Genomic DNA, 123381 nt, shown 5'->3' on the forward strand with positions numbered 1-123381 from the left:
AGGGTCGGTAGGCCTCTCCCACCGTTGGCTGCTTTCTGTATTTTTAAGCAATCTTATGTATATGTTATGCTCATGTGCTGTTGGATATCTATGCTGTTGGATATCTATTTTTTAATTAAGTTCCGTAATTAAATATTATCGTTTATTTTGATCCCCTACAAGATAGGAGATAAGTATATAATCACAGGAGGTCCAACCACTGGGACACCCTTTAATAACGCTACAGAATCTACTATCTAAATGGAGAGGCAGTGCACATACTTGACCATCACTGGAATTGCTGAAGATGGCCAAATACTGTCTTAGACTCCCACAAGATCATACACATATCCCCTATCCAGTTGATAGGGGGTAATTGTTCCTAATTTTAAAGCCACTTTTAAACCTGATTGTTCATACTTGGCCATAGGCTGAATCTATATGTTTCCATGCAGTCCTCCGGCTGCATTCATCATACAAATGCCAATCATTCGCGTTTAGGCAAACCTGAACTTTCGGCAGATGCACTTATCTCTAATGGCCAATAATGATGGAATTATACGGCTGCATGAATAATCCAGGAATCACACAGCCCGGCCTCCATGCTAATTGAGCCATGTCAACAATCACAGATCAACGTGACCTACTGCTTGGCCCGAAGAGAGACTAACTTCCAGAAAACATTTTAAGGCCATGTTCCCACTTGATCATTATTAGCAGCTATCTATTTCTTTGGGCCTTCTTTGCCCGATAAGTTACCGAAGACTAGATCTGCTTCTAAACACATCTCCAGTCTTCAGTCCCCAGTAGCCATTATCAGTCATCAGCACACGACTCATAGTTTTCAATGGCGTGAATCTGACTGAAACTGGGGCTACAAAGAAACTACATCAAAATCAAAAATTAGATCATTGTACACACCCATCACATAAACCCATCCTCAGTAATAGGAAAAAATCTATATACTTAGACTAAATTATAATAAAGAGAAAAGTAACAAACTACAATATATGAGCACATTTTGTACAACTTGGTTACAGCCACGATTCTTTTTAACGTTAAGGAGTAGTATCATGTCCTCATTTCTCATCTAACAATGCCGAGCATTACGTTTGCTATACAGGCAGATCAAGCTTTTATTTCTATTATATTGATAGCTGCTGGTTTTGTATATTCTTTTATGTTCTTAATCCCACAGACAAGGACTGTTGGGCAGTTCTAATAGAAGAAAGTTCCCATTTGTAGCTGCAGGGTTAAACTGGCCTGGACTCATCTTTCTTCCTAAGGGATTTATGATAGGAGAATAACTGGGGCGTGTTCACTAGTCAAACCAGATACTGCAGGGCACATTGTAAATACTGTTTGCTTTTATGGTGCTTTTTGTGTCACTCATCCGCATTGTTGGCAGCATTATAACAAGGCTGTTGGGGCACAGGAAATACAATATATATATATATATATATATATATATATATATATATATATATATATATAATGCTTGGACCAGTTCTTGCTTTGTAGAATTGCCTTGTATTTCTTGTTCTCCTGACCAAACCAACCTTGCTGTTCACATGCCCTGTAATCTGCAAACACAGGCAGGCTACTAATTACACCACATGGATATCTGCTTTTCAAATCCCCCCTAAATCCTTATATTTAATACTAAGCAGGTAATATTTATCCCATAGCAATTCTTCTAAATACAGTTCTAAGCAGAGATCACTGGAAATATATTCTAAGCTATTACAAGATTCCTGGTCTGTAACCAAGGATTTGACAATTATGGATTTCTCTGATGTCGCTGTAAACTAATAGAAAGTATTCTTTTGCTGTAGTCAAACTTATATAATCTGCAGGAAGTAAGGGGGGGGGGGGGGTCCTTTGACACCATTCATTTGGATAGTAGATTCCCACAGCATTTGCAAATGCAAACTTCACTTGCAACGTTTGGTAAAAAAATGCAATGTTTCGACCCGTGTGGTTCTTTATCAAGCATGGGTCTTTATCATGCTTGATAAAGACCCATGCAGGTGGAAACATTGCATTTCTTTATCAGGTGTTTTAAATAAAGCTTGAATTTTGAATGCACTGCAAATGCAGTGGGAATCTCGTATACTTCAAGTCATTCCTGTTGCTATTGGACCTTCTTACATTTGGCCATTTATATGGATGTCCAAACAGTCTACATGACACTGCTGTGTAGTTAGTCTGTTTACCGCTGCCGGTTTAAGTCTGGTAAGCCAGTCCATGACGGCCATGTGAGTGGTGCTTCTACTGCGTGAAATATACAGCAGGTTATGTGTGTACTCTCTCTGTTCCAATATATCAATTTGCTTTTTACTGGAATAAATAGAGAAGGTGTCTTCCTTTTTACACATAAGCTGCTATAAATGTCAGTAAGTCTGTTAGCTGATCATGTGGCCCTGGGTAGGACCGCAACATAATCCATACCCAGCTTACAAAGGCCCGGTAAATAACTTAAATAGACTCTAATACTCTGTAAAGGGGGCTAACATTTGAATTCTAAAGTTATTGGTGTCCCTCTCTCCATATAACTGTTATTTGAAAGTCATAATGTTTGGTCAATGCCTACATGACCATAGGGTCAAACACTGGCCACAACACTATTGCTTCATCTAAAGTAAAGCCATCATTTATTTCTATACAATGACAACATATGGTGGAAACCCCAATATGAGGGGCATTGGAGAGGTTCCATATCTAAATGTTAGAACAAACCTCCTGCCTGGGATCTGCCTCTATAGAGATATAATTTCAATTTTTTAATTTAATTTTTTATAATAATTTTGAGGAGACCACACGATTATTTGTTTTTTTCCAACTTGAGTAGTCAGTATTGAAGACAGTCTGAAATGAGGTTCTAAAAAGACAATTCCCACTTACAGCTTTATCTTAAGTAAAAAAAAAAAAAAAAATAATATATATATATATATATATATATATATATATATTTTTTTTTTTTTTTTTTGTTCATTTTTTCATATCCCAAAAACAAAATAAATAAATGCCTATTAAAACACAATCTAATGTAATATAAAAGGATAACTAGATACAACTACGAATGACCCATACAGAAGTAGCGGAGCACTAAAGTCTTAAAGTTAAAATGTAATGTCAACTGGGCACTCCAAACCCTCCTCCCCCTTTGGTAGAGGTTTGAGTAAAGCACCCTAGGCAAGCTACCATCAGTAATTAGATAAGATATAATGGTCCTGGTCAGTCAGATGTCAGTTTGTTGACAGTAGTCTAGAGAGCTAAGGTAGATGCAAATCACCAGTGTTTGCCCTACCCCACTCCACTCGCGGAGACACCTGTCTATTCCACCTGTTTGTCTGCATTCCCATGTATTACACAGTGCATTTAAAGTACAAACTTTTAGGTTGGAAACGGTTGGAAATCTCATTGAGCCTGATTTGGCAGTTTTTTTTTTGTCACCTACACTTTGCTTTCTTCTTGACGTAGCCAGTGGAAAGGTGTGGGGGCTGGAATGCCAGTAACGGAGGGAGGGGGTTGGGGGCGAAGGGGCGGGAGGTAATTCTCACGAAATATCTTCTTTAATACGCAAGTCAGCTCTACGTTGGCCTATCCCATTTGAGAAAGACACACCTGTTGAGACTTTGAACACAGAGATTGGTTTGTTGGAAAGAATGCACCTGTATAGGGAGGGGTGAGGACCTACATGTAAGCCAAGCCCTTAGCCTGCTCATTCTCTTCTTGTGTCTCAGCTTAAACAAGCAGCATCGCTCCAGGGCTCTCAAGAAGAAGAACATCATTCACCACTTGATGACTGCCTCATTTTCCAAATATGTCCTTGTTTGTCCTTTGTTTTATTTGCCGATTTTAGTTGAACGTTATCGGTTCTTCTTTTGCCTTTTTTTCTATTTTTTTATTTTTTTACATTTTTGTCTGCCATGTGTCACCTGGTAGAAAGAAAAGGTAGACCGTACCTGTCAAGACATCTGATGGATGCATTGGACAAAGACTACCGAGACCACCATTTTGTTGTGTTTGTTCTCTTTTTTTCGCCTTCACCTGATGGTATCCGGTCCTGAAGAATTAATTCCGTCTCCTTGGTGAAGTAACGTTACTGCAATTTGTTTTCTGGTGTCAAGATGTTATCATTGTGTGCCATAGTGAGGAATGTGCCTGGTGCCACGTCCTAAAAGGGAAACAGTAGGACTTCATTCCCTCTTTTTTTTTTTTTGGTTTAAAGGTTTCTTTTCAGGTGGTTTAGAGGAATTGGTGCTTTTTTCGATATCAAGTTTCATTCTGCTCTGTAATGCGTAGAGTTGAGAGTAAAGAGTATGTATTCAAACTCTTTAGCCCTCAACCAGCCCAACCAGTTAGGGCAGGTACTCACACGCAGCCGCAAGGCATTCAGCATTGGGTACAAAGGCAGAGCAGAAGTTATATGAGATTTATAGTTGGGGGAAGTGAGAGGATTCTGGCTCTAGAAATGCACACGTAGAAATGTGGGAGCCCGAATAAAAAAAAATCTTGTTTCTAGATCTTCCTCTGATTAAAGGTTGGGTTAAAACAGTAGTTTTCCTGTCTGTATTCAACAGGGAAGCATTCATTGAAATATTGCATGTTACCTAATGCGGATAAAGCATGTTCTAATATGGCCGCTTTGCTTGTGAAGAGATAACTATTGTTTCAGACTGGTGGTGCATTAGATCTTGAGTTTCATTGGAAGTCACTGACACCATGTCTCTCTAGCTATAATCAGTTGTCTAATCTCTTCCTTTAACTCTTTTAATAACGTCTTGCTAGCTGTCTCAAGCTGAGACTGGAGTTTGACCCCTGTTGTCAGCGTGGACCTGCCCATACCTGTAATGTCACAATATTCAGTGGAGACTAAACAAATCAAGTCATTAAAGATGTGCCAGGTCCTGGTTTTCTATTAAGTATAGACTAATAGGTATTTTTTATTATAGTGGTACTTTATATAGTTGATGGCTTTATTAGATAGTCATACAGCTTTATTATCATTTGATGGCTTTGAATGGTGTCAGGAGCAGTTGTTTGGTATTGTATAAAATCTCTTAATTGATGGACTAGGTTGTACAAAGTCTACTGTCCATAGAGTATGCTAAGTTTATGTTTTTTTTTACTCTATTATGTGTTTAAAATGACATTTAATGATTATATATATATTGGAACCTCTTTTAAAACCACCGTAAAATTATAAAACTGCTGAAAAATATAGTCCATCTAGAGGGCCGGTCCTCGTAGTAAAGAGAGCTGCCAAAATACACACAATCAAAGGGAATAATCTGATCTAGAATGGGATGGTCTTCTCAAAGAGGTGGTCTTTTGCTGGTTTCACCATATATATGTATATAATTGTATTGCTGCATTACTATTACAATGTTTAAAGTCTTCATATGTTATTGATAAAGCTCATTCATTTAGAAATGATTGTTAATTCTTCAAAATGGCTTCTCATCCTCTCCGTTCAATGCGCCGTCTCTTGTGGACAGCCCTTGTGTTTAATATGATGTGCTTTCCCTTTGATGTTAGCCGCTAAACTTTTTTAGCACAGACGATAGACATAAGATGGACAAGACTCTGGTTATTCAATACGATGCGTTGTATGTTTTACTTTATGCAATAGCCAGCTTTACCTGTTCCCGCCATAATGTAGTAACAAATAGTTAACCCTTTGGATGCAAGGTGACTCTATCCGTACTCATGTGCTGAAGATTCTAAAGTCGGCCCTTGGCTTGGATTGTCTCATTGTAATATTTGTGGGTAGATATTATATTTTGCTATATTCCAGATGAGCAGAGAAGTCTATAATGTGAGTGACAGCTTTCAGAATGAATAAGATCTTGGCGGTTGTGGCCAGACTCGGCATGTCTTATCTGTTCGAGCAGTAGATAAAGGTTTAGGTTTACAGGGCTTTGTTGAGCACACAGTCTCTTTGCTATTGATTAAGACTTGACACTGGGGGTTAACCAGCAGGTTAGTTTTTCACACTGGAGTCGCATTCCTCTCTGGGGCAGGAGCTACCTTAGCAAGGTATGGAAGCTTTAGAGGCCTTTATTTGATACTTGATACTATGCAAAGGGCCAAGACATAGCAGCTTGGGAATAACATGGGTAAGAATAGCAGAAGAGGGGGAAGCTGGGCGGGAGATGAGTGGCGGGCGGGGAGAGAATAGGTAAAGCAGGTAAAAGAAGATAATTACTGGTTTTAGAGGTGGAGCTGGCTTAGTTAAGTTTCTTGTTTTGCTCTACGCTTTATGCATTCTCTGTTGCTTTGCCCAAGGCCTGGTCACTGCTAATAACGGTGATGATTAACTAAGTGAGAACTGTAACCCAGGAGACCATGAGGTGGGTTTTAGATTTCAAGAGGACCCGTAGCTTGAATGAAGCAGACTTCTGAGCACCTGTGGAACCGTGAGATTTCAACTACACTTTCTACTATGTCTTCCTGTGCTTTCATCGCTCTCTATTTGTCTACGATCTTGAATTCCAAGGCAGATTTTTTTTTTTTTTAGTCCTTGCGTTCCTTCCTCTTTACCTGCCTCCTTCTTGTTGTCTGTTCCGGTGGGTGTAGAGAAGCCATTAACCTGATTCTTCCTCCTTTGTATTCCGGGGCCGGCTGGCTATGAGATACGTATACGTGTATTGCAATGATTTGCTTTCTTTCCCACAGCCAGGTGTATTCTAGAAGGTATTACTGGTTTGTGCTGTTAAAACTTTATAGCTGTGTTGTATATCGAGAATTAACTGGTTAAAGGTGGTCACAGTATTCGAGCAGGTTGGCTGTGTGGCTTCTCTGTGGGCCCCTTTGTGCAGTGGTGCAGAATTGAAACGCAGGAACGAGCAACATATTAACAATAACCGGTCTGCCATATTTGTCGCCTGAAAATAAGGCCTCATTGTTTAGTTGTGAGAATCCTATGTCGGATCTGTGCGGGAAGCTAAATCCTCTCTGTTACCAGGTTACAAGTATAGGTGATCCATCTGTAGAGGTTTCTAATGAAGTGCCCTGTTTGCTCTACGGACAGTCAGATGTAATACATTACATTATTGCTTTTGTAGATTTATAGGATTTAAGGTCTGCAGAATTCTGACTTTGTATAGGAGGCACTAGAATTCCTTATGTTTTGTGCATTAGTTTCAGCACTGGACGTCACGCTCAATGGTCAGGACTCTGCATTCATGTTATACCTATAGAATGATAGTTCATGTCATTTAACTAAAAGCCTGAATATGGCCGTGAAAATCTGACAATGGAATATTATTATTTTAGTAATACAATAAATGTTAGTAGGCTATAATAATATTCTGAAATAGTGTTAGAGAATAGAGCCCAATTCTATATAAAATACCCAATATCATTTCCCCCCTTAATGGTTGAATGGCACACCCTGGGATAAAACCGCCATATAGTTGTGACAGGTGCAGTATGGATTATCAATGTTTATCAAGCTTTTATTTCTCTCTTATTGTATTCAAGCATGCTGGGAGTTGTAGTAATTGTTTCAGAACAGCCAGAGTGTTTTAGGTTGCAGTGCTCTGTAATAACCATTATACATCCCTTTCATTATAATATAGTATTGGTTTTTGGCAAATAAAGTTTGCATCATGGGGTCAATATCTATCTTTCTATCACTTATCTATATTTATATTGAAAAATAAGTGTGTTTCCATATATTTCTCTCCCATGATGCAAAGCAGAAAGATAATTTACAAAAATCGATAGCAAATTTTGACAGCCATTTAGACTGTAGCATGACATCCTATTGGTTGCTATGGGTAACACCAAAGGCCTTCGCTCCTTAAATTTAGATTGTGAATGAAAACTTTTATGGCAACGTATCTTTGAAACCACCTAGTAAAAAATTTATAATGGTGACTTGTTTTATATACCACAAAGGCCTTATATTTTTATCCCCTAAAATAGTTTTGAATTACGTCCCCCGTTTTTAAAAGGGAGACAGGAGGTACATTTTGTATTTAGGGTATTTAGATACAGGGCTAGGGCTCAAGACTAAACATTTCACCTGGGTCAAGGAAAAGCTTATCTATGACTCTGGTCTAGCTTTTATCTAGAGAACCTTCAGACTAGGTTCATACTACCTTAATATAGATGAATTGTTATGTCCATATAATGGCTGCTACTCTGGGCTCGACCTCGGGACCTATCTCCTGACCTGTCACTTGTCAGTCTGGGTAATCAGACCAGTGGTCAGGCCATAATACGGACATAAAAACACATCTTTATAAGGCTAATGTGAACTCAGCCTCATACATGTAAATGGCCTACAAATTTTCATGTGACCCAACTGCATAGGCCCCACCTTTTATTCAAAGGGAAGTTGTGTCTGACATCATCAACTGTCCCATCCCATTGCATGGCATATGTCTCCTTGACCCCATCCAGAAACCTGACTACTATATATATCTTACATAGATCTGATGCATATAAACAATACATTGCCCATTGTGACCAATGGAAGGTTACATCTTTTAGAGGTTTTTTTTTATGTGTATACAGTTACTCTTCAGCCATGTTTTACTACAAATGGTCATCAATTCCTGTCATGCCTCGACACATGTCCGTGGTTACATAACATTTGCAGCTGAAAAACGTAGCTGACTCGATACAAGACAAGCACCTAGAGTCATCCACATTGAACAAACACATTGTCATCCAACTTTTCTAATTAAATCAGTGGTGTCCTTGTCTGGCCTTCACCTTCCCCATGACACCTCAGTAGGCCCTTGATAGTTGCTTAGCTTCCCCGTCCATTAGGCCTGGTACCACTCCTGTTGCGTTAGATGTGATAGGGAGATGATTGGGATAATGTTAAATACATTCAGTGCCTCTTTTGTGGCTTTTTTCCCTTCCTCTCTCAGTACGAGCTGCTCGGATTTTTACAGTAACAGGAGTCCTAGCTCCCTGGCTTCCAGCACATTGTTTGTTCACCTCTGTTTGTCTTAGTCTTTGGGTATAAGCTGACTTGTTACAACTCACCTTCCCCGTAAATGTGCCATGCAGCAGGCTGACTCACAATATCCTGCTCGTGTTCAGTGTGGGTGTTTTTAAGCAGCTGCAAATCCACATTCTCCTGATTCGAACCTGGAGGCCATTTTGCAGTTTCTTCTTTCTTTTCCCTCCACAAGACAAAATGGTGACATTCATAGTGAAAACAATGCCCGTCTGCATCCATTTACACCAATCATCTATCTCTGCATTTGATGGGAAGATTATCATACCCCCCAACCCCCCTTATGAAAATGACCGATTTGGGCTCATTATACATCAATTGCGGAGAAGAATGCGCTCCCTCTCTTTTAGATATTATTTAATTCCATTAGGACGTCTGCATTTTTCTGGTTTAGTGCCAAGAGTTTTAAAGGTGATTTTGAAAATTCCATTTGGAAGGAATGGCAGTGTAAATTACAGGCGAGTTAACATGACTAAACAAGCAGCTGCCAAATACCTGAGGGTAAACGAGAAACCCCTTTAAATGCATTTAAAATTCTTCAAGGGTTGTATAATTGAAGGTATATTTCTATGCATGTTCATACGCTTGGTATCATTGTTATTACTATGTTGATGTCTTCTTCTTCTCCTGTCACGCCATTATCTCTACATGGAATTATTGGAATACAGAATTACTGTTTTCGTATGGTAAGTGAGAGCTACAATGACCTGGCTTCCTATTTTCTCTTCCTCTGTCCCCCCCTCCACTGAGTACTGCCTCTTACCTCAATTCTTTTAGCCCACTGCTTTCAGATACCCCTTGGATATTGTGACGCTATTGCCATCTTACTGGGCAGCATTGGATGTTGTCTCTTTTTCTAATACTGCCTGGTAATGATGATTATGGTGTCCCACATACAACGTGATTTAAGGTGGTAAGCCATAGACCTGCCGAAGGTAATAAATGCAATTTTTTGTGCCCATTAGTTTTCAGGATCACCTTTGGCCAATTATAGATCATAAAATTTTTGTGGAAAAATGATCTACGTAATCTATAAAAATTCCTTAGAACTTACGTCAATAAGTAATTCTAACTTAGAAAAGGTTTTAGATTACTTAAAGGGAAATTATCAGCAGGTTAGAAGTATCTAACCTGCTGATAGTTCTCTACAGCGCACAGGGCGCTGAGGATGAAGGTAAGCTTCATACCTTTAACTTCTGCATCATATTTGTGCTATTAGAAGTTTATTCCCTATGCTAATAAGTCCTTTTGTGCACTGGGGGTGGGACAATAGTGCACTTATCCGCCTCCAGCCGGCCCACCTCTCCTAATAAATATCAGCAGGGTGGCCAACTGGGGGTGGGCAGAGTGGGCAGGGGCGGATTGGTAGAGTGGGAACGCCCACAGTGCACCAAAGCTACTTGTTAGCTTAGAGATGAAACTTCTAATATCACAGAAATAGCACAGAGGGTGAAGGTAAGAAACTCACTTTCATCCTCATCGCTCTGTACACTATAGGGAGATATCAGCACATTAGATACTTCTTACCTGCTGATAGTTTCCCTTAAACCAGGCCATACACATTAGATAAATGTTGGCGACACTTTGGCAGGACCAAATTACCACAAAATATGATGGTCTCCTCCCCCTTTCAGAATACATGCATGCCCAGCCGAGCCTTGTCTGTCTGCCAATCAATCAGACAGTCAACAGCTATATAATGTGTATTGCCAGCTTTAGAATATTTTGTTGACCAATGTTAGTTTCAATAACCCAAGGTGGAAAATTGAAGAAGGTAAAGAACATAGAGGGGAATTTATCAAAGACTGGCATTTTGCACCTCAATGGTAAAAAGGGCACTGGAGCACAAAGTTTTATTAAGACACGTTGGCACTTCTGCGTGCCACCACTGAGATCGATACCAGCTTAGATAGATTTCCACTATAATTTATGCCAGTTTCTGGTGTACATTATAATAAATGTGTCCAACCAACTTTACAATAAAGTCCAGCCCACTTTATAAAAGAAGTTAGTCCACCACCCAAAAGGTACAAAGTTACACTGTTTTTGCTCACCATCTTGATAAATTCCCCCCTTAGTTTCCATTTTTTTCCCCACAACACAAGTTGACTGATCAAATTTCTATGCTGCTTCCTTCCAACTTTTGTCTTTTTCCTGTGTTACAACTGGAGATAGGCCGCCATAAGAAATAGATTGGCCTATCTCAAATAAACTGTGCTAGTACTGGATTTTTCCGGATGCTAGATGTTTGAAAAACTTTTAATTTAGGTGACAGCAGACCATCCTCAGATATTATCCCAGTGATGAATGACATTATGGTCCTCTATGGGCATCTTACTAGACAGTGCTGGATTTATTTTATTTTTTCTAACACTGTCTGGTAACGATGTTTAAAGAGTGAACCAATATACTCCATGCACCGGAAGACCCATGGATGAGCCTTCGGAGATGTGAAGAAGAGAAGGAGGTATGGCTTACTTTTTGGCATTACTTTTTTGCAAATGTTCCATTTTTGTTGTTGTTGATAAGTCTTTTCAGACCATGGTACCATAATTACATGGTGGGAAAATCATAATGGCAATATTGTGCAGGCATCCACCAGGCACAATGGTCAATGATTCTGTGGCTAAACCCAGCATTACATTACTATATAGTGAAGTTTTCAATGATCAAATAATAATAATAATAATAATAATAATAATAATTCATTACTGGCTTCTCGTGTTTTCATTTCACCTTCCATTTCTAATACAAGGCATAGACCTGATAATTCATTACATAATTCAAGCAAGTACTATAACCAGTCTGTAGGCATGGTTGATCCCTTTAGTTCCAGACCACTTTCATTCTAGATGATCAATACAACAACCATTTTTGATGACTACTTTTGAATTATAAGATTACACCATGAACATTGCTTCTCCATAGAGCATAAATTGGAAAAAGTCTTAGTGTGATCCTGGAACATTAGGCAGGTCCAAGCAACGGTGTCTCTACCGATTTACCTCGAGTTTGCTTCCTCAGCTTAACATTATCTGCTCTGATGCTGTAAAGATCTACACATTGCCATTTGTTGACTCAGCTTGTTGAAGATAAGAGGTCAATGAAATGAACTTTCTTGTCTGTATTCTCTGAAAGGATCAAACAGTGTGAATGTAGGCAAAGGAGCAAGGTTTGTAAGAGGTAAGCATTCAAATAATATCAATAAAATCAATACACTGACAAATCTATACATTTATTATAACACATACTGTATTTTACATAAAATAACAAGGAGACAATGAATTCCCTTTGAGCATTAGAGGTGACATCAAACAATCCATTGGGATCCAGTGTGATGAGAAACTTATGATATGTCCGAGAACACTTCAAAGTTCCTCAAAATGACTGTAATAATTTAAGGTCCGGCCATTTTAAAAATCTGGCAGCCAGCAGGGGGGAAATTGATAAGGAGTACGAATTTACCTCTCCTCTTGCCCATGGTGAGCGGCTGTACTGGCCTCGGGAGCCCCAGTGACAGGTATTTTCCCTTGAGTTTTGATGACGTCACGACTCGGTGGAAATGGCTGTCCCAGCTGATGGATTGGCCGCTCAGCCAGTGACTGGTCCATCAGCTGGGTCGTGACGTTTGTAGCACTAGAGATCCTGGAGCAGGCAGGGGTCCCGAAGCTGGTCCTGCCACTCGCCGTAGGCAAGAGGAGAGGTAAGTTTGTAAACCTTGTCAAATTCCCCTCTGCCGGCTGCCAGATTTTAAAAATGGATGGACTTCTCCCTTAAAACGAATCTGTGACCCCCTGATGTAACAATGCTAGGGGCCAGGGAATTATAGGCTCCACCCCTTTGACATTAATCACATAAAAAATAAAGGTGTTTCTTTTAATTAAAATAAAAACACTGACACAGACAACAAAGGTATGTTCTGAATGCTTTCATTAATTTCAGTAAGCAGTCAGTGGGTCACAGATTTGCTTTAATATTAATCATAGGATATATAGGAACTTTTTAGTTCCCACTTTGTAGTTGCTTAAAGGGGTTGTCCTATTAATGACAACCAATTTTTTAATGACATCAAATGCCTTCAACACCTGTAGTCTAGCTAACAGCCAGAAGAACATGCTTTGGACAGACATTTCAGATGAATGGCTCTTTATGTAATCCATAGACATATTGAGTTACAGACAGGAAACCACCCTGTGTTCATGTACCCCAACATGATAAATGGCCAAGGGTTGTCTTATGAGAGCCAGTTAAGGCATACATGTAAAAACAAAACAAAAAACTTTTGACATGTCCCATACGAGTCAAGGCCTAAGAGTTACGACCCCAACTGATCACTTGAACAAGTTGTCAAAACTTTTGATATGTTTCTATGATATATCAAAAATCTTTCAGTATGTTTTGATATGTTTCTATGATATATCAAAAGTAATGACTTTTACTATCAGAGGCTACGTTCACAACCTCTACCAGTAATTCTGTCTGATGTTCCATGAAGAGAATCACGGCATGCTGTACTATTCTTCCCATCAAAACCTGAGACACCACAACTGAACCTGTTGGACCCCATTAGCAGTCAGTGGGGTGCATTGGGTACAGTTGTTTGACTGCCACCACCCTCCTGACTTCCAGTGTAACAGAAGCCATGATGGTGGTGTAATCGTTCTTTCAACGTGTCACCATTTATACGAGTAGGCTCCCCTCCATCAATAACCCTCATCTCTATGACTAAAATCGAACTGGCTATGAGAGCAAAGTTATCCAACTGTGTATGTGGAAATATCATGTGCTTTGGAGACAGCACTGAATATTAAGACTTTTTAATATTTTATGAGGATGACTGCTTCACAGCTACAAAGTGATAGCCTGGGAATGGTGAACACATCAGGCGAACAGAAGCATCATATCAATATTGCACTAACTACTTAACACCTTCAAAAATTTAGTCCATTTATATATTTTTTAAAATGATCATGAGGACAGCCCATGGGCAGAAGACTTGGATTTTACCTGGTTTGTTCTTCGAAGGTTATGTCCATGTCAGGTGTTTATCTATAGTTTCATCTTCAAAGCTATTAACAGAATGGATATGCTATGCCTTGTCACGCCTTGTGACTTTGTCATGGATTTGGAAACCTTGAAAAACTGAAATTTAAAAAAAAAGTTATAAAAAGTTTTAAAAAAAATTATAATTATTTTTTCATTTGATTCCAACTTTTTGTAAACTTCAGTTTTTAAACAAAGATCTATCAGTCCTCTATCTTTTTGAACATATTTAATTCTGCAAGTGAATCATGTAGACATTTCAGAGTAGTCTTCATTTATTTATTTTTTTAATTTAAAGGTATTTTTTGCCCCAATATCTATTTTTGTATTTTTTCTTCTTACATAATACATTTTCATAGGTTGAATTTTGAATTGCCTAAAATCTCTCAACAAGCTTCCTAATTTTTTTTTTTTTTAAATTGAGGATCAATACAACCTGAAAATCTCAGCACAATGGTTCCGATCTCAGCTTTTATAAAAGGTTCTGCAATGTCTACATTAGGACATCGTTTTCACACGGGAAATTCCAGCAGTGGAAGGAACATCTATCATAAAACTTGCTAAACCTGATTCCGATGAATTGACTGATGGAATTTAGTAATTTAGGATTTTTTTTATGTAAAAGGTCACAAGAAAAAGCCTTTTTTTTTTTAATTTGTAAAAAGGTAACTTTCAGGGATCTGGGCCTGTCTCTTTTCCCACTCCACAAATAGTCATTCCTTCCTTTATTTACTAAGAGGGATGGAGCTGATTAGCCTGATGCAGGAATAAAGCTGGCTTTTGTTAAACATTTATTTATCCAAGCCTAATGTAGATACACCAGTCTGACACACAATGCAGCCCAGGACTGGGCTGGTCCTGGCAAGTGGCAAGCTTGATACACAACTTCAAATCTCTTAGTATTGTTTCTTCATCTCGTTCCACTGGGAAAGGTATTCTCAATGCTTTCCCCTCAAGCTCAGTAGTCCAATTGTTTTTGTCTTGTGCGCTCTCCAATACATCATTCTACAGCATCAAAGCAAGCTAAAGTCAATGAGCCCTGCAACTGAAACAGTGTCCAAAAATCTATCTATCTATCTATCTATCTATCTATCTATCTATCTATCTATCTATCTATCTATCTATCCAGTTTGAAAGTCGATGATTACTATAAAGCCTCCAAGATAATTATCAAGTCTATGCTACAAGTTCTCAATTGTTTGCAACCAGTAAAAAGTTTCCATTGACCAGAAAGATTTATAGCATTGTGCCGCCCGTAAAGATGCCTATACCATATTGGTTTTATGTGTTTTCTGTAGAAAATAAGAACAATTGACATTGTTGGACAAATTCAATTCTGAAGACAACAACAAAAAATGCCCCATGTATGAATGTGAAGATTTGTGTAACCCTATAACAGTTATTGTGTGTTCTAAAGTTTGTGTAATTGTTGTTATTGGTGTTTAATAGAATAAATCTTATCCTTCGCCGTTTCAGACCTGAGGTCTCTATCCACCACAATTGCCTGTTGACCGATGTCTTACCAGACAAGGTTAGATCTACGTATCCTTGTCTAATACTGTCTGGTAATGCCGTTGGTTGCAGTTTGCCAAATCTTCTGAGTAAGTGTTTCCTCCTTTTTACCCAATTCCCTATAAAGCATATTGTATAGCCCACTCAATATGGAAGACATACCAAGGATTGAAGGTAAGTTTAAAATAATCCTATATTGAAAAATTACATCCAAGTATCCAGTACGGAAGGAGATCAAGGTCCGTCTTATCTCAGAAGTCATCAATGTGCAATAAGCTGGAGATATATGGCAGCCATATTGAAGATATATGAATGATATGTGTGTGTTTAATGTATATACATACATATACAAGATATATGATGAAATAGTGGAAATAAATTTATCATTTGATATAAAACTGAAAGCATTACTAAGAATTTTTCATTTCAGATAGTATCAAAGAAATTAATGGTTGACTATTACTCGTGTATTAATGTTAATGAATGTCATTTATAATAGATTATTATATACTGCTTATAGGAATTATTGAAATAAATAAAATTATTGAACTGATTCTAGTCTCATGTTTGCTTTTTATTATTATTATTATTATTATTATTATTATTATTATTGTTAAGACCCAGAATATTTTTGTCCCCACTGACTATAAGGAGAATTGCAGGATAAACCTTGCACCCTCCTGCCATTGGCTCTTTCCCATATGGGATATAGATCTGGTATTGGAGCTCTCATAGTTCTCACCTTGCTGATGTCAATCACCCCAAGAAGTAAAACCTCTATGACATACATAGATAAGAATTCCCCTCATAAGTTTTTTCGTGGCCCATTTGAGTGGTATAATCTGACAATGGTGGAAGTACCAGGTTTAAAGCTAAAAGGTTTCTACATGACACAAGACACACAACACATTGCACAATATTTGCCAAAAGGGAACAGCATAGGTGTTCAGAGTAGCGACTCCACAGTAGAATTCATGCTTACCCATATACAGGATATAAGGTCCCAATGTATGTTGCCTCTTTTCTTTTTTTATATTCACTATATTAAGGAAGGGCAGCATGACCTTTGGTTTGCTTACATTGTCATTTTAATGGAGATGGAGTACCAGTCTTAGATTACAACGAGTATATGGTGGCAACCAGTAAAATTGGGGTGCCCATTCTACATAAAACCTAAGCAACTCTATGACATCTATACCCTTGGAGGAAGAAAAAATGCACAAAATATGGTATAGTATGGTGTATTGGTGTATGTTATCTACATACACAAAGGTGACTGTACACTTTCAATACTGTTGGCTGAACAAGGAAGGGGAGTATGCTAGAGCAGCCCAACAACCCTTCTTCCCCCGTCATCATCTGTCGGGAGAGAGTTTGAAGGCCAACCTACACTTTAGACAATTGTGCGAATCTATTTAAGTCGGCCTGTTCGGCTGACTTTAGTCTACGTTATATGGGCAGCTTAAGACTGGGAACTGACCCCATGGCGCACAGAGCTTTACAGGTCTTGACATTTACAGACATGAATCCTTGACAACATTGAATTGCACACATACACAGCAACAGCAAACAAATATCTCTATGGCCAATTCACTGTGCGAACGTCAGCAACCTATAGAATTAGCCCTAGAAACCACACTCTCCTTGTATAGGTAGAGTGATACCTGCAGATTTTCAATTTTCATAGAGCAGCATGTCCAAACAGAAACAGCAAATATTTGGTCTTGCTAATGTGTAAAATCTGGAAAGACAGGTTGACCGAGGCTAAAATTAATGCATTTCATTGTTGGTGAAAGGAATGAATTTCAATTCTGGTCCGAAGTGCACAACACTTGAAAATAGGAATATTTGTCTTAGAATTTCACTCCTACAAACCAAAGAAAAGATGTGTAGAAAGGATTTACAATCTTATAATAACTGGGGATACAAACAAATACTAAATATTTTGGCTTCTAAACTGAACAAACTGTTAAATCCATTCTTGTGTAACCGAGCAGGTTCTCTGTGTTGTCACTAGACACACTATAGGCCATCACTTGTCTGTCCTTTATTTGTAATAACAACAACCCAAAGGGATGGGAGGAATCTATATAAAGGCAAGTTGTCAAAAGGTGGATAACTCTAGTTACGGATGAGATGGTCCAGGGGCAATCACCTCTTTTGTCCCTGCTTTAGTACAGCCCTAGGCACAAGTATTACAATAAGATCAATGTTCGCAACATACAAGCACTTTCTTCCTGGATATTGAAAATTTGAATAAAGTTTTATTTAGCTTCTGGAACCTAAAGCCCCCCCCCCCCCCCCCCCAAAAAAAAAAAACACACAAAAAAAAAAAAAAAACAACAACACACACACCTTGCTGAAAAGTCTAATAGCTATGAAAACTTTTTCATCTGCGTAGGAGCTTCCCTACTTTACCTGAATAGATAATGTTGGGGGAGAGAAACCTTGGGCATGTCGGAATTCTACTGCCTAACCCCTTTGCTTCCAGGTAGATAAGCCATAGCGAGAGCTATCTGGCCACGACTAAAGGCCCTGTTACATGGAAGGCCGATTTGGCAGATTATCACTCTGTGTAATAAAGACAAAGATCAGCCGAAGAAATAATATTCAACAATCAGCTGATCGTTGTCTTTCAACATGTTAAAAAGCAATCATCAGCCATCGTGGCCGATGGCTGATGACTGTGTAAAAAAATAAAATAAAATAAACATTATACATACCTGACCATGCTCCCAGTTGTTCTCCAGGCTTCTGCCCGCTGCCCCCCACTTCCCCCCAGGAGGGAATATACTCCCAATACACATGAATAAAGAATCATGTAGTTTTGAAGACCAGTATAGCAAACCTCTTTATATTGGGCATGAAAACGATGTGCCGGTAAGTAAACTAGGCCTAGCGATTATATCTGGCATTTGCTGTCATTTACATACAGTATGCTGCGAGTCACCTGCCATGTAAGACTATGGTGGATTTGCTGTGGATGCTTGTGCTCAGGAGGCTGTCAATCACTCAAGGACAGAAAATGTCAGACATTTCTACCTCTAGTATGCACAGGTAAAAGATGATTCTTTTGTAAAACTGAAATATCCTTTTTTAGGCTGCGTTCACACTACGTATATTTCAGTCAGTATATGTATATTTCAGTCAGTATATTTCAGTCAGTATTGCAACCAAAACTAGGAGTGGATTAAAATCACAGAAAGGATCTGTTCACACAATGTTGAAATTGAGTGGATGGCCGCCATTTAATGGCAAATATTTGCTGTTATTTTAGAACAACGGCTGTTATATTGAAATAATGGCAGTTATTTACCGTTATATAGCGGCCATCCACTCAATTTCAACATTGTGTGAACAGATCCTTTCTGTGTTTTTAATCCACTCCTGGTTTTGGTTGCTATACTGACTGAAATATTCTGACTGAAATATACATATTCTGACTGAAATATACGTAGTGTAAACGCAGCCTAAACATGTATCCAAGGGAAATATGTGCTACTTAAAGGGGTTATTCAACTAAATGGAAAGAATAAGGCTCTGGAGAACACACCACTATTCTAAAACTATTTATAGGAAACAGCCACTTTTCACTGTCATTTTAACCCTTTTAAGCCTATTAATTCACCTTTCTGCAGTTCTAGTGTCGTCACTTTCTGTGGGCAGGCCCTAGTGTGACAAGGAAGCTGCTGTATTTCCTACGGTGCGTTGCAGTCTGCCCTTACTAACTCCCTAGTTAACACAGCTCTGTTCTACCGTCTCCTTCCACTGACCTGCATAGAAAGTAATCCCTCACACACAACTCCAGAGACCTCACCTATAAATTATGCTATGGGATCTAATTTCCCACAGTATATCATTTACAGATTCACAGGGGTCAGTAAGGCCAGTAACCAAACTTGTGCGTCCAACACTGAAGGCTGCAGAAGGAAGGTGGACATGAAATTCACGGGAAAATAATGGGGCAATACCACTGACATTAACTGTAAATCACTGTAAATGAAATATTTATTTCTATACATTCTGTTGAAATACACAAAATATTGTGTGATTATAATGTGTAAGCGATTGCTCCTTTTGAAGGTGGGCGCTCGCTTACTCCTCTGAATCGGCCTGTTCCTGTTCTGTTCTTCCTTTTGGGAATTTAGTGTATCAGTGGGGCATGACCTGTCAAGAAAGACCACAGATCCAGGGTAAGAAAAACACAACTCATTTTTTTTTTTTTAACAGCACTTCCCTTGTCCTCAGGTTGTGTGTGGTATTACAATTATGCTCTATTCACTTCAATAGAACTGAGCTGCAAAATTCCCACCCAAACTGAGGACAGGAGAGGTGCTGTTTCCAGAAGGAAGCAGCCATGATTATCTAACAAAAATTATAGCAAACAGCCATGATTATTTAAGCTTGGATCAACCCTTTAAACCCCATATCAGGCATATTAGTTGGTTCATAAGAAAGAGCAAAAACATAACCAGCCTAAAATCATTAAATTATATTTTATTTAATCTACCTATTCAGTCCGCTTGAGCAATTCAATTATTTAAACCGAAGGCCCCATTTCCAGTAGAGTCCCTGTGTACAATAGAGATGTATATAATAACTATGAGTCACCCGTTATCACTTTATATTACAACACGGTAATTGTCATTACTCCACAGGAACTGAAAGAGCTGCTGTGTTTCATCTCCGTTCAGCTCCATTTCCAGAGGAGTGGAGAGCACATTCTTTCAGTCTAGCCTCCAGTCTATTATACTCTACTTTGCTCAAATGGACAGTGAGATGTGACCATGTACACATTGACTCTAAACATTATCTTTTATATCCAAAATAAAAAAAGCTACAGTCAGATACACAACTATGTGTTACCCAACGACTTCTTATTGTGTCATCTGCCCATAAAGGGTTAAACCAATAGGAATTAGACAGGGGTAAATGAGCTTCGCAACTATGCATGGCTTCCTCTAATTGTAAGTGGACTTCCACACAATTGAACAGATGACGTTTCAAGCTTTGTGGAAGGTCATTGTAAGTGCAGGCTGTCTGTCCATGGGAACTATATATAGTACATCCATCAGTATTACATAAAGCAATACAAAGGATGCATTCTATATGCAACACCATCAAGGTTATGTTTATTCCCCTTCAACATTATCTGTTCAATGACAAAACATTTCATGCAACCAATGTCAGACTAAAGGCCCTATTATAGGCCTCATATTAAAGGAGCAAGCAAGTGCTTGTCAGGTCAGCGCTCACTTGTTCCCCGTTCCCCGTCAGTGCTATTACACGCACAGACAGTGAGCCGGGAGCTGCAGGGAGGCTGCCCGGATGATCTTAAGATCGACCTGGTAATCCATAGAGAAGAGCTTTGTTCTGCTGCCCGGATGGAAGGCCAGCGGACTGTCACTATCGGCATCATTTTCTTTCAACGTGGTGAAAAACAAAAATCAGCCAACAGCGTGCACGTCGGCTGATCATTGCCTTTTAACGCTACCCAATACACCAAGGTATTATCGGCCCAAATTGCCCAAATATGGCCGATAATCGCTTGGTGTAATAGGACCTTAAGCCACCATTTATTTTCAAAGGACAAATGTACATCCACTTTTAGATATAGTGCAAACATCTTTATAATAGTACACATAGGACGTAAGGACTAATAGGTTACTTGTAGTGTTGAGCAAGCATGCTTTATCAAGCATCATTTTCAATAGACCATTGGGCTTGGGTTACTGCAAGACACATTAGAACTCTAGCGGAATGCCGTCAAGGGATGTGTTAACCAAATGGTATGCCCCTGTGTGTCTTGCAGTAATCTATTGCATTTTTTTGTCCGAATTTTGTACGTTTCATTTACACATCACTTTAAGGTGAAGGTGCCAAGCAGGGGTTCATCTGGTTAAAAGCTTCAGTCTCCCATTGATTCCAATGGGGTCTGTTACTTGAGCCAACCCGAGTAACAACCATTTAAGCACTTTGGTGCTCACTAGAGATGAGCGAACCTCGAGCATGCTCGAGTCCATCCGAACCCGATCGTTCGGCATTTGATTAGCAGTGGCTGCTGAGTTGGATAAAGCCCTAAGGCTATGTGAAAAACAGGGATATAGTCATCGGCTGTATCCATATTTTCCAGACAACCTTAGAGCTTTATCCAAGTTTAGCAGCCCCCGCTAATCAAATGCCAAAAGTTCGGGTTTGGATGGACTCGAACCCGGTTCGCTCATCTCTAGTGCTCACTTAACACTAGTTATTTGTGATTATATAACAATTAGACCAAAGGACAAGTGTTTGGCTTCTTTATATGGGACTGTTTTCTTCCTGACCTTTGAGGGGGCCATTATATGGAAAGATCATGGGCCCACTGGATGCCAACCAAGGGAAGAAGGATATAGCCTGACACAGTATACACATGTATCAACAAGCCCTAAACTGTCCCTGTAACTTTAAAAAGCTTTTGACATGTTAAAAGTTTTGATTGGTCGGGGTCTGGGTGTTCATGCCCCCCAAAAATCATATCAGGAGCACCCATCTAGGCACATTATTTAGCTGAGCGATCTCAATTTTGATACAGGAGACAGTCTTTATAAACATACAAGACCATCGATTGCAGTGAGACTGAAATGGCGATGAGATGGGGAGACAAATGCACAGCTGCACGCTTCTCCTGATCTAACAATCGGTGGAGATCTCTACTATAGACGAACAAACCTTGACAATGCTTGGCATTTGATTACCAGTGGCTGAAGAAGTTGGATGCAGTCCTAGAGAGTCTTGGAAAACATGGATACAGCCTAGGGCCTATGGCTGTATCCATGTTTTCAAGGCAGTATTAGAGCTGCATCCAACTTCTTCATCCACCAGTATTTAAATGCAGAGAGTTCAGGTTCAGACGAGGTTCACTTATCTCTGGTCTTTACACCAACTTATCAAAACATGTGACATGCCTTTAGGACGTAAGTGACAGAGCCCATTTACCATTGTCACCACCTGTCTCCCGCCTTATATTGGTGTCCTCCAATATCAGCTCTGACCCATCAAAGCCTGACTCTATAAATCCATAAAGATGGTATAAGGTATAAGACAACAAGATATTGTTATGTGCTAAAAGTTGTGAGCAGCAACCTCCATAAATCAGACTTGATTCATCCAAAGTCCACACCTAGAACTTTTGTCATGTTTCTCCAACCTTTCCTCAACAATGTCCGTATTGTGGCCTGCTGAGAGAGACCACTGCTATTAGGGAATGTCCAGTGTGGGACTGGGGTATCTGGGGCCCACCAGAGGAAATCCTGGGGGGCTCATCAATGAAGAACCAATGAGAAACGACATGTCAGTCAGTGTTAGTGCAGGTTCTAAAGCTGGGGGCCCACCTGATCACCCAGTCCTCTGGCAGCCAGAGCCATATTGTCTGCTGCTGCCCTAGGCACTAAACCTGAAGACGTCCCATCTTCACCCCTCATCACATTGATATGTGACCAGTCTTAGGCTGCGATCATTAATTTATTGTACGTCACCACATGCAGCAGATACCAGACACTCATGCGGTAACCAATAGGTGTATGGTCAACAATCCTGGTAACAGCACATGACTAGTGGGGAAGAAATGGGAGCGTGGTTTCCGCCATATGCATACCCCCAACACCCCACCACCACCTTGAAAATACACCAGATTTACTGGCAAGTCTGAAGGGGAGGTGGGAGAGTAAAAAAATAAAACAAAAAATAAGTTTTTTCCTTCACCCTGCTCCCTGAAAGCTGCTGCCCTAGGCACCGGACAACGGGTGCCTAATGGTAAATACGGCCCTGCTGGCGGCCAGTGCGACACTGGGAATGTCATTACCATGAAGAGGAGTACTAGGTCTGTAGCAATGTCTAGGTAGGTGATACAGGTACAGTAAAAGGACTGAAGATTTCCCAGCAGAACATTGACCAGATCATCACATTGCCTCCATTGGTTTGTCTTCTCCCCATAGTGCATTATCTCTTCCACAGGTAAGTGACACACACCATGCTGTCCAAATGATGTATACAAAAACCTGATTCGTCAGATCCCCTTATTCTTTGCTCCATGGTGCAATTCTGATGCTCACATGACCACTATAAGCTCCGGTGGACAAGGGTCAGCATGGCCCATCAGAGAATACTTGGAAACAATTATATTGCTGGTTCACAGGTCATCCTTCCTTGGAGCACCTTTGGTAGGAACTACCCACTGCATACCTGGAACACCCCACAAGACCCGCCTAATGTATCTTATCCTCAGCAGATGCTATTGTAATGACGTAATGATGTTATTGCTTCTTGGCATTAAAGGTTACTCTGATCTGACAAAGTCATCCTCTAGATGATCATGTGGTTTTATCTGGGGTTCTGAAAATCAGGGACTCCAATCTCCCATTAGAACAAAGCGGTCTGTTGTGCATGCACCGATGAAACAGCCAAATTCAACATTCGCCTGTTCAAGCAGCTCCAATAGGGAATGAATCAAATGACCATGTGCATGCATGATCCAATTTTGTGGAAGACCACAGTGGTCAGACCTCTGCAATCATCTGTGTCAGATTGAATTATCCCTTAACGTAATTTTTTATTTGCATATAAAACGTATTACCTAATAAAACACTTCCCTCAAATTCTTTTATTAGCTCCCCCCCGCAGGCTGGCATGTATACTCACCTATGATGAACTTCTCTTTTTTGGAACCGGAATGTGGGCACATTCGTGTGTGCCCGTGTTATGATTAACCATTGCAGATAATGTAAAGTGCGGCCGGAGACGCATTTTACATTGTCTGCACTGTCAAAACTAACATATCTGTTTTGAGTGCGACAACATAGAATCCCAGCTGGAGTGTATGCAGTGTGTATACACTCCGGCTGGGATTCCATAGGAAACAATGTCATTTGACATTTTCAATAAATAGCGACTGGTGTTGCAAACGGCAACAACGGCCATTATGTATTGAAAAAATAGTTTGTGTGAACATGGCCTCAGAATGTTGATTGTTTCCTGAACTATTATACTATGACATGTAGGCGCTCCTATTAGACCATCGTAGATCTGGATAGAAGATGAGTGAAAAATGACTCCCTAACCTTTATTGGACACATTAGGCACAATATAAAAAGCACTACATTAGGAATCCACTGCAATTCTGCCCAAATACAGTCCAGCGATCAGCCATTTGGAAAATCTGGATCAGAAGGCAATGGAGTAGACAAGCTGAGAGATGGCTATGTAGGAGGTGCGGGGGAAGGGGGGGGCGCTCAGGTGATCGCTAGATCGTCCGGGCAGCCCATAGAGGATAGCGGAGCAACGTCTTTAAACATCGTTTATGTCGGTTAATCGTTGCCTTGTACTACATGGGACGATTATGGGCCATAATGGCCGATATAGGCCAAATACGGCCAATAATAGGTGCGTGTAATAGGCCTTTAAGAGCACTGTGTAATGTTTGTCAGCACTAGCTGTATACAGTCCACTGGCGGTGGTGGTATGTCTCTTTTTGAGGAATGGACGCCAAGTTCACATCTTATAAAGTCATGTCCATCTTATCACAAGGAATGTACAATAGTTCTCTGTAAAGTTTTGTTGTGAATCATCTGGAATATCTTTGGTCCATAACAATTAGCATTGTTAGGTGTCATTTACATGATGCTTGGTTAATATTGGTTAATATGTATTTATATCCAGGTAATAGGGTTAGCGATCTACCAATGGACGTGCAAATGCTAGCTCGTCAGGAGATCGGTCATTTTAAACCAGTCAAAAAATAATCTGCTGTTGGCTTCACTATAAGGCCGGGTTCACACTACGTAAAAAACAAGGCCGTAATTCATAACACCGGCCTTGATCGCACAAACAATGGCCGTTATTTCACAAATAATGGCCGTTGTTTGCGCAATCACGGCCGTGTTTTTTACGTAGTGTGAACATAGCCTACCTATGTAACAGCAAAGGGCGGCATGTACACTCTAGCAATTAGGCAGCCCTGGCCACGTGACCATCACTGCGGAGGACCCAGCATTCAGCGGAGGGCATAAAGACACTGCAGGAGGACCCAGGGGCAGCAGGGTTATGGGAGAATAGGATGTATATTACTTTCTATGCAGCTCCAGCACTATTTTAAATAATATAAATAGCCGAGTACCCCTTCAAATTCAAGACAAACTTTATATGTTAAAAAAAAGTGTAGATAAAAGTATAAAAAAGTTTTTAAAAAAAACTTTATATCACCCTCCTTTACCCATTTATAAAAGAAAAATGATTAAAAAAGAAATTGGTATCACTGTATTGTCTGAACCAGGGCCGCTACTTCTATGAGCAGAATGAGGATCCCGCCTCAGGCGGCAGATTATCGGGTCCCAGAGGGGGCAGCTTAATCCAGTGTGACCAGCAGACTAATCCGTGCACAGGGGCTTGCTGAACATTGTGGACCTGCTGGTTCCTCTCTCCCCCACAACACGTTTGGTAGGAGGGCAGTGATACAGACAGGAGCCCCATGACGGGTCCACTTCCCTTTTGCAGTAGTCAGTTACTGGCACTGTCAGGGATTTGCTGGGGAGGGGTAGACAGTGTCAGGGATCCCTGGGGTAGGGTGGGCACTGTCAGGGATCCCTGGGGTGGTGTCGGCACTGTCAGGGATCCCTGGGGTGGGGTGGGCACTGTCAGGGCCAACATGGGGGGGAAGACTAACTTGAGAAATTGTCATGGATCCCGAACCCTAGGGCCCCTCAACAGCCTGCACATTACTCACATTACTGCATTTTGAACCTATTTACGTAAAATTTCTGTGATTTTGCAAAAAATTTGTCAGACTGCTATAATGTAAGTGATGTGCAGAGCTGATGAGGCTGCCCAGAGCCCATAGAGGGTTGTGCAACCAGTTTACCTTGCAAGGACCTGAAATGATGTCATCAGGTCCTTACTGGCAGCATACAGGAGTCATGTGTATACAGCATACAGGAGTATATATGGGGGCCAGTGGAAGCAGTATCTTGGTGAAAGTATATAGGAAGCATGTGGCAGCATATGTGGTGTGGGAAGGCATGGTAGCAGTAAATATGGTGGAGAGGGAGTGGGTATCTGAGGCTGGCATTATTAGCGGGGTCACTCTATGCCACCAAGTAGTAAAATATAATAAAAGCTAAATAAATAGGGTATTGTTGTAATTGTACTGACTTGAGATAACATGACAGTTTTACCACATGGCAAACGTTGCTTGGTCCTTTGGGGGTTAAAAAAAAGTTTTAGGCCTCATTGACATGTTCAGTGATTTTTCTGGGTTGCTAAACCTCCCGCTATTTTTTTCTCCCTGAACCGTGGAAAATCATCTGTATTTGCATCCGTAAATGCATCTGTTTCCTTATCCATTTCTGTAAAATGTGAATAGTACTAGTTTGCATAGATCTGATCATCCGTGATGTCCATAAAAATACAGGTCCCATAGACTATTCTATTGGTAATAGCGTACCGCAATCACAATCTGCACTAGGATATGTCCTTTTTTTTGCAGACTGGATTACGGATCAAAATTAACACGGACTATGTGAGTAGCCCAATATAAATCAATGTGTTCTAAGTTGAACCGTGATTACGGATCCGCAATTATGGACAACTTTACGGGACGTGTGAATAAGGCCTGAAATTTATCAAGGCCGGATTCTCACACACTGGTCCCCCGCCAACTCACATCTTTGCCTTTTAACATGAGCATCATTACCATTAACATCGAACAAATATTGGCCGGTAATCGGCCAAGTATTGCCTAAAATCGTTTGGTGTAATAGGGTGTTTACAATGGACAACCCCTTTAAGAAAAACATGGAGTGAAAACTACTGCAAACAAATCACAAATGTTTACATTCAACCCCAGCTTAATTTATAATCCATTGCCTATTAATATGACAGGGTCCCTTTAAGGGGAATAAATGTCGTAGTCATGAGACTTTCTGGATTTCAGGCACCATTAACAATCGTGAATTAGTTGGTGGAGGGGCTCCGGTAAAAGCTAAACAAACATGGAAGAGATACATAATGGGAGATCTACATTCAGCTGCCTAATTTTATTTACACATCTAACATTGGGCTTGTAGCCCCCCCTCTCTTTGACTGCGCGGCTCATTATCCGCCTCTTGTCATGGTTCTGCATTGGGATTGCCTTTGTCTTCTTTTGTTAATGATAGATAAACACATCACAAACAGCGGGGGATTAAATGACGGCTAAAAAGGTAACCTGAGGGTTCGCAGTCAGGGTGGAGGAGCGGTACTGAAATCTAAAGGGCTTTCAATGAATACACAAATGTCCAGGTGATCAGCTCGGTAGTGTCTGTCAGACATGGCGGAGGTCTTTCAGCGGGTAATTAGAATGTCATTTGCATATAGAGAAAGGAGCTTTCTGTGCAGGATAAACAGAGCGTCTAGTAAACAGCATTAGGCAAATCAGATAGGACAAGTCAGACCTTCACTGTTCAGATACCTGGATGATGCAAATGGGATATTCCTGTAAAAAAAAAAAAGAGTGTGTACTCACCACCACAATGTATGAAGGTCAGACCCAGTATCCTCCGCAGCCTCACCTTATAGTCATAGCGAAGTCCTTGGTACTCATGATTCATTTAAAAAATAAAGATGATTAACCAAACAGTATAATGAGATAATGTTGGGATGGTTTATTTGCTTAAAGGGATGGTTCTAAAATACCTAAGGTAGGAGTTGTGTACAATACATCCCATTGCATTGTACGTGAGATGCAACATGAAGCCCTATTGCGAAATATGGAATGGCCCCTCAGCTACCATGCAATAGTGGTGTCTTAATATTTAGGCAGTAAAATTATATCAATATAATAATACCATAATACAGCAATAGTTTTTAGGTGACAATAAGGCTGATTAAAGTCAATAGGATATTGCACACACTGTTTTGTGTTAATTGATTACAATCGTCCGAATAATAGACAGGCTTCTTATACAGTATATGACCTGCTTCTGGTCATGTGTGTTCACACATCGTTTTATTGTCACAGAAAATTTAAATATTTTAGGCCAGGTTCACACAATGTATGACAGCGGCCGTTCTGCGATGCGTCCGTGTCGCAGAGCGGCCCCTGTCAGTGAAGTTCATCCCGGCCGTTACTGCAGTACAGGCTGGATGAACTTCACTTTTTTTAATTGGAACACGGGCGCGTTCGGGTGTGCCCGCGTTCCAATTACCCATTGCAGACAATGTAAAGTGCGGCCGGAGAGGCACTTTACATTGTCTGCACAGTCTATTTTGTGCGGCCGCTATTCAATGAAAAGCGGCCGCACAAAATTGACACGTGTATACACTCCAGTGTGTATACACATTAGTTGGGATTCCATACAGTTTAATGCGTATACAATGTGTGTACACTCCAGCTGGGATTCCATAGATTTCAATACGATCAGCCACTTCATTAAATAACGACCATTGTTGCAAACCTGCAACAAAGGCCGTTGTTTAATGAAAACTTATATTGTGTGAACCTGGCCTTACTGTGTGTGTGAATCTAGTAAATGTGTCATCAGAAAATGGCCCATTGTTAGGGTAACCTATGCACGTGGCTGCACTGTCTTTTAACCTCAGCGAACATTAAAGAGTGTATGCAGCAAACACTCACTGCTAAGGACCGGCATCAGCAATCACACTGATCACAGTCATTTCACAGTCACAGCGATCACAGTCATCATGTAAACAGTGAAATCATTAAAAAAAAAGCTGATTTTTGGCCTTATCATATATAACAAATTTATTTGAAGAAAAGTGTTAAAAAATTCAAATCTCTAGATTTAAATTTTAATCCTATTTTTAAGAAAACAATTTAAGTTTTTAGAAGTAGTAGAATAAAACAAAAGTTTGGGTTTAATCAGCAGATGGGCATGTTCACTGATGATAATCGGCCCGTTGAAGGGTCAGTTGGTTTTGGGGCTTAGTGGCTTTTATAAGCAACCAATCTGACACAGTGCTCTTTGCTGCCACCTCTGTCCGAGACAGGAATTGTCCAGAGCAGTAGCAAATCCCCATAGAAAACCTCTTGTGCTCTGGACAGATCCTGTTTTGGACAGAGGTGGCAGCAGAGAGCACTGTGTCAGACTGGAAAGTATACACCACTTCCTGCAGGACATACAGCAGCTGATAAGTACTGGAAGATTCAAGATTTTTAAATAGAAGGAAATTACAAATCTTTTTAACTTTCTGAAACCAATTGATTTGAAAGAAAAATATTTCTTGCCGGAGTACCCCTTTAATGCTCTCTGGGATCAGATGAGATAAAAATGTCCTTGGATTTCTGACCAAACTACTTAATATATATCTGTTGTAAAACGAACAATCTACCGTGTTATTCCTTTTATAAATTTTATAAGCTTTTTTCTATTCTTCTCTAGAAGCCACTGACTGGTTTGCAATGTGTCCTGATGCTCACAGATTTATGAGCACAATTTCCGCACCCCCTATAGCTACTCCCCTGGAAATGCAGAATAAATAGATAAAAAGTATAGAATACATCTGACAGATACTCAATATGTAAAAAGAAAAATGGAATCTCAAGGCTGCATTCTAATACACAGTCACCTACTGTCACCCTCCCGGAACCACTGCCAAGTTCTCTGACAAGTGTTATATTGTGTTTCATGCTGTGTTGCTGTTTGTTGTTGATGTCTTTCTTTGCAGGGGTGCTGCAGAATGTTTTACTGTGTCTTTATTCTTTGTGCTAATGTTATTATTGTGTTTGTTATGGTTACTGTGCGGTCTGGCGATACGCAATGGGGCAGCCTGCCCTTGGCACCATAAAGTGGTTAGGCTGGGGATCTAGGGCTAGCATAGAAGCCAGTCTGTGATTGGTGTATGTAATATGTGTGCAACAGGTGGTCATTCTGAGGGTGGGCTCCTAGGCTTGCTTGTGTGACGTGCCACTTCTGTTCCCTGTTGATTGCTATAAACTGCCAGGGCGTAGCAGAGCCATCAATGGCAAGTGAAGCAGTGCCTGCCATGCCGTTTAACAGGTATCCCTACTCTAGAGATTGGGCAAAGTGCTCCTGATTTGCTCTGCCCCATCATAGAAAGAAAGTTGTAACTGCACAGTTTTCTCTTTCCCTTCCCTGCAGGTATCTCTAAGATGCCCCTGTATTTACTCCTAATGCTTCTAGAAGCTAGAGGCCAAAGAGGACAACACTGGTGTTGAACCGGCCACAGACAACATGTATATTTTTACAACATGTCTCTAGGGCTATACTGCCTGACTTATAAGCGTAAGCCTGCAGGCATCTATAAGATGTATATGGTGAACACAGTAAGTTACAGCCAGGATAGTGTTAGACCAGGGAGAGGTGAGTAACCACTAGAACTCATGTATGCCACATTAACCCTTCCACTGCCCTCCACCAGGGATCCTTACAGTAAGAATCTTACCAAAATAAACCTTAAGAGACAGGATTATAAGAAATACTTATCCAACCTAATGCTAGGTGAGAGGTAGGGGCACAGACAAAGGGGTATAGCACAATGAACACCCTCAGATATGGTATGGGTAAACAATAATTGTCAAATCAAGTATGATATATCACCTTATGTGTAAGCCACTTCCAATCATAAATGGATAGCAGAAGGGGAGAGGGGGTGCCTAAGGTAAGGGCATGGTGCATGTGTGGCCCCTAACCTGGTATTCCCTTGGTAGATGTCCTTACACTACTCTAATTCCTAGGTAGAGTCATCACTTCTAGGCTTTTAAGGCAGCCCTGCCCCTGTACTTACTCATAACGATAGGGGCTACAGGCCTGGCCACAAACAACATGTATGTTTTTACAACATATTTCTTAGGCTATGCTGCCTGAAGTGATTCACAAACAATTCAGGGAGTGGTGAGTATTTTTTACTCCACCTCACAGAGGAGCAGGGACTCCTGTCATTTTAACAGTATTCCCTACTAGTCTACAGTAAGCGGCTATGAGCTATGTTAATAAACTATACATAATGTATGCAGGGCCGTATTTGCCACTACGCATCCATGGTCCGGTGCCAAGGGCGGCACCTTCGGGGGGAGAAGAAAAAAAAAATTCCCACCATGGTCGCCGGTCAGTGGGTGGGGCCATGGTCACGGAGGTGGAGCCATGGTCACCACGGGAGAAGGTGTGCACGTGGGAGAGGGTGTTGGCTCTTCCTTCAATGATGGAGCAGGCAGCACAGTTTACAGCTTTCCTGCAAGGATCTGTGAGGACTGCCCTGGAAGAGAGGACAAACTGCCCCCCCCCCCCCGCCTGGGCCTGAAGGAGAGGACAATCATTTGCCATGGCCTAGGTAAGGGAAATGTGGGGGGTGGGGCCAATGTTGTGGAGGCGGAGTCTCACTGGGCGGGGCATCAACTAGGCCTGAACAGTATCTGGGTGGGATGTTTATTATGAATTATACAGTATCCCTAGTAAGCAGTACTGTGAGGGGAGAGGGGATCCTGTACCCCCTCCCATGTACTGTTCAGGGCCTGGTGCCCATATATGCAGTGGAGGGGAGGATGTATGGGCACCAGGCCCTGAACAATACATGGAAGGAAGGGGATCCCCTGCCCCCTCTCTGTATACTCAGGTCACCCTGGTTTCCCAGCATCTTTTCCCAGCATCTAGTAACTGGTATGATAGAGAGGTCACCCAGCTTCCCCAGTATCCTGTAGTCAGTATGATAGAGTGGTCACCCAGCTTTCCGAGCATCTTGCATCTATGCAATGAGTACAATATAGGGACAATTGCGCCCCCCCTCCCCCCCCCCCCCTGTGACAAGCTCCACCACCCCAAACCGCACCCAATAGGCCACACCCCCAATGTGTGTGTGTGTGTGTGGGGGGGGGGGGGCTCAGCACTCAAAGGTGCCTAGGGCAGCATGCACTCCAAATATGCGAGTATATGCGTCCTGTCCTAGTATCTATGGAGACTTCTCTTCACAAATGACTGCCTGGCCCTGTTGACACTGTTTCTTGAAGGGGACAGACATGCTTTTCTAATTCACATAAACCTGGAAAAAACAAGTCAGTTTGGCTGACCAGGCATGATGGGAATTGTAGTTTTGTAACAGCTGGAGAGCCTGAGTTTGACACCTGTGCCTGAACCTGCAGATGGGACCAGATGGTCATTAAACATGTAAGACGTTCAGCTTATGTTTGACATACTGTACATGGGGAACGATAAGGATATGGTGAACTTCAGTCCTTTGTAGGAAATAAGCCGACGCAAGCAGTCACTTACTCCACTCAGTCCATTGATATCACACGCATGCTCAGGCGGCCTGAGTGTGCATGTGCCTGGGGAGTCTGTTAGGAATAGCTGTTAGCCAAACAAGGAGTATCAGAGGCTGTATGTAGGTTTATGCCGCCATTTATGGTTTATAAAGAGTTAACACTTGTGTGACCTTAGTACAAAGATGTCATCACACACAAGGAAGTGAAGTTGCTGAAAGGAGCCGCTCCTGGGTGAGGGACAGTAAGCAGTTAATGATTTGTCACTGACACAGAGACTGGATATATATTGGAATTGATTTTATAAGCTGAGAAAGCGGTAAGACGCGATACTGCGGGGGCGCCATGCAATAAAATATAGTGAAAAGAGACATTTCTAATAGGATTGAAGGAAAGGATCCATATCTACAGTGTATGTTGTAGCTATTCATTAAAACTGCTTATAGGCTTGTACAGACTCTGCAGGGGATGAAATATTGATGATTTGTCCATTCTTGTGGTTCTTCACAGTCTTGGGTTTAAAGGATTAAAAGAAAAAGAATGGCTGCTTTCTTCCAAAAACAATGCCACGACGCCTGTAACAGGTTGTGTGCGGTATCACAGCTCAGTGAGCTGCAATGTATGACACCACCCATAGCCAGATGGGGGCGCTGTTTCTGGAAAACCTTTCGCAGCAGATTTGATGGTGGAGATCCACAGCAGATTTGATCTAAATAACTGAACACAGGATCCAATCTGCACCATCAAATCTGCTGCGGATCCTGTACGTGTGAACGCACTCTTAGGTCATGTTCACACAACGTAAGTAAAGTATTAATCACGGCCATTGTAGCTAATTTGCAACATTAATAATTGCAATTATTAATTAATACTTTACTTACATTGTGCTGCAGCTAGAGGGAATCCTGGCCGGATTGTATACACATAGTATAAGCTCCGTCCCGGATTGTTAGCGGCCCCGCAAAAAACTGACATTTATTAAATAGCGGCCACTGAGAACCTGTCAGTTCACACAATGTATGCAGCAGGGACACACAGTGTCCAGTGTCTATCCAGTGCAGTGTGCGCGCACATCCGAATTCAGCAGAAGTGAGGATCATCTAGGTCTTATACCTTGCACGAGCCTCTAAATTAGAACGCTTGTTGGCCAACAAAGTCTTAAAGGGGCTATTAAGTTTTTGTCAGATTTCTATTAGGTGTAAGTAAAAAGCCCTGATTGGTGAAAACTAGTCAAAATACTGTGTTATAGGAATTATATATAGTGATGAGGGCTATAAACTGTTACTCACCATTTGTAAAGCCAATGAGCTCCTTCATCCCCGTCCATTCAGTAACTTAGATCTAGGCTCAGTTATTATGAACCCTATGTATAGTGAAGCCATCCGGGAAACTCTCCAGGAAACATGGCGTGTGGTCAGAGCTCTGAAGATCCAGCGAAGGAATGTTAATAGGTAACTTTTATAGATGATATCTCATCTGACTCATCTGGCCTGTATGCACAAAACAAAGTGGAAGACAGGAAACAAAACTCTATAGATGCTTACAGGTCTTCTATTGAATAAAACCTCTCTCACAAACAAATATAACAACATGGCTGCTGTCTTACAGCAGGTAAAGTAAGAAGGAAATGTCAGGTAGGAAGGAAATGAGGTCGAGCTGTAATACCACATACAACCTGTAGGTGGGGCACTATTTCTAGGAGACTGCAGATCTGCTTTAATAATCTCCAAACTTCCCTATAATAAACATAAAGAGTTTACATAATCTGTGAAAGTCTGCCTACCTAACACTCCATTTGTCTATATAAAGTACTATACTAAAGGCCCCCATATACATTAGTAAAAAGTCATCAGAACCGATCCATTTTAGAGACAACTGTCTAATATGTATGGGCTTACTATGCCCCAATAGATGATGTTGGAGGAAAGAAGGATCAGACATGTTGAAGTTTAACTGCCTGATCTTTTTGTTCTTGTAGAAATGAGCCACCAAAAGAAAAGTCTGACACCCGCCTTACTCTTCTCTCCATTACCTACAAATGAATGATCAACCAGGCCAAATGTGTGTGTTACATACTAGTCAGCTGCTGTGCCAAGAACATGGTTCACCTTAAATACATACAGTATTGACATGGTCATCTATCTAATATGCACGGATGACTTCTGACCCTGCCTGACAGATGATGTCAAGGGAAATAAGGATCAGGCATATAAACTTAGCAGCCCAATCTTTTTCTTCTCTTTCTCAATTCTTTTCAAATGCTTAATACTTCATCTTTGTAAGAGACACATATACATGTGTACATTCTTCATACAAAAAGTGGAAAAAAATCACCCAGTGACCAAATTGTGGCATAGAGGTTTCCAACCATCCATATTCAGGCATTGGCGGTTCAGACGCTGTTCACATTAGGGGAGATGTTACGTCCAGCATATCCACATCAACGCGACGTTTCAGGAGCAAACACTTTCTTTGTCAAGCATACTGCATGTGTGTCCCATCACCATTAAATACACTGCGATCTTTCGTCAGATCTACATCTAACAAAAAACAATTAAAAACAGTATGAAAACGTTGTGGATACAAAGATATACAAAAATATATACAAAAATCCATACTTTACTGTTCATAAAAAGACATTAAAGTTACAACATCCATTAAAGGTGAGGTCCAGTGATTGCTAAAATCTTGTAGCCTGAAAGGGGAAGGGGGAAATTGATTTCAAGTAGGCACTAATGTCTCCTCGTGCCCGATGTGAGCTGCAGGAGCACCTACGGGACCCCTACCAAAAGTAATTTTCCTCTGAGTTGTGATGCCAAACTGACCACTCAGCCAATCAGTGACTGGAGAGGCATCCCTCCCCAGTCACTGATTGGCTGAGCGGCCAGTCCATCAGCTGGGTCATGACGTGGGCACCCTGGAGATCCCTGAGCCTGGTGGGGGTCCTGCAGCCACTACCGCTGCTCACCGCAGGCACAAGGGAAGGTAAGTGCCTACTTGAAATTAACTTCCCCCTCCCCCTGCAGGCTGCAGGATTTTAGCAATCGGCAGACTTCTCCTTTAACTTAAGGCCCTATTACACGAAACGATTATCGGCCGTTACGGACAATAATCATCTTGTGTAATAGAAGGCAACGATCAGCCGACATGAACGATCGTTGCACAAGAGTCCGGCTGTCCCCAGCTGATGCGCGGCTGCAGGGGGTGTCCCGTCCTATCCCCGGCAGCGCACGCACCAGAGAGCTCCCCATGCGCCTGTGACTTCCGGTGTGCACGGGGAGCTCTTTGATGCGCGCGCTGCTGGGGATAGATAGGACGGGACACCCCCGGCAGACGCACATCAGCCAAGGACAGACCAGGAGGCGAGAGGCTCAATGGGGGAACGGATGGCAGGTGAGTTGTGTTGTGTTTTTTATTTCATGTGTGTTATCTGCTGTGCACGGGGGGGGGGGAACCATCTATGAGGGATAAGAGGGAAGAGGGGGGCCATCTATAAGGGAGGGAGAGGGTGACCATCTATAAGGGGGGGGGAGGGAGAGGGAAGAGGGGGACCAGCTATGAGGGGGCCAGCTATGAGGGGGACCATCTATAAGGGGGGAAGAGGGGGACCATCTATAAGGGGAGAAGAGGGAGACCATCTATAAGGGGAGAAGAGGGGGCCATCTATAAGAGAAGAAGAGGGGGACCATCTATAAGGGGAGAAGAGGGGGACAATCTATAAGAGGGAAGAGGGGGACCATCAATAAGGGGGAAGAGGAGGCCAGCTATAGAGGGGGCCAGCTGATATCCTCTGTGCTGCTGTGACCTCCCTTATAGATTAGCACCCTCCTCTCCTGACATCCTCTGTGCTGCTGGGACCCTGCGACCTCCCCTATAAGATCAGCACCCTCCTCTTCTGACATCCTCTGTGCTGCTGGGACCTCTCCTAAAGGATTAGCACCCTCCTCTCCTGAGATGCTCTGTGCTGCTGTGACCTCCCCTATAAGATCAGCACCCTCCTCTCCTGACATCCTCTGTGCTGCTGTGACCTCCCCTATAGAACAGCACCCTCCTCTCCTGACATCCTCTGTGCTGCTGGGATCTCTTCTATAGGATTAGCACCCTCCTCTCCTGAGATCCTCTGTGCTGCTGTGACCTCCCCTATAAGATCAGCACCCTCCTCTCCTGACATCCTCTGTGCCGCTGGACCTCTTCTATAGGATTAGCACCCTCCTCTCCTGACATCCTCTGTGCAGCTGTGACCTTGGGGGGGGGGGGGCAACAGCAGGAAACCAGGTGGCAATATGTTTATTGGGGGCAACAGCGGGTGAACAAGTGGCAATATGTTTATTGGGGGCAACAGAGGTGGGGTGGACAATGCTTACTGGGGGTAGCAGCAAGGGACCAAACATTATGTTTATTGGGGTCAGCAGGGAGGGGAGGCAGCCAGTGTTTATTGGGGACAGCGTGTGGAGGGGGGGGGACAGTAGTGGATTATAATGTGGGCAGTTTGGGCGGATTGACCGGGGGGGGGGGCAGCCCAGGCCCCAGGGTACATTTAATCCGCCACTGAAACCACCATACCCCCCTCCTCAAAAAGATGTCAGATTTACTGGCAAGTCTGAAGGGGAGGTGGGAGACTAAAAAAAACACCCAAAAACAAATAAAAGTTGTTTCCTTCCCCCTGCAAGGTGCTGCCCTAGGCACCGGACTACAGGTGCCTAGTGGTAAATGCGGCCCTGGTTGTACATATCCAATACTTGCTATTTTTCTTATCCCATGACATAGCATAAGTTGTCCAGCAGCGGACTTCTTTTTTCTTCCCATTGACAACAAATGCTTCTTTTGCTCAGCAGAGTAGGAGTGCATATTGGGACATTGGAAGGAATAGCTGTTGGCTGGACAAGAGTTTTGGTTAATGGCCGTTAAAGGTTTATGGGCATTTCTAAAGTGATACTGTCACTGTCCACCCCTCACTTTTACTCAATTTAATTGGTTAAGAGTGTTGACTAGGCGGAGCTTTACGGCAGTTGTGCCCCATCTCTGGGCTCATCTGTCATATAGCTCCGCCTAGGTGACACTGTCCACTTTTGAAGTGAAGCGATTTCATAGCAGAAAGAAAACATAGACACGTTATATACAGGTATATTTTAAATGTGCAGCATCTAAGCTTGTGGATGGTGTGGAGAACCACACGTAAAGCAAGTGGTATGACAGTATCACTTTAAGGCCACACAGAAGTGCTTATTCATAGGCTGATTGGATCTTTTGTGTGGCCATTTAAAGTGGCACTATCAGCAGATTCTGCCTAATGAACCTGCTGATATGCCCCAGAAGTAGGGATGGTCCGAACCTGGTTCGGTTCGGGTTCGTACGAACCCAAACTCTCGGAAATGATTCCCACTGTCTTCCCGCTCCGTGGTGAGGGTGGATACAGCGGGAGGACCGCCTGGAAAGCTGGGATACAGCCATAGCCATAGGCTGTATCCACCCACATCACGGAGCGGGCAGACAGCGGGAATCTGATGCCGAGCGTTTGGGTTCATACGAACCCGAACCTCAGCAAGTTCGGACCATCCCTACCCAGAAGCTCTTTAATTATTCCTCTCTTCTCCTCCGCATTCTGTATATATATATTTGCTATATGCCCCTATGCTAATCAGGGGCTTAGGAGCATTTGGGGTGTCCGGAGCGACAGCTTGGCCTGCTTCCCAGCCTGCCCCCTCACGTGCCGCTAACTATGCATATATAAATATTCATAGTGGACGGCATGGAAGGGGGCGGGCTGGGCACTCCGAGCTGGTGCTTTGGGCCATGGCACGATGCCCCAAATGCTCCAAAGCCCCTGATTAGCATAGGGGCAATTAGGCAATATATATATACAGAATGCAGAGGAGAAGAGAGAAATCATTAACCGCCGTGCAGTTATAAGGTAAAGAGCTTCTGGGGCATATCAGCAGGTTCATTGGGCAGAACCTGCTGATAGTGCCGCTTTAAATTATCACTACAGGCACTTGTAGCTGAGAGTGATGCATTTAATGGGCCCCATAAATAATTTAGTAAATGATTGATTGAGCCATGTAAAGGCTCAGGAAACCAGCAGCGATAAGCGAGATATCAGCGTTTATCGTCTGCAGCAAGTCGGCCTGTGGAAAAGGATCTTTAGGCCAGAAGGGTTCATTACCTGAAGCAAAAAAATCTATCACAAGTCAGATTCAATCATGAAGATTACATAAACTGAGCTACTAGCCAGTGTGGCTCATATACCATAGCTCCAAGAGGACGCTGGTTATACTCTATTACTCAACAGCGAGGCAGAACACTGTCAATACCCTTCCTGGTCATATCACTACATAACTAGTGCTATTTAGGAGTCTGAGAAGACCGGGTGAATGAGAACCACAATGGAGATTTATCAAGCATGGTGTAAAGTGAAACTGGCTCAGTTGCCCCTAGCAACCAATCAGATTCCACCTTTCATTCCTCACAGACTCTTTGTAAAATGAAAGGTGGAATCTGATTGGTTGCTAGGGGCAACTGAGCTAGTTTCACTTTACACCATTTTTGATAAATCTCACCCCAAGTGTTATAAAATTGGGTAGAATTTTTAATACCCTGAAAGTAAAAAAGTAAAAAGTAACTTTTTTTCATTGGATATTCCCTCTCTCTCTGTTTTCAATACTAGAGATCATTTGATGGAAAATAGTTTACATACTTGTGCACACAACGGTATCCGTGTGGATCACCCACCATGGATTCCGCAGCTCGCCCCTGCTCACGGCCACGTACATTTCCGCCCGTGCCATAGGCTCCATTCTATGGTAAGGCGGATTTCATTGTGCGTCCAAAGAATGGGCAGGGGCGAGATGCGGAATCAGTAGTGTGCACACACCCTTAGGGCGAGATTTATCAGACTGGTGTAAAGTAGAACTGGCTCAGTTGCCCCTAGCAACCAATCAGATCCCACCTTACATTCCTCACAGACTCTTTATTGGTTGCTAGGGGCAACTAAGACAATTCTACTTTACACCATTAAAAAAAAAACTCCCCCTTAGGGCCAGTTCACACTGAGCAAGATCGTTGGAATCCTGCCGTGCTCAGTGTGCTGCTGTAAGTGAATGGAGAGGGCGCGCGCTTGTCCGCTTCCGCCGCTCTCCGCTCAAAGAACTAACATGTTAGTTCTTGGAGCGGAGATGAGAGGGAGCAGACTAGCGCGCCCTCTCCATTCTGTTCAACAGAACTGCCCTTTACTGTCTACATAAATGAGTGTTAGTGCCAAATACAATACCCAATGAGAACTGGTGTGCCAGTAATAATGCCCAGTGAGAAGTGAGAGAAGCCCGAAGTTATAGCCCGTAAAATCTTATGTGCCAGTAATAATGATTATAAGGTAGAGATGTAGATCTTTAGTGAGATCGGATCTTGTACTGAATAATATCCAAGACAGGAATATCAACTTCAACATCTAGAGAAAAATCTGGCTATATCAGGTGTATGTAGTGTGCTGTCCTTGTTCTTCCCATAGACTCTGTATTATTCATCCTTAATCCTTTATCCTTAACAGGTTACGTTGCCCTGAGCTATTCCTTTGTATTAAAATGAGGCAGTATTTCTGGTACCTGATCTGGCCTGTCACCATCTGAATATGTGTAAGGATTGCTTGCCGTGACCCTAAGGTTTGATGGAACTCTTTTTTCTTGTCCTTCTGCTCCTGACCTTTTGGCCTGTCTATGGATTAGGTCTCACTCTAGAGACTTTGTGTCCTGTTTGCAACCTGTTGTCAGCAGCCTCTTTGAAAAAATGCTGATGGAAACTACACCCCGAGGTCTCTGTAATGATAGTAAAATAAACCTTAATGAAGACCTTCCAGACCGTCAGTCAGGTTATTCCTGTAATATGCATAAAGAACAAAACGTGTTAGATGATCTAGCCATATATACTAGCCATATGCACTAGATATTTGCTGGATCCTATTAACCAAATACAGACAGTCTGACCAAAAGGTGTAGCTAAAGGTTCAGTACCCGGTGGCAAAAACACCTCTGATGCCTAAGTAGGCGCCAATGAAGTTACTGCCTGTTTACTGCTGAGGGTTCTGTGGTGGTAATAGTTATACAGTTACCAAATAATACCACTACAAAGAACAAATATTATCACCATACTATCAATAAAACACTATAGAAGAAATAAATAATGCCGCCTCACTATGGCAACAAATTACATGAGGCTGAATTATACACCCTACTGTTACCAAATAATACCACAATACTATAACCACATACACCTTAAAATGACTGGAAAATACACCATATTATCCCCAAATAATACCTTCATCCCATGACAACATATTATTAACACATAGTAGCTGAAAAATGCCATCACTTTGTTATAAAAAAAACAAACAAAACAACAACAACAACAACAATCTATATACACAGACCAATATTCCCCCTATACAGTGCCCATATAGTGGTAAATACCAAATCTATATGAGCTATCTATGCAGACCTTATTTAAGTGATTAGAGTACAGTTACATCCAGTGACTCACAGGTGACATCCTAGGGCCATATAAGAAATCACAGGCCTATCTGTAAATGAGCACTGATCACTGAGTTTACAGAGGCACCATAAGGCTTAATCAGTCATCAGATGGGGCTGCACAAATAATCACTGGATTGTTCATGTGGCCCTGAATGCAATCGGCTCCAGTCGGCTGTGATTTTTAGTTGGTCAAGAAAACCCAACTGCTGGATGCAGGTGTAGATTTAGTGCAGGGTTGGGCACACAGCGTGTGCCTCTTAGTGAATTCAGCTGGGGGAAAGAGAGCACGCTGGTCTTGAAAAAAAAAAAACGATGTATACTTCTGCATGAGAATTGTGTTTACTGGATTCTCCTGTCCATTTTGGATTTATTTATCCACATATTAGACTTTTCCTGACCTTTATTTTCCACACCCCTTTACCTCTCTCCTGAGTCTCCATTTGCCTCTTGGTTGTGCACTGTATATTTAAAGTGACTCTGTACCCACAATCTAACCCCCTAAAACCGCTTGAACCTTCAGATAGCTGCTTTTAATCCAAGATCTGTCCTGGGGTCCGTTCGGCAGGTGATGCAGTTATTGTCCTAAAAAACAACTTTTAAACTTGCAGTCCTGTGTCAAACTGGCGTGACCTAGAGTGTCTGTGCATTAGGCTGGCACAACCTCTCCATACCTCCTCCCCGCCCTCTTTACCATTAGGAATGCTCCAGGCAGATTGTCTCCTATTCATCAGCTGTGAGAACACGGCACATGGGCTGGATTTTTAAGGCATCTGTGCAGTTTTACTGCAGAGGAATAGGAAAAATCCTGCCAGTGGCATTCCTAATGATGAAGAGGGCGGGGAGAAGGGACAGAGAGGTTTTGCCACCCTAATGCACAGTCACTCTAGGCCACACCAGTTTGACACAGGGCTGCAAGTTTAAAACTTGTTTTTCAGGACAATAACTGCATGACCTGCCAAACGGACCCCAGGAGAGATCATGGATTAAAAGCCACTATCTGAAGGTACAAGCAGTTTTTTTTTTTTTGGGGGGGGGGACAGATTGTGGGTACAGAGTTGCTTTAAGGGAGCACTAGTCACTGAAGTGCCTCTTCATAAATTGTTCCTGTGGGTTATAGGACTTTCTTATAGTGATCTGTGCTAGTAGCTGTAAAAACCTCCAATACCAACTACAACACCTTGCATTACATTCTTACAGAGCACATGCGGCCTTTTTCCAAAAATGCCAGCCAGCTACTTCCCACCGTTCACTTGCTATACACTTGGTGCCATTAGTTTTGTTGCCCAGTTTGTAAATGAGAGCCTAGACTGTCTACTAAGGGAGAGTTCATGCCCCATTGACAACTGCATTCTATGGACATCATGGCATACTATGGATTGTCTATATTCAACATTATTCTTAACAGAGAGTGAAGCATTCACCTTGTTAGGAACTCTGCATTGGTCACCATTAAAGTTGATTGGACCTGTTGGTTTTGGCAGCTTTCTCCAAACCTGAATACTCTCTGTTTGCGGCTGTAGAAGTTGAATGCCATCCTAGGGCTGCCAGGAAAACAAGGATACAGCCTATGGCTTATCATTAGCACATCAATGGGAAAGAGGTAGAAAAAAAGCACCCAGCAACATATCATTACCATGGTACACAGATCTTTATAAGGTCCAAATTATGGGGGCCTAATAGCGCCTTTGTATTTCACTTTATAGTTCCCCAGAATCAATGTTTCTACAGGATAACCCATGCGCCCGCGGCTGGAAAGATCACCCGCCCGGTACTTAAGTACCGGCCGGGATGATCCGGGCTGAGACTGGCCGTTCCGTGACCCGGCCAGGGTCACGGAACGGCCGGGTGTTCACGTTGTTCACATAGCCTAAATCTGCATTAGACGCTCTGTTTGAAGCCATTGTTACAGATTCAGTTCAGCCAAATGGCCCAATGGACCTCATTGACCTTAATGGGGTGTATCGGGGGGTTTCTTCACGATATCCTCTATTTTACTGGATTTTAAATGGAAAAAAACCCCATTGCTTGGTCTGTTTTATAACCTGGTTATTTCATCAAATTCTGAACCAAGCCTCCAACACAGATGTGAACCTAGCCTTACGTATGATCTCAATATTGATTTTGATCAATAAAAGGTAAAAATAGCTGTAACCTTGGATGGCAAAAACACAATAAAGTCTTGAAGCTGCAATGTTCAATTTGTTTCCATCCATGTTAGCCTGCCCTAGTTTATGAGAATTTACGGGGCTGCGTTCAATGAATAACTTGTCTCCAACTAGGTTTAGTTTTTAGAACACCTCTTTGAAGGAAGTATGCAGCACATTGTTTCTAGTAAATGCAGTCAAACCAGTCATTTTGGGCGGTAAGATGTTTATTTGTCACCTTGAGACCTTGGAGGATTTTCTAAGGAAGCTAGGTGCTGTTCGCTGCCTGTCTTGTCTACATACCAAACATATTTAAAAGCTGTTTGTGATTCCATGGCTTTTGCTCTGTATGAATGATCTGGAAGCAATGTATAGTGGTACCTTGGTTTAAAAGTAACTTGGATTGAGAGCGTCATGCAAGAAGAGCTCACAGTTTTTTCAAAATTGTAACTTGGTTTGAGAACATTGCTTTGGTTTAAAGCGACTCTGTACCCACAATCTGGCCCCCCCCCCCCCCCCCCCCCAAACAACTTGTACCTTCGGATAGCTGCTTTTAATCCAAGATCTGTCCTGGGGTCCGTTCGGCAGGTGATGCAGTTATTGTCCTAAAAAAAATACTTTTAAACTTGAAGCCCATGCTAAATAGGAGTATCTGTGCCCTAATTTTGCACCACCCCTCCGTCCCTCCTCCCCACCCTCCTCATCCTTAGGAATGCTCCAGGCAGATTGCCTTCTATTCCCCACCTGTGGCAGCATGGCACATGGGCTGAATCGTTGCTGGATCAGCATGCAGAAAATGTTTCAGTGGAATTCCTAATGATGAAGAGGGTGGGGAGGAGGGAGGGAGGGGTGGTGCAAAGTTAGGGCACAGATACTCCCGTTTGGCACGGGCTGCAAGTTTAAGGGTGACTTCACACCTACCGGATCCGCAGCGGATTTTCATGCTGTGAGTTTGAAACTAAATCAGCTGCGTATCCTGTAGTGTGAAGCTCAGTGGGTCCCATACACGCAGCGGATCTGCTGCCTGCATGGGACCCAGCCCCTTTAACCCCTGCGCTGCCGCCGACCGCCTGCAGCTTACAGCCCCGGCACCCTTAAACCCCTGCACCGCCCGCACGCCTAAATGCCGCCCCGGCCCCCCGCACGCCCGATCGCCACCCCGGCCCCCCGCACGACCGATCGCTGCCCCGGACCCCCGCACGCCCGATTTTGCAGTTTTCAGCAAGATCGGCACTCTCTTGCAGTGACTTTACAAGGCACAACTAGTCGAGCGGCCAGACTGCACCTATGATCCCTGTATCACTTGTGCGTCCATTTAAATACATTGTTATCAGCTGCACATTCCTTGTTTAGACCTGTGACATGTCAATTGTTTGGGTGGAATTGGCCCAGTCATAGGATGGTGTCTATGGCACGGGCAGAGATGTGCACAGGGGCGAGCGGTGGAATCCGTGGCAGGTCATATTGTAAAATTCATAAGAGTTTATATAATAAGTTCTATAATAAAATTCTGAAAGGTTTTTTTTTAAGTAAATTTTTCCCAACTCCGACTCAAACCCAAACTGTCTCCGACTCGGACTCCATGACTCGGACTCCACAGCCCGGCCCCTAATGATCAATTGTTTAGCTCTTGCACTACACAGTGAACAGGGCTGGAAGCAGTTGGCTCCATTTATTGTGTAGTGAAACGATGTGTAACTGCAGCTCAGGTGAATGGCAGCTGAGCCCCAGTAACCTGGCCTGGCCACTACACAATGAACAGAGTTAATTGCTTCAGGCCCCATTCATGTAGGGTGGGTGTTCAACAGCTGAGAGTCAAATGTGCCAGGTGTCAGCACCTAGACGATCAGTGATTGATTTTCTATACTGTGGATAGCATTTCCTAAAAATTTTAAAAATGAGCACTTCTCTCCATTCCGATTCTCTGACGCTGCAGTTTCAGTAGTGCCTTCTTCCCACTGATCATTGATACCTGGTCTACACCTTTACCGACAGAAAATACCCAATAAGCCAGTTACTAGCTGAATGGTCACTGTTGCTACTCTAATTAACATTGAGATCTCAGCTCTGAAACTTCTGTTGTGACTCTATGTCAAAAAGTATCTTTAAAGCGACTCCGTACCCACAATCTGACCCCCCCAAACCACTTGTACCTTCAGATAGCTGCTTTTAATCCAATATCTGTCCTGGGGTCCGTTTGGCAGGTGATGCAGTTATAGTGATAAAAACAACTTTTAATCCGGCAGCGCTGTGTCTAACGGCCTGGGCTTACATTTGTATATGCATTAGGCTGGCACCACCTTTCCGTCCTTCCTCCCCACCCTCCTCATCATTAGGAATACTCCAGGCAGATTGCTTTCTATTCCCCACCTGTGGCAGCCCGGCACATGGGCTGGATCGTTAATACACCTGTGCAAAGCTCAAACAGCAGTAAATGTTCCTGGGTCATTCCTAATAAGGAGGAGGGTGGGGAGGAAGGACGGAGAGGGTGTGCCAGCCTAATGCATATACAAATGTAAGCCCCGGCTGTTAGACACAGCGCTGCTGGATTAAAAGTTGTTTTTATGACAATAACTGCATCCCCTGTCGAATGGACCCCAGGACAGATCTTTGATTGAAAGCAACTATCTGAAGGTACAAGTGGTTTGGGGGGGGACAGATTGTGGGTACGAAGTCGCTTTAAAACTAAGAAAACCCTTAATAAGTATCTCCACTTAGAAACTACATACAATGTACAGTAAATAGGCGGTATTCACTAGCTCTAGTGCATTACATATACAGGACACATCCTGGCAGTTATGTACTTAACGCTTGAGATAAATAGCGAGGAAAATTTTTAAAGTGGCGCTTGGAGACGGCATACATGTATCTAGCAACTGGATTATATACTGTAATCTTCCTGTCTTTGTAGAACAAGTATACACAGAGCATAGTATTTACATTCCATGAAAGACTTTGTAATACTTAAATTAGCCCGGGCTTTATATAGATAACCATTGTGTGTGCTTAATGGGATTTATCTTGATTTTCCAAGAACAAAATAGGCCATGTGGCCTTTGTTGCTAGGTTTATATGTTTTATAGTAAATACTGTATACTACAATATTATTATTATCTATTACGTAATGTTGGTAACAATGGTATACATAGGGAGCGCCCTGCAGCAAATGATCGGAGCACACACTCCCCTTTATTTTACCAGGTTTTGCCAACAGTAACAAGAGCATCTACTCTTTGATTCTTCTCTCCTTACCCTGCACAGGTTCAATAAGGACTCTAGGACTCTCATGTACAAGGGTATATTAGACAGAAATAATGCAGCCATGTACTGTGTATAATAAATTATACCGCTATGTATGATACACAAATAATCCTGTCATATACAGTGTGAGCACACAAATATATGGTTATGTAATAACGACACTATAAAATGACACATCATTACCACAAATACAGGGATTAAACATTGTTTCTGTACTGTAGCTAAATAAAACTCACTATAGAAACGCTAGCATCAATAATACCACTGTACAAGGCCCAAGTTATACCGACACACCAGGACAAACACTATTACCACTACATAGTGACTGAATAATATATATATATATATATATATATATATATATATATATATTTATTTATACAGGGTGGTCCAAAAGTAGGTGGACAGTTTGTGTAGTAGGGTTATGATGGGGAGACTTATCAAACATGATGTAGGGAAGCTTCACACGTAGCAAATCCACTGCGGATCCTGGTAGTGTGAAGTTGAATGGGTCACATACACACAGCGGAATCTTCATTCCACTGCGGATATGTAAGCCCGCCCCTTTACCCCTCCAAACCCCCACCCACCCGCAGCCCCCAGCCTGGAGCATAAATTACCTGCTTGGCGCCGCAGCTGTGTGTGAAGCTCCCGACTCCCCATCCCCGAGGGGAGTCGGGATCCTCACACACAGCAGCAGCGCCGAACAGGTAAAGGCCCTATTCCACGGAACAATTATCGTTCATAAACTTGCTCCAACAACTTGCTCCATAGGCTGTATCCCAGTTTTCTAGGCGGTCCTCAGGCTGTATCCACCCTCTCCACGGAGCGGGCAGACAGCGGGAATCAGACGCCGAGAGTTCAGGTTCATACGAACCCGAACCTCAGCAGGTTCGCTCATCTCTAGTTGTTACATGGTTGTTTAAAACGTTTACCGGGGTGATCATGATCATACAACACACCTACTTTTTTTAAACCTTTTTACGAACGACTGAAAGATTTCTAATTTTACGAACCGACTAGCGAATTATCTTTCAAAGACCAACGATTTCTTTTCGACATGCTGAAAAACTATTTTGAACAACTCACCAACGATTTTGCAGTTGCCGTTCGCTCGTTTACAGCTATTCCACGGAACGATTATCGTTAACGAGTGGTCGTTGGAGCGAGTTTAGGAACGAAAATCGTTCCGTGGAATAGGGCCTTAATATATAGGGCGGTGGGGGGGTTAAAGGGGCTGGGTCACTTACTGGCAGCGGATGAAAATTCTGCTGCGGGTATGTGACCCATTCAACTTCACACTACCAGTATCCGCAGCGGATCTCGCTGCAAACTCGCAGCGTGAAATCCGCTGAAGATCCGGTACGTGTGAAGCTACCTGTAAAGTGAAATGGGCTCAGTTGTCCCTAGCAACCAATCAGATTCCACCTTTCATTCCTCACAGACTCTATGGAAATGAAAGGTGGAATCTGATTGGTTGCTAGGGGCAACTGAGCCAGTTTCACTTTACACATGTTTGATAAATCTCCCCCATCATAACCCTATTACCCCTACCGTCCACCTACTTTTGGACCACCATAGATGCCCCTCTGAAAACAATAGTGCCAAATATATAATGCTCCAAAAATCAAAGTCACAAACAGATGGGGGGAGATTTATCAAACATGGTGTAAAGTGAAACTGGCTCAGTTGCCCCTAGCAACCAATCAGATTCCACCTTTCATTTTCCAAAGAGTCTATGAGGAATGAAAAGTGGAATCTGATTGGTTGCTAGGGGCAACTGAGCCAGTTTCACTTTACACCATGTTTGATAAATCTCCCCCATAGTGTCCATATTGTGCAATAAGCAGTAATAGTGAACTATGCAGGAAAAGGGCCCTTATTTGAGCTTTAAATAGTAATAGTAATAATTTTTTTTTTACCCCAGTAATAGTACCTTAGTGCCTCCCTTTGTACCTCTGCAAAGTAATAATAAAATAATAACTACCCCCTTTGTGCCCCTTGCAATAAAAATGCTAACTAATAAGTAACGGTGCCACCGGTAAAATAAAGAAATAAATATATAAAAAAGGCTATTGTCCTAATCCTTGACCCTAGTGATGCTGGTACTTACTCAGGGGCTTCGGAGGTGTGCTCTGGGTGTTTTAGTGGCACCTCTCGCAGAAGTGGTATGGGAGGCCTGGTCACAAGTGTAATCCCTGCAACCCCCATAACATTGCCATTGTGTGCATTGGGGTAACAATGTTAGCGCAGGACTGCCATCAAAAAGTGAATAAATCAAGTATGGAAACTGAGCTGCAATACCAGACACAACCTTTGGACAGAAGTGGTGCTGTTTCTGGAAAGCTGCCGCGCTTTTCTAATTGTATTTGAATCCTTTTAAATTCCTCAGTCTGTAATGGTACGGGTTGCCTGGAGGCAGGGGGTGGAGGCAAGGCAGGTTACCTGCTCACAACACCGGCCGGTAAGTCTGGTTTCAGGGGACGTCACAACCGGAACCAGGCAGACTCTTTGATGCCAAAAAATCCTCTTCTTTTAGAATGGCCACACAATCTCACACAATCTCAGCTGGAAGGCACAATCATTTTATAGAAGCATTATAGTTACTGCTTCTCCCTCATAGTCTCTTGGACTTGAAGAGTGGGTTTTGCAACTCAGTTTCATTGAAGTGAATGGAGCTGAGTTGTAATACCACACATAAACTGAGGACAGGGGTGGAGCTATTTTTTTACAAGAAAGTAGCCCATTTAAGGTACTCAAACCATACCTCCCAACCGTCCCGGATTTCGCGGGACAGTCCCGTTTTCGGGGTTCTGTCCCGCGGTCCCGGAACGGCCCCCCGTGTCCCGCATTTTAAGTGGCCCCAGCGAAAAAAAACAATAAATCAGTTACTCACCTGTCCTCCGGTCCCAGCAGCTCCTCTCCCGGCAGAATGCGCACTCCCGTCATCCTCCGGGGCGGGCAGCGGGGGTACAGAGTCACTAACTGTACCGGAAGTGACCTGCTCATGAATCACTTCCGGCACAGTCAGTGTCTGTATACCCCGCTGCCCGCCCCGGAGGATGACGGGAGTGCGCGCTCTGCCGGGAGAGGAGCTGCTGGGACCGGAGGACAGGTGAGTTACTGGTTTATTGTTTTTGCCGCTGGTGCCACACTAATGGGGGGATTGGCTACTCTGTGGGGCGCTATATGGGGTATTGGCTACTATGTGGGGGGATTGGCTACTATGTGGGGCACTATATGGAGGCATTAGCTACTATATGGGGGGCATTGGCTACTATGTGGGGCATATTTGGGGGATTGGCTACTATGTGGGGCACTATATGGGGCATTGCTACTATGTGGGGCATATTTGGGGGATTGGCTACTATGTGGGGCACTATATGGCGGCATTGTTTACTATGTGGGGCATATATGGGGGATTGGCTACTATGTGGGGCACTATATGGGGGATTGGCTACTATGTGGGGCATATATGGGGGCATTGGCTACTATGTGGGCACTATATGGGGGATTGGCTACTATGTGGGGCATATATGGGGGCATGGCTACTATGTGGGGCACTATATGGGGCATTGGATACTATGTGGGGCACTATATGGGGCATTGCTACTATGTGGGGCTCTATATGGGGGCATTGGATACTATGTGGGGCACTATATGGGGCATTGGATACTATGTGGGGCACTATATGGGGGATTGGCTACTATATGGGGCACTATATGGGGGCATTGGCTACTATGTGGGGCTCTATATGGGGGCATTGGATACTATGTGGGGCACTATATGGGGCATTGGATACTATGTGGGGCACTATATGGGGGATTGGATACTATGTGGGGCACTATATGGGGGATTGGATACTATGTGGGGCACTATATGGGGGATTGGATACTATGTGGGGCACTATATGGGGGATTGGATTCTATGTGGGGCACTATGTGGGGGATTGGATTCTATGTGGGGCACTATGTGAGGATTGGATACTATGTTGGTCACTATATGGGGGCATTGGATACTATGTGGGGCACTATGTGGGGGATTGGATACTATGTGGGGCACTATGTGGGGGATTGGATACTATGTGGGGCACTATATGGGGGCATTGGATACTATGTGGGGCACTATGTGGGGGATTGGATACTATGTGGGGCACTATATGGGGGCATTGGATACTATGTGTGGCACTATTGGGGGGATTGAATACTATGTGGGGCACTATAATGGGGGATTGGATACCATATAGGGCATTTTTGGCGGGATTGGATACTGTATAGGGCACTATTCAGTCAGCAGCATGTGGTGACTGTAGGGGAGTGGCTATGGAGGGTTGATATAGGGGCGTGGCTATGGAGGGTTGCTATGGGGGTGTGGCTATGGAGGGTCGCTATGGGGGCGTGGCTATTGGGACCGCGGCGCACATGTCCCTCTTTGCTCTTTGCAAAAGTTGGGAGGTATGACTCAAACACATCATATAGCTGAACATTCAGCTCATGCATCCTGAAACCATCACCCCTTCCTGGGAACACCCTACAGACTCCAGACAGTTGCAGGACCCAGATGTGAACCTAGGGTACCTTGACTACCAAGCCTCCAGAGTATAAGTCTCAGAAGCAATTTATACATTTACAACTATAGGTTTTGCATTAACCCTTTCACCCAATAAATATGAGTACCAACATAATGTCCAACAATAGAAGGTACAGTAAGGAAGTGCGTTAAAAGACATATTAAACAGGCCTGTATGAACACTCCAAAAATGCACTAACTTCCTATACGCCTACAGTCTTTAGTATAAACATACGTGGCTATATTTTATCATTGCGATTTATTATATTTATATAGACAATGCTGCTTTCTTCCTTTTTACCATTTCAGCCTGTTTTGAGCACCACCTGTTGGTGAAGTTGGGAACTTCAGGCATTCTAAACATAGTTGACAAAACGCGTCTGCATTTGATATGCTTAATTGAATGGTGCCCTCGGTATATACTGTATCTATGTGAACTCACAGCCATTGTATGCTGGGAACATGATGACTGTTGTGTTATGTAAAAAACACAATGACAACATGGTGTACTGTGTAGTTTTTACAAATTAATTTTACGCTGGAAGTCAACTAGGCTGTCACCTTTTACATTAACACTATAAACATCAAATATTTTGTACTTGCTGCAGGTACCCCAGATGATAGGGGCTTCCGCTGCACCCCCAGCACGTGTGAGAATCCTGCAGCAAGTGTTCAGGTGTCCTCTGGCACCCCCGCAGGACAAATGCTGCATTGCTGGTATTCATTGAAAACAATGAGCTGAGCATGTGATACATAGATGGGCCAGCTCTGAGGGTGAGAAGGGCACTTTGTAGCCACACATCTTAATGTGCACAACCTTATACCTGTCTTCTTAATAAGTATACCGTCTTTTACCTTCATTGACTGGCATAAAAACATCATTATGAGCGACACATATGCTCTTAGCAACATTTACATCACACACACAGCGTTGTTTTCTATGAGAGTTGTTGCTGGGCAATAATGATGCTTGTTAATGAGCCATAAGCCTGGAAACCACTGGACTAATATTGTATAGGGCAGCATTGTGACACCTACAACAGCTACAGAAGTCCTCAGAAGGTGGCGGTGGTGCTTGTCTTTTTTAGAAACAAAAACTGACATGTTATCCCTATTTTGTAGGACGGTCATACGCAATAATACTCAATACACACACATATGCTTTGAATCCCCTTATTTTGACCTCAATAAGTTTATAACTTTTTGTAATGCACCATGACCAAAAAATAAGCGAATCTGGTATTTTTTTGTTAGCTTATGCCATTTACCATATTCAGATTTTTCAGACAATTCTACTAGAAGCTATGCTATATATATATATATATATATATATATATATATATATATATATATATATATATACACAGTGGTGCCTTGCATTATGAGCATAATTCATTCCGGGACCGTGCTTTTAATCCAAATCAACTCTTAAACCAAAGCAAATTTTCCCATATGAAATCACTGAAATGCAGACAATTGGTTCCATGTTACAAAAATAATGATTTTTTATTGTGAATAACATGCAGAACAGATGAAACAAACAATGAGAAACAGCTAAATATGTGATATTATAAGTTACTGTGCAGTATAGCAATAAGCATGTGGAGTATAATGTATAGTAAGTGCATGAACCTAAAAAACAGCAGCAGTTTGTAGATACAGGATGGAGGTGCAGATCCCCATAATGCATTAGTGTAGTACAACAGGCTAGAATAGAGAAACAGGGCTGCTGTTAGAGGTCTGTGTGGTCACATGACAGCAATGGGGAAGGAGATGTGTTTAGCATAGACCAATCTGGAAGTGAGAATCACAGAGCTGTGCAGGACGACAGTGACAGAAACTTCTCTGTACAGCAGTGTGTATAGCTGAGTGTAAGTGCAGGCACATTATAGCAGCAGTGTGTATAGCTGAGTGTAAGTGCAGGCACATTATAGCAGCAGTGTGTATAGCTGAGTATGAGTGCAGGCACAGTATAGTAGCAGTGTGTATAGCTGAGTGTGAGTGCAGCCACATTATAGCAGCAGTGTGTATAGCTGTCAGGACCGGGGAGATAGGGACAAGACACAACAGTGAGCCCTAAAGCTGAGCCCACCCACTGTCCCTACCTACTTGCCTCAAACGGCCCAAGGTAGCCGCGGACAACCATGAAGTCGGTCCCTGCTCTGGTGTAAGTGAAACACAGAATGAGACAAACAAACAAACACAAAAGATAGTCAGCAAGCCAAAGTCAAAACCAAATGGGCAAAGCAGTACAAAATCAGTAAACAATCAGATAGTCAAAGGTCAGGCAGCAGGTCAGATAACAGGTCAAGCAAGCAAAGGAATTAGCAGTAGGGATCGCAGGAATAGACAGGGAGAGCTGGGATCAGGGTATGAACCTAAATAGCCAGCACTGAGAGATTGGCTGAGCTTTCTTTTATGAGAATCAAGAGCCTGGTCCGGATCCCTATTGGACCGGTGCTCTGATCCTCCAGGTACTGGACAGGCAGAGGAAAAAGTCAGTCAAGAGACCTGCTCAGCTGCAATATTAAAGGGGGTACAAAAACATGGCCACTTTTCCCCCTACTGTTGTCTCCAGTTCAGGTGCAGTTTGCAATTAAGCTCCATTTACTTCAATGGAACTGAGTTTCAAAACTACACCCAAAGTGGAGACAACAGTAGGGGGAAAGTGGCCATGTTTTTGTAGCGTTGGATAACCCCTTTAAAGTCCTGCAGAGCTCTGTGTAACTCCTACATTGCTGGATGCTGAGAAGCAACTGGGTGTGTCCCACAAAAGCAAAAACCAGGCCCAGTTCACACCAGGCTACTGTACATTCCTGACAATAGCAGAGTGTAAGTCCAGGCACATTATAGCAACAGTGTGTATAGCTAAGTGTAAGTGCAGGCACGTTATAGCAGCAGTGTGTATAGCTAAGTGTAAGTGCAGGCACATTATAGCAGCAGTGTGTATAGCTGAGTGTAAGTGCAGGCACATTATAGCAGTGTGTATAATTAAGTGTAAGTGCAGGCACATTATAGCAGCAGTGTGTATAGCTGAGTGTAAGTCCAGGCACATTATAGCAGCAGTGTGTATAGCTGAGTGTAAGTCCAGGCACATTATAGCAGCAGTGTGTATAGCTAAGTGTAAGTGCAGGCACATTATAGCAGCAGTGTGTATAACTAAGTGTAAGTGCAGGCACATTATAGCAGCAGTGTGTATAGCTAAGTGTAAGTGCAGGCACATTATAGCAGTGTGTATAACTAAGTGTAAGTGCAGGCACATTATAGCAGCAGTGTGTATAGCTGAGTGTAAGTCCAGGCACATAATAGCAGCAGTGTGTATAGCTGAGTGTAAGTCCAGGCACATTATAGCAGCAGTGTGTATAGCTAAGTGTAAGTGCAGGCACATTATAGCAGCAGTGTGTATAACTAAGTGTAAGTGCAGGCACATTATAGCAGCAGTGTGTATAGCTAAGTGTAAGTGCAGGCACATTATAGCAGTGTGTATAACTAAGTGTAAGTGCAGGCACAGTATAGCAGCAGTGTGTATAGCTGAGTGTGTAAGTGCAGGCACATTATAGCAGTGTGTATAACTAAGTGTAAGTGCAGGCACAGTATAGCAGCAGTGTGTATAGCTGAGTGTGTAAGTGCAGGCACATTATAGCAGTGTGTATAACTAAGTGTAAGTGCAGGCACAGTATAGCAGCAGTGTGTATAGCTGAGTGTAAGTGCAGGCACATTATAGCAGTGTGTATAATTAAGTGTAAGTGCAGGCACATTATAGCAGCAGTGTGTATAGCTGAGTGTAAGTCCAGGCACATTATAGCAGCAGTGTGTACAGCTAAGTGTAAGTGCAGGCACATTATAGCAGTGTGTAACTAAGTGTAAGTGCAGGCACATTATAGCAGCAGTGTGTATAGCTGAGTGTAAGTGCAGGCACAGTATAGCAGCAGTGTGTATAGCTGAGTGTAAGTGCAGGCACATTATAGCAGTGTGTATAACTAAGTGTAAGTGCAGGCACAGTATTGCAGCAGTGGGTATAGCTGAGTGAATGCAGACACATTATAGCAGGAATGGAGAGGATGGGAAACACAACAACTGACATAGACTGCAGGGAGCATGAAGGAATGAGCAGGACATATGTGGGCAGAGTATAGCAGCGCTCTCTGTTCGGAGAGAGAGAGGTTACAGCTATGGAGAGATTACCCCCACAGTCCTGTCACCTGATGGAAACCCCAGCCTGAAGTAGATCTGCTATAATTTGGAAGGTGAGGGAGACTTCCTGGGTCAGAGTACAGGGCTGTATACCCCTCTATACAGACCATGCCCCTCCCCCACTCCCATTGAGATCGGGGAAGTTTGGAGGACAAGTCAGCCCTGTGTACTCTTTGAAAATTTTTCAATCCACCTTTTGCAGTGTGGCAGGTGCATTGTCTCACTATAAGAGCCTCCTATCATTAGGGAATACAGTTCCCATGAAGGGGTTGTAGTTTGTGAATATGTTTATGTGTCAAGCTAATGTCCACATGAATGCCAGGACCCAATGTTTCCCAGCAGAAAATTAATGGGGTACTCTGGCGAAAATAATTTCTTTCAAATCAACTTGTGTTCAGAAAGTTTACAGATTTGTAATTTACTTCTTTTAAAAAATATCCGACCTTGGTATCAGGCAGTGTTATGGAAAGAAGACAAGCCTTGTGATGTTCTGGTTAAAGGGAGACTCCTGTGATTTTTTTTTTCTTTCATATCAAGTGCTGTGAGAAAGTTATATAGATTTTTAATTTACTTCTATTTAAAAAATCTTCCAGTTCTTATCAGCTGCTGTATGTCCTGCAGGAAGTGGTGTATTCTCTCCAGTCTAACACAGTGCTCTATGCTGCCACCTCTGTCCATGACAGGAACTGCCCAGAGCAGGAGAGTTTTTCTATAGGGGTTTTCTACTGCTCTGGACAGTTCTTGACATGGACAGAGGAGGCAGCAGAGAGTACTGTGCCAGACTGGAAATAATACACCACTTCCTGCAGGACATACAGCAGCTGATAACGACTATAAGACTTGAGATTTTTAAATAGAAGTAAATTATAAATCTATATAACTTTCTCACCACACTTAATTTGAAAGAAAAAAAAAACACAGGAGTACCACTTTAACCAGAACATCACAAGGTTTGTCTTCTTTCCATAAGGGCCCTATTACATTATCGTGCAAAAAATCGATATGCCGTTCGAATTTAAACGATAATCGTTCTGTGTAATTGCAGGCAACGGTCGAAAAATCGTTCGTATGTCGTTGATCTTTAATTTAGATCTGATCCTAAAATTATAGCTAATTCTTCGCTAATCGTTCGCTGTAATTTCAAGTTCCGTATTATTTCACTAATCGTTCAGTGTAATTGCACATTGTTCATTGTTTTGCTGGGATCAAATGGAATAAAAGATTATAGTAACGATCGCAATGACAATCATAGTAAAGCTCGTAACTAACGACCATTGTTCTGTGTAATAATATGGTGACCGATTTCAGGTTAACGATTAACAATCTTGTTTGCGATCGTTTATCGTTAGTTGTTAATCGTTAAAAATTGCTCCGTGTAAAAGGACCCTAACACATCCCAGTGCCATCTCATGTCTAGATCAGAGACGCACACCACCCGGCCGTCCATAGGATTTAAAAGAAATTGTGCTTCAGCAGAAGAAGCCACCTTCTTCCATTGCGGCATGGCCCAGGTCTGAGGCTCACATGCTCATCGTCTGAGCTTTTGATGGTGTGTACAGGGGTCAACACTCTGCAGCTATACAGCCCCATATACAGCAAGCTGTAGAGTACTGTGTGACCTGACACCTTATTATCATAGTCAGCAGGAACTTCCTCAGCAATTTGTTCTCCTGTAGAATATGACTGGAGGGGCTAGCTTTCACCCACGTGCATCAATGAGCCTTGGATATGTATACCCCTAGCACCACTCTTGTCCATTTTGCTGCCTAATATTTCCTATACCTTGACAGGTGCCATTGCAATGATAATCCCATCATTCATGTCACCTATCAATGCTGTATATATATAAACAATGTATCTTCTTCATAGTGGACACAATTAGGTGCATACTACGTCACAGCCGGTGGAATAAGACAATGGGTCTTCTAATGGAGGATGTCCTATACAGTATGGTCTCCAGCCAAGAGTTGCTAAGGAACAGGCTGCTAGAAGGGAGAAGGGGGATGTTATTGTAGGCAGTGCTCCACTTTGTCAGGCCAGAGTTGCGGAACACCCTTCGGTGTCCCAGCAACCAGAGAAGCAGCTTCTACAAGAAAGAAAAATGACTTCCTGCAGTGAGTGGAGCTGTCACTGTCATGCAGGTGAAGCCAGGTTAGTGCTCGTGGGCATGCAATCCCCAAAATAAGAAACGCATATGGTGGGGATAGGCCGGGACTGGCACTGAGGATGCAGGAATGCTGCAAATATAGTCAGGGTTAAAAGAAGAACAAAGTATCTGCACGTAGTATCTCTATATACTACACTGTATATATATATAGTGTAGTATATTCTGCACATAGTATCTCTATATACTACACTATATATCTATAGTGTAGTATATTCTGCACATAGTATCTCTATATACTACACTATATATCTATAGTGTAGTATATTCTGCACATAGTATCTCTATATACTACACTATATATCTACAGTGTAGTATATTCTGCACATAGTACCTCTATATACTACACTATATATCTACAGTGTGGTATATTCTGCACATAGTACCTCTATATACTACACTATATATCTCTAGTGTAGTATATTCTGCACATAGTACCTCTATATACTACACTATATATCTACAGTGTAGTATATTCTGCACATAGTATCTCTATATACTACATTATATATCTATAGTGTAGTATATTCTGCACATAGTATCTCTATATACTACACTATATATCTACAGTGTAGTATATTCTGCACATAGTATCTCTATATACTACAATATATATCTATAGTGTGGTATATTCTGCACATAGTATCTCTATATACTACACTGTATATCTATAGTGTAGTATATTCTGCACATAGTATCTCTATATACTACACTGTATATCTACAGTGTAGTATATTCTGCACATAGTACCTCTATATACTACACTATATATCTACAGTGTAGTATATTATGCACATAGTATCTCTATATACTACACTATATATCTATAGTGTAGTATATTCTGCACATAGTATCTCTATATACTACACTGTATATCCACAGTGTAGTATATTCTGCACATAGTATCTCTATATACTACACTATATATCTATAGTGTAGTATATTCTGCACATAGTATCTCTATATACTACACTATATATCTCTAGTGCAGTCATTCAGCACTTGGTATATGTTTCTATATATATATATATATATATATATATATATATATATACATATATATATATATATATATTCAGCACATCTTGATACATTAGACTCTTAATGTGAATACAATGGGTACAAACTAGGCTTGAGAATGTAGAGCAGGGGCCCCCAACTTGTGGCCCTCCAGCTTTTGTAAAACTACAGCAACCATCATTCCCTGACAGGAGAGAGAACCGTATGTTGGAGACCACTGATGCAGTGTGTCAGCTCTTGTGATAAGTAATATATAATGCTCCGTCCATTAACCAATTTATGTCTTGTCATATTTTACCGAACAAAAACATGTACTGTGGGGTAAAATGCTGTTTCAATAGTAAAAATGAATAAAAAATTAAAGAATTGTTAACTCTATGAATATTCTATTAAATGTACCTTTATTATTTGCTTTCTTACATGAGGCTATGTTCACACTACGTAAAAAACACGGCCGTATTTCATAACAACGCCTGTATTTGCTCAAATACGGCTGTTGTTATGAAATACGGCTGTGTTTTTTACGTAGTGTGAACCTGGCCTGAGGTTGCAAAAAGATAATGTGAAAGCAATAAATCTCATGTGGGGATTTTGTAATAGGATTCTGCATTGTAACATTGTATTGTATTGTGCCCTAGAGACCGAAACTGTATAACCTCTGTTTGTAAACAGGTGCGATACAATGGTGGAAGGCGCTGCTGTCCCTTATTATGGCAGGCAAAGCATCTCGGAAAAGTTACAATTGCCAGATATTGCTATAAGGCCCACATCTTATACACATTGGGGGAGATTTATCAAACATGGTGTAAAGTGAAACTGGCTCAGTTGCCCCTAACAACCAATCAGATTCCATCTTTCATTTTCCAAAGAGTCTGTGAGGAATGTAAGGTGGAATCTGATTGGTTGCTAGGAGCAACTGAGACAGTCTCACTTTACGCCATGTTTGATAAATCTCCCCCATTATACATATACATATGGGGGATTCAATCAAGTGTGATTGAGTAATTTTCTTAAGGCATAAGTCAAGTTTTCCTTATGGGTGGGTGATGGGGTGGGGGTTGGTATCGCAGCAAGGTGTGGAGGAGGCATGGCCCTTGTCTGATTTATCTTGATTAATGTTTGTTAGCAGGGTTAAATCATGGTGAAAATCTATGCCAGCTCCATGCGCTTCTTAGTAAATACGGGGTGGGGCGGAGATTTTGCAAGTACGCAATAAAGTGCTGATAAATTCCTCCCATAATTGAAAAGAATCATAAAAGTTAAAGGAACACCCTGAGTAAAACGGGTACACTGATATGCTTAGAGTAGGGGATGAGGGGGCACATGACCCAGTGGTTCTTTATTTAAAGTGTCACTGTCACCGTACAAAACTTTTGACATGTCAGAGAGACATGGCAAAAGTTTTGATCGGACCGGGTTCAAACCCGTACCACTGTAGCGCGTCCACTCCCGGCTCTAAGTCACGTGATCAGTCGGACTGATTAGTTGGGTTCCATAGAGTTCCATTATAAGTCTGACTTATCACGTGACTCAGATCTGGGAGAGGATGCGCTACGGCGTGTCTTCTCCCGGCTCTATCTCCCGACTGGTACAGGTTTGAACACTCAGACCCAGATAGATCAAGACATTTGACATGTCTTTATGACATGTCAAAACTTTTGTGAAATGACAGTGACCCTTTAATGTTCTCTAATATTTTACATATGGCGTTATATATGATACACGTGCAGGAATTCCGTTACTGACAATCCTATTACCTACTGGTATTATCAGTATTGTTTTCTTTAGCAATAGCCATGATAATAATAAACCAGGTTAGAAAAGCAGAAGACAGATTCCTTTCCACTTCCCCCTAGGTCTGGCAAAGCAGAAAGCTTATGATTAGAGATGAGCGAACCTGGAGCATGCTCGAGTCCAGCCGAACTCGAACTTTCGGCATTTGATTAGCGGTGGCTGCTGAAGTTGGATAAAGCCCTAAGGCTATGTGGAAAACATGGATATAGTCATTGGCTGTATCCATGTTTTCCAGACAACCTTGGAGCTTTATCCAAGTTCAGCAGCCCCCGCTAATTAAATGCTGATCATTCGAGTTCGGCTGGACTCGAACCCGAACCCGGTTCGCTCATCTCTACTTATGATGTTTGGCTATTATACCAGATCTGTTTCTCTTCCATTTACAGAATATAAGCTGCCATAAAAAATGACAAAACCTGTGGTGCTTGTGGATAGACAGATAAAACGCAAAAGTATTGTATATACAGGCTCTGTATACAAGACAAGGACGTGTTTCTAGCTGAGAAAGGCAAAAACCAGCCGAAATGTGTCCTTGTCTTGTATGGAGAGTCTGTATATATGTAAATAAATAGTTTTCAGAAAGTTTGGTGAGTAGCGGGAATACTTAATAAAAAGTGATAGGGCAGTGTAAAAATTCCCACTATCAGGCTATGTTCACACAACATATATTTTTGTAAAACCACAAAAATATACGTTACCTTGCCATCTATGGGATCCCGGCCGAAGTGTATACACATAGTATACGCTCCGGCCGGGATACCTAGCTGCGCCGCAAACAACTGACATGTCAGTTTTCTGCAGCCGTTATTCATTGAATAGCGGCCGCAGAAAGCCGTCAGTGCACACTGTGGAGAGAGCGGCTCCGGCACAGATGCGCCCGCATCAGAACTCTGCGCCACTAAAGATCATCCGGCCGGTACTGCAGTACCGGCCGAGTGATCTTTTCAGAGACCCGCAGTTCTGTGACCCGGCCGGGTCACGGAACAGCTGATCTCATACATTGTGTGAACATAGCCTCATATATTACATTGGTCCTTACTCTTAGCATGTTTTTTCTTTGGAGTTCAAAGGTGAATAGGCACTCTGTAGATGTGTAGGTGCAGCTAAAGCCTCCCATACACAATAGATATGTGTTGTCTGAGTCCACCAATTTGAGAGGACCAGCTTACCATCTAATGTGGATAGGGACCCCTAATGTGGGTGTGACATGTCTGATGCTTTTTGTTTTCTGGGAGATACACCACTGCCATAGGTGCCCTACAGTAGCAAGTTCTTGTACGGGTGGTATTACATGGGATGCTTTTTGGCGATTAACGATAAATAATCTCAAATGACCGCTATGACAAAAGATCTTAAATCGTTCACCCAATTACACAGGGCGAGGATCATTACTTACGGCCGTTCTTGTGCTCGTCCTTTCCTGGCTGATAGACTAGGGAACGACCGAACGATGTTTGAATGATTTGTGAACAATCAACAATGAAAATAGGTTCAGATTCTATCAAACGATCAACGATTTCTCATTGGTCGTTTAATCGTTGCCTGCTATTACACAGAACGATTATCGTTTAAAGCTGAACAATTTTTTTGAACGATAATGTGTACAGAGAATAATGTCTTCAAATGAAAATACTCTTTTAAACTATGGCAAGCAATGAGTAAAGTCCTCTTCAGCACATCAGCACATCTTCCTCTTTGTTAAAAGCTCAGTTGACAGCATAGGTGCATAGTTTTTTTATTTATTTTTTTTATTTCAGTGGGTCTAAAATCTTAAATTTCACGAATTTTCAGATTACCTCTTTGATACGAAGCAGAAATCTTCTTAGCCTTTCCTTTGTACTGGGATAATATCCCCTATATAAAGAAAATTCCTGTGGAACAAAGGGATGACCCTGGAGCCTGCTCCATTTTTTTGGTTTCTATTAATAGACCCCTGAAAAAGAAATCTGATTTGTGTGAGAAAACCGGAGTGTTTTACATCTCAGTCTGTCAGAGAAGCCTAAGGTGTGGATGTGATACGAGGAAACTGCTCAGCCACCTCTTTCCTGTGATCATATGACACCTTTATTAGGGGCATTGTACCTGCAGCTTCTTAGGTTTTGGTATTTATATTACTGCCAGAGTCTATTCTTACAGCCGCTAAGCTTCATATACGTTCAATTACGTATTCAGTCAATTGTATTTAAACAGCGGTATTAGAAGAATAAATAGGGAATACAGCAGGAAAGATTTAGACTCTTTTAGATATACTTTTTGGCGGAGTTTAAAGGGAATGTGTCATGACTTACTGTTTTAATCAAGTTGGTTTTTTTTTAAATGTGAAATATGTTTTGTTAAGAATTTTTGATCATCTTGTAACCTGAATCAAAATCATCCATACTTGACAACAGTCCCAATTTAGGTGAGACAATCCCATCAACCAGACCTTAAGAGACAAGGTTCACAGAAATCCTGCCTATTCCTGACACTTAAAGGATTATTATGACCATATAACATTTTTAATCTGTTGCTGGAACCACTGTGAAAAAAAAAATCTTAGTGTAATATCATCCAGTCCCTCACCACTTCCTACTTCCAAGACAGACTATTTTATTTTAGTTGCTGGTACATTATTATGGAGGCAGCCATCTTGGCTGAGCTGTTTTTAACAAAATTTACTGATTTTCTTTATAAAAAGCAGAATAGACTGTTAAAGTCCCTTTTCAAGTTTAGGCTATGTTCACTCAATGTAAGTTTTGTATTAACCACAGCCGTTGTTGCTGATTTGCAACAACGGCCGTGATTAATACAAAACTTACGTTGTACTGCAGTCAGAGGGAATCCCGGCCGGAGTGTATACACATAATATACGCTCCGGCCGCAATCCCTGCCGGCCGCACAAAAAACTTACATGTCAGTTTTGTGTGGCCATCATTCATTGAATAGCGGCGGCACAAGCCTGACAGGTGACACAATGGAGAGTGCAGCTCTGGTCGTACTCTCCATTGTGTTCAATAGTGAATTTAAATGTGGGCGCACACGGATGCGCCCATATCCCAATTGAATAGAATTGAACTTTATCGGGCCAGTTTTGTAGTACCAGGTCACAGAATGGCCGGTGTCATACGCTGTGTGAACCTGGTCTTATGGTGTAATTTTCTAGGCATGCTCTGTGATCTGTACAATGTCATTCTTCAGGGAGGGGGTGGCTGAGCAGTGAGCTTTAGCTATGGTCTTATCTTTATAATGGTGTCATCTTTCAGTATACACCTAACTGTGATGATAGGGAGGACACTCTGGTAAATGATGAAAATTGCAACATCTCGGAAATTTTTTTAAATACAGATCACAAAATCGGTAATTTCAAAATAATGTCCCCGAAAATTCTTAAAAAATAGGTGTAACATTAAAACTCAATGGTTTGTGTCGTTCACCTGCAAAATAGGTCAACCAGTGTGGGCAAGCCAAGCAGTGAAGTTGTTGTGGCTTTTTGCCAATTATTTGGGGTATAATAATCAGTACTGACAAAATATAAATTAGCAAACCGAGTCCTGGCCAACAGCAAGTTTTCACATCCCTCCATTGTATGAGGACACATAAGGTAATTTCATAACCCAAGCGCTATATGAAATTTCATCCAAAAAAGTAACACAAATACTTCTCGCTGCTCAGTTTATGTGCAGGGGATCTGCTTCTGCCAAGTGCAAAATGTTCCTTCAGATTAGAAAGTTATGAGCCATCGTCTGCTTTTCATTTTCATTCATGCCAGCAGCTTTTTTTTTTTTAATAACTAACTTGGCATGTAGGTTCTCTAGTTTCCAGTATAGGTAGATTGGATTTCATCCAGTTCATTGTCTTTTATGTTGTATTCACACTTGCCCTTTTCTGGGTATACAATGACCTGCAAAGGAGCAGAACAAGAAAGCAACTAAAACTGAGATCATTCCACCAGAAGAAACACAACCCTGCTGGCAGTACCAGCGTGTGAAAAATCACATGTAAGTAAAGGTGGAGCAGGCTTTGGTGGCTTGTGCTTCTCCATCTATTGTTCAGCCTAATTAAAGAACATTTCCACCTAATGTAAAAAAAAATCATAAATCCTGTATAACTTACGGCAAGGTCCTATTTGACTTTCTATAAAAGAGCTTCTATGACATTACATTGGCTGTCCTTCCGTAGGGAGGAAACCCTTTCACACTACCCAAACCAGAATTTTATCCAAAAAGAAGTTACCCATCTGTAGACCTCTGTTTTAGGTTCTTGCCCCTCGTCAGTACAGAGCAGCATATTGGATAACTAGTAGTACCTTTTACGTAGTTCAGGCAAGAATAGTTGGTCAGCTATCTAGACGTATGTGTCTTTTAGTGCTTTTGGTTTTGCTCCTGGAAGGTTGTTTTTACTAGATGAGAGCAGAGTTTGTAATTAATTAATTTATTTATTTTAATGGAGCATTGCCTGAAAGTAAGTCTTGTGCACCACCTTCAGGAGAAACAGTAACCTTCTTGAGGTCTAGAGGACCAGTGCTCTGCTCTGTACTGATGAGGGGTAAGATCCCTGAAACAGCTGCCCACAGATTGGTGACTCTTTTGGACTTTTGAAGGTAACTCTGGTTTTGCTAGTATGGGATAGTTTTCTTCCTTTTTGTAGGGAAGCTAATTTGAATATTTTTTTCCCTGTGTAGCATGGGAAAAAAGTACTCATTGAAAAAGTTATGCTCTATCAACACTATAGGGGATGTCTAGTGAATCAGTAGAGGTCTGACTGTTTGTTTCCTGTAAATGGATGGAGTGGAAGCATACATGTACCACCAGTCTCTGTGGTGCTTCTACACATCACCAAGAACTGCTGTTCCATTCATCTAGAGGATATTCCTTTTTTGGATCCACAGGGGTCCCAGCAGTCGGGCTCCCTCCAATCCACTAATTATCGCCTATCCTTTCTATAAATTATATAGCAGCTTGTAATAGCTATACTTTCTCCCTCGCCTTGATCCCTCCTGTCATATGTTTTATTATTGCTCCTAGAAGGTTGCTTTTCTAGATGAGAGCAGATTTTCATTTTTTTTTCCTTAGGGAGCATTGCCTAAAGGAAGTCTTCTGCACCACCTTAAGGAGAAACAGTAACCTTCTTGAGGTATAGATTACCAGTACTCTGCTCTGCACTGATGAGGGGTAACAGCCCTGAAACAACTGTCCACAGATTGGTGACTCTTTTAGACTTTTGGAGGAAACTCTGGTTTGGCTAGTATGTGATAGTTTTCTGCCTCTCGCATGAGAGCTGATTTGCATATGTTTTCCTATGGAGCATGGGAAAAAAAGTACTTGTTTAAAAAGTTATGCTCTATCCACAAGATAGGGGATGTCTAATGGATCAGTGGAGGTCTGACTGCTTGGTTCCTCCAAATGGATGGAGTGGAAGCACGCAGGCACCACCAGTCTCTATGGGGCTTCTAAACTTCTTACCAAGAACTTACCAAGATACTTCTCTGGATCAGCAGGGGTCCCAGCAGTCGGTCTCCCACCAATCCACTAGTTATCGGTTATCCTCTCTGTAAGTTATATAGCAGCTTGTAATAGCTATACTTTCCCCCTCGCCTTGATCTCTCCTGTGATATGTTTAATTATTGCAATGTTCATTGGTGAAACAATAGTTTGCACAATTTAATCTTCATTATTGTTATGACAGTCAGAGGTGGTATATCCATAACAGTGTACTAACTGGGCAGTGCTTACGTGTAGGCAAACAAAGGGTAGGAGCATAATGGTAATTGTTCTGTCACTACAACAGTACTTTTCTAAAATGCTCTTAATACTTCATTCCCCCTCAGATAACAACATAGTAAAATGACCTACTTTTACTAAACAGACCTGGAATCTGCCAATATGCAGCTGAAGGAGAGTCCATCTGAGCCGAGGGAGGAGAGCGAACAGCAACAACTGAATGATACATCAAAACATCCTTCAGAGCCAGTGGAAATCAAAAAACATGAAAGACAAAGCAATACAAAGAACGCCATAGAAGAAGCAACACCATCTGCGGCCAACAATGACAAACATGAGTGGACAGAAAATAATCGATCACAGGAAAAAAGCCATGAGGAATCAACAAGCCATACTGTGAAGGCTTCTAGGTCTTCAAGGAAAGCACCTTCTACAGCAAGAAAGAGAAGGAAACCCCAGCCCGGCTCCAACTCACAGATTTTACCAGGTACGTTCAAAGCTGCATTTCTTTTATATCAATAGTCAAAAAAATTAGATTTTTTTTTGGTTGTAGAAGTTCTGAGTGATATTTCACAGACATGGTGTCTTCAAGATGGTTCCCAGTTTTGAACTTGTCTGAGGTTTTGGGAAAAGGAACTGTGACCAAGTCCATAAAATGGGTACAGCCAAGGTTTTTTTTCTGATCAGAAATGGTGGATTGGCATTGTACCAAGTGAAAGGAACTCTTCAAATCTGATGATTAGTGGAGGACCCTGTTCCAAATCAACCATCAATATTACTCGATTGTTTAAAAATTCAATATAACGATCGAAAATTAGCGATTATTTGTCCGTTTAATAACACTCAACCATCAAATGCCAAATGAAAAATCATTCATTTTTATTTTTCAGCATGTTGAAAAATTATCGTTGGTAGTTCGCCGATCGATTGCATATCTGTTTGTGTAATAAGTCGTTCCCCGATAAAGCATGTTGTTTGGGTCGTCCAGAGGAACGATTAGAGACCGTTAAAAATGTAATAACGATTGTTCATAACAGTAATCTGTGAATGTAATATCCCTGAGAATCATTTGCTACTAAAATCGCTAGGTTTCACTAGCGATCGATCGTTACAGCAAATCTTTATACAGTAATCGCCGGCTGAAGTGATGGCCCTACAGTAGTGAGATGTTCCATAGTCGATACTGGGAATCGTGAATCCACAATGTTGTTGGTTGCATTAGAAACCCTTCTGCTGGAGTGACTTTTAAAAAACTTTTTTATGCATTAATGTACAATGACTACATAACCTAAAATGGAAACTTCCAGATTAAACCTTATGCAGGCACTGTCTAGCAGAAAATACAGGGATATTTCAGCCCACTAAATTAAGATGGCTGCTGTGATTCAAAATAGAGGCTAAAAATGGCCATACACCTCCCATCCGGCACCCATCCTCCCCACACACAGGAACGTTCAGCACGGCCAATTGTTTCTGTATTCTCTAGGAAAGGGTAAGAGCTCTCTGGCTGCGGCTTATATCCCGAAACAAATGGATCAGGAGGTGATTTTCACCCCTGACTCCTATCAACACCAACGCCATCTATCTGTCAAAGGTTGTTTATGAGAGCCCCATACACTTTAGATTGACCTACTGCTCACGATCAAAGTCTTTGGTGTATGGGGACCTTAAAGGAGACCTGTCACCCCCCGTGCCAGGGTGACAGGCTCCCGACCCCCCGTTAGAGCCCCCTATACTCACGTGATCCCGCCGGGTCCCGCTTCCTGAGCTGGTCAGGTCACGGAGATATCAGCTCCTGAAACCCGGCTCACGCGCTGACAGCAGAGTCAGACGCCCATAGAGAATGAATGGGGAGTCCGATGCTCCATCATTCTCTATGGGCATCGTACTCTTCTGTCAGCGCACGCGCCGGGCTTCGGGAGCTGATATCTCCGTGACCCGACCGGCTCAGGAAGCGGGACCCGGCGGGATCACATGAGTATAGGCGGCTCTAACGGGGGTCGGGAGCTTGTCACCCCGGCACGGGGGGTGACAGGTCCTCTTTAATACTTGGGATATATACAACATTGAATATATCCTATTACTTCCTCAGTGTACAATAGTACAAAGTTATAGGGTTCAGGGGTGCAACTGTGACCAGGCCCATAAACCAGAGGGGACCCGAACCCTCGGTAATGATTCCCGCTGTCTGCCCGCTCCGTGCAGCGGGCGGATCCAGCGAGAGGACCGCCTGGAAAACTGGGATACAGCCATAGCCATAGGCTGTATCCCAGTTTTCCAGGCTTTCCTCCCGCTGTATCCACCCACTCCACGGAGCGGGCAGACAGCGGGAATCTGCTGCTGAGCGTTCCGGTTCATACGAACCCGAACCTCGGCAGGTTCGGACCATCCCTAGATGAGTTCAAATAAACCACTGAATTGTTCATCTTAAAGTGCTGCTCCCCGTCCATCCATCTATTATCTATCTATCTATCTATCTATTATCTATCTATCTATCTATCTATCTATCTATTATCTATCTATTATCTATCTCCTATCTATCTTCTATCTATCTATCTATTATCTATCTCCTATCTATCTATCTCCTATCTATCTATCTCCTATCTATCTATCTATCTATCTATCTATCTATCTATCTCCTATCTATCTATCTATCTATCTATCTATCTATCTATCTATCTATCTCCTATCTATCTATCTATCTATCTATTATCTATCTATTATCTATCTCCTATCTATCTTCTATCTATCTATCTATCTATCTTTATATGTATAGGAACCCAAGCCAAGCATTTCATTGGAGCCCGTGAACCTTTTGCATATTTTTACTTCATGTTTCCTTCTTCTCTCCTTGCAATGGACTCTGAAAGAATTGTATTTTACACCGATTCAAAAGTTGATAAAGATTCTCCTTCAATTTATAGAACTCCCATAGACACACAGTGACATACAGAACTCCTGAAATATAAATCCTATTGTTTTACACCTAAGGGTCTATTAAAAGCCAGGGATTATAATCTGAGCTTCGCCACACCATGAAGTGTTAAAGGAAAAGAAACCCGCTAATCAGCTTTCAGCAAGTAAAGCTGGTTATTACTAAGTCCCCTGATTAAATAGAAAGAGAAGTGCGCTGTTCTTCCTCATTACACTGCAAGGTGAGTCACGGCGGCACTACTGGAGCTCGCTCTGTAATGCCCTAGGTATATCTATTTTTAAACACTGCTGCTTGACATCTACATTTCCGGATTGGCATGCAGCCTTATTGCATCGGGTTGTACTACAAGGAATAGGATTGGATTTGATATGATCTCTGCTCACACTTATGATCTGTAACAACAACTCTATAAAATATACATTTCTGGTATCATCTCTGTGCTATGTGGTTATATTGAAGAGGGGAAGTTATATGTCCCATCTGTAGGATTTAACTACTGCAATGAATTGTAATGTGTGCAGGTATGGTGGTCGGCTTAGGTTGTTATTATACTATACTAGTACCTGATGATTTATGTAGTCTCTCAGCTATTCTGACGTGTGTGTTTTAGCACATACTTGCATGACAAGGGGATTGTAGATGTGCTTGGCATGGCATATAATACACCCATATGCTTGACTACCCCCACCCCACCTACAAATAAGATTACAAATAGGGATGGTCCGAATCGTGTTCGGTTCGGGTTCGTACTAACCCGAACTCTCGGTAATGATTCCCGCTGTCTGCCGGCTCCGTGGAGAGGGTGGATAAAGCGTGAGGACCACCTGGAAAACTGGGATACAGCCATAGCCATAGGCTGTATCCCAGTTTTCCAGGCGGTCCTCCCGCTGTATCCACCCTCTCCACGGAGCGGGCAGACAGCGTGAATCTGATGCCGAGCGTTCGGGTTCGTACGAACCCGAACCTCGGCAGTTTCGGACCATCCCTAATTACAAATAATGGCCACAGCAACCTCTTTATTAAATAGATTGTTCACAAAAATTCAAAGCAACTGATGTCAGAGATTTGTATTTTACTTCTATTAAAAAATCTCACGTTTTATAGTACTTATCAGTTGCTGTATGTCCTGCAGGAAATGTTAATATTTCTAGTCTAGAGAGCAGGAGAGGTTTTCCGTGGGGATTTCCTACTGCTCTGGACAGTTCCTGACATGGACAGAGGTGGCAGCAGAGAGCACCATGTCACCATGGAGTGCATCCAACGTTCTGCCTCCAGGATTGTTGTAGAATCTTCCCTCCAGGACTCCCCTGACAGGAGCAACACATCTCTACACTACTTATAGGATAGAGGCAATTTTGATTGAATCATAACTGAGCTTAGGCAGAACAGACGTAGGTGGAGATCAGGCTGCCAGATGACTTACTGGATTGTGTGAGAAAATATTACTTTACTGAAAGAGTAGCAGGTGCTTGGAACAAACTTCCAGCAGAGGTGGTTGATAAATCTACAATAACAGAATGTAAACTGGCCTGGGATAAACATATATCTATCCTGAGATAATAAGAAGGGAAATACTAACAGGGCAGACTAGATGGACCCAGTGGTCTTTTTCTGCCGACAATCTTCAATGTTTCTATGTATACTGCATTTTGTGGCTTGCTATGTACAGTAATGCATAAAAGCTGCAGAAGCCAAAGGGTTAAAAAAACATCAATAATTTATAACTAAATACATGCATTTCAAAAACAAAATGCCCCCAAAGGCTGCCATTACCATCTGTCTCCAGACTACTATGTCAGCACAGAAAAAAAAAAAAAAACTTGAACTTGTCATCAGCAGTTTTAATATAAACCTTTTTCTGTCTGTATAATGGTTATCCGGCTATAAAACTTTAATCCTGCCACGTGCATCAGGGTGGTGTCCCTGCATCCCAGAGCCACTGAGCATGTCCTGTATATCTGCTTCACACAGCTCTGTACCCACCTCTTGCTGGTGATTGACATTCTCCCTGCATCCAAAATGGGGAATGCAAACATTTTTTGATAGTAGGTTTAACCCTTTTAAGTCAATTCATAGGCTAATCATACTGACAACCACAGCACCCCCACAATAACAGCCACAATTTCCCACAAAATGAATGTCCCGTAGTTGAGATCCATAAGGCTAGATATTAAAGAAGTCAGGCAAAAATTTTAATTAAAATATTGTATTGCCCCCCCCCCCCCCCCCAAAGTTATACAAGTAATCAATACACACAGGAAATGCTTATAAAGTGCTTTTTTCCCTGCACTTACTACTGCATCAAGGCTTCACTTCCTGGATAACATGGTGATGTCACGACTCCCAGAGCTGTGCGGCTGCTGGAGAGGATGATGGCAGGGGGATGCTCAGTGTCCCTCCAGTGCCCTGTGTCCCTCAGTGTCCCCCTGCCAGCATCCTCTCTAGCAGCCACAGCCCGCACAGCTCTGAGAGTCGGGTCGTGACATCACCATGTTATCCAGGAAGTGACATCACCATGTTATCCAGGAAGTAAAGTCTTGATGCAGTAGTAAGTGCAGGGAAAAAAAAAACACTATGTGCATTTCCCATAATAAGTGTACATTGGGGATTTGTATAACCTTTCCAGGGCAATACAATACAATTTTCGCTGGACTTCTCCCTTAACTGCAAGATACATTGGAGTAAACAGGAGTATAGTAGTGATGAGCAAATACTGTTCAATCGAAAAGATATTCGATCGAATAGTAAGGTATTCGATCTATCAAATATTATCGAATAGTTCGCAGAATGTTCGATAAGCGTTCTAATCCCCCAGCTTCCAGTTTTTAACTCCAAGTGGTCAAATATATGTTTTTCAATAATCGAATACTTGTTCCCATAGACTTTAATGGGATAGAATATTTGATCGAATAGTCGAATATTCGGGAGATATTCTTACGAATATTGAATATTCGAATATTTCACTATTCACTCATCACTAGAGTATAGTAGTACATAAGAGAAACAGAATTTACATTGCCCGCAGCATGGGAGTAAGCATTAGCAGCAGATTTTATTGTAGGATCAGAGGAAAGATAAGGTTATTTGCACTAGATGATATCATTTTCTTGTCACATTATGGTAGTATCATTCAGTTCGTCTATGAGTATAATTTGGATACTGTGGTACTAGTAAAGGTAGAATTATTTGGTCACTGTATTTTTTTTCTATGTACTGTTGTTAGGAATATGACTTTGCGCTCTTCGGTCCATGCTGGGCGGTCGAGGAAGCGCTGAGTTTGTCTGTGTTTTTCTTTTTACTCTGTCTGAATTGAGTTGTATTTGCCAGCCACACCCGCTTTTCCTGGCAGACTCCTGGCAGTGCAGGGGTTACTGCTCTGCTTGATCTTCTCAGCTGAACTTGCTGCTGGGATCAGGGCTGGTCCAATCATCTGCTGGACTTAGTCTCTGATCCCAGATAAAAAGCAGCAAGTTTCTCCCTTCCCTGCTGACTATTAGAGTTCACTCGCCTGCTCAGCTCCCTGTTTAGTTACTCTGATCTCTGTATTCTGGACCTTCTGCATCTGACCTCGACTATTCTCCTTTTTGCTGTTTTTGTACTTTGCCGCCCGACTGTTGCTGACCTGGTTTGTCTGACACCTCTTATTGTGTTTTGTTTGTCTGTCCGTGCTTTGTGTGTCGCACCTATTCAGTGTAGGGACCGACTCCGTGGTTGTCCGGGCCGTTTAGGGCCGTCCGTGGCAATTAGGCAGGGTCAGTGGGTGGGGTCAGCTCAGGGCTCACTGTGCGTGTCTTGTCAGACTGCCTTTGCCATACTGACCATAACAACTGTATGATGGTATTACTTGGTCACTGATAGTAATGTTAGCAGTAATATTCAGTCTCTATATGGCGATCAGTCACTGCATGGAGGTAATAAAATATGGAATAGGTTACTGTTTAGTGGTATTATTTAGTCACTTCATGTTGGTATTATTTAGTCACCGTTTGCCAGTATTGTTTGGATACTGTATATAATATTATCAGGCTATGGCACTATAAAAGTCATGGAATGGTGATAATGTCCAGTCATGATATTTTACAATTACTGATCAGCAAACTACCCAAGATTCATTTTAGGAGGTTTAACAAGAATTGGCCATCAAATTCTAAGTTGCCTTGTTGGACCATACAGTAAATATATACAGATATAGCCAGTGGTAGCTATATCATTGGTGCATTACATATATGCTATTATATCCTACACTATTAGTGTGGGACATCTTGGAAAAAAAAAGCTGGGGTATCAAGTCCTACTGTTAGTAGATTCCCTGGGCCAAGCGTTCAAGAAATAAGAGCAATAAGCTGTGCTGCTACTGCTTACTGTAAATGACTGGGGATACCTGTCAAAATGAAAGGTGTCCCTGTTCCTCTGTTTGGTGATATGGCACCCTTCAAGCTCCTGCAGCCTCTAGTGATCACAAAATGTTTGCATAGGAAAACACCATTGAGACCATCAAACAGTTAGCCGCCTGACATGGTAATCTTAACAGGAGTCTGTGCTCCTGCATTTGAACCACTTAAGTAAATCACAAAAAGAGTACAATTCACTATCACTATTGGCTATATTAAGTCATGTATAGTAGTATTATTTATATGTTGCTTGGTAGGATTATTAAGTCAATACATGATGGTAATATTTGGTCACTGTATGGTGGTTTAGTTTTGTTACTGTTTGGTGGTATTCAGTTTGGGTCTGAGTGTTCAGACCATGACCGATCATGAGAACAAGACGGGAGATTGTATTTGTATAGTGGTATTATTTGTTCAGTGTGTGGTGGTATTTGTTTCTGCATAGAGCTATTATTCAGTTACTGTATGGTGGTGTTGTTTGGTCGTTTGTGGTGGTATGAGTCAGGTACTACATAGTGCTACCTTTGGTATGTTGATAATATTCAGTTACTATAAATTGATATTGTTCATCTACTGTATGGTAATTTATAGTCACTTAACTCCTTAATGTCCCATGATGTACCTTGTATGTCATGGTGGTGCATGGGGTGGGGATTAGAGAGGGGACATGTCAGGACCCTGCTTTGAACAGCGCTGCTCCCAGGTGCTGCCAGCAGCCGGGGATCACCTCTATTAATCGGCGCAGGCTGCTCACTGCGCCGACTTATTAACAGCTGCATTTAAATGCTCTTAAAAGCACATCCCTGGTGTCTAGTGAGTCAAGTAATTGAGGAGTGATCAGTTCTTCTGCCCAAGCCGGACAACAATGCTGATCCCAGCTGAGCAACTACATTGCTCTGGGCTCCATCAGCCCAAAGTAATGTATCACTAATCTCATTGATCAGTGTATATATATACAGCATTGACCTCTATGAGAGATCAGTGCTGTGTTTATAGAGGTCGCCCAGGGGGACTTCTAGTAAACTGTAAAAAAAAAAAAAAGACTAAAAATGTTTTTTTTTTTTTTTTTTTTTTTTTAATTCATAAAAAAAACCCTCCCCTAATAAAAGTTTGAATCACCACTTTTTCCCATCTTATAAATAAAAAAAATAAAATAACGAAACATATTTGGTATCGCCACGTGTTTAGTGGCCCAATCTATTTAATTATCACATTCCTAATCACGTGCGGTAAACTGCATAAGTGCAAGAAAAATGCCAAAGTGCAAAATTGACAATTTTTGGTCACATCAAATCCAGAAAAAAATGTGATTAAAAAGTGATCAAAAGGTGGAATATATGGGGGAGATTTATCAAACTAGTGTAAATTAGAAGTGGCTCAGTTGCCCCTAGTAACCAATCAGATTCCACCTTTCATTTTCCAAAGAGTCTGTGAGGAATGAAAGGTGGAATCTGATTGGTTGCTAGGGGCCACTGAGACAGTCTCACTTTACACCATGTTTGATAAATCTCTCCCTATGTGTTTGGCATATAGCAGCTATATACTGGCATGTATACTTTGTAGATTTGCATATAATTTTTCCCACGATAACATGCTCAGAATCATTGCATTATATCTAGGATGCAGTCATCACTGCCATTGCCTTCACCAATACCAGTATTTGTCTGGTGTTGACATAAGCATCAGCTCTGAGGGTGAATAGTGATATGTGTATTAACAAGCTGGCACAGACAGATATGGCGGTTGATAAATAACTCTTCTGTAGACTTTTTGTTCTCCCTACAGATGAATGGCTTCTACAATTTGGCATTTACCTTATCACGTGTCTTACCCAAACAGCTGGACCGGAGACGACAGATACACAACCCGGAGAGGCATCGAAAATGGAAACAACCACTGTCCAACAGAAGAAGCCGGAAGATCCACGCGGTCCGGGACCTTTCTTTTACTTTGGCGGTGGTAACGGAGCACAATTGTAAGTAACTTATTTGTCATCTATAGCTCGCAGCTCAATATTTCTAGCAAAGGAGATAGCTCTAGAGCATAATAGATATATATATATATATAGATAGATAGATAATAGAGGAGATAGATAGATAATAGATAGATAGATATGTAGTAATATAGGCAGCACCACACAAAAAGTAAAGCATAGAATGCCAGCAGACGGATCTCAGACCAAGGATCAAAGTTCAGCTAGATAGATAGATAGATAGATAATTAATAGAGGAGATAGATAGATAATAGATAGATAGATAATAGATAGACAGACAGACACAGGAGATCAAAAATAGCACATAGTCTCTATTGAAGTGTCTATATATTGCATACAAAGCATTATATATATTATTATTATTATTACTATTGCAACACTTCATCTCCCCTGATCTACCTAATCTTGATCCTTCTTTATAAATATATGTATTTAGCGCTATTGTAACATACAGTGCATAGAAAGGAGGGTGATAGTAAAAGCATGAAGATGTATCCTCCACCTAAGGCAACTAAAATAAGTGATCCCAATTTGATGTCGCCATAACTTCTTGTTTCAAGGTTTCTCAGGTAAATGGGTCTGAACAATATAAATGAGTCTTTGCTTTGTGACGCAGGTTTTTCTACATAACTATTCTAAGCTGTGCCTAAAATTGCTAGCTTTCATTCATTTGCAAAATATATCGCGAGTTAATGCTTTGCAAATGGAATTTATGGAGAGCGGCGACCTTTGAGCACAACGCACAATCGACATTTACAGTTTTTTTTTGAGGAACGGTAATGATAGGTTGCGGAGGGTCAATACTGCATGAAGTTGGATTTCGCTAAGAGTACTGGGCGAGGTCAGCTGTCGGGGTCACACACAAACATTTTCAATTGTTACAGCTGGAAAAAATTTAAATGTCATTTCTATCATTGTGTGGTTAGGGACATCTTTATAATAAGGCTCTGGAGTGGATCTATCAGTATAAGGCTGGGTGCAAACATAAAATAATGGTCAGTATTTGGAGCCCAAATCAGTATGAGATCGGCCGTTCTGTGACCCGGCCGTGTCACAGAACGTCCGGTGTCGGAGAAGATCATCCCTGCCGGATGATCTTCATTTTTGTTGAATTGGGATGTGGGCGCACCTGTCGGAGCCGCACGCTCCATTGTGTGAACTGACATGTCTGCGTGGCCGCTATTCAATGAATAGCGGCCGCACAAAACTGACATGTCAGTTTTTAATGCAGCCAGCTGGAATCCCGGCCAGAGCGTACACTATGTGTATACACTCTGGCCAGGATTCCATTCATGCACATACAACGTATCTTCTGCATAAATCATGGCCGTTGTTGCAAATTGCAACAACTGCCCTTATTTATGCAAAGGATACGTTGTTTGAACATGGTCTTATACTAGAAAGATTTGCCAACTCCTGGTTAGGCTGGGTTCACACTACATTTTTGCGTAGTGTGAACCCCATTTTTTTTCATCTGTTTTTGAAAAAACAGATGCATTTGTGTGCATTCGTTTTGATCCGTATTTCCATTTAAAAAAATGGATCAAGACGCATCTTTTTTTTTCTCTAACATGCATAAAAAAAAGTCGGCTACGTTTTTGTGTACGTAAAAATAAAAAATGGATGTGTTTTGATTAGAGATGAGCGAACCTGGAGCATGCTCGAGTCGATCCGAACACAAACTTTCGGCATTTGACTAGCTGTGGCTGCTGAACTTGGATAAAGCCCTAAGGCTATGTGGGAATCATGGATATAGTCATTGGCTGTATCCATGTTTTCCAGACAACCTTAGAGCTTTATCCAAGTTCAGCAGCCCCAGCTAATCAAATACCGAACCTTCGGGTTCGGATCGACTCGAACCCGAACCCGGTTCGCTCATCTCTAGTTTTGATCCTTTTTTTTAACAATGAAAGGTAATGTAAAAACAGGTCAAAATGGATGCAAACAAATGCATCTTTTTTTTTCATCTGTTTTATTGCAAAAACAGATGAAATAAAAATGGATTGCAAAAACGTAGTGTGAACCCAGCCTTATAGTTAAAATACAGATCACAGTTCTATGTGTAAACCTGGCCTCACATGCTGTCCTGTTAGGGAAATATACAGTATGCTTAGGTATAAATGATACAAAAATACCCTTTATAAAGCATACGTCTTATGCGTATGAGGCTGATAATTATAAGGAGAGCCCTGACGCCTCTTCTCTCCACCTTTCCGGCTGTTGATTGACAGCAGCCTATGTAAACTATACTACCTCATGTGACAGATGGGAGGAGGTTGCATTGTGCATTCATGATCATAGGGCAGACCCTATGTGGGATGGTACCCTGTAAGATAATGCTTTGTTAGCATGGTAGCATATGGTATACAAAGATACAGTTTACACCCATACCATACCTTACTAGCTCCATAAAGCTTAGTTACAAGCCACTATAATTACCGTGCTATACACTGTAAGCCGACCCTTCCTGCTCTCTATAGATCGCTTTTCTGCAGTCTCCTCATTCTCATCACAGTAAAAGTTGACACCAGTAAATAAATAACAGGATTACATCATTCACAGTAGGTAATAAAACAATACACCATGACCTTTGCACAGGTCACAGAGCATGCCTAGAAAAGTCGCCTATGGAAATGAGTTTATTGTGCCATGGGGCTTGCTGTAAATCAATAAGGCTGATTCCATAACAAGGCTTCATTCTCAGGTTTAAGGATGTGAAATTGTCTGCACACCATGTGCACATAATACCAGCAAATATATATAATGTGTGTGTGTATATCTATCTATCTATCTATTAATTATAAGTAATATAATATAATATAGTATATGCCAGTAATAAATATATATATATATATATATATATATATATATATATATATATATATATATATATATATATGTATAATATAATATAACCAATAATACCACCATGCAATGACCAAATTCTGGTTGGATATCAGTACTACGCTGACACTCCGCAGGGTACAGACACACTGTAGACCTTACAGTAGATTAAACAGTTACATCAAGTGACTAACAGGTGACATATTCTCTAATCGGTGCCATTCACTTTTCTATATTCTCTTCGACCCAGGTCTCAGTATTCACTTTTCACTGTTCTCCTCCAAAAATCCCAGCCACCCAGTGCCCAAACAATTATGTCCTCACTAGTGATGATTGAATAGATATTCGATCGAATAGTGAGATATTTGAATATTCGATATTCGTATGAATATCCCGCGAATATTTGATAAATATTCCATATGCGTTCAAATCCCCCAGCTTCCGTTTTTACTCTCCAAATGGTCAAATAAATGTTTTTCACTAATTGAATACTTGTTCCCATAGACTTTAATGGGATCGAATATTCGATCGAATATTCAAATATTCGCGGGATATTCGTACGAATATTGAATATTCGAATATCTCACTATTCGCTCATCACTAGTCGTCACAAAGTTATACTGACTCCTAAGAGCCCCTTTTAGTAATGTTGACTCTTAAGTGACTTGAGACTTAAGACTTAAAGACGATGACCCTCTCAGCGTGGACAGGCAGGTTCCCTCATGTGTAGTCACACCTCTGGTGGTTTTGCAGTGGACAGTTATGTAGACAAACAGCAGCAGATCAGGTAGAGGAGGGCTCTGGTCAGCGGTCACTTTAGGCCTGCAGTTTATGAGACACCAATGCTGGGCCACTGTGTGGACCTGTATTGGCACCATGATGTCATCATGTACCGTCATTGTCATGTATAACATTGATAGCTTTCATGCAGCTAAATATAGTTTTAGGCCCTGTTCACACAACGTAAGTTCCACAGTAATCAAGGCTGTTGTAGCAACGGCCGTGATTAGTACTGAACTTACATTGTGATGCAGACTGAGGGAATCCCGGCTGGACAGGGCCGTATTTACCACTAGGCACCCGTGGTCTGGTGCCTAGGGCAGCACCTTACAGGGGGGCAGCACCAGGGAGCAGGGGGAAAAACTACTTTTTTTTTTTTTTTTAGTTTTTATTTTTTGTCTCCCACCTCCTGGTCAGACTTGCCAGTAAATCTGGAGTTCTGATGTGGGCGCACACATCAGTGCTCAGGGGCACTAAAGATCATCCGACCAGTACTGCAGTACCGCCTGGGATGATCTTTTCTGAGACCAGCCATTCCATGTCCTGGCCAGGTCATGGAACGGCCAGTCTCATACCATGTGTGACCGTAGCCTTATACTGTATATTAAAAGGAACCTGACACCCCCCGTGCCGGGGTGAATGCCGCCAGACCCCCCGCTAGAGCCCCGGATACTTACCCCATCTCGCCAAGTCCCGTTCCTGGAGCCGGTCCCGGGATGGAGATATCTTTGTTCGAAGCCCAGCGCACACGCTGCATAGATGAGTTCGACGCACATAGAGACCGGGACCGGCTCCAGGAACGGGACTTGGCGAGATGGGGTAAGTATCCGGGGCTCTAGCGAGGGGTCTTGCAGCCTTCACGCCTGCACGAGGGGTGACAGGTTCTATTTAAGAATAAGAAGAATTTTTTGCTCTTGTGTATTAATTTTGGGAACAACCAATAATGCTTTTTTGCATGAATGTTTGAGTAACAGGTAGAGATGAGCGAACCTGGAGCATGCTCGAGTCCATCCGAACCCGAACTTTCGGCATTTGATTAGCGGTGGCTGCTGAAGTTGGATAAAGCCCTAAGGCTATGTGGAAATCATGGATATAGTCATTGGCTGTATCCATGTTTTCCAGACAACCTTAGAGCTTTATCCAAGTTCAGCAGCCCCTGCTAATCAAATGCCGAACGATCGTGGTTCAGATGGACTCGAACCCGAATCCGGTTTGCTCATCTCTAGTAACAGGACCACACATGAGCACCTACTATCCATCCCATTGAATGTTTTAGGATTCATTGTTTTGGTTACAGTGTCAAGGTGAATACTTCTTTTCTCAAAGGCATAGTCATTTGTCGTATTCGCTTGACTTTAATCATATTTTCAACAGACACACTTTATTAGGTAACTGTCTATGTGTCAAAGTCTCTTAACTGTAAAACATGCAATAAAACAGGAAGACAAACAGAAACTGTGAGTAATTAAAGGGCGCCCTCTGCTGGTGAACTTGAGAACCTGGTGTCGATTGTGAAGAATGTCCGCTCTCACTACAGGACATAGTAACCTAAGGACAAGCTTGAACTTAAGAATTTTTGCATGTAATGTATTACGGGAGCCAAAACTTTTTACTGTTTAGATCCATTCCCAGTGTTGACCATGAGGAGTTCTAAATGAATGCCTCAGTGGGTTACTGAAATGCTCTGTTGGGTATTGTTCACTAAGCATGCATGCTACATATTGAATTGACAAGTAACACTATATTAGATGGACCATATCAGCAAAGTCATCACTTTTAAAACTTTCAGCCTCTTTAATTAAGCATCCATATAAAATGTCAAGGTAAAGCGGTACTCCTGTTATTAAATTTATTTTCATATCAACTAGTGTTAAAAAGTTATAAAGTTATTAAAGTTATAAAGATTTCAGTACTTATCATCTGCTGTATGTCCTGCAGGAAGTGGTGTATTATTTCCAGTGTGACATAGTGCTCTCTGGTGCCACCTCTGTCCATGACAGGAACTGGCCAGAGCAGGAGAGGTTTTTTGTATTTGGACTTGCTACTGTCATCAGTAAAACACAACTAAATTAAATACATTTGTAATTGCTGTAATCGTCCAGACCCATAGATGCTCTTGAAAACCAACAGAGGTGTCTATGCCCCCCTCAGTTATCATATTTGCAGTTAGAAATATACTGTTCTCATGCAGGGGCCAATCTTATGCTTTGACCCAATCTGAGCTCCACTCTATCAGCTAAGCGCTCTGAGGCCCAGTCTATCAGCTCAGCACTCTAAGGCCCAGTCTATCAGCTCAGCACTCTAAGGCCCAGTCTATCAGCTCAGCGCTCTAAAACCCAGTCTATCAGCTCAGCACTCTAAGGCACAGTCTACCAGCTCAGCACTCTCAGGCACAGTCTATCAGCTCAGCGCTCTAAAACCCAGTCTATCAGCTCAGCACTCTAAGGCCCAGTCTACCAGCTCAGCACTCTCAGGCACAGTCTATAAGCTCAGTGCTCTCAAGCCCAGTCTATAAGCTGAGCACTCTGAGGCCCAGTCTATCAGCTCAGCGCTCTCAGGCCCAGTCTATAAGCTGAGCACTAGGCCCCGTCTATTAGCTCAGCGCTCTGAGGCCCAGTTTATCAACTCATTGCTCTCTCCTCTCAGGTCCAGTCTATCAGCTCAGTGCTCCGTATCAGGCCAATGCTTCTATGTAATCTGTGAGTGAGAAAAAGGAAAAAGCAGACTCACAGCGTATCTCCTCATGGTAATTAAGTAAATAAGTTTCTATATATATGGCATATATTACTTTGCAGGGATTTTACAAAGTAAACAACAAAGGTATCAATCTCGCGTCTCTATTTGGCATGTTCACTAGGGCATATTCTCATTGGGTGGATGAAAATATGATTGGTTAGAGGTGTATATTTCCATCTACCAGCATTCAAAAGAGCATTATTCTTGTTTACATAGTTTCTATTACAAAATCTAAAGTAGCAGTGGTATTTTTTTTAAAGCAACTGTACCCACAATCTGCCCCTCCAAACCATTTGTACCTTCGGACAACTGCTTTAATCCAAGATCTTTCCTGGGGTCCGTTCGGCAGGTGATGCAGTCATTGTCCTAAAAAACTACTTTTAAACTTGCAGCCCCCTGTTCCCTAGGCCTGTGACGCCTCTTTGTTCCTCCTCCATGCCCCATTCATCATTAGGAATGCCCCAGGCAGGATTTCTCCTAATCATCACTTGTCTAAACACTGCACATGTGCTGAATCATTAAGGCCCATGTGCAGTGTTCAGACAAGTGATGAATAGAAGAAATCCTGCCCAGGGACATTCCTAATGATGAGGAGAGCGGTGAGAAGGAACAGAGAGGCGTCGCAGGCCTAGGGAACAGAAACTCTAGGTCATGCCAGTATGACACAGGGCTGCAAGTTTAAAGGTTGCTTTTTTTAAGGACTATGACTGCATCACCTGCCGTACTGACCCCAGGATAGATTTTGGATTAAGAGCAGCTGTCTGGTGGAACAAGCGGTTTGGGGGGGAGGGGGGCAGATTGTGGGTACAGAGTCGCTTTAAGTAGTTGTACAGCCACAAAGAAACTCTGTACTTTATGTTCATCTAGGCATCTGGGCAGTCTTTTTCTTGCAAGCAGTCACAGGTGTGGGCGGTAGTCCTCTCTGGGCGTGATTCGCTGTGCTTTCTGCACTGGTCCTAAGCTATAGCCTGGCCTCTCTGTGACAAAGGAAGCGACGGCACTGTGAGAGGCGTGATTACAGCAGATTACAGCCCACCACCTATGACTACTTCGACTACAAAGACCATACCTCCCAAGTTTTTGGATGGCCAAAGAGGGTCACTTGTGGTTTAGATTGAGAAAATTTTACAAACATCTTTATACTTTTTAATTCAAGGCAGCCCCCCCCCCCCCCGCCCGAGCGATATGGGCAAAAAATAAAATCTCAATTTTTTTTTTTATTATTTTGAGACAATTCTTGATTTAAATCTCGATTCTCTATTTTTATGTTAAATAAGCAGAAAAAAATACATCAAGACACAGATGAAGCAGTACTGGCAGCTGTACTTGAATGAGCTGAAAAATTGCATTTCAGCATTATATCCCTGTTCCCCCACATTCCCCCTACAAGATTATCATGCCCCCTGCTCTCCTCACATTCCCTGTAATATCACCATGCCCATAGAGCCCCTCACATTACCCATACAAGAACTCCAGCACTTCCAGTTCCCCCCATTCAACATGATTAATGCCTCAGCTGAGTATCCTATCCTGGGACCTGACAGCAGTCTAAACTGCAGGGACCTCAGAGCAATAGTCAGGGAGAGAAGATCCAGGACAGGCACAGTGCAGCATCGCAGTGTGTATGGGACAGCACTATAGATAACAGTGTGCGCCGTGCGGTGACCAGATTTTTTAACTTTGAGAGCGTCAAAACAAACAACAATCTGCAACTTCTGACCTCTGACCTCAGGAGCCGGAGAAGAGCCATAAAACGGGCTGCTCTGTTAACTCTTTCAGTACTGCAGAATGTAGAGTATTACTGTGCATCACTTACATTCTGCAATACAGAAAGAGTTAACAGCAGAGTAGAACATTACTTTTATGCCTCTTCTCCTGCTCTTGCACTATGCTGAGGTCAGAGGTTGGTTCGGCAGTGCAGAGAAGACATAATATAGCGTCCCCGCTGCTGTTAACTTTTTCTTTTCTACAGTGTGTAAGTGATGCAGAGTATAATAACTCTGCATTATTGAAAGGGTTAACAGCAGGAGACACTATATCTTATGTGATGTGAATACCTGTGAATACGAGGCTTCCAGTGCCTCCTCAGTGCTTCTCATGAGGCAACAGACAGGAAACACGGCTGGGCACTGAGCCGTAACTAGTTGTAATGATAAGGACACAGGACGCTGACGCCGCCCCCCTCAAGGGCTGTGTTATCTGCCGCCTGAGGCGAAGACTTCACTTCGCCTCATGGCAGATACGGGCCTAATTCAAGGAAGCAATCACACATCCAGGATCTGCTGCAGATTGATGCATTTAGTTACATTGATATCTGCAAATCTGCAGCAGATCCAGTACATGTAACTGCATCCTTAGGTCCCATTCACATCAGATCAATTGTCTGTAATATATAATTAAAGGGGTAGTGCGGCGCTAAACATCTATTCACAAAATAACACACATCACAAAGTTATACAACTTTGTAATGTGTGTTATGTATGTGAATGGCCCCCTTCCCCGTGTCCCCCCCCCCACCCACCCACGCTAGACCCAGAAGTGTGGTGCATTATACTTATAGCATTCGCATTGACCCCTGGCCGCCATCTTGTGACAATAACATCATCTTTGGGAGGCCGGCCGGACCGCTCCAGCTGTCTCTCATGCCGGCCCCCCTCTGCCGGGTCATCAGCTGCACACATGACACATGTATAACTTTGTAATGTGTGTTATTTTGTGAATAAATGTTTAGTGCCGCACTGCCCCTTTAAGGACCCGTAACTGCGGACAGGATTATCAATGTGTTTCAGTAACTGTCCGCATTTGCAGGGACCCACTGGCAAATAGGTGACACGGACGCACAATGGCTTAATAATTTTTTCTGTCACGGAACATGACTGTGGGAAGCTGTATTAGGAAGGATATTTAGCTATATACCCGTATATACCCTGATTGGTTCCATTTATTATCCCTTTTTGATGCCTCCCATCTGAAGTTTGAAGTGATGAGAGGCTGTAGGGCTGTAGAGTTGCCAGTGAAGACATATTGTGGCCACAGCTTTAGGGAAAACATTCTTGGGCATGCTCTGTGACTTTTGAAAAGGTCATTCCACAGGAAAGTGGAAACTGAGCTGAGAGCTTCATTTATTGTCTTCACTTTCTACTGATGTCAACTTTCACTGTGATTCCATACACATCACTTTCACTTTTTAGCAGCCTCTTCCTTATCCTCACAGACAGAACGTGATGTCTAAGCTTAGTTTTAGGCTTAATGGTAGTTTGCAGAATTGCAGTTTAGTACCATTTTAAAAGGATGGAAGAAATATCTGGCAATTGTTTGTGTGGCCCTTCCCACATGATAGTTGAGCCTTTTAATAGGCTCCCTAAATGAGTGCAGGTCTAGGAGATCACCCCCTTCTAATAGGAAAGTCTGACCCAGTGCTCTCTGCAGCCACCTCTGTCCATGTCAGGAACTGCCCGGAGCAGCAGCAAATCCCCATAGAAAACCTCTCCTGCTCTGGACAGTTCCTGACATGGAGAGGTGGCAGCAGAAAGCACAGTATCAGTAAATAATACACCACTTCCTACAGGACATACAGCAGGTGATAAGTACAAATCCATGAATGAAGCTTTAAGGTCCTAATCTCTCCCTATAGGAGAGAATCCCAGAGATTGAACTCCTACTATGAGACATTTCTAGAATATCCTATAGATATAGTATGTAATTTATCTCTTTTTTTTTTTTTTTTTTTTTTAAAGAATTTTGCAAATACATTGCTTTCATTGTCTGGTCAACTAGATAAAATCTAGCTATCAGAATACAGTCCATTGTCTCATAGCAGAGGAAAGTTACACATTAAAAGCTTGGGTCCAATGACTATTAATAAAGCAGTGACAAATTCAATGTAGCACTGGCAGTGTGATAATTATAGTGTAAATAGGATAGAGAGATGAAAAAAATTGCCAAAAAATTAGTTCAAAATAAAATTTTACAGAGTTACTCTAATCTGTTTTTATTTTGGAAAGAGTTAAAGGAGTATTCCAGAAAAAAATTACTTTTCCCCTATTTCCACAGGTAAGGCTCTGACCTCTGTACACCTGCCTATCTCCGCATCAGGTCCGGTTGGCTCTGTTATGAACAGAAGCCTGGGTACAGTGGCCGTCTTTGGCACCAAGCACCCCAAGCGATCGCTTGGGGCCCCCAACATCCAGGGGGCCCCCCACGCCCCGCTCTTGTGCTCAAGACCGCTGGACAGGGCCGCTGCCCCGCTCGCTGCTGCCATCTGAACTGTAACTATGAGCACTCATAATGAGCGCTCATAGTTACATGCAGCAGCACTGATAGGGCGGGAGACATTGGCTCCCTTCCTGTCAGTCACTCTTGTGGCCACAGGAAGGGTTTTCCCTGCGGACACAAGTGGCAGCTTTGTCCTTGTGGCGCCGGCGCTCCAGTGACATCACTGGAGCATCGGCGCCAGGACAAGGGAAGTGCGGCCTATTGTGATCGCAGGGAAAACCCTTCCTGCTGCCACAAGAGTGAAGAGAAGAGGAGACGCCCGGACCCAGGTGAATATAAGTGTTTGTTTTATTGTGTTATATACTATATGGGAGGGGGAGCACACAGGGGCCTGTGTAACTGGGGGAGCGCACAGCGGGGGTCTATATAAATGGGGGGAGCACACAGGGAGGATATATAACAGGGGGAGCACACAGGGGGACTACAGACTACTGGAGCTTCACAATGGGGTCTATAAACTACTGGGGGCAGCACACAGGGGGTCTATATACTACTTGGGGCAGCAGAATGGGGTCTATATACAACTTGGAGAGCACACAGGAGGTCTATATCCAAGTGGGAGAGCACACAGGGGGGCTATATACTACTGGGGGAGCACACAGGGGTCTATATACTACTGGTGGGGTACACAGAGGGTCTTTATACTACTGGGGGAACATACAGGGGGTCTATATACTACTGGGGAACCACACAGGGGGTTTATATACTACTGGAGGAGCACACAGGGGTCTGTATCGAAGTGGGGGAGCACACAGGAGGTCTATATCCAAGTGGGGGAGCACACAGGGGGGCTAAATACCCCTGAGGGAGCACACAGGGGGCCTATATACAACTGGGGCAGCACACAGGGGGTCTATATACAACTGGGGCAGCACACAGGAGGTCTATATACTTCTGGGGGAGCACACGGGGGGCTATATATAACTGGAAGAACACACAGGGGTCTATATACTACTGGGGGAAGCAAACAAGGGGCATATACTACTGGGGGAAGGACACAAGGAGTATATATTACTGTCAGTAGCGCACAAGGGGTATATACTACTGGGGGAAACACACAGCGGTCTATTGTTTTGGAACGCGTGTCGAGGGGGGGGCCCCGGACATAACTTCGCTTGGGGCCCCAGAAATGCCAAGACCGCCCGTGCCTGGGTATGGTGCATAACCTTCGGCTATATACATTCCTACGGAGTGACGGAAAGATCCAAGTACATTGGAAGAGCACTGTACTTTTGCTCTTTCCATCGGCTCCATAGGAATAGAGCTTCAGGTCACACACCGAACCCGCAGCTTTATTCATGACAGAGCCGGCGAGCCCAATACGGAGATCAGCGGGGGGTACAAAGGTCGGAGCCCCCGAAATAACCTACTTTCCCCCTACCCTGTGGATAGGGGAAAAGTTAATTTTTCCTCGAATACCTCTTTAAAAATGTTTACATAAAATAATTTTAAGACAAATGTTTTTGAGTAAAAATTGCATAAATTTCTGGTACTAATGCAATATTTTTTTTTTAAAGGTGTTGTACAGCATGTCCATATATTGCTAGGTGCTTATGAAACATAGAAAAAAAAACTATACTTACCTGCAGCTTCTGTTTGATTCTTTTCAGTCTTCTGATCTCCTGCCTTTCTCCAGCTTCCAAGATGAGTTCTCGGAGCAAGATAAGCACTGTCGGACATTAGTGCTGAGCGAACAAGTCTTGCTCCAAGCCCTCATCTCGGAAGAAGGAAGAAGATGGAGCAATAGAGGACCGGAAGCAGAAGAAACAGGAATTGTGGGGGAATGGGAGTAGGTAAGTATTTGTGTTCTTTTTGTTTTTCAAAGGCCTATATACAAAATGAAATATTTTGACAATAACTAATAACATTTTCTTGTAGGGTAAGTACTTATTGCCTAAACAAAGGATGGCAACGAATCTATGACAGCAAGAGGGATGACTACAAGCTGAAGTGGTGTGAGATCAAGAATTCTGCTACCTACTGTGCCTTCCGAGAAGGTAAGTGATCAGTAGACCTAATAGCAAATATACTGTAGTGACTTGTATGAAGAGGTGGCTGAGCATGTACCATGTTTTCTTATACAACCCTATGGAAAGTGTGGATTAAGCCAAATGAGGGTTGGGGGGACACTAATTTGTTGGCTAGTGAAATAGTATTTAAGTCTCTTAAGCCCTGCCAAACTAATCTTTGTATCCCAGGTCTGGGATCAAGATAGTGTTATATGGGGGAACGGGAATATGGTAACGGCATTAATACTTGGAGGTTGGATCTTAGGTTTTGGGTGTTGGGTTGGTTTTTATATATATATATATATATATATATATATATATATATATAAAAATTTCCCTGTTTTTACCAGGTGAACAACTGCTATACCAGATACCCAACAATAAGGTGCTCACCACCAAGATTGGACTGTTAAACAGCCTGAGAGAATATGAGAGGGTCACCCAGAAAATCAACAAAGCCAGGTAAGGAATGAAGGGTACCGAAAGGAATGAAGCTACCAAAATGAATAAAAAACATAATAATAATCGCTGATTTCTCTAATAGTATGGTAATATTTAATAAAATATGGAGACTTGCTAAATGGAACACTTCCAGAGACAGCCCCACTCTTGTCTCCAGCTTGGGCGGGGTTTTGCTGCTCAGTTCCATTGAAGTGAATGGAGCTTAATTGTAAGGCAAGAGTCATGTTGTGGCCATGTTTTTGTAGCACTGGATAACCCCTTTAATGCTAATGCTAAAGTAGACCCAGGAAACTGTTGATTACTCTCAATACATGATTTGTACTCAGTTAAACCCTGAAGCCAATTGTTGTTAAAAATTCACATGTTGCAGAAATCATGGCACAGGAAGTTCATGAATGTGACATTTGGTGTAAACGTCATATTTCCCATGGTGATTAAACCCTTATTGGGAAATGTGAATATTTATGATATTTCTTATAAACAGTGTGATCCTCTAATGGGTCTGGTTGGGTAACAGAAACCATTATATGTATAACTTGGCTCAGTAGAGAGGAGTGAGCTGAACCTCCCGAACTCAGATTTGTTCTGAACTTTGCAAAAAGTTCTGAACAAGTTCGGGAAGATGGCGGCCACACATTGTTAAAAAAAAGATATTCTCACCTGTCCACACTCGCCCAGTGTCCTCTTGTGGATCTCCGGTCTTTTCAGCTTCCTGTAGAGTGACGGTCCACTTAGCCAATTACTGGCTGACTGGGATGGGACAGCACCATGGCCAGTGATTGACTCAGCGGGCTGCATGTGAACCAACAGCCTTTTCCTCTCCCATTCACTGCTGTGGAAGACAGCGAAGAGAAAGGAGACCAGGACCAGCTCCTGCTTTTAAAACAACGGCTGTTGTATTGAAATAATGGCCGTTATTTACTGTTATATGGCGGCCATCCACTCAATTTCAACATTGTATGGACAGAGCCTTTCTGTGTTTTTAATCCACTCCTGGTTTTGGTTGCAATATGAGGATCACAATATTGACTGAAATATACGTAGTGTGAACCCAGCCTATATGTATATAAATGCCTATAGATGTAGAAAGCATTCTCACAGTTTTGCCAGTCAATCAAGTAGTAATTGTTATGAATGTGTATATACTACTTAAGGCTGTGTTCACACTACGTATATTTCAGTCACTATATGTATATTTCAGTCAGTATATTTCAGTCAGTATTGCAACCAAAACCAGGAGTGGATTAAAAACACAGAAAGGCTATGTTCACACAATGTTGAAATTGAGTGGATGGCCGCCATATAATGGCAAATATTTGCTGCTATTTTAGAACAACGTCTGTTATATTGAAATAATGGCCGTTATTTACTGTTATATGGCGGCCATCCATTCAATTTAATCATTGTGTGAACAGATCCTTTCTGTGTTTTTTTAATCCACTCCTGGTTTTGGTTGCAATACTGACTGAAATATACGTAGTGTGAACGCAGCCTAAATAAAGTTAATAGAATTGTGTGATTATTTCCTAACAGGGTGCTGAAAATGGCTGACTTTTTTCCAGAGACTGTCCGATTAGATGTAAGAGAGGAAGCAGAAGCATTCTTTTCTATATATGAAGGTAAAGACAATAGCATCACAATATTTATCTATGTATGAGTTGATTGTCTACATAGTTACATCAATATATAGTAGATAAGGCTGAAAAAAGACCAACAAACTCAGCCTATAAACCAGCTGTATGGATCAAGGGGGATAGGGAGCAAAAAACGGAAGGATCATTCAATTATGGAGGATATTTACTGAATGAAAAATCGGCCAATGTAAAAGTGACAGCGATCGGCCGAGGAGTGGGAAAAAGGCCAATGCTCTGCTGATGGCATCTTTTGTAATGCACAATTTTTTTTTTCTATCTTTCTGTGTAAACAGGGGATGTGCGGCTAACAGCAATATAATGAAATGGCAGCACAAGCAATACCGTGATTATTTATGCTGCCTGGCAGCGTGATTATTGTGCCTTCTGTTCTTGCTGAACTGCGCTCGCTGTGGCTAGGTGCTGACATAACTGGTTCTGGTATCCTCTTATTGATGTATATTTTTATTTATTTATTTTTTACCAGCAATAACTTAGGCTGGGTTCACACTGCATTTTTGCTGTCCGTTAAATAGAAAAAAAAAAACTGATAAAAAAACATCCATTTTGATCTGTTTTTCCATTGACTTCCATTATAAATTAAAAAAAAAGGATCCGAAAAGGATCAAAATTCCTCCATTTTTTTAATTCACACAAAAAACGTAGTCTATCACATTTTTGTGCACGCTGAAAAAATGGATGCATTTTGATCCGTTTATTGATCTTCTTTTTTTTGTAATGGAAGCCAATGGAAAAACCGATCAAAACTGATGCACACAAGTATATCAGTTTTTCCATCCTTTTTTATTTTTTTTAAATCTGTTTGTTCCATTAAGCAGACAGCGAAAACACAGTGTGAACCCAGCCTTATTTATATTGTATGCCTTTAAGGTGACATGCTTATACAGTGTATATGTGGTACTTGACCGGTGACGTGCTAAGGTTTTACTGGTGATGCCACTTCTGTGGTGGTTGGTCAGTTCTGTTGTACAGCTCAGCCAAAGATATGAGTGTTGTGACGCCAGTGCTAGTCTAGCACACAGGTATGGTGGTGATACCTGCTTTGTGTTGTGGCTGGCTGTATTCCCCAAAATGGTCGGTGACCTGCCGGATTGTGATGGGTCCCTTGGGCTCTTGTCACGATACTATCGGTACCGCCACAAAACTGATGGTACATGCTCTCATGATTTCCCGCTTGGATTACTGCAACATCCTCCTCTCTAGTCTTCCATCCAACACATTTGCTCTTCTCCAGTCTACCCTTAACTCTGCGGCCCGACTAATCCCACTTTTCACTTGCTCTGCCTCTTCCCTCTGCCATTCCCTTCACTGGCTCCCCATTGCTCATTAAATTCATTTTTAATTGTTGACCATGACATACAAGGCCATCCGCAACCTGTCCCCTCCATATATCTCTAACTTGATATCCCGCTATGGTCCCTCATACAATCTTCGCTCCTCCAACTACTTTTGTTTGTGGTCCGCCTTGTTCGTACCTCACACAATCACCTCCAAGATTTGGCCTGAGCCTCCCCCATACTCTGGAACTCACTACCCCAACACATCTGGCTCTCAACCGCCATCAAGACCTTCAAAAGTAACCTGAACACCTACCTGAACACTAGGCTACAACCTACAAAAATTCTGCATCACACTTTGGCTGCACTTTACCTTCTGTCTCCCTTCCCTTAACTTGCAGTCATTAATTCCTATGTACTAGTCTGCCATTTACCTTATTCATGTAACGAGTTTTGCAATGTTCTGTTTGTTACTACCTATCACTGGTAGAGTGCTCTTGAATTAAGGGCGCTTTAAAAATAAATAAATAATATAATAATAATAATACTCTATTGAAGTCAAAGCAATTAAGCACTTTTATTACAGTTCTTGATCAGTACTATGAGAGAGGGTAAGCAGTAGGAGGCAAGAGAAGAAAAACACTATAGAAAACAGAGAAGCTTTGCTGTGGCCACTGAGGAATTTGCTTTCCAAGGAATCCTGTGCAGATTGAAAGGTCACTCTCCACCAGCAAGTGCCATAGCCCCTTAAGGAGGTGACCCCGAGAGCAGAAAAGGTTCTGCTTGTTCTACTCCCTGACGCTCCACTTCTTCCCCCTGGTCGTGTCAGGAGGATAGCTTCTAAGATGAGGGGGAGAAAGGGGAATGCTGGGGAGAAGAAAAAGAAGGACCTTTTCTACTCTCTGGATAATTCCTTTAACTCTGATGATGGAGGGCACCTGGGGTGGAACCTCCACCAATTACACTTTGTTTTGCTGCCTCTGTTCTCTCATTTTAAATTATACTTATATTATACATTTTATATTATACATTCATTTTTCCAATCTATTCCTTTTAAAAACCCAATAAAATTGGTGAAAACAACTCTGCTTCTTTGTCTAGATGGGCAAACATGGATCTGCAAACCCACTGGGTTGAATCAAGGACGTGGTATATATTTACTTAAAAACCAGGAACAGATCCTAACCCTCCGCTGCCAAATGCTTAGCATAATGGAAGATTCCAAGAAACCTCCATCAAAAGGTCCACAGGCCCGAATAGTGCAAAGGTGAGCCGGCAACTTCTGTTAATAGTGGTTTTTGTAACTTAGTGATTGATCCTCAGGACAAGCTATCAGTATCATATTTGATAGTGGTCCAATACAGATGTCCAGTGATGACTTTGGCTTAACGTTTTATGCCAGATATCCAGGGAATTTTTACTAATTTACTACTTTTACTTCTGAGCAGTGGTATAGAATGCTGGGTTGGGTGTGGCCCAGTGACAGTAAGCCAGGGATGCATAAACCATTGCTGGCTTAGGGCGCTATTACACAAAGTGACTATCGGATGATTGTTGTCTTTTAGCAAGTTTATAAATCATCAGCTGTGCGTTGCAACTTGTAATAGTGATGTGTGATTGATGGTTGATGACAGTTTAAAGAAAATAATAAAGATTATACTTACCTGTCCATGCTTCCCCCATTGTCCTGCTGCCTTTTTTCCATTGTTTCCCTCTCACTGCAACCACTGCTTAAGCTTCTAAAGCCATCTCTAAAGTGACAGGCTGCTCAGCCAATCACTGTCCTATTCTGTCCCATTTTGATCAGTGATTGGTTGAGTCACTGCAAAGATGGGTTCAGAAGCGTCAATGGTGGCTGTGGTGAATGAGGATCAGGCAGGAGGACACCGGGAAGTGTGAACAGGTAAGTATAATCTTTATTTTTTTCAATATAAAGCAAAGGCTGCACAGAAATAGCTAACTTGCTACATGATCATTGATCATTGAGCTGTTTAATAGGCTTTGTAAGCGAGCACCAAAATAGTGTTAATCTGGCCATGTAATATGGCCCCTACTTTCAATTAAGTTGTTTTTATCAAGATCGGATAGGAATTCCACGCCAATCTATGTTGTTTAAGGCCGCTTTCAGACGCTGGAAAAACGGCAGTGTCACAGAAGTGCCGCAGTCCGGGATGTTTACCTGGCAGTACCGCCTGGATGGACACGACATGTCAATTGGAATGCGGGCACATTTGGATGTGCCCGCGCTCCAATTAACCATAGCAAACAAAGTAAAAGTACGGCCGTACTTATATTGTGTTCACTGCTTATTTTGTGCATCGGCTATTCACTGAATAATCCCCTGAAGGATCCCTTGAAGATGTTCATATGCATCCATCCTTCAGACAGAAGCAGCAGCTGAGATATAACACCTCTATAGGTGCCATTGATACCTGTAAAAGCTCCTGAAAGCTTTTTAAATGGTCTCAAGTGTATTCTTACATGAAACTGAATTAACTTGGGGTGGAAAGATGTTGCTGGAAGCTCAGTATGAGAGGTAAGATAAGTACACAAGGAGAGGTTCTCAGCACCTCTTCATAGGTACTTCTTTAATCTCTCGTACTGAGCCTCCGGCACTTACTGTGTCTGTAGAAGGTTTAGACATACTGTATACACACACAGAGGTTGTGCTTAATGTTTTTTTCTATTACGTTGGTTTACTGCAAGTTAAATAGTCCTCCTTGAATAATTTTTACCCTGAACAAAACACATATTATCTCTGCCACTGTCAGTAAAGTATGAGAAAGAAGTGGGAGAATGATAATGTCAGGACTTGGAGACTGGAGGACACGAGACAGGTGATGCCCTAGCACTGACACCCGCCCCGCTGTCCCTGCCTAATTACCTCAACTGCGCTAAATGGCAGCGGATAACTGGTCGACAGTCCCTAGCTTGTACAACACAATAATACGAACAGGGCCGTATTAACCGCTGCTGCTCACTTGGCACTAAATCTGAAGGCGTCCCATCTTGGGGAGCTTGGGGGAGTGTGGTTTCGGTCACATAAATTTCTCTACATGGAGAAACATTGTCTGAATTACGTTTTTCATTTATTTTTATTTTTTTGCTTAAAACATGATTCAGTTCACGGTTTTGTCTACCTGCAATACCTATAATTTAGTAAAGTGAGCGTGCTTGTCCATCTAGGTCTATTGCAGACAGTCGTTAAACTGCTACTACAGCTATTGCAAACTATGACCAAACATGAACAAATTTCCGCTTTGAATCAATGAATAGAGCCGTCTGCATACTGTCTGAAGGAATTCTCACCACAGGATTGGTAGATTGGTAGGTAATAACTCCAGGTGTCACATTGAATACCACCACACCAGACCTGACTAGTACCACCATACTGTGACTGGATAACACCGCCACACCAGACCTGACCTTTAATTATGGGTAAGGGCAGTACATGTCTTTTACTGCCCATTGGGTGAACATTCCCCCCAAAAGACCACCAGAAAGTTAGCCCATTCTTGCCACTGTCACCTCCCCGGTGCCTTAGAGGGCCAGTTCTGCACAAGTTCTGCCTCCACTAGCTTGCAACCATCCACCGCTTTGACTGCAGTCCAACCTGCCCCGGAGTCTTACCAACGATGTCAGGTCCGGCACTCTCAGGCTGTCCTCCATTTTGTGAGCCTGGGTGAACAAAGCCACAGTGGGCAGGAGCTCCTCCGGACCATCAGGTAGGAGATATATGAATGGCTTAGCCCAGGTCAACTAACGGTGGGAAGTGTTGTAGCCCACAAAGGGAGGAACCTTTTCTCTGCAGTGCAGCAGGGAGGGCTGCGTCATACACTTTGTATGGCACATGTGATAAACCTCATAATGCACAGGTTTCTTCGAACATGTCGTGCCAATTGTTGATCCCTTTTGAGGACGCGACTCTGTGAGCAGGCACCATGGACATCATCCCACTCGTCCGTATTCTGGAAAGTGCGGTAACCAACATCATGAGCGAGGAATCCCAGGCCACCACTCAGTGTCGGACTGGAGTGCCTTGGGCCCACCAGGGGAAATCATTCTTGGGGCCCACCCTTCAGTCACCATACTTGGTAACATTAAAGGGGTTGTCCGGCGATAAAAAATTATTCACAGAATAACACACATTACAAAGTTATACAACTTTGTAATGTATGTTATGTCTGTGAATGGCCCCCTTCCCCGTGTTTTCCCCCACCCACTCTAGACCCGGAAGTGTGGTGCATTATACTCACCGCATCTCGTGTCGTCCACGGTCTCCGATCCTCAGCAGTGACGTCTTCTTCGGGAGACCGGCGGATCTTCCCGAGTGCCGGCCGCCCTCTGCAGCGTCATCCGAAGCTCAGCCGCGATTGGCTGAGCATAACTGTGCTCAGCCAATCGCGGCTGAGCAGCTGATGACGTGGCCGCGTCATCAGCCGCTCAGCCGCGATTGGCTGAGCACAGTTATGCTCAGCCAATCGCGGCTGAGCTTCGGATGACGCTGCAGAGGGCGGCCGGCACTCGGGAAGATCCGCCGGCCTCCCGAAGAAGATGTCACTGCTGAGGATCGGAGACCGTGGTCGGCACGTGACAGGTAATGTATAGCGCACCACACTTCCGGGTACACGGGTGGGGGTGGTGGGACACGGGGAAGGGGGCCATTCACAGACATAACATACATTACAAAGTTGTATAACTTTGTAATGTGTGTTATTCTGTGAATAATTTTTTATCGCCGGACAACCCCTTTAATGAGGGTCCAGTAACACGGCATGATATGGGGCAATGTAGGGCTGAAAACGATTGCTAATCAGCAGGGCAGGAATACACAGAGATGTGCGGCCGACAGCAATGATTTATACAGCCGCACAAAAGATCAAATCAGCCTGCTATGGGGCATTTGCGTGTCAGCTGATCTCTGGCACTGTTACATGGGGCTTCCTAGGAGCGCTTGTTACCTATAATTGGCCTGTGTGATTGGCTATAAGACAATTTTCTTTGCATGATAACACTATATACTTAGATACATAGGTCATACAGCTACCAATAACACCAGTATATAAAGAGCAAATATATCCCCACACATATAACCGCCATACTGTTACTGACCAGATCCTGTATACCAAAACTGATATTACCAATAATACCAGCATATAGGAAATATTATCACCATACATATTACCGCCATACTGGTGTTGACCAAATCCTGTATACTATGACCAATATTACTAGTATACATGGGGAAAACATTACCGCCACACCACAACCATGTTGTTACTGACCAAATCTAGTATACTAAATCCAATAAAACACCCTACCAGATTACAAGTAACAAATAATACCACAACATACTGACTAACACCACCACATACTGACTAATACCACCACATACTAACACCACCGCTGCTACTGACTAGTACCAGCACATACTGACTAACCCCACCACTGTTACTGAATAAAATCCTCTGTACACAGACCATTATCACCTCGTACAGTCATATAGAGGCAGAACCAGCTCTACACAGGCTCTATACACCATATACATTACAGTGCAGTAACATCAAGTGACTCAAAGGGGACGTCTTCTCTGATCAGCGTTCTTCCCTTTTCATTTTCCTTCTCCATCCGTCCTGGGGCATTATGAGAACTTCTCCGAGCCACGAATCCACAGAATCTGCCAGACAGAAATATTAGGCTCCTCACTCTGGCACCATCCTCATCTCTATACACACTGCACATCTGTATTGGACCCTTTACTCCCTCTTTCAGTGGGTAGCCCTGACACTATGTAATAAATAAATATATATATATCGCCCTTATAGTATATACCCCCTCTCTGTAGACACCTTATATATGGTCCCTTGTTCAGTCTTCCATATAGATGGCCCCATGTGCATCTACTATAGTAGAAATCCCCCTCTGTGCAGTCTCCCTATAGTAGATGACAAACTCTGTGCATCCCCTATATCAGGGGTAGGGAACCTTGGCTCTCCAGCTGTTGCAAGACTACAACTCCCATCATGCCTGAACAGCCACAGCTAAAGCTGTCGTTTTGCAACAGCTGGAGAGCCAAGGTTCCCTATAACTGCCCTATAGTATATGACCCCCTCTGTGCATGCCCTATTGTATACCCCCCCCGTGTTGTCTTCCTTATAAATAGCACCCCTATGTTGTCCCCCTTATAAATGGCTCCCCTGTGTTATCCATCCCCCATATAGATAGCCCCCTTATGTTGCTCATCCCCCATATAGATAGCCCCTTATGTTGCCCATCCTCCATATAGATGGCCCCCTTTTGTTGTCCATCCCCCTATATAGCCCCCTTTTGTTGTCCATCCCCCTAAACAGCCCCCTTTTGTTGTCTATCACCCTATATAGCCCCCTTTCGTTGTCCATCCCCCTATATAGCCCCCTTCTGTTGTTCACCCCCCTATATAGCCCCCTTCTGTTGTCCATCCCCCTATACAGCCCCCTTTTGTTGTCCATCCCCCATATAGCCCCCTTCTGTTGTTCACCCCCTATATAGCCCCCTTTTGTTGTCCACCCCCTAAACAGCCCCCTTTTGTTGTCCATCCCCCATATAGCCCCCTTCTGTTGTCCATCCCCCTATACAGCCCCCTTTCGTTGTCCATCCCCCTATATAGCCCCCTTCTGTTGTTCTCCCCCCTATATAGCCCCCTTCTGTTGTTCACCCCCCTATATAGCCCCTTCTGTTGTCCATCCCCCTATACAGCCCCCTTTCATTGTACATCCCCCTATATAGCCCCCTTCTGTTGTTCTCTCCCCTATATAGCCCCCTTCTGTTGTTCACCCCCTATTTAGCCCCCTTCTGTTGTTCACCCCCTATATAGCCCACTTTTGTTGTCCACCCCCCTATAAAGCCCCCTTTTGTTTTCCACCCCCTAAACAGCCCCCTTTTGTTGTCCATCCCCCATATAGCCCCCTTCTGTTGTCCACCCCCCTAAACAGCCCCCTTCTGTTGTCCATCCCCCTATACAGCCCCCTTTTGTTGTCCACCCCCCTATAAAGCCCCCTTTTGTTGTCCACCCCCCTAAACAGCCCCCTTTCGTTGCCCCCCCCCCATATAGCCCCCTTCTGTTGTCCCCCTCTGGAAAAAAAAAACAAAAAAAACCTCACCTTTCAACACGCTCCCCCGTCGGTCGCGGGTCTCTTCTTCTTTCTTCACGTCAGCAGCATCCTGGTGAAGTCCCGGGCTGCACGTCGCCTCTGAGTTCAGTGTGCGCTGCAGCGGCTGGAACTTCCGGTACGCGCTCCCAGCCGGAAGTCCCAACCGCCACCGCGCACACAGAACTCAAGAGGCGACGTGCTGCCCGGCCCGGGACTTCACCAGGAAGCTGCTGATCTGTCGGGGGCCGGGGCGGAGGTGACACTGACACTCTTGTGATCGCAAGCAAACGCTGCTTGCGGTCACAAGAGTGATTGACAGCGTGGGAAGCCTATGGCTTCTCGCGCTGTCAATCACCACACTACATTTAACTGGAAGCGATTGTTACGATCACTTCCAGTTAAAAAGGAAGGTGCGGCACCCGGCGACCAAGTGGGCCCCCTGGGAGCACGGGGCCCCGGCTGGAGACCACATTGCTGCAGTCTCCAGCCCTGTGTCCCATGACACAGTCCAAGCCTGCCACCACTCCAAGGCTGACCATCCTCCTCTATGAATAGTCTGTTCGCAATCATACTGGCCTGGGTGCAATCAGGTACTGCCTCCTCTTCCTCAAATAGTCTGTTCCCAATCATACTGGGCTTGGTGCAATCAATTGGTGCCGCCTCCTCCAACCATACTGGGCTGTTTGCAATCAAGTACTACTGCCTCCCCCTCCTCCACACTGGGTCCAATACAGTACTATTACTGCTGCTGGTTCCACTGTCAAATGTCTGTTTTCCACCCTACTGGGTCCAAGGAACTTTGTGTCCTATGTCCCGTGTAATCACTTACACCTTGGCTAATTTTTTTTTACTATTTTTGCACTTTGATTTTTTCCACTTTTTTCATTGTAATAGCAACTGCAACGAAACGAAACTATACCCTATCAGACTCCCACTATTGTATCTGCAATTATTCAGCTGTTATTGCAAGGTTCGTTTTAGGTACGAATCCGAACTTCACGAAAGTTCGCCGGATTAAACCAAACCGAACTTTTCAAAATTTCGCTCATTTCAGGGCATGATTGGGGCTGAGACTCCAGCCCCAGACTACAGACTGCAAGATCAACGGACGCCGCCACGACCCTAGCAACCCAGACGGCCGGTTGCCAGGGACACCAGTGGCAGGAGGGGCAGCGGCACGCTCAGGCAGTGCAGTGCATTTATTTTTCATTATCCAGCCCAGCATATTCCTCATAGCTTTACAGATATCATTCTTATGGGTCTCTCAATCTAATTTCCCTATCACAGATATACACGAGTGTCAAAAGAAACCTATTAACCTAGGACTATGTTGCTTTACTTTGGTGGTCCTCAGGGGCTGTCAGGCTCTGATAGCAATATGGATGCCAGCTCCTCTATTGCCTAGAGACTAGAGGGAGTCATTTTGATAAGTTTCTCATAGTTTCACTCAAAGTGACCTAACCTTTATCCTAATCCATTATTAATGTATGACCATGACATTGCTATAACCAAAGCTTGCGGTTTTCTCCTGTATCTCTCGGAGGTGAAGATCAACATTTGCATGGGGATTTGCAGAGTCTAGTTTGCTCGAGATTTGCTTACTGTTGTAAAGAGCGCTTGTAAGCTCAGCCACATCACCTGCTTCTCATGTCAGGAGCATATGCCTTTACAAAACCTGTCAATCTACGTCATGAACAGAGAGTACAATGCAATCCCGGACCTGTCTCACGATGGACAGTGGGGGCAACCAATGGACCCTTTTTGACTTGTAATGAAATCCATCAGTTTCTGCCATGGTGTCTGTCATTGTGATGGTAAAAATAGTGCTGCATGGAAGGAAAGCCTGGTCACACATCACCTAGGACATAGCCAGTGACTATTCTAGACTATTTTCTCCACTGTATGTACTGTTTGTTGCATTCCTCAATCGACCTTAAACATCATAGGGAGGAGAATAATGCCAGAAAGGGTAGAGATCTATTGTTACTTGCATTTGGTCTGATAGAGTATAATATTACAACTAAGAGATAGTTTTCTGATGATTCCACAAGGGGTAAAGTGGGATCTGGTGCACCCATTCTCATGAATGGTCAATATTCACAACTCCAGTTCTTACCTGTACTGCCAAACCATCTGTGCCAAACTGGGTCAAGGATGAATTTTACTGCACTAGTTTATTGTTTGTCATCCAATGCCTCATGTAGCATCTGGTGTCATCAACAGGAATGACTTTCAATGGAGCACCAACTCTTCTTCAGTAATGTACTTCCACCACTGCTTATACCGATGATGAATGTGCCCAAGTTCAATGGACTGAATGTAACATTGTTGAAGTGGGTGAAGTCTTTTTGGGTGGTTAGGTAATGTACACCTTTATCAGATACCTAGTATACACCAGGAAGATCTTGCTCTCAGTATCTAACCTGCTGATATCTCCCTATGGAGCACGGGGTGCTGAGGATGAAGGTAATTTTCTTACCTTTATCCTCGGCAGTATTTTAGAGATATTAAGAGTTTAATCCTTATGCAAATAGGTTGTTTTGGTGCACTGGGGGCACGGTAAGGGATATTCAATAGCTGAGGTGGGATGGGTGGGGGCAGATCGGTACGCTGGGGGCAGTAGCCCCACCCTCATTGCACCAAAACAACTTATTTGCACAAGGATTAAACTCTGAATAACTCCTTCATCCTTAGTCCCCCATGCCCTATAGGAAGATATGAGCAAGTTAGATACTTCTAACATGCTGATAGTTTCCCTTTAAGAACTGATCAGTATTGACCATTTAAACAGCCAGATGAGACTACACAACTATCCCTGAACCAAGTCACCCTTTGCAATACTAGTTTTTCTCTGTGCTTTGGTAGAAGGACCTGCAGGAGGAGATCACCAGCATTTGTACACAGGAGCTGGCAGGGTGAGGAGAACCAATACAGGCTAGGACTAGCCACACAGTGCTGCAGGACTTTGGCAGCAGTGTTAAAGAAACCATCCAGTGGCTGTAAAATAGCCACTAAGCTTAAATCATCTATGCATGGGCGTAACTAGAAATGTCTGGGCCCCGTAGCAAACTTTTGATTGCCCTCCCAGCCATTCCCGACTGACCACTAAGCCATCAAGTGTAGTCATGACTTCAAATGCAAGTCAGGAGTGCTTATAGTTAAAGGACAAGTGCCATGAAAAACTTTTTCCCAGTAATTGAAGCACATTACACTCTTTAATATGCTTCAATGACCTATCTGCCTCCCTTCCCTGTCTTTTCCCCCCTCCACCCCCCACCAGGAAGTGTCCTTACTCACACAGACCTAATGACTGCCGTCACCATCACCAGGCAGCTCCTTCTTGTGAGGATAAGTCATCCTGCTCTAGGTCCTGTTACAGCAGCCCCTCCTCCCCATTCAAAGTGATGGCTTGCAGTTGTTCAGCCAATGGGAGCTGAGCAAGCTGAGTCACCTGACAAGGCAGGGGAGGGGGAGGCTAGTGTAACAGGAGAAGGAGCTGAGAGAAGAGCTTGGTGACGGTGACGACAGTCATTAGGTCTGTGTGAGTCAGGACACTTCCTGGTGGGGGGTGGAGGGGGAAAAGACAGGGAAGGGAGGCAGATAGATGATTGAAGTATATTACACAGTTATATAACTTTGTAATGTGCTTCAATTACTGGGAAAAAGGTTTTCATGGCACTTGTCCTTTAAAGGGACATCTGCAGAACCTAGGAGGCCTGCTAAGCCACTGCAAATGATAACAGCTCAGGGGGCCCAGTGTATTGCAGGAGTGGGCCACCAGGCCCCCTGATGCAACAGGCCTTGTAGCAGCTGCCATGGCTAAAAGGCATATGAGGCCCTCAAAAGAAAACTACTCCACTACACCTATACTGGCATTTGCCCACTTTTATTTCCTCCTTCAGCTGTATACTGATGCCAGCTTACAAGGGCTTGGTGTAGTGCTGGAGGTAGGGCCTCGTAAGAGCAATGTAAATAGTTGCAGCTTATACTGCCAGCCCCATATGTGATTGTGGTGTGTTAGGTGTCACCTCCGCCCTTTGCCTGTGTCTCCTACTCTCTGTGCTGTATCACAACCCTGCAAAGTATACGACTAAAACTAACCATTACCACAATAAGATATAATAAACTCCTAAATATATGCAGCAAACTACTGGCAAAAAATATAGTAACATATTTATACTTGCGACATATCAATCGCACAGGCATCTCTTACACAATGTGGTACACACTCTGACACCCCTATCACATAAGAACAACATATGTCCTGTGAAAAATATTGTTTTCAAATAAACTGGTATCAGAATGGTATACAGGTTTTTAATTTACTTCTACAGTATTTAAAGATCCCAAGTATCCCAGTACTTATCAGCTGCTGTATGCCCTGCAGGAAGCGGTGTATTGTTTCCAATCTGACACAGTGCTCTCTGCTGCCACCTCTGTCAGTGACAGGAACTGTCCAGAGCAGGAAAGGTTTTCTATGGGGATTTGCTGCTGCTCTGGACAGTTCCTAACATGGACAGAGGTGGCAGCAGAGAGCACCTCTGGAAAAACTGGAAAGAAAAATTCACTTCTTTTTAAATAGAAGTAATTTACAAATCTGTGACTTTCTGACACCAGTTTTTGTTCACCAGAATACCCCTAGGGATTGCAGTCCTAACCATGTCCCCTTTGCATACAAGACCCATGAGCCATCCGGCTACGCAAGAGCAGCATTCTAAATTGGATTTGCTAAGATGCGGCGATATATCATGTCACTTCCACAACAAAGTTCTAAGGCTACATGGAGCCATATCCCATATACAAGATCATGTATTATTTCATACGTGTTATAGAACAGATGACACACCATGAAGGATACATTGCATACCATTTTTTTTTGTGCTTTTCCTTTAAGGGCTATTCTGGTGAACACAAACTGGTGTCAGAATCATACAGATTTGGAAAGAATACACCACTTCCTGCAGGACATACAGCAGCTGATAAGTACTAGACGTACTTGAGATTTTAAATAGTAATTTACAAATCTGTATGACTTTCCAACACCAGTTTTTGTTTAGCAAAATACCCCTTTAAAGGAAAAGTACACCATAAGTCGTATGGAATTTAACCAGCATGGTGGGTCATCTGTTCTATAACACATATAAAATAGAACATAATCTTGTATATGGGATATGGCTCCATGTAGCTTTAGAACTTTGTGGTGGAACTGACATGATATATTGCCGCATCTTAGCAAATCCAATTTATAATGCTGCTCTTGTGTAGCCGGATGGCTCATGGGTCCTGCATGCAAAGGGGACCTGGCTAGAACTGCAATCCCACCCGGGTCCCTCTGCATGCAGGACCCATGAGCCATCCGGCTACACAAGAGCAGCATTATAAATTGGATTTGCTGAGGTGCAGCAATATATCATGCCAATTATTATGCTACTAAACTTGGTGGAATAGGACTATAGAAATATAGTAGCTTACAGATAGAACCAAAGGGAATTCAGGCAGTTTATGTGAAGAAGTTTATCGACCCTATTACAGTTACTCTATCCATTCTTTATGCAGATAATTCTTGTACAAAAATTAAATAAAAAGGAAAACATTGTACTTAAATGCTGCAACATCATTTTTTTTTTCTTTTTCATTTTCTGTATTCGCTTACAACACTAAATTGAATTAATCTCATGGATTTTAAGGTGACCATGCTGCGTTCTAAAATGAGGAAAGTATTCTGTTTCCTTGTGTAAGAGCTCCCCCTGGTGTTTATATATATTTTTTATTTAATACTCAGCTTTAGGGCATGATGCTGCCAGTCAGTGTAGAGCAGGGGTAGGGAACCTCGGCTCTCTAGCTGTTGCAAGACTACAACTCCCATCATGCCTGGACAGCCAAAGCTTAAGCATTTATCTGTTGAATGGGTGTTTCTAGGAATATAGTTATACTCATAGGACTCATCAAGTTAAATATATTTGCAAATACAATCATTCAGCAAACTTGCCTCCTTCTCCCGATATGCTGCTCTTTCCCTCCCATTGTTGACAGCTCGTTGTCTAGGTTACCGACCACTGCTCTGCTCTAAAAGCAGTGGTCTGGTTGGTGTATGTATAGTTATAATGTAGATGTATAGATACAGTATATAGTGAATATTTACTATATGATATATAGAAATATGTACACTATACCTACGTATACATCAGCCAGACCTCTGCTTTTAGAATAGAGTGGTGGTCGGTAACCTAGACAATGAGCTGTCAACGATGGGAGGAAAAAAGAAGCATATCAGGAGATGGAGACAAGATTGCTAAATGAAAGTACGGTGGTACCTTTTTGGAAGAAGAGCTCACAGTTTTTCAAAATTGGAACTTGGTTTAAGAGCATTGCTTTGGTTTAGGAGCTTCCTGTACTGGGTGGGAAGGGGAGTAGCACGGTCTGCATAGCGCGGTGTACAGCCCTGTACTCTGACCCAGAAAGTCTCCATCACCTTCCAAATCATAGCAGATCCACGTCAGGCTGGAGCTACATCAGGGGACAGGACTGTGAAGGTAATCTCTTCACAGCTGTAACCTCTCTCTCCCTGTATAGAGAGTGTTGCGTTTATTTGCCCACATCTGCCCTGCTTCATGCTCCCTGCAGTCTCTGTCAGTCCTTGTGTTTCCCATCCTCTACATTATTGCTATAATGTATGCACAAGCCAAAAAGACAGAAATGGCTGCACATCGCACCCACGGCTGACACGAAAGCTTATTCAGCTACATTTAAAACCAACATCAGAAGTTAGTATAAAATTTAGCCAAACCATATTGCCTCATGTACCATGTGCAGGTCTTCTGATACACATGAGTCCCTAACCAAAAAACATCACTGTGCCGGTCAGCGACCACAATCCCCGCAAAGCATGCGCAAGCAGAGAAGGGGGGCCACGGAATGGCCCTGCAACCCCATTGTCACAGGACCAGATCCTAAAGGCCCCCCCCCCCCCAAACCCCGCAGGCGCCACCGGCGGAAAAAGTGGACGACAAGCAACACAAGTGTGAACAAGCTCTTACCTCTCTCCATTCCTCTGCAGGTAGAATGGGAGAATACTAGAAGATCCTCCCCTTATGTACACAGGTGCTTCCTGCTAATTTGGATCACATGGGTCTTACAAAGCACGAGTGCAGCCACAATGAAAAAAGGGACAGAATACATAAAATATGCACAAGCCAAAAAGACAGAAAAGGCTGCACATCGCACCCATGGCTGACACGAAAGCTTGTTCAGCTACATTTAAAACCAACATCAGAAGTTAATATATAATTTGGCCAAACCATATTGCCTCATGTACCACGCAGGTCTTCTGATACACATGAGTCCCTAACTAAAAAACATCACTGTGCCGGTCAGCGACCACAATCCCCGCAAAGCGTGCTATAATGTGCCTGCACTCACACTCAGCTGTACACACTGCTGCTATAATGTTCCTGCACTTATACTCAGCCATTCACGCTGCACAGCTCTGTGATTATCACTTTCTAAATTGGTCCATACTGTATACACACCCCTTCCCCGTTGCATGTGACCACACAGATCTCTGACAGCAGCCCTACTTCTCTATTCTAGCCTTTTGTACTATACTATTGCATTATGGGGATCTGCAGTTCCATCCTGTATCTACAAACTGCTGCTGTTTTTCAGGTTTATGTACTCACTATACATTATACTCCACATGTTGACTGCTATACTGTACAGTAACCTATAATATCACATTTTCAGCTGTTTCTCATTGTTTGCTTCATCTGTTCTACATGTTATTCAGAATAAAAAAATCATTATTTTGGAGTGTGGAACCAATTACCTGCATTTCTGTAATTTCCTATGGGAAAATTTGCTTTGGTTTGAGAGCGGATTTGGATTATAAGCACGGTTCTGGAACAAATAATGCTTGTAATCCAAGGCACCACTGTATTTACAAAAATATTTAAGTCCTACTGGTATAAGTACTGTATTTTCCAGCGTATAAGGCGACTGGGCGTATAAGATGACTCCTGACTTGATTTCAGATTGTCAGGGGTTCACTTTATACGCCGGAAAATGTTATCCGCTGTGCAGCTAAATTAATAAAACAACAAACAGTTAACTCACCTGGGCCCGTTCCCGGCCTCCGCTCGTCTCCTTTTTCGCTCCTGTTACTGGCGCAGCCAGTGTGACATACACTAACTGCGCCAGGGATGCCCGAAGCTCTCCCGAGCAGCCAAGCGTCTAATCAGAAACGTTTGGCTGCTCGGGAGAGCTTCAGAAGAATGACAGAGGCTTCGGGAGGCTGCAGAAGTACCCGAAGCCTCTGTCATTCTTCCGAAGCTCTCCCGAACAGCCGAACGTCTCCGATTAGACGCTCAGGTGCTCGGGAGAGCTTCGGGCATCCCCGGAGCAGTCAGTGTATGTCACACTGGCTGCGCTGGGAACGGGACCGGAGAAGAAGACGCGTGGAGCCCGGGAACGGGCCCAGGTGAGTTAACTGTTTTTTTTTTAAATGGTCACCCCATACGGTGGGGATGCGGACCATTTTTTAGCCCCCCCCCCCACCGTATGGGGCGACCATACCTGGCGACCAGACCCCCGACTTCTGACAAGATTTTTCAGGGTTAAAAAGTCGTCTTATACGCCGGAAAATACCGTATATAAGTTGAGATGGGGATCAGCTGACGAATTAGATATCTCTTATTCATCAGCTAATTGCATCTTTTATGTGGCCATTAAATCATCGGTAGTTGTTCGAACATCTTCAGGTATAAACGGAAATGTGTAAATGACTATAATAACAATTTATAGGCCACGTGAATGGTGCAGTGATTGATTGATATTTGACATTGGTCCATGTAAAAGGGCACTTACATGGCCTGAGATGCTTGGTAAAAGAGTGCTGGTCGGTCTTGTTATTCAGCGCTTGTTTACTGGACCCACTACACGGCTCGGTAATTGAGTGGCCAGGGCTGCATTAACAATCTCACACTGACCGTATTACACGGTGCGATACTGGCCTGTTATGACCGATAATTGTCCTATAATAATATTTTAACCAGTAATCATCTGGTGATACCTTCAGCCTGTTATAGGAATAGCCCACACATCAAAAATAACACATGTAATATAATATTAGACAATAGAAACTAGCACAAAGCATCTAGTCAGACCGATAGCAGACATCAGTACAGAAAAAGGAAGCTATAAAGGGGAAGCTATAAATATGCTAACACCAGCATAAGTATAAGGTGGGGAGTGATAGTAGCAGTCCTAGAAAACAATGTGTTGCTGTGTATACATTAACAATTTCTACCGTAATAAATCCCTGATATGATATTTCCCATAGCTTCCTCTATGTTGTGTGTGGTATTACAACTGGTTTCCATTCTCTTTTAGAGGAACTGAGCTGCACTACCAGAGAGTGGCGCTGTTTCTGGAAAAAGGCAGCTATGTTTTTGTAATGCTGGATAACCCCTTTAATTTTACATGATTATATATGTGAAATGTAGAAAGTCTTTTCCACTGTTCTCTGTCCCTGTTTACTATGAATAATGTAGTAGAAAATACCCTTTATTATTCGGAAAGCATTGTCATCTACTGAGGTTCCCTATGGGTAACATAATTGGTTGGGGGCCCACTGAGACTCACTTGCCCCCCCTAGGCTGAACCCCTAGCTATGCCCCTGCATGGAGGCCATAACCTCATGTATGAGCCCATGGCTAACTACAGCCACCTGGCCCCTAAGAATTATTCTGTCCAAGGGAGTCAAGAACCACTGCAAGGCTCCCTCCAACCACATCCAAGTCCATTCCACCGACCCCAACTTCGAGGACCCCCACCACCACAGAGCTGCACTTTCATCAGTACTGTGTCATGGCACAGCAGTAAGGAGTAGGTGTTTTGCAGTTTTTGGCAAAAGGAAAGGAAGTGCCTGTGTGTACGAGTAGCAGACAGCCTAGCCGTAGTCCCTTCCCTGAAATGAAGAAAATTAGAAACAGACATGCACCATAGAGGGGGGGGGGGGGGTGCTCAGGGACTCAGTAACTGTATAGTGTCAGCACTCTAAAGGGTTAATCTAACTTAACCATACTGGTTTTTAAAAAATCCTTTGAAATGACACTTTAAAGTGGCTGAGATTAACAAAAAAAAAAAAAAAATTACAGAAGTAGGGAGAACTGATAGGAAGGACAAGGTCCAGTGGTATAATGACACATGTAAAGATAAGGAAGAGAGATGTGAAAATAATAAGCCGTGTGTGCGCTGCAAGATGTCAATGTGCAAACCATAACTGATGAACTTAAGAATGATTATTAGGGGAAACGGACATGTGGGTAAATGGGTTTATTACCATAAATTTTTACTTTACTGCAAGTGGAGGAAAAATGGAGTAATCAAAATAACAAATAAAAAAATGGGGGAGAAACAAAAGACCTTTAAAGAAGAGACATCAATGTCTGAAAAGTATTAAAAGAAAAGCCTATTTTATATGCAATGCCCCAAATGTACATATTTCATGGGCCATTTGTAAAGCCTGTGGAAAAAAACCTGTATACATGTATATATGAATATATATATAATCTCAGTGAGAAGTACAAAATTGCAATAACTGCTCTCAAGCTCTTCTGCAGAATAGAGAGTAGAATATTTTGTCAGCTCCTTTGTTTTGGGAATATAATGGCAGAAATGGCCTGACACCTAAGAACAATGCACGAAGACACATAATGGCCCCATGCAAATAAATGCCATAAAAAACCTTAGCAAATAATAGGAGCCATACAACATTAAAGCTGCACAATAAGCGGCTCTGGCTGCTCCCAGGACCAAGGCTTTGTAAGAACCACGGAGTAATAGATAATGGCAGGGCTACAATAAAGTCCAGATTTATCCCAGTCATAGATAGTAAAAAGGTTATTGTGTTGGGATAATAAGGCAGAGGGCAATGACATATATAAATCAAGGCCATGCTTGACTACGGGATTTAAAAGTGAGATTTTTTTTTTGATTTTTTTTTAAGCCAGTGGTTAAAGAAAATCAGTTTCATCTTCCAGAAAATTCATCTTTTTCTGAAAACCTTTATTATTGAAGTTGTACTGTGCATCTACTATAATGGTAGATATTGTCTTCTAAACATAGTAGACTGCAATATACCACCCCAAAAGTATAAAATATAAGTCAAGCAGACCAAACTTAGCCGCAACTATACAAATAATATTTTTTTGTATAGTGCCAACAGATTTTGCAGCGCTGGTTAAAATTTATGCACGAAAAATTGAGGGCACACCCAGATACACTATGAGTCATAGCTTTCTACAATATCGAACTATAATACATGTCTGAGATGTTTATCTTCCTTTTGGTGGTGGATAACCATTACGTAGCCATAGTACTGTATATTGTAACAAAGGTGAGAACTGTCCATGTTCTTCCTGTTTTTTTTAAGATGCATTCTCTTGGTTGCAAGGAACAACCATATCTGAGCAATCCAAAAGATGCAGGTAATTAAAGGGGTTATCCAGCGCTACAAAAACGTTGCCACTTCCTTCAAGAGACAGACCCTCTCTTGCCTCCAGCTTGGGCGGGGTTGCTTAGTTCCATTGAAGTGAATGGAGCTTAAAGCGACTCTGTACCCACAATCTGTCCCCCCCAAACCACTTGTACCTTCAGATAGCTGCTTTTAATCCTAGATCTGTCCTGGGGTCCATTCGGCAGGTGATGCAGTTATTGTCATAAAAACAACTTTTAATCCTGCAGTGCTGTGTCTAACGGCCGGGGCTTACATTTGTATATGCATTAGGCTGGCACAACCTCTCCATCCTTCTTCCCCACCCTCCTCATCATTAGGAATGATCCAGGAACATTTACTGCTGTTTGAGCTTTGCACAGGTGTATTAACGATCCAGCCCAAGTTCATTATACACACAGGTGGGGAATAGCAAGCAATCTGCCTGGAGCATTCCTAATGATGAGGAGGGTGGGGAGGAAGGACAGAGAGGGTGTGCCAGCCTAATGCATATACAAATGTAAGCCCCGGCTGTTAGACACAGCACTGCAGGATTAAAAGTTGTTTTTTTAGCACAATAACTGCATCACCTGCCGAATGGACCCCAGGACAGATCTTGGATTAAAAGCAGCTATCTGAAGGTACAAGTGTTTTGGGGGGTCAGATTGTGAGTACAGAGTCGCTTTAATTACAAACTGCACCTGAACTGGAGACAAGAGTCATGTTGTCTCTGAAAGAAAGTGGCCATATTTTTGGAGCACTGGATAACCCCTTTAAGTAACTCGTTGAGAATGCTATTTCAAATGTCCTTTGTAGCTGGAAATATAATTACCAGAGATAAGCACAACTTGAATACAATGGTTCAACATCTGAACACCGGTGGCTAAAGAAGTTAGATGTAGCCCTAAGGCTGCCTGGAAAACATGGATACAGCCATAGGTCATATTCTATAGGCCAACTTCTTCAGCCACCAGTATTCAAATACTGAACAATATGACTCGAGCATGACTCAAGTTGTGCTCATCTCTTATGATTACCGATACACTGCATCTAACATCAAAGGGTGAACAGTAGTTTATACTAATATGAAAAATTTTTTGCGGCTGTAGGTATATACCAAACCCTTTGCTTCTGGAAGGGAAGAAGTTTGATATTCGTTCCTATCTGCTTATTGCTTCTACTGTACCCTACTTTGTATTCTTCCGCCATGGCTATGTTCGTCTCACCTGCAACAACTATGATCCAAAGTCCGATGACCTCACAGGTCACCTAACAAACCAGGTATGTGATAGTTTCTAAAGTTGCTTCACACATTTTAGAATTGTCTCACCATGGCAGTGACAGCCTGCTCGGCCAATCCCAAACTGAAGCAGGAAAAGGCAGTGGCCCGTGATTGGCTGAGTGGGCTGTCACGACCTAAACGAGTCACTATTTGATATATTATTAAAGTATCCATGCCTTGAGGCATGAAACGTAATGTGAACCCATCCTATGGATTTACAATATCATTGGTTAAAAGAGAAGTCCAGGCAAATAGATTTTTATAACAAGTACTGGGGAGGGGGAGAATAAAAGAAATAACGTGTTCTTACCTCCCCCGCTCCAGGGATGGTGGCCGCATACTGCCGCTCCAATCCTTGGGAACTCAGCCGCTTTCCTATCTGAACTCGACCCGGGTCTTGATCGCTCAGCTGTGCAGTCTGCTCAGCTAGTCAGCGTTCAAGGCGGGACCCCACTATGGCCGCTTACTGGCTGAGTGGACTTCACGTGTCACGACTCGGGTCCCCCCTTAGACCATGAAGCGGCTGGGGACCGGAGCGACCACCAACGCTGGAGCAGGCTAGGTAAGAACACATTATTTCTTTTATCCTCTCCCTCCCCAGCATTTGTTAAAAAAATCTCCTTGAATAAAGTGCTTTATAAAATCCTAAGGCTGTATTAAATGGCATGATAATGGAGGGGAAGCAAGGGCCAACCTGTTAGATCAGTGCTCTCTTCTCCCTCATTCTTTGCTTGCTGTCTATGCTAATACACACACGGACAGCGAGCGGGAACAGCGGAAGAGGCCATGGGGAGCTATGGGAGTTGCTGCCCGGACAATCCTTAGATCATCCGGGCCATTGAAGTTAGTGCAGGTATGCTGCCGCTGCTCCTATTGCACAGAACGATGAGCCATTATGCATGTCGGCAGATCGTGGTCTTTATTAAACCAAACAATTGGAGAAGTACGACTCATAATCGTTTGGTGTAATACGACCTTTAGCTTTTACACTAGGAAACGTATTTAATTATTTAAACTTGCAAGTAAATTAAAATGTAGAATTTTATAATGTGACTTTAATAGCCAAAGCTGCATCGATACATATAAGCAGATTAATTGGTTATGGTGTCTGAAATATTTCTGTCCCTCAAGCTCGTATGCATCTTGTAGGATTTCCAGTAGGAAATGTTCTTTACATTTATCTAGATAATCTTTTAACCAACCATCTCCCAGTGGGCTCACGACTATACACAAAGAGTAAAGCAGTGGCAGCTCCTCATGATAAACTGACAGCTGTGTCCTGTTTAGGTTGCTGGTATGTTCTTTGCTGACGTCTTGTACTGTAACATGCGATATGGCTTTCCCAAGTTCAAGGGAATGTAATGTGTAGCCTTCAGACATGCAGGTGTTTCTAAACAAACTATCAATAAAACCAGAAGAGCTGATCTGACTGGGTGGGACGGCTAGAAGAATATCTTAGAAAAATAATTCTGTACAGTTAAAGCATATGTTCCCATATGAGCTAGAATTGGCAGATTGACCACCTTTATAACAAAGCAGAATCTAAACAACCTTGGTTTTTGGTAGTTAAAGGTTACTTTACTCTGACATTTTGGGGGAGATTTATCAAACCGGTGTAAAGTAGAACTGGCTCAGTTGCCCCTAGCGACCAATCAGATTCCACCTTTCATTTTCTAAAGAATCTGTGAGGAAAGAAATGTGCAAGCTGATTGGTTGCTAGGGACAACTGAGCCAGTTTAAGGGCCCGTTGACACTATGGAATTGGTGCCAAAATTCCGTGTGGAGCCATTCTGCGCGGGCTCGGCTCCAAATCCTGCCTTTTATCTGTTTGAATAAATAGATAGAAGGCCGCATTCGGCACAAAGTCTGCACAATCGGGGTCTGCACGGAATTTTGGCTCCAATTCCGTAGTGTGAACAGGCACTTACTTTACACCAGTTTGATAAATCTCCCTCTTTGTGTTTTAGTGAACAGTTGGCATCTCAGTACCTAGGTGAAGGGACGTTGGGCCTCCTTAAGCACCAGGAACTACTGCTGCCCTACGCCCTCTATAGTTACACCCCAGGCCATTATTGGGGGCAAGGGAAGAAGCATAAAGTGCCCATCCTTCCCTTCTATATAATGAAGATAAATTGTTGTGGTGTTGTATCGCTCTTTATAGATAATGCATCAGGAATAGTGTTGAGCAAGCCCAGGGGGCACCTGGTTGAATGCTTGAGTCTTCCATTGATTTCAATGAGATTGGTTACTTGAGTTGAGCACTGAAAAATGGTTGGACATCCCAAGTATCATTCTTATTTGACTCCTAGTACATGCAGAAAAAGAATCCTCTATACAACGAGCTTAAAGAAGAGACTGTGTGGTCAATGGAAAGATTCAACAGTTACGTCAATGAGAAGTTTGCAGAAAGCAAGAGTTTACCCCAAGACTGGGTGCTGAATACCTTTACGGTGAGACAACAGAAATATCTACTGTCTGTAGATATTATATTACAATATCCTAGTCCCTATGAGAACTCAAGCAGCATAGTATTGTTGTATTCTCTATATTGTAAATCCTTCCCGGAACTCCTCATCATTGTAGATCATTGAACACAGCATCGTCCAACACTTGGGAATATTTTATTCAGGAATGTATAGACATAATACAGTCACGATTGAGCTGTGAACCCCTGCTGTAAGATTTCCTGAAAGGTCTGACATCTTCATAGCTAACAGTGCATATAGGAAATGCCGTTTTGCAGGGTCCTGGGGTTGTTTTCATATCATGTAATTTTTTTCCTGTGTCTGACAGAAAAGGATGCAGCAGATAATGATCCACTGTTTCCTGAGCGTGAAATCAAAGCTGGAGTGCCGCCGGGGATTCTTTGACCTTATTGGCTGTGACTTCCTGATCGATGATGATTTCAAGGTATTGAATGCACGTTGACTATATCCACCAGTGCTAAAAAAAAGTTTTATATTCTCTTCAAAAAGGATTGAGACAGGAGACAAGACTACAGTTTATATACTGTAGTTCAAATCTGCCATTTGGATTGTTAGAGTTTTTAAAGGGGTTATCCAGTGCTACAAAAAAATGGCAACTTTCTTCCAGAGACAGCCCCACTCTTGTCTCCAGCTTGGGCGGGGTTTTACTGCTTAGTTCCATTGAAGTGAATGGAGCTTAATTGCAAATCGCACCTGAACTGGAGACAAGAGTGGGGCTGTCTCTGAAAGAAAGTGGCCATGTTTTTGTAGCACTGGATAACCCCCTTTAAAGTGGTTTTCCCATGAAAATTGTTTGTCATTTATCGGCAGGATAGGTGATAAATGTGTGATTGATGGGTGTTTGATTAGCGGTGGCTTCTGAAGTTGGATAAAGCCCTAAGGCTATGTGGAAATCATGGATATAGTCATTGGCTGTATCCATGTTTTCCAGAAAACCTAAGAGCTTTATCCAAGTTCAGCAGCCACTGCTAATCAAATACAGAACTTTCGGGTTCGGATCGACTCGAACCCGAACCTGGTTCGCTCAACTCTAGTGTCCAAATGTCAGGAACCCTAGTGATCTTGTGAACAGTGCTCCCCTAGTGACTTGTGGCAAAGTGCTTGTGTGACCATCATTCTATTTACTGCTATGGGACTAACAGAAATTGCTGTATGTGATCTTAGGAGTGGGGGGATCACAAGTTCTCCCAGTGTTCTGACCTATTTAGAGCCTTTTCGATCCTCTAGTGCCTTGCTGCTTCTGCAAAGTACTGAGGTCTGGAGGTTTAGCAAGGGCATCAGTCCAGTGGGCCTTACACCTCAGGTGTCCACCATCTCATTACGTTCTGACCATGATTAATATGTCTTGGGGCCTTGCAGAGTATTCTTTTATGGGCCACATGGACTCACTAATCTTACCTATGTTACCCCCATATTTAAAATGAATGCTGTTTCAGCCATGAATTGGTCATGGGGAGGGATTTATGTGTAAACTTATCTCAACTTAATCCCCATCCCTGTTCCCCCTCTAGATTTATTGAGAGGCTACGGAATAAATCTGGTGGATTTGAAGCTTCTGTGAGGCAGCTCCAGAAGTCTACACTAGCTCTGAGCTGGTATAGATCTCCACCATGACTTATGCCTGCTTTCTTTCGTAATTCATGATTATTCAGGTGTAGGAGGTGGCCATGCACACTCTGTGCCATGCCCAACTGGCCTATGGGTTATGCACCAGCAAAAAGTCACACATTTTTATGCAGCTGACCAGATTTTGTGATTTTTTGCACTACACTTCACTATTGCTCTACACCAATGATAAATACTCCCCCCCCCCAAGGGTTTTCAGCAAAAATCAACATGAAAAGATAGAGGCATCACTAGAAGCTCATATGATATGGTATTTAGAATGCTATTGTCTACTTCTTAGAAGCCTTTGAGAGCGAAAGCCTGGGTGTGACTGCCACCTCTGCACCCTTTATAGTTGTCCCCCTTTATATAGGCTTTAGACATGGCCAAACTTCGAGTAAACCATCCAAACGCAAACGATTGGCATTTAATTACCTGTGGATGAATGCGATGGATGCATCCCAAGGGAGTCCTGGAAAACTTGTTTGTTTCCTTTTTTTCCAGGCAGAATAAGGGTTGTTACCTGTAGTTGTTTGACCTGTGATTGGTTGCTATATGGTTTTGTCTCAGACAGATTGATGAATCTGGGTCGGCCACAGTATCTTACCACAGATGCTCCATGTAGTAATGCTATTTGGTCACTGAGACATACGGTATTGTTTAATATTATCGCGAAATCTCTGTCCTGATGAAAAGAGGAACGTCCTGCTGAGTCACTTATTGCCAGAGAATGTTTTGTTTTGTCTTTTAGTTATACATATCCTAGTAGCATCGAACTACGAGTTATCTTAATATTTTATATAAATGTAATTGTATATATAATGTAATGAGCCATCATTCTTTTACTGTCCGTGGGGATTGAGATAGGATGAGTCAGGCAGAGATATTTAAAAAATCAGCTCTGCAGGGCCCCCCAGAATGATATAGACTATTGCAATCTAAGGGTATGTTCACACTGAGTAAAAGCAGCAAAATTCTGTGGAGTACCGCCTGTCTCAATGGGATGCTGGGCGCCCCTCTGCTCTCTGCGGCTCTGCGCTCAAAAAATTGACATGTCAATTCTTTGAGAGGAAGCGTGCACGGCATCCCATTGACACACTCTTACTCAGTGTGAACATACCCTAACAAATACATTTTATTTATCACAATAGTGATTCGACCAAACTGAGTGGTTCCTACGTTGTAGACGTTGATATACTCCAGAGGTTCCCTTAAAGTTTGGTTGCACCAATAAGACTGTTGTCTATTGCTCCTTCTATCATGCTGCTGTAAATCTCCTGCTTGCACCATCTATACACAACTAGCACAGTCACACGGGTCACTATCAGCAGCGAGATGATGACACTACATCATCTGTGAAGGTCTGTACTGCTACTCAGCATCTCCTCAGTGACCTCTCATGATCAGCTGAAAGTGTTCAATGCCACTGTACTACCATTATAAGTCCATGGTCTTTGCAATGAATGAGTTTGTTGGGTCTTGCAAAAAAAAAGTGACTCAATCTTTATCTGCATTCTGCTTCAGCTTATTGTGGAAGCCTCAAACTGGGGAAACCTCTCTGTTAACTCTATGAGCCCTAAAGTGGTCGTATTCAATGTGTTTTCTAAACCAGACAATTCCTTTACACTACATATTTTTTTATTTCAATTTTGACTTTCCAGGTATGGCTACTCGAGATGAACTGTAACCCTGCCCTACACACAAACTGTGAAGTATTGAAAGACGTGATCCCTAATGTGGTCAACGAGACTCTTGGTGGGTTCCTCATATTAAAGTTGCTTAAAGAGTACCTGTCAAAAACAAAACAAAACAAAACAAAAAAAAAACCTTTAGGCATGCCAAAAGTTATTGATCGCTGCTGAGACCTGCTGTGATCAGGAGATATAGCTGGGGATAGAGCATGGTAGCAGTGTCATCCACTCCCCGGCCTTCCTCATAGACTTACATTATTGGAATTAACTGATCAGGAGATATAGCTGGGGATTGGATCAGGCTGCCGCCACACTCTCTCCGGGTATATCTCCTGATCACAGTGGGTCTCAGCAATCAATAACTTCCTATCTTGAAGAGCTCTGTCCTGGCACTAATGTTCTCTTGTTGCCTTACTAGACAGTAAATATGAGTTAGAACATCTAAAAGATTTTCTATCGTAGCTACTAAATTCCCAAAATCGTTTTGCAGAATCATTCTCCTCTTTATCTTTTATAGACTTGGCCCTTGAAATCTTCAACAAAAGCATAAAAGGCCATCGCACTTTGCCACTGAATTCTCAGAGCAAGTTCGTACTATTGTACAATGGAGAAACAAATGAACAGACCATAAAATTCAACTGGCCAAGGAGCAGCAGTCCTGTAAAGACGCCAAGGATCGTTGTACCAGAAAGCCTTAATGGACCAGTGAAACAACCTGAAAAGCCTCATAAACCATTAAAAACCTTCACTGACAACAGTAACCATATTGTAGCCAAACGCTCCGTCTCAAAGTCTCCACACAGGGCAACCTTGGCGATGACTCCTGTTTACATGGCAGGGTTGTGTGATAACCTTACTCCCTATCCAAGGAGATATAAAACTAAAAATGAGATGGCATCTAGAAATTTTGACGGCAGTGTAATAGAAGGGAGCCAAACAAGAGGAAAAACTGAACAACCAACCCCTATAGCCAAGGTATCCTTTTCAGGTCCACAAAAATTTCGAGTCATTGGTAGAAGAACTCCCCAGTATATGAAGAGGAGCAGGACTGACGTGATCATAACCACCACCACAGTGATCACCCAAGGACAAAAACCTCAACGTTCCAGCAAAGGTTCTCGTCCAGAGCCTGAGGATACCGGGGGGCTTAGCTGTCTAGAAAGTACTCATAGCAATGACCAGAAACCTGCAGAATCCTTGAAGGACTGACTCTTGATCAATGCAATAAAATCCATTCATGAATTGGAGCAGATTTCATTTCGTTCTTGGTGCTTACAGCCACATCATTTAACGTATTCAGTATTCCGTTATACTTATTTAAAGTGTTTTTATGTTCTTCAAGTCAATATATTATCTTTTAACATGACTTACAAGTGTTTAAAGTATTGTATGTGGTTACATCACGCACAGTGGCACCATTGTCCATGGTTCATGCCTGATATTGCAGCTCAGTTTTAGGGTACACACTACAGAATTCATGCGGATAACTTCCAGAGGATTCTGTGCGCTCCCGCTTGAAGTTGCGCCTGTCTTATAGGCTCCATTCTATGCTCAGACAGATTCCACCGTCTGCCCAAAGAATTGACATTTTTTGGGGGGGCGGAGGCGGAATCTACCTGAGCATAGAATGGAGCCTGTAGGACAGGCGGAACTTCAAGCGAGAGCACACCCGGAATCCGCTGGAAGTTATCCATGCAGATTCCGTAATGTGTACATACCCTTATTCAAGTGAATAGCTGCATTACCTGGCACAGCCTAAGGACAAGAGTGGCGCTGCTTTTGAAGATACCCACAAACCCACTTTTTATGTTGTTCTGTGTTTTACATGGTGCTTTGGGCAAACGGGTAATATCTATTCAGTTAATATCTATATTTTTTTTATTAAACATATGTTAAAGTATATTTTATTCACTCATATATTTAAATACTTATATAGACCATTTGTAATGGATGCAATTGTCGTGTTTATTATCCCTGATATTTCAATAAAGAAGTTATGACAGTGTTTTGTTTTCAATGGAGGTTCACAATGGTGCAATGGCAAATATGGTAGGGACTCAGAGCTCTAGGTTCAAGACCCAGTAGGTAAGGGGGCTTTCTGCCACCCTGAAAACAAGTAAAATCCAAATTGGATGCAAGGGTCTCAGTCCCAGTGGTCAGTCTGCCACCGATCAGATAGGTATAAGCAAACACCTACAGTATAGAGCAGAACGCTAGCCTCTACACTGATAGACCTCTTCTTCTTACACAGTTCATGTCTAAGCATGGTGGGAAATATTTCATATCTGTCTCCTTCAGGTAGTAGTACAAAGGATAACTGGGGGTCACCGTCAGACAGACCAGGTAGTCCAACAAGGTGATGGACTACAGAACCAGTAGACTTGTTAAACCTAAATTGTCATATTATTGCTGCTCATTATTATCATATTTACATATGTGATGTGCATATAATATATACAATATACAGTATACCACACACTGAGAGCTTTACTGTACATTACATTCACCCAGACAATTACATAGTCAGAAACTTACCACTGTGCAACATGGCATTAATAATACCTATGAGACATTGGGGACTTTGGGCCCTCTTTGCCCCCAGGGATAAGGTGTTAATGCTAATTTTGCCCTCTTGTGTAGTATCCCAATGTGTCTCCACTCTGTATTCACTCTGTGCCATTTCTATGTAATCGCAAAGCGCAAGTACAGTGTCAGGCACCCTGGGATGTTTGTGCCCCAATTCACCATTATACAGTACTGACACCCCGCCTGGCCATCATTCACCTTGTCAATGTGGCTGTGGCGGGCAGTGCAGGGCGGTGGGAGTGGATACTAATAAATCTAAATATTGAATATTAATGAGATGGGCAGAATATTTATAGGAGGGGCGGGGGTAGACCGGCCGGCGATCTGATGACATGAAGCGCGCTGCAGCCTGGGAGTTGTAGAAAATATGCAGCGCGCGCCCAGCTCGCCAAGACAGGAAGTGTGGGATTTTTGAACATGAAGCGGGGAGCGGACCGGAGGACGGGAACAGCGTCTCAGGACCACAGTCAAAGCTGCACCATGCCGGTAGGCAAGATAAACAAGTGTAGAGATAGATTAGTTGTTTGGTTAAGCGCCGCACTACCCCTTTAACAACTTTGAATTATAGCATTGCAGAGAGCAGAGGTGCACGAGAAGTCCCATTGAAGCAATAGGATAGGCAGAATTACAAGCGGAATCCTCCGTGCAGACTTGGCAGGGAGGAGAGAACATCCTGCTGATTCCGACGCTGAGGTCCATGCGCTCCCACTCGCATCTCCCCCGCCCCATAGACTCCATTCCATGTTTAGGCAGATTCCGCTGTCCACCCCCAAAAAATGACAAAAGTCAATTCTTTGGACAGACGGCAAATTCTGCCCGAGCCTAGAATCGAGTCAAATGGGAGCGCATGGGGGCGAGCGGCGGAATCCTAAATGTGAGTGCACCTTTAGGCCATGTTCACACAACGTATATTTTCTATTAATCACGGCCGTATACACTCTGGACAGGATCCCTAGCGGCCGCAGCAAAAACTGACATGTCAGTTTTGAGCGGTTGCTATTCATTGAATAGCGGCCGCACAGAACTGTCAGTTCACTTAATGGAAAGTGCGCCTCCAGCCGCACTTTCCATTGTGTGCTTTGGTGAATTGGGATGCAGGCACACACACGGATACACCCGCATTCCAATTCAACATAAGTGAAGTTAATATGGCCGGTACTGCAGTATCGGCTGGGATGATCTTCACTGACACCGGCTGTTCTGTGACCTGGCCGGGTCACAGAACGGCCAGTGTTTTACAGTGTGTGAACCCAGCCTAATGCTGCAAAATACTGTACAGTATGTTGTACTTACAATACTGAAGTACGGTATATTCTATATTCTGATTTTCTGGCACACATATTTTTTATCCTTTTGTATATAATACAGGGGAAAATGCTCATTTTTCTGTTTATTGATTTAGCATACAGTGTACCATTACTTCTACCCGGGCGCTTCTTTTTGGCATTACAATATACATACCAGGATATTACTCTTATAACTTTTTACCCTTTGCTTATTATTTATTTGTCTTCTCACACTATTTAATGAATAACTTATTTTGGCCGAGTATCGTACGCTTCTTTGGGATGTTATCATTTAATTATTGGCTTGTCGTTATTTCTCTGACTCGCTCTTCACACCATATTGATTCTTTCCTACTTGGAGCGTGGATTATTGCAGATTAATTCTTCTCATCACTCTAACCATTTCTTATTTGGGAGGAATATCAGATCAAAAATCAGTCTAACAACTGCAATATTATTAATGTATTTCATGTATTGATTCGGTGATGACAAAAAACCATTGACTCATATTTTATGCTTCGGTTGTTTTAAATCATATAAGTTTTAAAGATGGAGAAATTGGATTGTGAATTAGTGGTAAAGAACATATTACTATTCTGCTTATAATGTATCACAATGGCATTCGAGTAGTCTACACCTAAAAAGTCTCTCTGAGGAAGAAAAGCATGTGTTTTGAAACTCGTCGGAGGTGTACATTGGCGAGGGTGTTTTTTCTTTTGCATTTGCTAATTTTAATGCATGTGAAATTTATTTATTGCATGTGAGGCCCGATATTTGTAATATACTTTACACTTTTATCAACATGTGTCTCCCGGTTATGGGTCCAGATGTTGTCCACCCCAGGGTTCTTAAAGAACTTGGATCTGTGATTGCTACCCCCTGACAGAACTGTATAACCAATCCCTGCTAACAGGGGTTAGAGAAGGGCCAATGTTATACCCATCCATAAGAAGGGCAGTAAAGAGGAGCCCAGTAACTACAGGCCAGTTAGCTTAACATCTGTAGTAGAAAAAATGGAAGATAATGGATCACCTAAGAATCAACAATTTGATTGATCCAGCATGGCTTTACTGCGGGCCGGTCATGTCAGACTAATCTTATTGATTTCTTGTCACATAATCTTCATTATGTCACATAAGTGCTGGATGAAGGTGGCGCCATGGATATCGCCTATCTGGACTTCAGCAAAGCCTTTGATACAGTTTCCCATAAAGAACTGATAGAGGAATTAGTGATAAGTGGACTCCCTGGATAGTTTAGTGGATTTGTTGTTGGCTGAAGGATAGATATCAGAGGGTTGTTGTTAAAGGGGTAGTGCGGCGGTAAAGAATTATTGACAAAATAACACACATTACAAAGTTATACAACTTTGTAATGTATGTTATGTCTGTGAATGGCCCCCTTCCCCATGTCCCACCCCCCCACCCGTGTACCCAGAAGTGTGGTGCGCTATACATACCTGTCACGTGCCGACTCGTCTCCGATCTTCAGTCTGCGATGTCGTCTTCGGACGGCCCGGCCGAATCCCTCCGAGCGTCCTGAGTGCTGGCCGCCCTCTTCAACATCATCAGATGCTCAGCCGCGATTGGCTGAGCACAGTTATGCTCAGCCAATCGCGGCTGAGCAGCCGATGTCGCGGCAGAGGGCGGCCGGCTCTCAGGACGGACGGAGGGATTCGGCCGGGCCGTCCGAAGACGACATCGCAGACTGAAGATCGGAGACGAGTCGGCACGTGACAGTATGAATAGCGCACCACACTTCCAGGTACACGGGTGGGGGTGGTGGGACACGGGGAAGGGGGCCATTCACAGACATAACATACATTACAAAGCTGTATAACTTTGTAATGTGTGTTATTCTGTCAATAATTCTTTACCGCCGCACTACCCCTTTAAATGGTGTATATTCTGAGCACAGACTGGTTACTGGTGGTGTGCCACAAGGGTCTGTTCTGGGTCTTTTTAATACATTTGTAAGTGACATAGGAGAAGGTTTGGTAGGTAAGGTTTGTCTGTTTGCTGATGACACAAAAGTGTGCAATAGGGTTGATATTCCTGGAGGTGTCAGTAATATGGAAAATTATTTAGCTTTGCTAGATAAGTGGTCCAAACAGTGGAAATTGAAGTCCAATGTTTCCAAATGTAAAATAATGTACTTGGGGAGGAGGAATCCTCTATCCGAGTATCACATCGGCAGTACTGTGTTGGAAAAGACTTCAGAAGAGAAGGATTTAGGGGTAGTGATATCTGACAGCCTTAAAATGAGTCACCAGTGCAACCAGGCGGTGGGGAAAGCAAATCGTATGCTGGGGTGTATAGCTAGAGGTATAACCAGTAGGAAG

At 42.6% G+C, this 123381-nt stretch overlaps 1 protein-coding gene and 1 long non-coding RNA gene across 15 annotated transcripts; one reads left to right on the plus strand and one right to left on the minus strand.

Annotated features, from left to right (window-relative positions):
- Positions 1–11682: 11682 nt before the first annotated feature.
- On the minus strand, positions 11683–35295 carry LOC138769289 (uncharacterized). The gene is made up of 4 exons (XR_011359231.1): positions 35097–35295; positions 34052–34252; positions 13973–14107; positions 11683–12096 (listed from the first exon to the last, which is right to left on the minus strand). It is a non-coding gene; the product is annotated as an uncharacterized lncRNA (long non-coding RNA).
- On the plus strand, positions 32835–118413 carry TTLL10 (tubulin tyrosine ligase like 10). 14 transcript variants are annotated; one of them, XM_069947657.1, is made up of 14 exons: positions 32835–32996; positions 40306–40417; positions 65482–65542; positions 66237–66616; positions 75295–75430; positions 87962–88080; positions 88443–88554; positions 90088–90173; positions 92585–92750; positions 111214–111385; positions 113696–113836; positions 114180–114296; positions 117139–117232; positions 117686–118413. In XM_069947657.1, the coding sequence occupies exons 4-14, from the start codon at positions 66292–66294 to the stop codon at positions 118375–118377; spliced, it is 2160 nt and encodes a 719-aa protein (XP_069803758.1). In that variant the 5' UTR covers positions 32835–32996; positions 40306–40417; positions 65482–65542; positions 66237–66291; the 3' UTR covers positions 118378–118413. The 14 variants fall into 14 exon arrangements, with proteins under 14 accessions (XP_069803758.1, XP_069803761.1, XP_069803757.1 ...); XM_069947660.1 differs by having other exon boundaries at positions 66275–66616; XM_069947656.1 differs by lacking the exon at positions 65482–65542 and having other exon boundaries at positions 32835–33081.
- The last annotated feature ends 4968 nt before the right edge of the window (positions 118414–123381 follow it).

The sequence above is a fragment of the Dendropsophus ebraccatus genome, chromosome 12 (genome assembly GCF_027789765.1).
Source record: "Dendropsophus ebraccatus isolate aDenEbr1 chromosome 12, aDenEbr1.pat, whole genome shotgun sequence".
Lineage (NCBI taxonomy): Eukaryota > Metazoa > Chordata > Amphibia > Anura > Hylidae > Dendropsophus > Dendropsophus ebraccatus.

Excerpts from the sequence above, each read along its gene's own strand:
- TTLL10 (XM_069947656.1), top strand. The coding sequence starts at position 66,292 with ATGCAGCTGAAGGAGAGTCCATCTGAGCCGAGGGAGGAGAGCGAACAG. Across the intron at positions 90,174-92,584 it reads ATTCTTTTCTATATATGAAG|ATGGGCAAACATGGATCTGC; the intron begins GTAAAGACAATA and ends TTCTTTGTCTAG. Across the intron at positions 114,297-117,138 it reads TGATCGATGATGATTTCAAG|GTATGGCTACTCGAGATGAA; the intron begins GTATTGAATGCA and ends TTGACTTTCCAG.